The 144,179-nt window shown below is 37.4% G+C and overlaps 4 protein-coding genes across 4 annotated transcripts; 2 read left to right on the plus strand and 2 right to left on the minus strand.

Moving 5' to 3' along the window:
• Positions 1–4,885: 4,885 nt before the first annotated feature.
• LOC128857530 (uncharacterized) lies at positions 4,886–5,268 on the minus strand. Its single transcript, XM_054093281.1, has 2 exons — positions 5,073–5,268; positions 4,886–4,989 (listed from the first exon to the last, which is right to left on the minus strand). The coding sequence occupies exons 1-2, from the start codon at positions 5,266–5,268 to the stop codon at positions 4,886–4,888; spliced, it is 300 nt and encodes a 99-aa protein (XP_053949256.1).
• Positions 5,269–24,039: 18,771 nt separating this feature from the next.
• On the plus strand, positions 24,040–108,823 carry LOC128858065 (chaoptin). The gene is made up of 5 exons (XM_054093999.1): positions 24,040–25,401; positions 31,218–31,480; positions 94,716–97,635; positions 102,700–103,010; positions 107,564–108,823. The coding sequence occupies exons 1-5, from the start codon at positions 24,174–24,176 to the stop codon at positions 108,821–108,823; spliced, it is 5,982 nt and encodes a 1,993-aa protein (XP_053949974.1). The 5' UTR covers positions 24,040–24,173.
• On the minus strand, positions 54,136–54,876 carry LOC128858066 (uncharacterized). Its single transcript, XM_054094000.1, has 3 exons — positions 54,811–54,876; positions 54,317–54,754; positions 54,136–54,244 (listed from the first exon to the last, which is right to left on the minus strand). The coding sequence occupies exons 1-3, from the start codon at positions 54,836–54,838 to the stop codon at positions 54,168–54,170; spliced, it is 543 nt and encodes a 180-aa protein (XP_053949975.1). The 5' UTR covers positions 54,839–54,876; the 3' UTR covers positions 54,136–54,167.
• On the plus strand, positions 65,131–65,879 carry LOC128858068 (salivary glue protein Sgs-3-like). The gene is made up of 3 exons (XM_054094001.1): positions 65,131–65,200; positions 65,254–65,682; positions 65,771–65,879. Exons 1-3 carry the CDS (start codon positions 65,173–65,175, stop codon positions 65,842–65,844), a joined length of 531 nt encoding a protein of 176 aa, XP_053949976.1. The 5' UTR covers positions 65,131–65,172; the 3' UTR covers positions 65,845–65,879.
• Positions 108,824–144,179: the final 35,356 nt, after the last annotated feature.

Raw genomic sequence — 144,179 nt, forward strand, 5'->3', positions numbered from 1 at the left:
CTTAAGCCATCGACTACTGCTTTCTAGCGTAATTTGCACTCTTTGAACAACACAATATGCCAGCTGTAAATAGTTTGAAACGTCACTTTTCTCGCATATTCAGCACGTATGGATAAAATATTTTTTATTTATAACATTTTTAGGTTGTTTTATTATAAAACAGCTTCACAGAAAAGTAATTGGGATGTCACAAGCACAGGTGTACCTAAACTGATACTGGTCACTGTGGGTATATAACAGAAATTCATTTAACTCGAACAACTTCCCAAAGCATCATTAGCCAAACCATTGCAGGCAGTGAGGGCAGTTTGAGTGAAAGCTGAAAGAAAGAAAGCAGATATTTTATGTTATTCATGATCTAATTGGCCTGAAGCTATGTCAATGATGAAAATATGCCGGCTTGCTGCTGCAAAAGCTCTGCTGAATACTTACGTACGAAACGATGACAGTTCTCCATTTGCATCGTGCAGAGGTTTTTGAATGTGCGACACTGCTGACCCCATGGGCCACGCGCACAAATCTGCGAGTCCACTGTACAATCGTAGTCCGTTATAACACACCTGCGGAAACAGGTGGCCAGCGCCAAGCAAAGGATGAGCGCGAGATAGAAAGTGAGGAAGGTCTTCATTGTCGCTAAAATTCTCGTAGATAACTAAGTGGCAAAATCGAATGTTGAGTTTTATAGTGTAGATGTATACAGTTGTGATCAAAATAATAGCAGTGACTAGTAGGGTGGATGATAGAAAAAGCTTTGCAATCACCGCCACTAGTTTGACAGCTAAGGCCTGTAGGTAGGTAGAAGTGACAGTCGGTCTTTCAACCAATTCCTTTGGCCGTTGCGATACTACAGTAGTTTGAAGCCTTGGTTTGAGAAGATTTTAGGGACATGAAAATGTTCGTTCTTGGCGTGTCCTAAAAATAACCAAAATCTCATTCATTCCTCGATTCCCAAGTAATGGGTTAGAGTTGAATGGCAGAAGAAGAGGAAAAGTGATGAAGTGATTGCTAGGTTAAAAGGTGATTAACCGCACAGCCTTTGTAAGCTAGATAAAGAAGCAAAGCGAGTGGATCTGGTGGGGAACGAGAATAAGACGAGGTGCCTCCATTCACAAAACAAATAGACGGGGCACTCGTTTTTCGTTCACTGTTCACAGCTATGATTTTGAAACAGTGAGAGACATTTAATTAGGAACCAGCATTAATACCGACAACAATATCAGCCATCAAATCCAACGTAGAATTTCTCTTTTCAACAAGTCCTGCTTTAGACTAAGTAACGCGGTTGAGCAGTAAAGAGGACTTTGGTTAAATGAAAATAACTCTTTGAAAGTCTCTCATTGTCTCTCTTGTGGAAGATTTTTGGGCATTTGCACGCTGGCGATGGCGAGTATCGTTGGCGATGCAACAATGAGCTGTATGAGCTTTACGACAACATAGACATAATGCAGCGAGTAAAGGTCCAGCGGAATCGTTGGATGGGTCATGTCGTTCGAGTGGATACAAACGCTCCGGCTCTAAAAGTATTTGATGCGGTACCAGCTGGCGTTGGCAGAGTGAAAGGAAGATCTCCTTTGTGTTGGAAATATGAGGCAGAGAAGCACTCGGCTTCACTTGGTGTGGTCAAATCGCCCCGGTTAGCATAAGAAATAAACGATGGGCGCACTTTGTTAATTTTACCGAAAATCGCTTAAGCGGTTATCGCGCCCATTAAGGAGAAGAAGAAGATTAACCGCACTACATTGGTATCAATCTTAAAATTTTAAGTCAATCAAACTTACCCAGTCCTGGACCTAGCAATGCGACAAGCGTGTGCGCTCAGCAGAGGCCTTTCCTGGGGTTTATTCGGCTTGAAGACCTAGACTATGCGGACGACATTTGTTTACTATAGCACAAATACTCAGATGCAACAGCTAAACTACAAGCGGTATGCAGTAGCACAAACAGGCGAAAAATTAACATAGCTAAGACCAAAGTAATGTGGATTCACACCACCGAAACGCAAGCCCTTCAAATTGCCGACACGCCGCTTGAAGATGTTGCTGAATTTTGCTACCTGGGGAGCATAATTTCAAAAAAATTACGGATCAGCAACTAACATACGCAACCGAATATCTAAGGGACGCATTGCATTTGGCATGCTAGATAAGGTATGGAGATCAAACGACATCTCCAGGCACACAAAACTGAAAATATTTGATGTCAACGTGAAGTCGGTAGTTCTGTATGGATGTGCAACATAGAACTTAACAACAAGCATATCGCAATCATTGCAATCCTTTCTAAACCGTTGCCTACGAAAAAAAAAAATGCGGATATTCTGGCCTGATATGATAAGCAACGATGATCTTTGGGCGGCTACTGGGTAAACACCAGTTCACATAGAAAGTGGAAATGTATTCGACACACATGGCGCAAACCACGGGATGGCATAGCAAGGACAGCGCTAGACTGGAATCCTCAAGGAAGCCGCAGGTGCGCTAGACCAGGCAACACAAGGAGGCTACAAGTAGCAGCAGAGGCGAACAGAGCAGTCCGTCCCTGGAGTCAAATTAAAAATCTAGCTCTAAACAAACGAAATTATAACTTGTTTATTGAGGCAATATGTTTCATCTAGGAATTATGGGAATATATATATATTAGGCCGCATCGATTTGTGGGGAGGAAAAAAAATCGCTCATTTCTCTGTGAAAATCATATTCTAGGGATCAAAATAAGAAACTTTGCAGAAGGAACCATACCTCTAAAATGAATTCTGATGTCCCCCAATTTGGGTCGAACTTTTTAGTTTCTTTTCTCATGTAAAGGCCAAAAATGGTGATATTTTGAAATGATTGTATGGGGAACCCCCCAGAGAAGTTCCAGGGGGTGTAAAACTGGCATGGCTGGATCGGCCGTCCAAAGGTAGTGGGGGTCGGTCATAAATTTGGACTCGATTGGAGCACTCTAAATGGGTCAAAGTGGGATTTTTCGTTCGACCCAAATTGAGGGACATCAGAATTCGTTTTAGAGGTATGGTTCCTTCGGCAAAGTTCCTTATTTTGATCCCTAGAATACGATTTTCACAAAGCAATGAGCGATTTTTAAATCGACCCGCCCTAATATATATATAAACCCACCCAAAAGCCTAGATCGTATTCCTTCAATCCTCGGTGCCCTCTCCCTCAAAGTAAAAAAAACCGTTAGTTTAGGTGTTTGGCAATAGTAATATAGAAATTTCCAAACAAAATTTTGTTTTTTGGTTTTTGTTTACAAGACTCTTGTTTTGAAAATAAATTACTGAAAACATTAAGGCCAGTAAAATGCCTGAATACTTCGACTTCGGAACTTGTGGCATAGGCACTACTATTATTATGAACACAGCTGTGAATAGGTGGCTGCGTATGCTAATTTTTTGTGTGCGGTAGAATTAAGTGGGTGATAAAGCCAAATAAATAGAACCAATTAAACCACTTAATTGTTTTGTCTTTTCGGCTTCTAAAAAAAAACATTTGCGCAAATATTGAATAATTTAGTCAAATTTACTCAGGCGAAAAATTCGAGTTTAACATTTTTAATAGCAAATAAAAACTACTTAGCAGAAAATAATTGGAAAAAGTTTTTTCTAATAGCGATCGCCCGGCAATGGCAAACCTCCGAGTGTATTTCTGCCATGAAAAAGCTCCTCATAAAAATATCTGCCATTCGGAGTCGGCTTGAAACTGTAGGTCCCTCCATTTGTGGAACAACATCAAGTCGCACACCACAAATAGGAGAAGGAGCTCGGCCAAACACCCAAAAAGGGTGTACGCGCCTGAATACTTCTACTTCGAAACTTCTGGCATAGGCACTACTATTATTATGAACACAGCTGTGCATAGGTGGCTGCGTATGCAAATTTTTTGTGTGCGGTAGAATGCGCGTAATTAAGTGGGTGATAAATGCAAATAAATAGAACCAAATATGAAGCACTTAGTTCTTTTTGTCTTATTGGCTTCATAAAAAACCATTTGCGCAAATATTGAATAATTTAGTAAAATTTACTCAGTCGAAAAATTCGAGGTTAACATTTTTAGGAGAAAATAAAAACTGCATAGCAGAAAATGATTGGAAAAAGTTGTTTCTAATAGCGGTCGCCCCTCGTGTATTTCTGCTATGAAAAAGCTCCTCCTTTCTAAACTATTTGCCGTTCGAAGTCAGCTCAAAACTGAAGATCCCTCCATTGGTGGAACTATAGGAGAAGTATACGTGCCAATTATTTATTTTTTAATTGTTTGGGGTAAACTCTTTTCATTTTTCCACATTGTCTCCTTTTAGGCTTCGTCCAACGCTGTTCTAGTTCGTTGTTACCTTCCGAATAATAGAATTTGTCCAAGTCTGAAAAATACATTCGTTTCTGCATTCTCCTCCTCGTTTGAATGAAAATCTTTTTCACGCCAGCCATTCCTTGAAATTGAGGAACAAATGCAGTCCGAGGAATCCAATGCAGATAAATCTGGAGATAAGGGAGGGTTGTAAAACGAGTTGGAAGCCTATTTCCATTTGTTTGTGACCACAACTGCTGAGGTGTAAGCTGATGCGTTGTCGTGCTAATGGCAAAGAAAAATTACTCGACTTTCTCAATTCAAACGAATGCCAAACACAAAGAAACAGACCGATCTGTCTGAAACTTGGTGTGTGTTCTTCCAAAAGCTGCTGCTAACTTAATACGCACCAGTAGTGCTAACTCCCTGACTTGACACTCACTTTTCAAACGATCCTCGTACTTTCATTAGGTGCAAAAAAGTAAAAAAAAAAAACAAGTTCGGCTTAGCATCTGTAAATTTATTCTTGTACATTAGAATATTAAAATATGTTAAACAATTTAAAATTAAATTAAAAATTATACTTTAAGTATACCATAATCTGACTACTTCCAACTTGTATAGTTGCCACTAGTGGAACTACTACTGCACAAGCCTCTCGAACCGCTTGCTATGCTGCCACATAATGAAGCTGCTACCTGCTTATATTCTGTATATGAAATTGAAATATGAAAGATTTTTAAATTCAGTTAGCTAATTTTTAATAATCGCTAAATGCCAAATAATGCTTACGTGCTGTCTGCTGACAATTGGCCGATTGTAAGTCACACAATGTGCTGAATCGGTTGCATAAATTCGATTGTCCAAAGCGTCCGCAAACGTTGCGCGTACGCCTGCAATTGCGCGTATCAATCACACAAACGCGCGCGGACGAAGCAAACGCAAAAAGTGCCACGAAAATGCCGAGCGCTAAAAGTATGAAACGCATAATTTCTTTTTACTTTCTGTTATATGTATGGATGCATGGATTAGTAAATGTTTTGAATGATATTCTAAAATTTGCCGAACAAACTTTGGCCTTACTTTTCAGTAATTTTTTTTGTACTGCAGTAAATTTTCGCAAAATTCGCGGCTTATATAGCGAAATTCTATCAATGACTTTTTCAATTTTTATTTTATTTAAAATTCTATGCGAAAACTCTTATTTGCATGGTTGATTTTTTATTTCACAATATTTTGGCAAATATTATTACTGAGCAAATTTAATTTGCAAAATCAAGGTAACGTCGATTTCATTGTGCGAAATCGACATGATGATTTCAGTTCAGGCATAAAAACACTTGTTCCAATACCAAAAAATAGACACACATACCTGGGTGTTTGAATAGAACGACGCTGCAAAGAAATTGTACTTAGACAGTAGACTGCAACCAGGCAATACCGCTGGGGCAATGCACGCTTTTAAACCACTTGCGCGTATTTTCAGCATCAACCATGTCGGGAAGGCCGTAAATGAGCTAACAAATACGAATGCATAGTGGCTCAAACGCTTCTTCGTAGACAATCACTGTTCAATTTTGAAACTGAATTTCGCAACTATATTTTGACATTTGAATTTTGTTTGAAAAAAACCGTGATTTTGGTTTATTTATAGCTTTTATGCCATGTAAATAAAGTTGTAGGCAATGCGTATGCTGTTTTACCTAGATTAAGGGGTTAGGGGTAGTCAGAGGCTTGAAAAAATAATGATTTTCAGTAATTTCTTTATTTTTGATTGTCAATTGCTTTACTTTACAAAAATAAAAACATAGCATTAATACATCGTGTTTCGACTTGACTTTAGCAAAATTTCATCAACAACAAATTAATAATAGCCAAAGTTATCGCTGCTTGTGTGGAGCCTGTTACTCCTCAAGTCACTTGCGGGGATCATCACAAGTCCTTAGAGATTCATCTAAAGTCAATCGGACAAGAGAAATTAGTTTTATTAAGGGGGGAGCCTGCTTTAGAGGCTTCGAAAAATCGATTTTTTCTTTTACATAAATGCCCTTCCAAACTATGCAAGAATGTGCCCTCAAAATTTCAGAAGCAAATTCAAAATATTTTCGAAGTTACAGAAGAAATTGTGAGCAAGCGTCGAGCAGGTATGCGATTTTTCGGTTTTTTATTTTTACGATTTTTCCTAATTGGCGGGAAAGATAAGGAAACAGTTAAACGTCCTATCGAAACGAGATAACATTGATTGTATTCGGAACTAAATTCTCTTCTAATTGAACCTAAAAAGAAAGTTATAATTAACCACTTTTTAAACAATCTATAGTGAATTTGTTTTTCCAAAAAAAATGAGTTTTGTTTTTAATTAGCGAAAAATTGTTGATTTTCTCGCTTTTTGTTTAATTTCCTTGGTTTAACTAGAAGCTATACTATACTAAAATAAACATTTTTTTGGGTTTTTGGTTTCAGATGAAAATTGTGACCTGCATCCTTCCCGCCGCACGACACATGCACACCAGAGACCTGCATGGCTCACTGTTTTCTTGAGCTGTTCATACGCTAAATTTCTTGCTCACATTCAGTCAATTGAACCAAAATATTTGGTCAAAAGTGCAGTCAGCTCATGCAGGCGAACGCGTAGTTCAGCGCAGTCAACACGTATGATCTAATGACTTCGGCTCAAATCTAATCATTGAACAAAAAGCAGCATTGAATGAAATTAGCATCGGCCTTTGCGTTTAAACTATCAAACTTGTTCGAAGAAGTAATTGTTCATATTGTAAATAGCACATGTTCGAGCAAACGAGCGTTGGCGAACAATGTACGCTGTAAATTGCGTTTCGTATTTGAAAGGATTAGTTGGTTTCAGCCGTTGTAAAATAATGTCAAACGATTATTATAAGTTTTAAGAAAAAAAAAACAAATATGAAAATATAATGGTTTTGCTTTAAAATTTTGCTTTTACTTTGCTATCGCTACATGCAAAAACTCATGCGGGATCATACGTGTTCAAACCGGCTCACTTGGCTCTATAGCCCTTTTATTCTTGCTCAAAAAAATGAATGTACAGCCGAACGAGCAAATACCCGAAACAGCTGCTATGAAGAGGATTGGTGAAAATATCGGAGACCTAAAACGCAGCACATGATTTGATTCAGCTGAAATAAACAATGACAATAACTTATTTGAACAAGTTCGATTGTTTGAACGCGAAGGCCTGTTTTTTTGTTCAAGCGAAGCGTATGAATGTTTTATACTCAGCCGGTGCAGTTCTCTGATGCACACTCGAGGCGCCTCGGCAAAATGCTTGCACCAGGCATAATATGACATATATTTTAATGAAAAAATTTGAGAAAACTGTTGAAATATATAACAATAAAACCTGAAAGTTTAATTTCAATCGAATATTTTTTTCCTTCCCAAAAAAATCCACGAAAAAATCGATTTTTTGAAGCCAAAGCAGGCTCCCCCCAATAGATAATCCTGTGCCTGATTCCAGCTTTTTTTTCAAAATTAACAATACGGCGGCCTCAAGAAATATTTTTCAGATTTTCGAGAAAAAAAACCGTCAATTAATTGTTAAAAAAAAAAATAGAAATTTTTGAAAAAAATCCTACGATCAGGCACGAGTTGTTTATGCTTTTCAAAGCAGTATACATTTTATTGAAATTTACCAAACCGTTTCTGAGTTTCAGTGATCAGCAGTTCAAAAAACATAGTTTTGAGAAAAACGCATTTAAAGTTTTGCTATCGATTACCGGAGCGCCCGAGCGCCCTGTGTTAATTGTTGAATAACTCGAAAAGTATTTGTCGGATTCATTTAAATTTTTACACAATAGTTCTAAGATGTTATACTTTAAGAAAATGCAAAACCAAATCCAATTTTTTTAAAATTCTGACTACCCGTGCGTTTCAGCGTGGTTTACGCCGTTAGACTCTAGAAGAAAGGCTGGCTATTATACTCATTGTGCCACACACCACCTACTCTGAGTTCGTACATGTATAGGCGTAAAATAGAATAGCTCCTTATTTATATTTAGTATAGCGTATGTTAGAATTGGTCTACTATCGCTATGTAAGACCAAAATACGATAAATGGGAACCCCAATTTAGTCCTATTAGCTGTTTACAAGAGTAGAGTTATTGTCGCTCTTTTTACTCTATCTTCGATACTTGACTCCATCTGAGTTTTCTGTCTAATATTAGACCTAAGTAGCGGGCCTCATCACTAAATGACAGTGCCGTACCACCTAGAGTCGGAGAAGTTATTTATGGAATTCTGTGTTTCCTAGTAAATAAGATGAGTTCAGTTTTTTTGCAGTTGACGCTTAGCCCATTTTCTTTTGACCAGTTTTCCACAATGTTTAGTAAATCCTGCATCATTTCACAAAGTTTATTGGGAAATTTCCCTCTTACTACTGACTACCAGTGTGTATTCCTTATTGTAAATGGACTTTTCAATTTCTGTAACAAGTGAGTTAAGTGCTGTTTCTGTGGACTTTCCTTAACAGTACGTATGTTTGGAATTTAATGATAAGTAAAATATTTTTGCAGAAATCAGCACTTTGACTATTTTTAGGACTTCGCAAGGGCGAATGACCCCAAAATCCATTCAAAGTAAGCGCTCAAAATAGTGGCGGTGATTGCAAAGTCAACTGGTCACTCCTATTATTTTGATCATAACCGTATATTTACATCTACATGCACTATAAAACTCAGCATTCGATTTGGTCACTTAGTTATCTACGAGAAGTTCAGCGACAATGAAGACCTTGCTCACATTCTATTTTGCGCTCACCCTTTGAATGGTACTACCCAGCTGCTTCCGCTAAAAACACGTCCAAGATTTGCTTACGAGAAGAACCCTACGGCTTCTGTTTATGTTGTAGTAAGAATATGAGAAAAAAGTTAACGCGCCCTCAAAACGGGCCGATGAAATGAAAAAATCGCGAAAATTGTTAGATGCTCTTCAGCCTAAACAGTCGCTGAAATAGTCCTTGTCTCTCACAGTTGGCGTCGAATTGACAACTACAGGGTTGCCCACCTTCGACGGACCCATCTGGCAACCCTGTATCTTTTGACAGAGACGTCAGATCGCTTAATCGCTTAATGACATACCGCGTTGGGACCGTCAGTTCAAGCAGATTTTTACCATGAAACAGTACACGCCACGCGAGCGCTCCCAAATTGTTGAAATTAACATTCAACAAAAGAAGTCAATTGTGAAAACTCAACGTGCGTATAAAAAATTAAATAATGTGAAAAGTGCGTCTTCTAAGAACACCAATAAACGTTTGTACGAAAGGTGTTCGACTTGTGATGCTCTTTCTAATTCAAAGAGGTCAAATCAAAACCGACCAAGGCGATCTGATGGGAATATTGCTCTTGTACGGCTAAGTGTTGAGACGTCGCCAAGGACATCCTTAAATCGCCGTTCTCAGCAGTTGGGCATTGCTCGGACCACTTTACAACGAATTATCCCCATTGATTTGCAGTTATTCCCGTATAAGATTCAATTGACGCAAAGATTGTTGCCTGCGGGCAAGCCTCGTCGATTGGAATGGGCCCAAAGAGTCATCGAAATGGCTGAAGATGACGAGCAATTTTGGAACAAAATCATCATGTCCGATGAGGCTCATTTCTTATTGAATGGGACGGTAAACAAGCAAAATTGACGTATTTACGCCACTGAATATCCTCACGAAATTCAAGAGTACGGCGAAAAAGTCACTGTCTGATGCGGCGTTAGTGCGAAAACGATTAGTGGGCCGTTTTTCTTCGAAAATGAAGATGGTCAAGCTGTTACCGTCAACCAGGAGCGTTATCGCAATATGATAACCACTTTTGTGATGCCAATTATTCGTCGAAAGCGTATGAGGCAGTTCTGGTTTCAACAATACGGCTCTCCACCACACTCAGCTCGCACCACAATTGATTTTTTGAAGAAATTGTTTCCTCGTCGTTTGATGTAGAAAAATGGCGATTTTGACTGGCCACCGCGTTCGCCCGATTTAATGCCACCTGACTTCTTTAAAATCAAAGGTTTATACGAGTATTAATAAGCCAAAGACCATAGAAGATCTCAAGAACAACATCCGTGAGGAAATAGCCGCTATTCTAGCCGAAATGTTAGCTAAAAAAAAATGCTCCAATACGGGCACAATACGCCGTACAGGCTCAAGGCGGCCATTTGAAAGATATCATATTCAAAAAGTGATGTCAATAAATCTACTTGAACCAAATAAAATGATTATTATCGTCAACATCAAAAAAATTGTGTTTTTCTTTGATTTAAAAAAAAAAAAACACATCGGTCCGTCGAATATGGGCAACCCAGTACGTAATATGAAACAATAAGTAAGCGGAGCGAAAGTATTGGCTGTAGTGAAAATAAATATCATCAAGGTTACCCAGAGTTGATTTCGAATATCGTCGAACCCAATAATATCCAGGTTTAGTTGAACTCAGCTACGAAAAACTAACTCGCTCCCCACCGAAACTAAATCACTATTAAAAGCAATAGAAACTTTATTTATAAGTGAATTTAATGATTACGAGGATAACGAAGAAGAAAGCAATGATAATGCGATGCAACGGGATTTTTGAGCCTCTTGAAACTTACACTTCACAGCGTAGTAAAAACCCATGAAATTAAGCGACACACATCAGCACACACTTAAAAAAATTTTAATGATAACCAAAGCTACAGAATACGAATTATAATAAGAAGGACAGAACTTTATGCTTTTACTCACATATCGAATAAATAGAGAAACAAATGAAAGCAGCTCAACTGATTCATATTTTGCGTGCATTTCTAAAGATAAATTGAAAGGATATTTGGCACGGCTACAGCCGTGATTTTCTCCGGTTTCAACTGAGCGCACTAAAAGCATTTCATTTGTTTCTTGAAAGCGCTCGCTTGACAAGCATTTCCGAACCCTCTACTTCCACCGTCAATTACACCAACACAACGCTTGACTCATCCATTATACCCATACCCACTCGTTTGCATGGAATGTCCTTTGCATTCTTTGTTGTTCTGTTGTTTATGCTTTTGCTGCTTTTTGTGCTTGAAAATTTGTCACCAAATGGCCGTGGCTTGCAAAAAAAAAAAATTGTACGCCAACAGATTTTTGCTGAGCGAGCGCAAGTAAGCCCAAGCTGGTCGGTCGGTATTAGATGATCAGCCTGTTAAAATAACAACAAAACCTTACAAAAATTTCTGCTGAATTTGAGTCTAATTTTTTACATCCTGCTAGTTTTGCTTACTTCGTTATGGGTGCCAATGTAAATTGCACAGGCGGCAGCAAACTGCTGCCATTTTGCACACCGAAAGGCGTTCAGCGGCGGTCGCATACAAAGTGGCGATGGTGGCAAAGCGAAAATGAGCGAAATGTGTCAAAAAGTGGCAATTTCGGCTGTGGCATGGCACTGATTTTCGACGACATACACATTTCGCTGCCTGCTGCTGGTGCTGCTATGGTAGTCAGTCAGTTTAGGCGCCTGAGCTTTAGTCTTAGCTGCCAACAGCTGTGCCATGTACTTGTAATAGTTGAAAATTTCGCTAAAGCGAAAATAAGTGAAATTTTTTTCTGTCTCTGGCATTCAATTGGCTGACGTTCTTTTAGCTGGCTGGCGGGCTGGCTGGCTATCTGCGTGGCATTTCGGCATGTCTTCAGTGTAATTTTTCATGCTGATTTGCTTTGGAAATCTTAGCATTGCAAGTGAAATGCGACCGTGGCAAGGGGGTAGGGAAATATGAGGCTGAGCGCTTGATGAGCAAACGAAGCAAGTGAAACAGAAGCACTTTGGCGAAATATGATGTGCGGAAATTGAAGAAATTTCAAATATACACAGATGATAGGTGTTTCCGCTTGAAGTTTGTAGATATTTATGCCACGTGATCCTAGAAATTTTTCATCGCAGACATATTGCGTTTCAGTTACAAAGTAAATGGTAATAATAAATTTTTCACGCTCCCGCCAACCAGATGGGTGGAAATTCATAAGCGAAAGCAACAAAAAACCAACTCAACTTATATTGAGTTGGACAAGTGATTTGAGTGTGAAAAATTACTTCAAGTTTAAGGAAATCAAATACGCGGACGCTACTTTAAGCAATGAAAAAAATTGAGAAAACAATTTAAAAACTTCCACTTGTCTCACATGAGCCCACCCACCTACGCTTGTTTCATCTTGTTCAATGAATTTCTTTTCAAAGTACTTTTTTAATTTATCGCATTTGCGTGAAGTATGAACAAAGCTGACTGTATGCACCCTGAAAAAGTCAATTTAAGTGGCAACTAGGAATGTGAAACCCGGTATTCCGAGATTAGTGTGTCCTTTCTAAGTACCGAATGTTCCGGAATTAGTTGATGAGCGATTATTTGTTGACTTGCGGAATTAATCGTTATTTTTTTTTCAATTTCGCTGGCAGATCTTTAAAAAGACTAAGTAAGTCTTCGAGAGTCCATTAATGTACGTCTTCGTGAGTTTTAACAACCACTTCAGCCTTTTTTCCTAGAACTCGTTTCATTGCATTTGTTACACACATCCCTCTAGACTAATCTCTTTTGGCTGCATGATGTGGGGTAAGACAGTGTCCTGTCAGTACTCCAACCAATATTTTGCAGTCTTTTCTAGAGTCTTTTATGGAACAGCATCCAGACTCGTGCTACAAATAGGAGGAGTAGCTGGGACAAACACCCCAAAATGGTATAAATTTGAAATATACTACCGAGAGCTAAGAAAGGAAGAGAAACGAATTATCCGAAAGAAAAAACGCGAGGCCCAAATACGCTCGATAATTCCACCAGAAAGTCTGGCAGCTCACAGAAGGTTTCAAGATCGGGGCGTTTTTCTGTAAGAGCAGAGACGGTGCACTGGTGACTGACGAGGTGAGAATAGCGATAACGCGGGTAAAGAACGACAAAGCCCAGGCGCCGACGGACTGCCGGCTGAGCTTTTGAAACATGGCGGCGAGGAGCTGGTAAGGTGCATGCATCAGCTCCTATGCAAAATATGGTCGGATGAAAGCATGCCTGCCGATTGGAATTTAAGTGTGCTCTGCCCAATCCATAAGAAGGGCGATTCTGCAATCTGTGCCAATTACCGCGGGATTAGTCTTCTAGATATCGCCTATAAGGTTCTAGCGAGCGTATTGTGTGAAAGGCTGAAGCCCACCGTCAACCAACTGATTGGACCTTATCAGTGTGGCTTTAGACCTGGAAAGTCTACCATCGACCAAATATTTACAATACGCCAAATCTTGGAAAAGACCCACGAAAAGAGAATCGACACACACCATCTTTTCGCCGACTTCAAAGCTGTATTCGACAGTACGGAAAGGAGTTACTTGTATGCCGCGATGTCTGAATTCGGCATCCCCGCAAAACTAATAAGGCTTTGCAAGATGACGTTGCTGAACACCAGCAGCGCCGTCAGAATTGGGAAGGACCTCTCCGAGCCGTTTGATACCAAACAAGGTTTCAGAAAGGGTGACTCGCTGTCGTTTGACTTCTTCTGTTCTAGAGGATTGTAAGAGACTTCGTTTGTTTAGCAACCAGCATGAACACCGAAAACAATGTCAGTCTGGAAATCCAACGTAGAATCTTTCATGTTAATAGGTGCTACTTTCGACTAACTAGGCAACAGAGTAGTAAAGTCCTGTATCGACGATCAAAACTAACACGCTACAAGGATCTCATCATCCCCATCCTAACGTATGAGGCAAAACCGTGGACGATGATAATACGGAGTATTTGAGGGAAAGACTCTGCGCAAGACTTTTGGACCTTTACACGTGGGCAACGGCGAATATCGCAGGAGATGGAACAATGAGCTGTATGAGCTTTACGACGACATAGATATAGCGCAGCGAATAAAGATCCAGACTCTGAAAGTATTCGATACGGTACCAGTTGGTGGTAGCAGAGGAAGAGAAAGGCCTCCTTTGCGTTGGGAAGATCAGGTGCAGAAGTTTTTCCAGTTAAGTTGTAGGACAAATTTCTCATAACATTTTATTGAAATAAAATTCACATTAATTCAAAGCACAACATTGTTTTTTTGTCATGCAAAAAATCCAGTAGAATGTGCAATATTGTCAATTCGGAAACATATGCCGTATATAAAGAGACAATCAATGGAGCGCGTAAAGGTCAAAATAAAGAGTTCCCTCACTGCAAATATATATATTTTTTTCATTTCGCAAAAATATGATTCAAACACAAAATTCGATGATTAATTTTGCGCCTTCTTACATATGGATGAAAATCAATGTAAATTATTTCTTAAATTTAATGCTAGAATAAAAATTTTCTTTTGAGCCGAGACCATTTCTCGCTTCTCCTTAATGCCACACAAATGAAATACGCACCACATCCTGCTTGATGCCACCAAAAAATTATAAATCTCGCCATTTCCGTGGCTTAAGCATTTAAAAATATTTATATTGTAGACAGTTAGTCCTCCTTCTATGCGCTATTTGTTGTCGCTGCAATGCCAGCCATTGGGTTTGTCCTTTGTCCTGTGGCCAAGTTGTCAGTTGTGTGGCAATTTGCATTCATTTGTCGGATGTGCACATTATGTTGGCAGTCAGAGCGAGTCTGCTGATTTTACTTTCTTAGTTTTTGGCCCAACTGCACAGTGTCCCCAAAGATTTTATACGTTTGGTCAAGACATTAATGAGAATTTAATGAAACTTGGCAGAAAATATGAAAATGGCTGAAACTTAAATGTTGGAATGCTTTTGTTCAACTTTTGGGTGGTTTGAAAAGGGAAATGATGTAAAGATTAGATTTTAAGTTAGGTACAACTTCATGTACTTGTGGAGGTGCATTTGCATGTCTTTCTGTGCCAAAAGTTAACTCAGTTTTAGGTGATTATTATGTAAATTACATTATGAAGAAACCAAAAAATATAATATAATAAAAATATGTCGCCACAAGCACGTGATTTTTCATCTATTTATTTTCATGAGTGTTGGTTTTGTTTATTCGCATCTTGAAGACGTTTTTTCTGTTGCTTCCAGTTGTTGTGGTATTAAATAATTTCATAATTGAAGTTCTTAGTAAATTAGCTTCCATTTTTTTTTTTTTTTTTTTTTTTGTCGTTTATTTGCAATCTATTTTTAAAATAATAAGCAAATTATCTAACTATTAACAATTTGACTTATATTATTGAGCTCCATTGAGGTCAATAATGATATATATGTATACTACGATTAATATACACTTATATTCAGACTTATGTGTTAGATTTTAATACATTTTAATATTAGATTTATCTATTAGGTTCTGAATGGAATGTCTAATACATGATGTCTTTTAAGTCTATTAATTTCATTAGTTTCATCAAGTAATGCAATTGCTAGCGGGTTATCGTGATAACTTAATCTCTGTAAATATTTTGTGGTATTTTTTTTTAATTTCATATTTTATAAAGGGAATTTTTAGATCAGTATGTATGGCTTTATTTGTGACGAACCAGGGTGCACTTGTGATAAGCCTTAAAGTTTTTGACTGATATCTTTGCAGAATTTCTATGTTAGAATTGCAAGCAGTTCCCCACAGTTGTACTGCGTAGGTCCATACTGGCTTTAGTATAGCCTTATATATTAATATTTTGTTATTTAGATTAAGTGTTGATTTTGGTCCTAGTAGCCAGTAAAGTTTGTTTGTTTTTATCTTTAACTGGGTTTTTTTTGCTTGAATATGGCATTTCCAGGTTAGCCGTTTGTCCAAATGTATGCCAAGGTATTTGACTGTATCATGTTTGGGAATTATATTACCATTTAGATAGAGTGAAGGGCATTCTTTCCGTCTCAATGAAAACAAAACATGCACAGATTTGTTTGTGTTAACTTTTAATTTCCATCGGTCCAGCCACGTCTGTATCTCGTTTAGTTCTATCTGCATCAATTGGGGACGGACTTGAAGCTAGTATAGCGGTGTCATCAGCGTATGTAGCCATTAGGACATTTTCGGTCTCGGGTATGTCAGATGTAAAAATCGTATAAAGTATAGGACCGAGTACGCTACCCTGTGGTACTCCAGCTTTTATGTATCTAATATCAGTTATTTCTTCATTTACCTTAACGTAAAATGATCTTTCGGTGAGGTAAGACTTTAGTGTTAGATAAAATGGTGCAGGAAGTATTTTTTTTTAATTTATATAACAGGCCTTGATGCCATACTTTGTCGAATGCCTTTTGTACATCCAAAAATACGGCTGAACAATATTCCCTTCGTTCAAAGGAGTCGGTTATGAAATTAACAACACGGTGACATTGTTCAGGTGTACCATGGTATCGGCGAAAACCAAATTGATGTTCGGGTATGACCTTATTTTCTTTCAGTATTGGGAATACTCTGCGCAAAAATAGTCTTTCGAATATTTTGGAGAATATTGTCAATAAGCTGATTGGTCTGTAAGAGGATATTTGATTTTCAGGTTTTGCCGGTTTAAGGACCATAACTATTTCGGCGCACTTCCACTGTGTAGGAAAATAGTTTAATCTTAATATTGAGTTATATAACAGAGTTAAGAACATAACTCCTTTTTTCGGCAAACACTTGGCTACTTTGGCGTCAATTTTATCATATCCAGGAGATTTGTTGTTACACAGGTTTTTAATTTCAGAGCGAATTTCATTCGGTGTAATATGTTTGATCGGTAGAGATAGTTGACATGGGGTATCGAGAAATGCTAACACATCATCATCGTTGTTGCTTTGGTTTATAAACGGAGAAAACATTGCCTCTAAATATCTAGCATATGCATAAGCCTTACTCTTGTCTGTCCTACACCAAACGTTGCCACAATCTTTTATAGGCGCATTTCTCTTTTTGGGATGTTTGAGATATTTTGTAGCATTCCAAATCTTATGATCATCAACATTTCTATCGTTTAGGCTGTGTATATAGTCTGATACTGATTTATTTCTAAATTCGTTTAGTTTTTCTTTGACTTCAGTTGTTGCTTTATTTAGAGCAGTTTTGTCTCTTGGATTCCTAGTAGTTTGCCATTTTTTTCGAAGGCATCTCTTATGCTTAATTAATGCTCTTATCTCTCCACATACATGTATACGGCTACGATATTTGATCTCATTACCTTTTTGGGGAGTAGAAAAAAAGGCCGCTTCATGGATTTTATTTGTGAAATATTCGACTGCATTATCTAGCTCAATTGTTGTTTTAATTGAAATATTAAGTTCCAAATTTTGGGTTAGCCAATCTTGAAAAATTTTTATTTGACTCTTACTAGTTAATGTTTTGTATTTCTGTTGCCGTAGGCTAGTTAGAGTGTCGTAACTGATAATGACTGGAGAGTGATCTGAGCTGAGTTCTTCAGAACTGACAACTTCCAGTAATTGGGCTGGGATACCATTGTATACAGCAAAATCTAATAAATCCGGAATTTTCGATGGATCCATTTTATTAAATACAAATAAATGCATAGAAATTAAAGTTTGATTATACTCAGTCAGTTGTATTATTTGGTATAGTCAGCATTTCTAAATGGATTGTGAAGTTTGACAAGTTGCGCCACCTTGTTGGCTCCAGATGTTGTTGTTGTTGTTGAAGTAGTTGAGTACTTCCACTGAAATAATCCTAATTAGCGACCAGCACCGTTTTACTACTACTGTCCTCGTGTGATGATGTATTTTTTGTTTTGTTTTTTGTTTCTAAGTCAGATCCATTTAGTGAGGTCGAAGTATAGCAGCAAATTCTTTATCTCGATGTCTGAGATCTCATTAATTTGCTGTAAGAAAGGCTTACCGAAGTAACGAAGTCATGCCCTAGCTAGCCCTGGACTTTCATGCACCAAATGTAGTCGATGTTTAGCTGATTAATTTCTGCAAACGAAAATTCAGTTTGTATGGCTCGATAGCGCTCGCCATGCATCGCGTGGGTAGCCCTTTTCTCATTTCGAAAGAAATAACGATCGATGATGTCACCAGTGCTCTATGAACTTCGCGAATTTATTTTTTTTTTAAGTAAATTTCCACAACTTTGAGACATTGTTCTGGAGATAAACGATTCACGATGACTTGCCAAACCTTACAGAACACAGAAATGTCAACACAGTTTGTCAAAGCATAGTTTTCGATATCGACTAAAAAAACTCTCATGCAACTAAAAACACATCGGACCTTATACTTAAGCACTTTTTAGGTATAAAAAAATGCTCCAACTTTCCTTAGGTGTTTTGTCGAACTTCTATATCAATCCGCGGTCCGAATTTTTATGTTGTTCTACAAATGTTAAGTCTTAAAAATTTATGCTAAAATGGCAAAAGCTGTTTTTTCGATAAACTTCTTTGACAAAAATATGCCCGGAGTCTTCTTCTTAGCTGTGATCGTTTTTAGAATAACTTTTGCAGTAATTTGATGAGTTCATGTTGAGAGTACGCATCGAATCCAAGGCAACCAACAGTATGGCTGTAATACTCACACCCTCCTAGTTATGTTGACCGATTTATTTTATATTCAGAAGCAATTTTAATATTTTGGTGATTGGATTCGACCAACCACAGACAGTTGATCTTTGTTCACTACTATGGTTCACTGCCCAGTAAGTAAGTAGTCAAAATTGCAACCTTTCCTTTTAAGGCTCTCAAAGATTGTGGAGCTCAACCAGGTGGAATTTTCCTTTTGTTTAACGAATAAAGCACAATTGGTTGATCTTTATGAGGATCGCATTGCGGAGGCACATGTACCTTACACGATCAAAGACTGGATCGTCATGTGAGTAGTGAAACGCAGTCCAATAATTTTCTTGGCATATTTCACATTGGAGTAACTTTCTGGCGTTACTCGTTCAAGAGAATAAATCCCGGGATTAGGCACACAGCAGTCAACAGAAGTTCAGTTGAGTCGCTAATAGTCATAGTTGGCTGATTACAGCTCTGCAGCTTATTGTGGTACAATGGGTTTCTCCATCAAACCAGCTCTAGCAAATAAATGCATCAGCTCTTTTCGTAACATACTTGCCGGCAGCCGTGACCGAATGGGTTGGGGTGTAACTATTATTATGGGATATACTTAGGGCAAAAATTAAGTGGAAACGCTATTAAGGGGTAACACCCACTGTACACGCGTAAAATAAACACCATTTTTAAAGAATTTTTTTGTACAGAAGGAAAGGGAAAGGAATCACTCTGATTTGAGAAGTTATTACTTATATACTAAAATACAAAACTACAAAGTTTGATCGAAAAATTTTACAAAATGGCGGCATTGGAGACATTTTTGTAATGTGGTTTCTCTTGAAGGAGCTCCGCGGCACGCAGCACAGAGGGTGCAAATTTTAATCTGGAACAAAGAACATTTTTTTTCTTAATCTAGATAAAAATAGCTAGAGAACACGTAGGGGTTTTAAAAAATATTTATTTTTGTGGAATTAGCAAGCATTTGAAGGAAAAAACTCTATTTTGACTAAAAAAACGGCATTTAAATAATTATAACAGTCGTTTAAATTAATCTATCGAAAAACCCCTACGCTCTTCTCTTAAGAAGGTTATTATACAGACTTAGTGAAAAACCTGATTAAAAATATTAAAAATTGTTTGAGTTATGCTGCGTGCCAATTTCAGAAAACGTGTTTTGAGAAAAACGCATTTGAAGTATGGAAATTTGGAGAAGTCGTTAGGTAGCAGTCACTAACGCTTGGTTAAAAGCTTAAAATATATAAACTTCGGTAACGTATAAAACTTTTTGTTCTGTATTTTAAAAGGTTCAAAGAATTTTTTAAGCTTATAAAAAAAAAATCAATTTTTTGAAATTTCTACAGTGGTGTTACCCCACTGGAAGAGATTTTTCTTAAAAATATTTGTTTCCTTTGCTTTTGGTATAGTTTATATCTATTTTTTAATGCAAACAGGTGGCAACCCCCTGCTAAAATGACTATTTGTTATTCATAAGCGTTGGGAAATATCTTCAGTTTTTTATTTAAAAATTTTGTTGCTAAAAAATGTGCTTTCTCAATTATAAAACTCAATATTATTTTAGAGTATAACTCTAAATGTTTAAATCCAGAATATGGCCACCCATGTTGATGAAGTTAAATGTGACGATGAAGTTAGATGAAGCAGGAGATGTACAGGAAAGCATGTGCCCATCGGGCTTGTTTGCAGACGGAGGCAACAGACTGTATTTCAGCGTTCCACCTCGTTCATAACTATCCACCTCAGTGAGTAACTATTAAGAACTAGGCTACTAGGGGTTATGGCACAGTGGATCTTTTTTCTTTCAAACCCCTGGGCCAAAAAAATATGGAAAGAATAGTAACAAAGTTCCTGGTAAATCTGGACCGGAACTGATTGACACTACGACCCGTATAGTGGCAGGCACATGGAAGGAAATTGCAACGCAACTGGGCTCAAAATATGTTTTTTCCTCTGAGGAAGCTATTCCAAGGACAAGACTAAGTAATGGATAGGCTTCTGTGCAAGCTCCCAGATTTGGGGGAACCAGAAAAATGAATTGCTTGAATGGCGCAGGTGCCAAATAGTATCTAGCAGCACCGATCTGAAAACTTGGAAATAAATGTTGGAATGGAAAAGAGAATACAATTGCGAATAGACATCTAGGACCAGTTGATCAAGCAATCAGGGAGAGCAACTGTGGGATATCCTGTAGACTCAGCATGATTCCTGTCCACCTAGCCAAAGGACGCGGTAATAGAGAAGCTTTAGCTGAGGTAAAGTCGGGAGTAAAAACACCCGCAGAAGTTGCAGAAGACTCAGCTTCATAAGCAGGAAGCAATAAAGCCGACTTCAGCACAGAAATTAAAATACCAGATGACGTAGAGGCAAAAAGTTGCCCAAAGTGAAGTCACTGATATCTCATAAATGTGATCGAATCGGCGACGTTGACAGCGGGTTCGAAGCGTTGAGGTAGCTCGGAAGATGAAACCGTCAATGATGTGCTGGTATCGTGCCTTTTACCAGCAGAGGAAATAAAACTCAATACAATAGAAATAAAATAGGCCCAGAGATTCATCACAGAATTTAAAAACTGCCGATTTATAAAACTTGGAATAGAGCAAGCAAATTTTTAAATCTTTGAATAAACCGCGAAATATAATAAGTATTCATTAAAAAAAGATATGAGATATCCAAAACATACAATAGCAAATTTTTTTAATTCTATATAAAGAAAAAAAAAAAAAACACTAAACGCAAAAGTGCCAACACGACTTGAAGCCCGAAACTGCCGTCTCGAAAATTGAGCCATTTGAAATTTAAAAAATATTACACCAAAATGCAATTGTTTAAAAATTGGCGTTTTTTGGGTGTTTGGCCGAGCTCCTCATCCTACAGTTTTAGGCCTCCTACAGTTTTAGGCCGACTCAGTCGACTCCGAATGGCAGATATTTTTTATGGGGAGTTTTTCATGGCAGAAATACACACGGAGGTTTGCCATTGCCTGCCGACGGACGACCGCTATTAGAAAAAAACGTTTCCTATCATTTTTATGTTTCATACACACCCCCCCATTCGGCTACGGCAGCCGTGATTAAAAGTGTGAAATTTTCGATTTACATGGTTTTTGTAGACGAAGGAACTATATTCTAATAAAAAAATATATTCAAATTAAATTGGAAACCAGCAAATGGTAAAAACTTGCGAATAAGTCTCTGTACTATAGTACCCGTAACGCAATCTTGACTTTTCTAGGAAAATATTTTTTTCTTGTTTTTCTTTTATTGCTAAACTTTCTTTTGTATTTTGTCAATAATTCATAGAAGACATTTTACAAATATGTATTTGATTACATTTAAGAGTGACTTTGATTTTAGTATTAGAGGTATTTTTCCTGCGAAACATCCTTTCTAGTAAATAAATAAAATATTTTAAAGGGAACTCTTAGATTAGCTGGATCGTCAACCTTGAAAGGACACCTGATGGCGACATAAGGGTAGAGGCCAGTTCATTTGGTATTTCCGGTATTTGCTGGTTAAATTTTGTATTTTCTGTTTTTTTGAAGGGATCTTTAAGGGGGTACATACGTCCAGCAGAGCCAAAATCCGCTAAAAGAAAAACTGATTTTAGAAGGGATAACAATAGAAATAAATATAAAAAATAAATTTTATGCATTGTTTATTGGTACTTAAGCTTTATAAAAAAAGTTTGTTTAATTTTTTATTAAAAAAATTAGTATGATATATAAAAAATCACGTGGCCCAAAGTACAATGAAAAAAAAGTTTAGGCTGCATAATTTCACCTTGAAATGCTGATGGATCTGTAAAAAGTAAAAAAATTCTTGTAAAATACAGTTGGAGTTATAGTCTGTCGAACCGGATTTTGGAATTTCACAAAATTTTGCAATTAATGGAATTTTAAGGAAAAGTATGCGTTTTACGTCATAAGTGTCACACTTTAATTACGTTTATAAAATTGTTTAATAAAAATATCAAAAATCCGAAAAGACTATAGAGAAAACACGTTCGAATATTAAAAAAAAAACCGCATCAAAAAATAGTAAAAACTTTATGAGTTATCATGGAGACCGTGCCGGAAAATGTGGTTTCGAGAAGAACGAGTAGTAAGTAGTAAGTGGCCAGCTGCCTCAAACGAAGGACACTGTGCGCATAAACTCTCGTCGCGCAGTTACATTGTCTAACATAACTTGGTATCTATGGGGCATTTTTCAATCGAATTCCACAGAAATACGCCTAAAAATAAAAAGAATAGTAGTCTGTAAAAAAATCGATTTTTTGACAATTCTGGACGTGTGCAACCCCTTAAGTCCCTATGAGTTGGGACAATTGTCACGTACCACGGAGCGTTGACAAAGGTGCGTACGGTCTTGGACTGAAAACGCTGCAGGATTTCAAAGTTTGAATTTGTAGAGGAAAAAAATAAGATTTTAGACGAGTTAGCGATGAAAGAATAGAGGAAGTTGGAAGCCAAAATTGCTTTGTAATATTAATTAGAATTACCAAAATAAAATTTTAAGCCTTTATCATATAAAAGCTAGAAATAATCCCGTGCTTAATATTTATATTTAATATATTTAATATATTATTGTATTTATGCGCATTAAAATATAAAAAATACAAAAAAAAAATTCTCTTTCGATGTAAATTAATTCATGTGAACTGTTTTCCTTTCAGATCCACACCTCAGTGCAAATTTAAATGCTCAGCAATGCATCGCAGCAACCTTGGCAACCTGTACATTCAGCAACGTTAAACCAAATGACAGAAACCAAAGGACATGACAGCCAGTATTAAGTGCAAATACCAAATCACTCAAGGCAATTGTTTCAGAAGATATACTAAGGAACAGTCACAAAGTGATAACCGGCAGCGGGACAAAGCAGGTGACCGACGACATTGCTTTACTGGCAGGATAGCTGTAAGCGGCGGCAAGCGCCAGTATAGTCATTGTGAATAACAAACAGCGGCTGGAATTGTGAGTAGCAAACTGTGTAACGGTTATTGTAAATCAACGTGGGATTTTCGCTGTTAAACGGTGCCTGAAGCAATCACAGATAAAACAACAACACTAACAATTGAATCAACAATCAAAGCGTCGAGAGCGACCATTGCAGCAATGAGTGCAACAACAGCAACAATACCAAGTAAATATGCTGAAATAAGAACAACAACAACTACTGACTCAGTGGAATTGGCAGCAAAGCAGTCAACGCCATGGACATCGAAATGGACAACGTTGTGGCCGCCGATCCTTTCGACGAAAATCGGTACAGCTACGACACTAACAGCAACAGCAACAGCAGCAATGTCTACAACGATGAATTTACAATCAAAGCAAAGCCTTGACAGCAGCGGCAGCATTTGCCGACAGCAACGTCATGAGGACCATAACAAAAATAAAAGCAACCCTTTTGCGCAACGAACTTCAAGTCGAAATCAAAGGCAAACACAAATGTCATGGCAACGACATCTCCAACTACATCAACTACAGCAACAACAACAACAGTTCAACCAACCACGTGCCATCTACATGCCTCCACAACATCAGTGCCAGCACTATCTATGGCAACAACTACAACACTGTACATCAAAAGACGCTGCATCCTGGTCCGCTCGCTTTCGTGCTATGCTAAAGCAACAACAACAACAGCAACGGCGATGGATGCGCTTTTGCCTTGTGCTCGTCATTTGCCTGTCACTGCCCTCTGCAACGAATACAAAACCTCAGACCTCAGCAACATCAGCAGCAGCAGCAACAACTGCAACTGCAAACATCATCACAGAAACAACAACAACATTAACAGATGCATTAGCAACACCAACAACGTCAAAGTCAACACCCTCAACCGACTTAACGATGAAGCCGCTAGCAATGCGATGTGATGACAACATCGCAACCAGCAATGGCAGCAATTTCACCCACACCACCAACATCGCGATCGAAAACGTCATCATTCCTTCAACCACGGCTAGCATAAATTCAACAACGCCATCAAATGCCGCACTAGAGACGACTGTGGGGGCGGCAGAGAACGCGTCGGGTGCGTTGACAGTGTCAACAACATTGCCGACGGCATTACGAACACTCACATCCGCATTGCTGTCATCGTCAGAAACAACACAGTCATTCACAGCTACAACAACAACGTTGGCGAATGCAACGGAAACTAAGCGCAGCAGTTGGGGCACGAGAAGTGTAGAATCGGTGAGTTATGCGCACTTAGTAAATGAATTGCTGCACGAAGTAGCAACAACGACAACAACATCGACATCAACAGCACAGAATCACTACAGCAACAACGAGATTCTCAATAGTGCGCTCAGTGGGACCAACAACACTTTGTATAACAAACGTCAACGCAATAGGAAGAGCAAAGCCACCAACAACAACAACGACAACTACAATGGAAGCCAAAACTTTATTAGTGCGCGACGTTACCGCGTCATCCGCTCGCTCAGTAATGGCAGTGTCGGTAGCGGTGGTGCAGGCGACAGTGGCAGCGTCGGAAGTAGTTTTGGTGGCTTCAGCAAAGGCGGTGCCAGTAGCCTAAGTGCGAACGGCAATGGTGGTGCTGCTGGTCTACTGAATTCGAATGATGGCGAAAACAATAGTCATAATAGCATTGAATGTCCCAGTTTCGATGAGAATTCGGCGTGCCCCTGCTACAAATTCGAAGATGGTAAGTAAATTTATTGCTTATATTTTTCCCCCTCTTTTTTATATTAAATTGCTTGCTTTTAAGCTCTGAAAAACGAAGAGGAGAAACACTCCAAAACGTTCGTAAATAAATGATTTCCTCATGGGACACAAAGCTACTCTCTACGGAAAGCGAATAGGAACCTTAAGCCGCACGTAGACAATGAAATCTCATTAAAAAGAGGTGGCGGTGTTTGGGCTCGAAGTTCCGGGGAAAAGATATTGCTTTGCAATACACCTCGAGACGATTTTCAAACCCAATGAGGCTTTAAAAAATGTTCACTCCTCTATCATATCTGTGATAAGTCATATCGAAAAACAGGGTCCGAAAAAATTTTAGAAACAAAAGAAATTAACTTTAATGTAACCGCATTACTGCAAAGAGGTTAATTGATAAACCCAAATAACTATTTCTCTAATCAAAAATATTTTTTCAATGATGTACAAAAAGTACTCAGTCGCTGGGCTGCCAGTTGCGGCTTCAGAAAAAGGAGCTGGTGCTATTTACTAGAAAATATAAACCTCCACACTTTAGACTTTCCAAATTAAACCGCTTTCATCGGAAGTTAGGTATCTTGGAGTGATACTTGACTCCAAACTCTATTGGAAGCTACACATTGAAAAACTGGTAAAGGAGGCCAATATAGCTTAGTACTCCAGCAAATCTATGTTTGGTAAAAAATGGGGACTCAAGCCACAGGTCGTGCTTTGGATGTACAACGTAATGGTTTTGCCAATTTTGACGCATTGATACCTGGTTTGGAGGGAAGCTCTTAGGAGGGGTAATAATATCACTAAACTGGAGAGGGTGTAAAGGACGGTAGGTATTATGATAGTATCACCGGAGCATCTAAAACTTGTTCCAGTGCTGCCCTGAATGACTTCCCATCGACTTTTATGGTATTCTCATTGCTGCTCAAATACAAGATTTCGACGAGGCAAAAATCTGCACCGAGGTTGGCATCTCTGTCTTCATTGACGATTCCAAGATTTCTCTAAATCAGCCAATTTCTTTATCGTCGAGCAGGCGGAAGTCGATCTTGCAGGTATGCAAAATGCTTAGGCAGCGCAGGATCGTGGTAGATATTAAAATTTGTTTCGATAATCAAGCTGCGATCACTGACGACACCATGGTGCAGATCCAAACTGATCCACTCCTGTAAGAAGGAGATTAAATATCTTGGGCGTGCAGCCAAAATTTCTCTGATCTGGATTCCAAAACATAGGAATATAGAGGGAAAAGAAATTGCTGATGAGCTTGTCAGGAACGGGTCCACTGCATTGGTCTCAGAGGTATCCTACTAGGTCATCCGCATCTCCTTGACTATTGTTAAAGCGGAACTCTACAAATTATTCGTCAATAAAACTCAGAAAAGATGGAGCTCCTTTTCTTCATGTGCTATTTCAAAAACCCTTGGGCCCCAGTACAATAGACGGAGGACTCACAAAGTCCTGGTGACTTCACGCCATTCAATTTCCAAACTTGTACATGTATTTACCGGTCATTGGACGATTGACCCACATGCAGAAAAGACCAGACAAGTTAACCATTTAATACCTTTTGCAGCAGTTGTGGGCACCTTTCAGAGAAGGAGACAGCTCGGCACTTTCTCCGTAAATGTCCGAGTTTGGCAGGCACCTACACGATTAACGTCACTTTCTTCGACAGCCTGGGCAGTGTGCCAATCTAAATATGTACTATCAATCTTCTTCATTACATCAACAGCTCTGGCTGGCCTTATATTTTTGTCCGTTGGACGTCTCACAATGGTAACAAAACGGCGCTTAAGTGCTATTTAGGGAGTGCCATTTCATCTACCAACCTACCATTTTTTTGTTTTTATTTTTTAGTGGGTGAGGTAGGTTTCAAATTGGCTTCACACTTACAGCGACCGTCGTCTACTGCTTCGAGTAGTGTGGCCATTAAAACATACCCTCTTCTTTTTCCGGGGAGGCCCTCTTCCCGGAAATACTTTCTGTATTACTTTGTAAGGGGCCCAGAACGGCATCCATAAATTCCATCGATCTTCTCGACTAGCTCTGGCTGGCTCTAGATATCTGCCTACTGAAAGTTCCAGAATGGTATCAAAGCGGCGCTTTACTGCTACTTGGGGATTGCCAGAGTGGTACTTTAACCACTCACCTAGCTGCCAAAGTATGGAAAAGTTCGGCGATCACCATGATAGTCAAACCACGAAAAAAAGATGTAATGCTGCCGTCATCGCATAAGCTAAACAGCTACTGTCTTACCTCTCGAAAGTTTTTGAAAAGGTACTGATATCTAAAGCAATCCTTTCCTTAATAGTTATGATATAATACCAACACAACAGTGAAAAGAAACAGGGAACTATTGTTCAGACTTATTTATTTCAAAAAAGTCAAAAGTTAATAAACCATCATACAAAGAACTTGACTAAAACAATAACTTAGAACTACGTACAGAAATCACTAAAATAAAATTTAATTTAATAATTTAGAAAACACATTTGGGCAAAGAAAAATCTAGCAAAATATAATTCGAAATCTCGTTGAGAAATGAACGCACTATTAAGGCATTTTTTTTTAAACGAAGGGTTCTCGCAGGAGTAAGAAATTGAATAGCTCGCAGTAATGTGAGGCAATCGATTACACCACTTGCCAAGCCATGCACAGAAAACAAGAAAATAATAGTCGTTCTGCTTTCAAGGGACTTAAGTTTAATCAAAAGGAGGCGAGAATTGCACGGAGGGAGGGGAGAGGAGATTTTGGGAAGAAAGGGAATAAACTCAATTATGTCAATAGCAACTGTGGAACGAGGTTGGCTGGTCTCTAACACCATCACACAGAGGCTGCAATCCTTTATCAAGAAATGCCTCCACATCATCAGTAACGACGCACTGTGGAGACTAACGAACGAGGAACCCATTCTTAGGCAAATCAAACGCAGAAAGTGACGATGGATTGGTCATACACTGAGAAAACCACCAGATAGCATCACGAGGATGGCACTTGACTGGAATCTGTTTGGGAGTAGAGATCGTGGTCGACCACGATCAAGGCATGGGATCAATAAAATTCAGCGACCGAGGGGCATATTTGAGAACATTTTTTTGCACACGCTCTATTTTATTGATAGCTTGCTAATTACCTGGTCACCAAATAAAAAAAAAACGTTTTCTAAATGAGACTTAACAAATGATGTATAGAGTAGAGTAGGGATCAAAGAACTTAGTGGCATTCCATCTGACGAGGTCACTGAGAAGATCTTAAGGTCATCAGCATGAAGGGAAAATTTAATAAATGACAAACCGCTTTTGGCATCATTAATAAATTACACAAACAAAAGCGGTTTTAAGATACATCCTTGTAGAACATCAGAGGGGGCAGCATAAGGAGTAGATGATGTATCATCAATTGTTACAATACAACTTTTATTACACAAATAAGAAATCATCCATTGCAGAAAAGCAGAATGAAAGCCAAAACAAGCTAATTTTTTAATTAAGATTCTAGAGAAACTTTGGCGAAGACTTTCGGAAAGTAGGTGTAAATAAAGACAACCGGCAAAGCAGCCGAGAAGGAATCAATACAGTATTCACTAAAGACTGTCAGATTAGATATTTTATATCGGCTGGCAACAAGTCCCCATGCAAATTAAAGATTTAACCACCAAGTTCAGTTTTGCATTGACGGCGTGCTCAAAAATTTTGGAAATAGTCGATAGATTTGATATAGGCCCAGAATTTCGAACTCATTTTATTCCACTCTTAAAGAAGGGCGTAATGAAACGAAGCATCCATGCGTCAATGAAATTCCCTGACGATAAAGTTTTGTTGAATGTAATATTCAGGGGATAGACCAAGGCCGGACAATTTTTATCAAAACTGTTGAAAGACCATTAGCATCAGTTTGATAGGAAGGTTTCAGTTGAAGTAAAATATTACTAAAACCTTCAAAAGAAAGGCAAAGAGCTACAAAGCTCAAGTCATAATCTATGTCAGAAGAAAAATCGAACGGAAGATCAAATTTTTCATCAACAAAATTAGATTTAAGAGACTCAGCAAATAAATTTGGCGCTTGACTGCGGCTTCGTGCTTGACTATTACCTGAATATATGCCGGTGGGAATACTGGTGCTACTCCTTTAAGATTTTATGTAATTCCAGAAAGTTATGGGACTTGATTCAATGTTCAACTCCATGTTATGAATAAAGGTATTACAGAGAGGTTTATTTGAATAGTTGAAGTCTTTTAACGTTCGATCAGGAAATGATGCTGAAAACCATGTTCTTCTTGCCTAAATGATGAGACTGAATTCACACGAAATGGCAATATTAAATTTCACAATACCCATGTTTGGATGGATATTGTAGTCGACAGGTTTTTAGGCCCTGCTGGTTTACCAAATCAAGTAAGCGGTGTCACCTAAACTTTCTGTAGAACACAATGATTGATATTTGAAAACCTGATTCCTCATTGGCGCAGTAACCGCTCACGCGACTTTGGCCGAGTTCAACAAATCGCGCCAGTCGTTTATTTCTCGTGCTAACCGGCGAAAGTTGGACACTCCAAGTGAAACCAAGTCCATTCCCACCTGATCTTTGAATGAATGCAGAAGAGGCCTTCCTCTTTCTTTGCTACCACCAGCTGGTATCGCATCGAATACCTCCAGAGCCGGATCATTTGTATACATTCGGACGTCATGACCCAGCTATCGAAGCTGCTGGATTTTTACTCGCTGCACTATGTCTATGGCATCGTAAAGCTTATACAGCTTAGTGTTCCATCCCTACGCTACTCGCCGTTTCCAACCTGCAAAGCTCCACAAATCTTCTGCGGCATTTGAAAACATTAGTCGATGTTCATTCCGTAAATAGCCTCAAAGAGCTTCAGCTGCGAATTTGCCAAAAATGCTAATAAAGTCGGTCCACTGAGGTGCTTTGAAAAGAGTTCGAAAGCCTTCAGACAAAGATGTCGTGGGAAATGGAAGAAAGGCACTTTGAACTTTATAACTTATGTAACTTTGTTTGCTTCAGAAAAAAATATCTTGGCAAATGTACGAAATTGAGCCGTAATTATTAAGTTTATTGTCCTTCTTTTGATCCATAATTATATATAATTGACGCTTACACCCTTTGTTGTATTTAGCTGAGTCCCACCTCCTATTTGTGGCGTATGCCTTGGTATTTTTGCACAATTGGAGGGATCTAAAGTTGTATGCCGCCTCTGAATGGCAGATGCTGCTTTTTCATGGCAGAAATGCACTCGGAGGGTTACCAATGCCTGCCTAGGATCAACGTTTTTTTACTTCTCTTAGAAACAACTTTTTTCCATCATTTTGTTATTCGCGCCATTCGTGCTTCCGAACCTGTGTACCTCCGAATGTTGGCCACGCACCAAGCCATTCGGCTACGACGGTCTTAAATATTTTATATTATTTTTTCACACTCTGCACATACGTGCCATTTGAAGTCACATCTTAACACACACTGGCTAACTGCACACATTTTTCTGTGAAAGTTTTATGCACTCACAATAGAGTGGAAACAAAACTGAAGTGTAATTTCCCACAGCACATTGGTAAATACTTTACTTATTTTCGTAAGTGAATCTCGCATTTCCGTGTAAAAATTTTCTGACTGTCTGTATGGGCGTGCTCTCGCATGTGTACGTACGTGGACGTGCTTTTCGGCGACTTTTTGCACATCTACATACACACATACATATACATATACATGTGCGTGCATTTGGTTTACACTAATCCATACATTTTCCTCCTCTTGCATGCCAACGTTCAACTGGTTTCTTTGCTTGTTTGCAGGCTTATTCCTCGAGTGTCCCGGCACGACAGCCATGTCGTTGCGCAGCACATTGGAACGCATCTCATCACCAATACATTCATTATCCATTTATGACTTCGATCGTTCGGTCACGTCTCTCTCGCAGGACGTCTTTCAACCAGGTGTCAATATAAGGCATTTGCAATTTTCACACTCACACCTAGAGACGCTAAAGGATAACAGTTTGCGGCATGTACGTGCATCGTTGGAGTCGTTGAGCATTGTTAATGGAAAATTAACACAGGTATGTACAACTAGTAACCATAACAAATATCATACAAGGAAATCAGCAGCGGTCAGGGTAGCTGCAGGGGTAAATCTGCCAAGCAGATAGAGCTACTATATGTAGAGTTAACCAACCAACCAAGCAACCAACCGTGTATGCCGTGTTTATATTATCCATTGTCTGCAAGTCGTTGATTGTTACGGTAGGTAGGTGGATAGCAGGTAGCAAAACTTAGTTATGCAGCACATTTCAGCCAAACCAACACGTCGATGATATGTTGATGATATGTAAACATTGGCAAATGTATAATTGTGCCAGGATAAATCGGTGAAAGTGTGTGTGTGCTTGTATATCTTACTTGCTCATGCTGACAGTTTTTCTCACTTTTGTCTTGCCACACAAACAGTGTTGCCTGATTTTCATTTAAAAAGTCGCCGACAGAATTCTCGCTAATCGACGAAAGAAAGTATGCGTAGTAACAGGGGCCTTAGGTATGCCGACAGGAACGGCAATCTATATTTTACATATTTTACGGAATGGCGATCAAAAAAATTGTTGGCCCGCTGTGTGCCGCCATTGCTCAAAAGCCACAACAAGCGGATGCGGCTGTTAACTTCCAAGAATGGTTTCGAGAAAATTAAGCGAGAACTAATTTTTGCATCGAGTAGTCACCGTTGATGATACCTCATCAGTATACACCAGAAACTAAGTAACTATCAAAAAAGAAGAACAGCGCCATCGGCCGGAAAGGTCATAGCGACGATTTTTTGGGATGCGAACGGCGTCTTCCTCATGGAAGAGCCATCACTGGACAATACTACCGTGGGTTATTGAAGGAGACACGACCGCATTTGGAGAAAAACAAGGTACTCTTGCACCACACACCACTGTACTGTTTCATACGCACCAGCACATTCATCCCGAGTTATCGCGGCCAAACTGCTGGACTTGCGTTATGAACTGCGGCCGCACCCCCGTATTCATGCGATCTGGCTACCTGTGACTTTTTCATGTTCGCTAACATGAAGAAATGGCTCGCGGGAAAAAATTTTGTTCAAACGAGGTAGTTCTCGCCGAGACAGGGGCGTAGTGTGGAGAGTTCGACAAAATCCTATTTTGAAGGGGTTGAAAAAATGACCCGAGAGTTGGGAAAAGTGTATCTTTCTAAAGGGTGAGGTTAGGTTAGGTGAAATGGCTGCCCTTGAGAGGCGCCCACTTGGACAAAAAATTAAAGTTTGTCCGTTGCGATAACATACAAAAGGAGAGGGAGAGGGAGGAGCCAGACAGAATGCAGGACTTAGAGTAGAGGATTTGAGGATGACGACCAACGAGTGGCGATTTACGTTTGTGTTAACCGCTTCAATCTGCTGGCTAATTTCACCAGATGCGTGATATATAAGCCCCCAATATTCGCTGGTGTAGCGAAAAAGTGAGATTCCAGATGTCTAAACCTTGGCCCGAAGAGAGCAGGGCAGCTGAGAAAAAGGTGCTGAGATGATTCCCCCTCGTCCTCTAGACAGCTTCTGCAGATGCAAGCCAAGCCTCACCGCATGGACACCTAACGGACAGTGTCCGGTGAGGATACAACCAAATTTGATAGCTGTGGCTTGGTTAGTATTAGAAGTTCCCCTCAGTGCCCCCGATCTACCCGCGGCCAGAAAGACTTAGCGACTTTGCACGTTTGTGGATAGGGAACTATGTTGAAAAATAGAAAATTAAAAAAAAAAATGGTATCTTCGTTTCAAACACGGATACCAATACAGGGAGCTTATTCTTAATGAATTCTTCGTAATCTACTTGTTACTTGTTGGATTAGTTTTTTAATATATAATGATGAAAAACACTAAAATAAAAAAAAAATAAAAAAATAGCTGTGTGCCAAAGTAATCTTTTTATTTAATATACCCCCGACTAACGACTTCTATTATTTATTATTATGCCATTTTATTATAAAAATTTGAATTTAATATGAAATAAATAACAACAACAATGAAAACATTTTAATTTATATTTAACTAATATACAATAAAATTTTTTTTTTTAACTTGAATATTTAAATTACATTTTACTTTATTGAAATTTGGTTTAATTATTTTTTCAAATTATTCCGTTAATATTTTTATAAATTGCATTCGATACCTCAAATTTAGTGCATTATAAGCATTTTTTTTGCAAAACATAGTTAACGCTTATATCTTTTTTGAGTGTTTGTCCGAGCTCCTTCTCTTATTAGAGGAAAATTTGTGGATACTCTGTACAACTTGATGCAAAGATATCTGAACGCAATTGTTAGATGGGCAACGGATTGCGGCCTGTCGGTTAATGCTCTTAAGACGGAGCTCGTCCTATTTACGAGGAAACATAAAATACCCAGAGCTCAACATCCCTCACAAGGGGGCGCTCCTCTGATGCTTTCTGACAAGGTGAAGTAACTAGGTATTATCCTTGACAGCAAGCTTACATGGAAGCCCAATATTGAGGAAAGAGTGAGGAAGACAACAATCGCCTTGTATCGGTGCAAGGGCGCAATTGACAAAAGATAGGGCCTTTCTCCTAGAGTTGTTTTCTGTCTGTATAATACTATTGTAAAGCCTATCTTGTTATATGGAGTCATAGTCTGGTGGAACTCACTAGAGAAGACGACATTGGTGAAGAAGTTGGAGAGAGTTCAGAGGTCGGTACTCATTGGAATCAGTGGGGCGCTTCGAACGACTCCTACTCTGGCTCTCAACGCAATGTTAATAGTGGTACCCGTAGACATCGCAGGCAGAACTGCCGCTACACGTCCCGCAATCAGACTGAGGAGCTGGAGCTATAAGCTCAACCTCACTTATGGGCACTCAAGCATCCTTAGACACTTCGAGTTCATCCCTCTGTCAACAGATCAGTGTATCCAGGGTATACTAGTATATTAGTCCAACCGGAACATTCTCCACTCCAGTCAAGTGAAGAGTGGACGGAGGGCTACACTTGGGGGCAGGCCCAGGTGAACTTGCTCACGGATGGATCGAAGTTTGAAGGAAAGGTTGGCGGAGGAGTCTTTTGTGAGGAGCTCCCCATCAGATTCAAATTCAGGTTACCGGATCCCTGCAGTGTGGTCCAGGCAGAGGTAGCCGCAATCAAGGAGGCAGCTGATTGGCTGCGCAAATGCGTACTAACAGTCAAGAAAGTAAATATTTACTCCGACAGCCAAGCGGCAATAAGGGCCCACGAGTCAGTGACAGTGCATTCGGGATTGGTCAAGGAATGCTTGACCTCACTTTCGACTGCGTCCGAATTCTTTGACATAGGCCTCATCTGGGTTCCTGATCATAGCGACATTGCGGGAAACTGTGAGGCGGATGAGTTGGCCAGACAAGGGACATGTGAGGTGATTTCCCCGCGGAGGGAGAGAATTGGGATCCCCCTGACTATCTGCGGTCTGCTCCTGGAAAGATGGGCATCGCGCCAACTCAGCGAGCGCTGGGAAAGTACACAAACGTGTAAGGTCGCGAAATCCTTCTGGCCAAAATATCAGCTCTCTAATCTAGTGGGTTCTCTCACACGACACAATGCGCGAGGAATGCATGCTGTGAGACTTGGAATCACCTCGAGTCCTTTTTGGGCTGGATGTATGGAGGATGAGGTGGAATCATCTCAGCACCTTCTCCTTAGCTGCCCTGCTCTGGCGGGGGTAAGATCTGGGCATCTTGACTCCTACTTCTTTGCCACGCCTGCTGATATAGCTGGCGCTAACATTAAAAATCTGATGAATTTCATCAGCAGTACAAAGCGGTTGACGCGAACATAATCATCGTTCGTAATCCGCACGCTCCTAACCATCCCATCACCACCTCTCCTCGCCCTCTCCCTGCATCCCATCGATCTTTCCTTTTCACCTCACCTCCTTCATAATGGTATCACAAAGGACGAATCTTTCTTCGTCCAAGTGTGCTCACTCCCTGGACAACCATACCAACCTAACCTAACCTCCTCCTCTTATTTTTTGGCTTACATCTTGATTTTATTCTACGAATGGAGGAACCTGCAATTTTACTACCCCTCAGAAATACTCGTCCACTCGGAGGCTTCTATTATTTGCCGTGGAGCGATCGCCATTAGAAAAAACGTTTCAATTATGAAACAATGAATTGGTGTTTTGAACCTGTGCATTCGAATGCTGGTCACGGACCAACCCATTCCTCCACGGTGGCCGCATCTTTTGTTCTTGCAGGTCAATAGAATGCTGAAATTTCGAAATTATTTCTTGCTTGACTTTATTGAAATCGATTTGACAAAATATTCTTCGCACATTTGCTGTGGCGTGTGATTACAAAGGGCAGCTGAAACCATTTGTTCGAAAACAGAAAATGCTGAACCTCCATTTCTCCTTTTTGTTCTAAAATTATTTCTCCCAAAATATCTCAGTATGGGTGTCAAAGTTTAGTTTATCATCAACTGTCTGTTATTCTTCATTGCTTATTACATTTGTTAATTTATTCCTTCAAATCTGAAATTTTGAAAGAAATTTGTGCTATGAGGTAATGAAAAAAATGCAAGCTTGCCAGAAAACGGTTGATCTGGCAACATTACTTACACATGCGAATTGGCAACAAAGTACTCGCACAATCTAACAGCTCGGCTCACATGTGAACTAAATCACCCACCCATTTGCTGCTTCCGATGCGCACTCATCTTTGCTTAGCTCTCCAAATCCTGCACTTCCTTTAACCCCTTACCCCTTAATTTCCTGAGCTTGTCAGTTCCGTGCAATTTGTCTACGAATGCCTGTCTGGCTTTCAATCTGACAGCCGCTTACCTGTACGTTGTTTTCGCCGACTGCTCGACTGTTAAATACGTGTCAGCAAATATTCGCCCAAAATTACGCTTTCGTGCATTTGTATTGGTTTCTTGCGAAATGAACGTGCCAAACAATCTTGGCACAACTCTGTGCAACCTCTGCTACCTCTTCTTCCATCGGTATTATTCGTATTTGCGGCATGTGTTTTGATTGCATTTGTACATTTGTGGCAGGCACGTGTGCGCACATTTGCCAAATTGAAATTTCTTAAATAATAAACTTAAGGTGAATATTTAATCTCTTGTCTAATTTAAATAAGATTGCCGCTGCTGATATTCCTTGCGTGAGTTTATAGAAAATTAAATTCCGAATTACTGATTTTAAGTTGTTACATATTATTATATTTATTTATAAATGAGATGCTAACGACTTCAGTTTAAATAATAACTATTTATGAGCTTAGGTTACACTACCTTGGTTGTAGTTTTTTTTTGTTTTTTGTCGAGACAACTAGCAAGTGCGGCACTCAGACACAATTAAATCCATTTTACTGCACTCGGGTTCCCTTTTTAATTTTCTTTAAATCTACTCGACCTCCAAAGAAATCTGAGTAGATCTTGTGGTGCCAAGGAGCCAAGATGGTCGCTTCTTAACACATCAGTGCCAAAGACCTCAAGCCTAATTCGACCGGAGGCGGGCAGACGCACAGAAAGTGGTCCACCATTTCATCCTCCTCTCCACACGCTGGGCAGAGTGCACTGTCTGAGATGCCCACCTTTTCCATCTGCTTCGCTCATAGAAAGTGGGCCGCCATCAGTCCAAGTAGCCTCCTACAGTCCCCTCTGCTTAGTGACAGGAGGAACTGCAACAATCGGTCGGAAATGAAAGGTAACATCAGTTTTGTTTGAGGGTTGAAGTAACCCGTTTGCTACCCGTTGGTTTGATGGTTGTAGAAGGGAGTGACAGAACGGGATGCGAGCAAAGGAAATTGCTTATAGCCCATCTTAGCTAAAGAGTTAGGGATCTCGTTACCCGCGATACCTACGCGTACCGGGACTCATGTTGACATCAGAATATTATGTCTGCCAACATAGTTCAACCTGGATTTACAGTACTCGATTATCCTTGAAGTGGTTGAAGGGCTATAGAAAGCCATGAGCGCAGGTTTGCTTTTGTTAATATTACATACAATTTTATTACAAAAATGCGTGTTCTGTTAACAAAGTTTGAAGTCGAAAAATTGTGTTCAGCGACGAAGCTCATTTGTGGATCAATCGGTACGTAAATAAGCAGAATATTGGAGAGAAGATCAGCCAGAAGAACTGCAAGAACTACCTATGTATCCAAAAAAGGTCACAGTTCGGTGCGGTTTATGGGCTGGAGGTATCATTGGACCGTACTTCTTCAAAGATGCTGCAAATCGTAACGTAACTGTGAATGGTGAGCGCTACCGTGAAATGATATCCAACTTTTTTTTTGCCCAAAATGCAGGAGCTTGACTTGCATGACATGTGGTGTGTGTGTTCAGCAAGACGGTGTCACATGCCACACAGCACGCGTAACAATCGACTTGCTGAGAGGCGAGTTCGGTGAACATTTTATTTCACGTTCGGGACCTGTAATTTGGCTACCCAGATCGTGCGATATAACGCCTTTAGATTATGTTTTGTGGGGCCATGTTAAAGTTCATGTCTATTCAGGCAAGTCTGCTTCAATTAACGCATTGGAAGACAACATTAAAGCATTTATATGTGAGATGCCGGCCGAAACATTGGAAAGAGTATGCCAAAATTTGAGTAAGCGGATGGACCATTTGAAGCGCAGTCGCGGTCAACATTTGCATGAAATAATCTTCAAACATTAAATTATATGGACTATACTATCGATTTAAATAAAAATTTCATGCATTTTTCTGAATTTTACGTGTGTTTTTTGAAAACTTTCCTATAGCTCTTAAAAAATCACCCTTTAGTATTGTATCATCTGCGAACGTAGCAATTGAAGAATTAGTTTCGTCAGGAGGTGGTTTGTCTGAGGTGAATAAAACATATAGTAGTGGTCCAAGAACACTTCCTTGCGGAGCTCCAGCTGTTATTTAATGAATATCTGAACATTGATTGTCTTATTTAATATACAAGCTTTGGTCGGTTAGGTAGCTTTTTATGATGAATAATAGTCAAAAGGTAATTTTCTTTTTATTTTGTGAAGGAAGCCTTTGTGCCACACTTTGTCAAACGCTTTAGCTACGTCCAAAAATACTGCGGCACAGTATCGATTGTTTTTAAGCTCTGTATTTGTATATGAATCTGTTGAATAGTCAAATGTCTTTTTCTAAATCCAAATTGATGTTCCGGGATTATACGTTTTTGGTCTAGAAATTGACTAAAGCGAGTATGCAGTAATACTTCAGCAATTTTAGATATTGTCTATAGTAAGCTTATTAATCTATATGATTGCACGGCAATTGGATCTTTACCCAGTTTTGGCAATGCAATAATCTCTGTCAATTTCTAGGGTTTCGGAAAATATTGTAAGCGAAACATTGCCTTGGTTGGTAGCTCTAATTAATTGGTGAAACTAATTAAAATTAAAAAATAAATAAATAAACAGTCAAAACTTGGCAATATGTGGTGTACACTTTATTTGATGTTGACTGTACGTACATACGTTGTGTTTTTTTGCAGCACTCAGGCACAATTAAATTCATTTTACTGCCCTTGGATTCCCATTTTAATATTCTTTAAATCTATTCGACCTCCGAAGAAATCTGAGTAGATCTTGGAGTAGGAGCCAAGGTGGTCGCTTTTTAACATATCAGTACTAAAGACCTCAAGCGAGATTCGAGCGAAGGCGGGGCAGACGCACGACGAACAACGTCTCAACCTCCTCTCCACATGCTGGGCAGAGTGCACTGTGTGAGATGCCCACTTTTCCCTTGTACATACTTTGCCCATAGAAAATGGCTCGTCATCAGTCTAACCAGCCTCCTACAGTCCCCTCTGCTTAGTGTCAGGAGGAACTGCGATATACGACGCAGTAAGCAGAGAATGAGAATTTAATTTCCAATCAAATACAATTTTCAAATAGTCTCTGTTACAGTAACACTTAAAAGTATTGACACCCTTTTGCTGACACCAATGAAGTCATTCATTCGGTTGAAAAACCTAGGAGAATATGGCTTCTAAAAGAGTAGATTTTGTGCTCATTGCGCATATGAGGGTGCTTAATGAGCTGCTATAAATTGAATTTTGCCCTTCCAAGGTACTAATTTTTCATTCAAATTGCATCCTATTCTGTGTGAGTTTCTTTAAGTTTTTATCGTGAAATCTCTCTTCCAACAATATAACTCTTCTAGCTCAAAACTTTAAGTTTTATAGCCAAAGATAAATAAACGAAATACCAAGAAATTTCACTTTACCCCTTTCATGGCAGCAAGCGAGCTGAATCCAAATCTCTGTACACCGTTAAAGTCATAAACAAGGAAGAAAAGCGCCAAAAATACAATCTAATTAGCTATTAAAATAAGGCGACTGAGCCAAAACAGAACGTGCGAGAGGAAAGTGAGAATAAAATAAAGTACTCGTAGACAGCGAAAATATGCCACTAAACAGCCTCAGAAGAATTGGTTTCTAAGTCATTAACTTTCAAATGTACCCAAACAAGGCGAGAGTATTTTAGTGGCTACGTTGTTGCTGGCGTTGCGTAGGAAAAACCAATGAAAGTGGATGTAAGTGGGAGGAGAGTAGCAATCAACATTTTTGTTTTTTTTTTTTTTGCTTTAACGTTTCTCTCTACAGCCAGTCACTGTGTAATAGGGCAAAATTAATGAACGCATTGGAGCCTTTTTGAAATCTCAAATTTATATTGTTCTATATGCCATGCCGCTAACCTACGAAATGCTAAAATATGGAGGGTTGGCTGTTGTAGCGCTCAATAACATAATTTACACTTCCCCCAGGACAAAGCAAGAAGAACAACAACAACAAAAAATAAATAAATAAAAATACAAATAAAAATAAAATAAAAACAAAAAAGGTATCGCGGGCTGAAGTGTTAGAAATCTGCATAGTATATGATACTCAAATAATAAAAAAATAGAAAATAAAATTACCAAATATTGAATGCGAACACCGCAAGTTCGCCGCTAACTTCATGCAGGAACACATGTCGACACAATACTAAAATTCCCAAAGCAGCGGAGTGGCACGAATAAGCATTAAATCATTGCCAATTACGCGAAAACATACATTTCTTCAATCTCTTGTGAAGCGTTCGATTGTGAGCTATGAATGGCAGATATACAGAAATTTCTTCTTTTGGTAATACAGTTTCGGACATTGCAAGAGGGATAACTAAAAAATTACAGCTATTATATTACTTTTTTTTGCTCAAAGTGATGGATTTTGTTTTTTAAAAAAATTATGAAAAATTAAATAAACAAAAAAAAAATAAGATTCTAAACACAGTTCGTGATAAAAATTCAGTTTTGGATATTTTTTTTTTTCTGAAATGTTTTCTTTGAAGCAGTTAATAATCAATATTTAAACAGCTTGTTACAAAGCAAAGCTTTTTTATATATCTCTTATTTATTCAACTACTAGATTTGGTTAAATGGATGTCCCAAAGTAGGAAGTGGACCTAGGCAGTTAAGTATTTAAAAAAACTAAAGAAAGGAAATGAAGAAGAGGGAGAGCGACCAGAATACAGACAAACAGTGGCTTGTAAAGATTTGCAGAATTCTACAAAATTTGGAAAATAAACCCAGCGAATACTCAAACCTGGTATAGGGAAAAAATGCGTACCAAGATGTCTTAATCTAAACCTTCTGAGAGCAGAATATCTTAGAAGTACAGGGTTTGCTTGAAAAGTAATGAGTCTTCCCGCGCGGAGCGTCTGCCAAGCGATCAATCGAATCGGCTGGTGGGGGAAAATGATCGTTGGACCTTCCCCTTCTACTCGGCTCGACCTCGTCAACAATTGGGCCCTTCATTACGACAATGCGCCGGCGCACACCGCCTTCCTCTGCACCTCTGCATTGGCCAAGATGGGGGTTCCGGTGCTTCCCCACCCTCCCTCCAGCCCAGACCTGTCCCCTCCGGACTTCTTCTTGTTCCCGCGCCTGAAAAGAAAGCTGAAGGGGAGGCGTTTCGAGGCGATCCAAAAAACTGTGACAGCCGAATAGAACGCGATTCCGGCGGATGAGTTTAAAAAATGTTTCCTGTAGTGAAAAGACCGCTACCAGTGGTATATTGACGCTCAAGGGTCCTATTTTGAAGAATATTAGTTGTATAAATCAAAAGGTTTAATAAAACTGCTTAAAAAAATAAGGCTCATTAGTTTTCAATCAAACCCTGTAATACTGATATGATTGAAGTGCACTCCTCTTCATTACTGCCACAGCACTTTTTCCCCCACTAAAACAAGACTCTCCTCGTCGACTGACTTCCTCCATGGGCGGCACTAAATCTGCACGACATCAAGAGTGGAGCCGACTGCAAAAGAAACTCGCGCCCAGTATCGCTACCTATGACGTATTGAGGTTATACGTCGCTGTTAGTCTCCATTACTTGCACCATGAAGCAGATGGAGCTTCGAAAGTGTATGATAATGTTATGTGCATGTGATGATATAGTTGTAAGTCGTTAACTCAAGCATCTGTAATTGTCGTCGGCACGCCTGAGTTGACCTCCTTTGATACACTGTTTCTTGTTGAATTCAGCACTTGTTGGGGAGCTCGGTTGTGATCAGACGCAGTCCAGGGCATCGATATTATCTGGCTCTACAGCTAGAAAAAGCTCTATTCTTCGCCTTTCTTCATCCTGCTTGCGTCGCGTAAGCGAAACTTGTTTGGTAAACTTGCATGAAGCATCCCCGCAATGTTTTGAATTGCACAAACTGTTAGTTAAATTTTTCTCACTTGACTGTCTTCCAAAGATTGTGGCTAACTTCTCAAAGTGCTCTAGCGAACCTTGGACAGTAGAAAGGTAAGTGTCGCGCGTCTTCAAACTCTTCTGAGCAGGCAGGATAATTTGGTGAAGCGGAGAGACCAAACCTATGCAGATAATACTGGAAGCAGCCATGCCCACTCAGTATCTGAGATAGCACGTAATCCACTTCTCCGTATCTTCATCGTAAGCATTTGATATAAGAAATTAATACCCATCCTTGTTTTTCACAGAAAACAAGCTTACAGATCTGTTCACACGGCACGCAACTCGCTGTCCCATTCGTATTACCCTTCGAATTATGTAGTTTATCATACAAAAGTTGGGGAACGAATGAAGCCATTTGTCAGCAATTCAGTCTGAATTAGCTTGCGAATTACGAAATAATCGTCCTTTTCACAAGTTGTTGACAAAAATTTCTCGAAATTGGCTACCGAAACAACACGAAAGGTGAACCAAGACAAAGAAACAAACCTAAAACCCCTTAAGAGGGGAAACCGGTTTAGGAGGCCAAAATGTTAGTGTTTTTCGAGAATTTTTTGAACAAAGAAGGAATAATGAGAAATTGTTTAAGTTTAGAGGATGTCTTATTTTTATTTTTAGGTACGCTTTTAAATTCTTGGAAACTATTTCCGCGGGAGATAGTGGCTCTAGAGCGTGCTGTCCATGGACGATCGCCATCCGAGTGTCTTGCTAGTGGAAATTCCTGAAGTTGCAATTTTTCTCTGAAATCAACAGCAATTTTTTCTTATTAACAACCTATTTCCTAAGAATATGAACTTAGTTGTGGTAAAACAATATTAAAAATTCCTTACTTTTGAGGCGGTTGAAGTCATAGTAGTTTTTTATACCGTATTTTTTCATCTATTTTGCTTAAAAACCCATATTTTAAATAATAATATAATCCCAGAATTAGGCTCATATAGATTAGAATTGAATAAAGAAAAAATCTTTAAAAAAATTTTAGAACGATTGGTCGATAACTTTTTAAGCTAGAATTCCTACCAGTTGAAAAAAAGTATATTAGTTTCGAGAAAAACGTCGTTCTAACTAACGCGCTACGATGTGGAACCAACTGGCAGTCACTTAAGTATTCATAGAATCGGGAATAATGTGAATTTCGCTTTAAAACTTTTACCACATATTCTTGAGTAGTTATGCTAACGATTTATGCAATAAAAAAAAACCAATTTTTTGATCGATCTAAACCGGTTTCCCCCCTTAAGCAATAACGAGGAAATATTAAGTTTTCATAAAAAGGAAAAACAGATATTGTTAAAAAATTATTATATCGTGCAGGTTGCTGAGCACCTCAAGGGTTGGAGGCCAAGTTGCCTTCTGAGGAACTGTTCCACCTCCATGAGGAGTAGTTGTAGCTATTGAAGCAACTGCATCTCATTAGAACTATGAAGTTCTTATTCAACTCTGCAAGTTTAATCTGCAAGGAAGTAGGTTAGGATAGATTAACCAGGTTGCTTGTCTTGTGATATCTGCATTACATTTCCATGATCCCACTAAGTTGCTTAAACCACTTAGACCTTTTTAAAAAGGTAATATTGTAGTTTCGCCAGTGAGGCATTTTACAAATTTCCTAGGCCTTCAAAGAAATAATCTTTAAGATATTTGGCACGGCTACTTCGAAGTGCAGGGCATTCACCGAGGAGGTGTTGTTCCGACTCAATTCAATCTTCGTCTCCTCCAACTCCTGCAGAAGTCATTGTGAGGTACAGCCATTCTAGGTTGCCGACAGTGCAGTGACCCATTACAAAACCTGTGAGGACGCGGGTTGTTAATCTGTTGAATCCAAGCCGACATTTTGTTTGTTTAAAGTTCAGGTTTGGCCAGAGCGCTTTGGAGACCCTACATAGTAATTAGATACCTCATTCTATTGATTTCCGCCATTACTTTCATGCAAATTGCAGTGTACAGTGCGTTTCGAGGAATGCTTATGTCTTCTACCGCTCGATGAAGATTAAGCTCAAAGCCTTTCCTTGCACACTCATTCGCTCTTTCATTTTCCTATAATCCAGAGTGGTCGGGGACCTACCAAATTGTTGTGCTGTTGGATGAGCGAGAGCAACCTCCTGCATTTTTTATCACATCTTGAATTGATACGCGGTGAGGCCAGTGTCTTGATCGCTGCTTGACTACCAACAAAAATGTTGAGGTTCACTGGAAATAAGTATATTAGTAGTGTCGCAAGAAAGTAAGTCCGTAGAAAAGTTTATATGAATCGAACTCCATCCGTTTGAGAGACTGACTGCCAGCGCACTGATGAAATTTTTCTAAAAAATTATTTTAGGATCAGCCGTAGGCTTTCTATAAATTGTGTGATTTTTAAAATTAGGTAAAATCTTAGTCCTAACTTTTATTTTTTCTCCGTCCCCAAGATTCATTGCAAATAATAATAATAGAAAGCAAATAACAAGAACAAGAAGGAGCGTACCCAAAGTGAATTACAAAGGCGTCCTAGGAAAAAGGTTTTTGTCGTGTTATTTAGCGAACTACTTAGAGAACGAATTAGGCGCCGAGGGAACATAGCGTAAAGATACTCAGCCCAGTCAACGCATGAGCTACATAGTTTCGATATACAGAGACGCTCACAATAATAGCAGCCCGATAGCTTGAGAAGTTTTGACTACATATTTCAATATACTTCCATTTTCAATTTCTTTATTCTTAATAAAACTAAGGTCATACTGCAACAAAAACAATTTAATTCGAAGTTCCAAAATTACAAGATTAAAAAAAAAAAATTTGCATAAAAATCTTAAACTTTTCAGGTAACTTAAAAAAAATGTATACGCAGTTGTAGGGTTGAAATGCTTGCCCTGAGAGAGCACACTTGAACAAAAATTTAATTCGTCAATTGGGATTACACAGTTCTATAGTCCATTCAGGTTTGGTGAAATATATTTCAAACCTAAAGTGGCTCCAAATTCGCTTTGATTTTTAGTAATTTTTGTTTACTGATGGTGTTTTCATATATAACAAATATTTGAATTTTTTTTATATCGAAGGATATGCGCCACGCTGCCAGTAAAATTTAAGGGGGTAGTATGGTATTTTTTTTTTTTTCATTTTTTTTTTTTTTTTTTAAATTATTCTATAACATCTTAAGATTATTGTGTGAAAGTTTGAAGTGCATTAGAGTAAAATTGACAAAGACACAAAGGATTAAGTATCTACCTCTCCAACCGGATTTCACGCTGTAAAAATCTTCACAAACCTTTAAACGCGTTTTTCTCACACTTACCTTTTTTACGGTCGGTGTCCACTGTAGATTCATATCTACTGCACCGATTCTTTTCAAATTTGGTTTTTTTGTTTCTTTACTTTATTCACGAGGTAATGACGTCGAGTTTTTTTTTTTTTTAATTTTGTCATATTTTAAAACAACAAAGTTTTCAAGTTTTTTTTATGAAAAATCGGTGTTTTGACTTCAAAGCGCTTTAAAAAATTAAAAAAAAAAAAAAAAAAATTCGACGTTGTTACCTGCGAAACTTTATTAGCTGATGAAATCAATTTGGTTTTTTGATTTTAGTTGATCCAGTAATGAGTTCTGAGGGACACCGCAATACAACTTTTTTATGAGACGTCCGCGAAGATTCGCTGCCACCAACTCATTTCTTCATAAAAATCAATGAAAATTTCACACAATATTCTTTAAATATGACTTTATAATGAAGTAATTTTAAAATTTTGAATAAATCAACTGTGTCGACAAAAAATATTTCGAAAAATATGCTTGTTTTACACCGAATTAACCATACTACCCCCTTAATGGGCTACAAAGCTGCATATCCAGAGTTTTTCAAGAAATAAAAAAAAAATTGCATTTTCGAAATTTTTGAAAGTTTGTACAAAGTTTAAAAGATCGTACTAAATATATGGATTTTGTTGTAGCGTGACCTGTATTTATATAAAAAGAATTGAATAAGAAGTAAAGAAACAGTCAAAACTTTGCAGCATATCACATTTTTATTAATGTGAGCGCCTTTGAGAGCCTTGTACCCTACTAAACATTGCAGCGATTTTTTTCTGCTGTGGCCGAAAGAGAACTTTAGATGTGATTAACGTAGGTGCTACCAGCCTTATGCTCAGCCGGTGCTCAAAAGCAAAGCGGACTCAATTAGTATGTTGAGCACCGTCCAAAAAATGATAAAAGCATTTATTGGACCAAATGGTAGTGTGGCATCGAGGCATTTGCCACCCCTTGGTAAGGTATGAGGTCCATCAAAACCTCTGCCGTGCTTTGGGTTTCAGCCCCGGTTGTAAAGCAACTCTAAATTGAACTAAAATGGTCCTCTCCGTATTTAGTTATCACACCAAAGCCATCATAAGGAAGAAGGCAAACTCTGATGAGTTCTGTTCTTCATGACACCGGGGTGAAGTGCCCGGTTGGACTTTTTAGCTTAAGTTACTATCAATTGAGCTCCTATACAGCTTGGAACTGTTTGCCCCAGTGACCGAAAGGGAGGTCAGACATTTCCTAGTAATTATAAAGTCTTCTTCTGAGAAGACTCCTCCATCAATCTTTCACTTGAACTTCGAGCCATCCATGAAAACTGAACCTTGGTTCTATTTACCTAGACGCTACCACTTACCCATTCTTAGCTTGAAGAAATCCGCTAGTAGTAGATGTAAAACACAAAATTTCTGCCAAATAATAACTCAAATAATAATTTTGGTCAAAGAAAAGGAAAACTTTACATTGTTGATGAAATAATTAGTCCGTACTTCGAGCTCACGAAAAAATGATCATACGAGTTCATCGCTTTGGTATGCTTGACATCTTGAAAATGGGGCTGGCTACTTACAAAGCGTGTTCTTGAATTGAAGGCAAAGACTTTTCTTATCCTATCTGTTGGTATTTAAATTCATTTAGCGTTCCCTCCGTTTTCTGTTAGTAATGTCTCGATGGGTTCAGCTTGTGAGAGGCATGTCATTTTAGTGCTTTCTACCGAATTTGTTGCTATTATGCAGTTTCATTACGCTTGGACCTGATTTTACATACTGACTTGGTGCTTACTTCTTTTATCGGATGTTTGGCCAAGCTTCCTCTCCAATATGTAGTACGAGGTTTAAGATTTTCCATAATTGAATGAGCAGCTTTTTTATGACAGAAATACACTCGGAGATTTGCCATTGCCTACCGAGTGGCATCCGCTATTAGAAACAATCTCTTTTGTATCAATTGAAGATTCACGCTCACTTTAGGTTTTATACGCGCATTCTCCTGAGCCGAAGCCCATCTAACCCATTTGGCTATGGCAGCCCTTTTTTGAAACTCTATTCTAGCGCCAGCTGCCGAGGATCATAGTAATGAAACTCACTTCTTTGCCGCTTCTTGGCCAGGTCACACCTCACAACTGTTATTCTTTTTATGCACAACACCACTTTAGAATCAAAAAGTCTAAATTTGGACAAGTCAAAAGGAAATCTTTCCTCTTTTCCTCTTTGTGTTGTGCAAAGTTGCTTCTTTGGGCGGATCGTCAAGCATTTGAGCCAAGCTGTAGCTTTTAGCTCACGTCCCTGCCAATAACACATTTTCTATGTATTTTCTTCGAATAGCTTACGTAGTTTTGTACTAAGCTTTCAAATTACAGTTAAATTTACCAGCTTCCCCTTAACTGGGTCGTCGTCGTTCTACCTACTGTGTCCACTATTCACCTAAGATCATCGGACCAGCCATAACTTTTCCAAACATTTTTAATTAAAGTGGGCAATGCATTTTTAATGCAGACCATACAATTTTTCTCTTTGAAGGGTGAAATGGTCCCCATTTCCATTTTCGTCATCCTCTCTCTATTTGGCTTACATTGACTTTCGTCACATTTCTAAAATTACTTGGCATGAAAACAAAATTTCACACTGCCCACAAAATGCAATCCATTTCTACCTGCCGCACCTAATTGCGCTTTAAGTGCATATCTCCTCCCTGCTCATATTTCAATGCCCTCAGCTGTATGCATTTTATAAATTAAACAAGCAATTCCGATAATACGATACAATTTTAGTACTTCCTATATAAAACACAATAAAACTGCGGTTTACATTTTAGTAGTGTGTTAACCTCAGATGCTTATAAAGAATATTTTAATATCAAAGCACTTCAATTAGTTATGCTGTCCAAGCATATTTTCGTATTGGGTAAGTAAAATTCCTGTACATGAAAATTGAATAAGTTTCTAGCAAATTTTCTTTCAGTCTTCCTCTTAGTGCTGCTTGTCAATTTGGAGATGGCTCAAGCTGGTGCATTACCTATTGCAATTTTGGCAAGGAGGCGTAGACAAGGAATACTTCCACCTCATAGGCCAGCAAGAATTTTCATTCCAAGACCAAAACCAACAACTCGGACTCCTCCAAAAAAAGAGCAAATAACAACGAAGTCAACTATTTTAATAACTCATCCCCCAGGTTGTGGTCGATAAATGGATATATATTGCAATTTACTTCAAGTCTATAAAAATCATTTCGAAAGTTATAAGAAATATTAAGTGCGGCAGTGTATAAGAGAAATCCTAATAATCAAGTACTTTATGCTGAACTTAACTATTGCCCTTTAATAAAATCAATATTTATATTCGTATTTGCATCACTTTTATATTCTTTTATGGTAGTTGTTCTAGCACCAGTAGTAGGCTCGGCCTAAATTACTAAGACCGCTAAGTGCCACTTGCGCTATGTTAGATGATTGGCTTAAGAGGGCATGCGTGTCACCTCTTCACTTGAGAGGATCATATTTTTATTAATCCCGAGCGTCATAAAATCAAGGCGGGGAGTGGCAGCCAAGCTGCTCTAAAGGTCCTAGAAACCGCTTACATATCTTCGAATATACATAGTTCAGTTATGTAAATGGAGGCTGCGCTCAGTTGCCTATGTGGGTGCCAGAACACTGTAGTGTTCAAAGCAACGAACTGACGGATGAATTGGCAAACTTCAGTTCTTTAGAGCGCTCAATGGGACCGTAGTCAATTTACGGTCAAGTATAGCAGGTTCAGTCGGGTATATCAAATTCTTCTTTAACAAAGCTCCTAAAAGCTGTTGGTGCTGGATACTTTTAGCTGCAAAACAGTCATACTGAGAAGCCCTGACAGGGTGGTAGCATTTACTTCGGCGACAGAGAACGATAAGACTGATTACGGATCACTATCCACATATACATATATAAACCACCCTCACAGGGCTTTCAATTATATACTACATTTCCATTTTCAGTTTTGAACTCCCAATATTGTTTCACTCTTATTTCACGCATAATTTGACACCAGCCCGAAAAGGACTCGTGTCGATTGGAGGAAAGAAATGTTGAAGAAATTCGGCCGCAGTGGTTCAAGCACCATGACAGGTGATAAATCTTGGATTTATGCGTATGAATCGGAAACAAAACATCAATCGATCGTGTTCAGTGTTCTTTGTTGATGACGCAACCGTGCCACTACAGAGAGTTAACGCAATCAGTTTTTATTGTTTGTTTGGCAGAAGTTTTCAGGTAATTGAAGATAACCACGCGCCGAAGACGAGTCATCCTTCACCAAGAAAAAGCGAGCTCTCATATTTCGGCTCACACAAGAGAGTTTTTGAGCGCTCATAAGATTGAATCAATGGCTCATCGTACTTATGGCCCTAATTTGACAGAAATATACCCGGAGGTTTGCCAATGCCTAGCGAAGGGTGGCCGCAACTTGAAACAATCTTTTTTTCTATAACTTGGGGCCTCATGCTAACATTTGATTTTGAACAGGAGCCATTCTGAATGATAGTCATGCATAAACTCCCTTGGCAATGGTGTCCCTTTTAGAGAACTCTGTTGCAGTGCCAGCTGTCGGGGATCATGGTAATGAAACCACTCAACTTTCTCCTTTGCCGGTTCTCAGACAGGGCACACCTCACCTTTGTTACTATTTTTATGTACGACATACCTTTAGAATGAAAAAGAAAACCTTTTTCGACTTCTTTAAGAAAAATGTTTCATTCTAACACAGTTGGCTAGAATTTTAATATTCTTTAACCTGCGGTTGGCAGTTTTGACGCGTTTGTGTTGTGAAAAGTTGGCTTTTCGGTGGGAAATTTTCATCTCACCACTCTCGCGGTAAAACGTATTCCATGTATTCCCTTCCAATAGCTAACGCAGTTTTGTGCTAATCTTTGAGTTACAGTTCTATTCACCGGCTTTCCTCTATTGGGTTCTGTTGCAAGTTTATGTGCCAACTATTAAAAGATTTTTAATGAAAGTGTGCAAGGATTGCACTACGCTCTCAGACGATGAAATTTTGATCTCTGAAGTATGAAATGCTATTCATTTCCATTGTGGTTATTCTTTCTCAATTTGGCATGAAAACAAATTCACCACTGATAACAAAATGCAGTAATTCTCGCTGCTAGCTATACCTGCCGCACCTAATTGCGCTTTAAGTGCATACCTCCTCCGTGCTCATATTTCAATGCCCACAGCTGTATGCATTTTATAAATTAAACAAGTAATATAATTCCGATAATACAATACAATTTTAGTACTTCCTATATAAAACACAATAAAACTGCGGTTTACATTTCAGTAGTGTGTTAACCTCAGATGCTTATAAAGAATATTTTAATATCAAAGCACTTCAATTAGTTATGCTGTCCAAGCATATTTTCGTATTGGGTAAGTAAAATTGCTGTACATGAAAATTGAATAAGTTTCTAGCAAATTTTCTTTCAGTCTTCCTCTTAGTGCTGCTTGTCAATTTGGAGATGGCTCAGGCTGGTGCATTACCTATTGCAATTTTGGCAAGGAGGCGTAGACAAGGAATACTTCCACCTCATAGGCCAGCAAGAATTTTCTTTCCAAGACCAAAATCCACAACTCGGACTCCTCCAAAAAAAGAGCAAATAACAACGAAGTCAACTATTTTAATAACTCATGCCCCAGGTTGTGGCCGATAAATGGATATATTTTGCAAATTACTTCAAGTTAATAAAAATCATTTCGAAAGTTATATGAAATATTAAGTGCGGCAGTGTATAAGAGAAATCCTAATAATCAAGTACTTTATGCTGAACTTAACTATTGCCCTTTAATAAAATCAATATTTATATTCGTATTTGCATCACTTTTATATTCTTTTATGGTAGTTGTTCTAGCACCAGTAGTAGGCTCGGCCTAAATTACTAATCCCATCAATTGCCACTTGCTCGGTGTTGTAACAAAAAGGAAGTTGTGTTAGATGAATTGGCTTAAGAGGGCGTGCGTCGCACCTCTTCCCTTGAGTGGATAATCTCGAGAGTCATACTAATTGTGCAAGCTGGAACACTGTTGGGTTCAAGGCAACGAATTGGCTGATGAATTTAAATCATAAAATAGAATTTACGGGCTAGTATAGTAGGTTCAGTCAGGTAAATCAAATACTTCATTGATAAAGCTCCTAAGAGCCGTTGGTGCGGGATAATGACAGCTGCAAAAGAGTTAAACTGAAAAACTCTGACAGGGTAGTAGCAAAATTTCCTTCGGCGACAGGGAAGGAGTGAGCTATGAGCAGTGATGAGACTGGTTACGGATCACCACCCATATAACCTTCACAACCTTCAATTATATAATATATTTCCATACATGGATTTGAACTCCCAATTTGACAACAGCCCGAAAAGTACTCGTGTCGATTGGTGTAAAGAAATGTTGAAGAAATTCGGCCGCAGTGTTTCAAGCACCATGCCAGGTGATAAATCTGGGGTCTGTGCGTATGAATCGGAAACAAAACATCAATCGACCATGTTCGGTGTTCTTTGATGATGTCGCAACCATAGAAATGTAACGCAATCAGTTTTTAGTGCTTGTTTGGCAGAAGTTATCAGACAGGCAGAAGATGAGTCATCCTGAATCCTTGAATCAATGGCGCATCGGACTTACGATCCTAATTGGCAGAAATATACCTTGAGGTTTGCCAAAACCTGCCGAGAAGCGATGGCTTCTAAAAAAAACCTTTTCTATCAATGTGCCTCGTGCCCAGGGTTCCGAACCTGGGCACTTCCGAGTGGTAGTCATGCACCATTTTTACTTCGGTGGGTCAAAATTCATAACGTCGGCATATGGTCGGCAGAGGTATCATTGATGATTCGTTGTATACATCCTTGTCGGATATAGATGGTAAATTTTTGGGCTAGATGTTTTCTCCCGACAAATTGCTGAGATTTTTAAACATATCAGGCAAATTCGCAGTGTGGCAATGAAATCTCTGCCAAGCTATCCTGCCCTATTCTTTGAACATCCTCTCTGAACTTTAAATACAATGGGCAATATTTTCTGAATGCTTTGGAAATTCCAATCATCCCCTAGCTCGTTTCAAGCTGTGGCGTTTTCCTCTCATATTTGCTAGCAAATTTTTCCCAATTTACAGTCCTTGATCGGATATAAATTTACTCGTTCTGGTATTGATTTTCGGCAGAACGCCAATTTATAGATGTAAACATATTTACATACAGTAAAATCTCTATAATCGAAAACTCAAGGGGCCGGAATACTGCTTCTCAAATAGATTTTTTATTGCATAAAGTTTCTCTACTGATACATAAAAACAGCTTGGCAAATTTACGTTATCGATCTCGTGCCACATCGCCCTGCTTAATTAGTTTTCATCGATAAGTGTTAACTTTTCAATAATAATTTTAATAGATAGCTTTGCATCGCGCCACATTTGAACATTCAAAACCACTGCCGGACATAAAGAGGGCAATGAGAAGAAAAGAAGAAAGAAAAAATTTGCTTAGCCTGGTTTGACGGGAAGAGTTCTTCGGAAGGGCTATAATATCACTAAATTCTAAAAATTATCCGAGAGTGGCATTTTCCGTAATTATCGAAAATCGACATATTTTCCCAAATATTTTTAACAAAAGTTTTGGTATTTTTCCAATTTGATTTGAAAAATTTTTTTCAATTATTAAAATGTTAAAAAAACCATAAAATATATATATAATATATAAAAATAAATAATATAATAAGCCATAAAAATTATGTAGCAAATTTTCTATTTTAAATAAACCTGGAAATTATAATTTTTTTTTAATTTTTCCAGTCTATTTCTTATTATGCTCAAGCAATAGTCCTACCCGATAACTTTTAAAAGATTGGTAAAAAACTTGGGTGACTTGATATGGAATCGCTCACTTTTATTTTTATTTTTTTGTCTGATATTTCGTGCCGCCTACGTCTTGAAAATCGCCATCGAGCTTCCATGGGAAAAATGCGTTTTTCCGTAAATTTACTCTTGTTTTAATTTCCCTTTATAAATTCCCATACAATTAAAAGCTTTAATTATTTTTTATTAAACAAAATTTAATTATTTTTATTGGAACACAGAAATTTGGGTTTTAGGAGAAACTTTTCGCCGATGTGAGACTGTTATTTGTTGTTAAAAGTTGTTCCCATTATTTGGTGCTATATTAAATTAAAATCAAAAATTGCATCTTTTAGGTTCATGAGCAGAGAATTTAACGAATTTCTAATCATTTCTGATTTGGACTGAGTACTGACTTTGGACTTTAAACCACTGGTAATCCTGCTGTGAAATCGTAATTTATTGAATCGAAGGATGGTTTGAGTTAAAGTTAACTGAGGTGAACTCGAAGCTATGAAAATGACCCTAAGCAGAAGCGGATTACATGGCAATTTGTGTGTATTGCAACATATCCCTTTCTATGGGTTGGCCAGCACACTTTTCATCAGCAGTTTTCAGCTCTTCCGTTTAGCGCTTTCACGTTTTACAGAATATTACAATTTTGAATATCTGTACTCAAAGAAAAATATTTCCCTCAAATATTGATTTTCTCTGCCAACGCGTGTTTTAACTATGAAATTATTCATATTAAAGAAAAATTAAGTTTATTTCGAAAGAAATTTATTGACTTTTATTTAATATAATTGAATTTAGAAATTACTTATGGAAAAGTTAAGTGGGTTCAGCTATTCAGGCATCGATATTGATCATCCATCATTTCCTTATTAGTCGTCTTCACATTTCTCAGGACGTGCACCGATTTTAAGATCACCGCAACGTCTCTGCCTTACAATTGACCAGTCTGTGTGAAAAAAGTAATGAAAATCAAGTTAATAATTAAATAATGAAAATCTCCTTATCAATTTGTACTCACTATTACGCGGCCTAGTTTGACAGTTCAGATTGCGTAATGCACACCTATTAGCCACTCGTCGGCAGAGTCTGCCATTTCGACTACGCACGCACAATGACGGACCGGCAGTGGTGCATTTTAACGGTTCCTTAGTACATGGACGAGGTCTCGGCGGTGTTACTGCTCGTGGTCTCCTTGTTGGTCTTCTAGTAGGTCTCTCAGTTGGGGGTGGCCTCCTTGTAGGAGGGGGTCTCCTAGTTGGTGGAGTTCTTGTAGGTGGGGGTCTTCTAGTAGGAGGTGGCCTCCTTGTGGGTGGGGTTCTTGTAGGTGGGGGTCTTCTAGTTGGGGGTGGTCTCCTCGTTGGTGGGGGCCTCCTAGTTGGACGAATACCTGATGTGTCCACATCAGGTGGCTGTGCTTGAACCATAACTATGGCTACCACAAGCACAACTCCAAAAACTGGAATTTATAGGGAAGTTAGTGAGTATATCGGATAATTCAAGTGAGGAACTTACGAAACGTCAAGAAGTGCCTTGGCAACATGTTTTCGTTGCTTTGTTTTAAGATCTAGTGATGTTGACTGTGAGTGCGAAACTCAACTGATGACTCTACAACAGTTTGAACCGAGTTTTATAGTCGCCTGAACATCAGGTATTGAATGGTGTCTGGCATGTATTTTGTATTGTAACAATAGGATTGTGAGAAAGAGTTGTCTGGAACAGTGTATTGATGGTTTAATTGTAACCGAAAAGAAAGCTTTCTTTTCAAGCCAGACAATGATTTTGGGTGAAAATTATTGTTCAAATTTAAATGATTTTAATATTTTAAATTCTTTTTTCTTATCGTTTTCTTAGTTTGTGACAACAAATATTATACACAAATTTTATTTATTTCATTGGTAGGAATTACTGATTATTTATCAATAATGATTGATTTTTTAAACACCAATTCAAATAATTTGGTTATTTTAATATTTTGCTAAATTTTTTGTATTAAATAAATTTAAATGAAAGCTAATTTTTCAAATATTTACATATAATAACTATGGCCCTATAATAAATTGTAACCTAACGCCCGAACCCTAATTGGGCTGTACCAGTGTGGTTTCAGACCTGCTCGTTCCACCGTCGGCCAAATATTCCCACTGCGGCAGATCCTGGAAAAGACCCATAAGAACCAAGTCAACATGCACCACCTACTTTTCGACTACAACGCAGCCTTTGATAGCCCAATTCGCGGCCAACTACATCGCATAATGTCTGACTTCGGTATCTCTGCTAAGCTGATACGGCTGAGCAGAATGACGTTGAGCAACTTCAGAGATGGTGACCCATTTTCATGCAATCGCTTATACTTTGTTGTGGAGAGTGAGGTTCCTAGGATGAGGGTAGAGCGTAACGGAACTTTTTTATATAAAAGTTTCCAGCTCCTTGCGTATATACCAGTTTTTTCTAGAGTAAAGCACTTCGCAATAGGTTTGGCCTTGCTCGCGTAGATGACGGTCACCACATTCGAATGAACCGTGTGAGATATTGGCATAGTCAAACGAGTCATCCTGCAGCGACTAAAGTGGCTGGGTCATATCGTCCTTATGGAAGGAACAGCTCCAGCGAGGAAGGTGTTTGAGATGGTAATTAGCAGTCGCCTGCAAAGAGGACGCCTTCATGGCCTGTGGAAAACCAAATTAAAGGTGACCTGGCTCCTCTGAATGGCTGAAGAAACAGGGAAAGGTGTGAACCAAACAGACCTGACTTTATACGAGAGGAAGTAACTTGGTAACGAGTTATTACGGCCAATTAAGTAAATAATTTTTTACGAACCCCTTTTGAACCTTTGTGCAAAAAAACAAAAAAGTTAGCAAATTTTCATAGAAGTTTCATACTTTCCCACCTCAATTTATAAAAATATTCCGAGTATGCAGTTTTATAGCCTATGAAATCTCGTAAGCTTTTATATCCTTTATAGCCCTTGAAAATACAAACTTCAAATAGCTCACGAATCACATTAGTTTTTGAGAATTTTTTTCTTTCCTGACGGAGTTTGATAGTTTCTTACATATAAAAAAAAAATATCCAGCGTTCGACGCAAAAATTTACCATCTGGCCGTTCAAAAATGTTTAAAGTATATCTATATTTTTAACGGAAATCAAATTTCAAGCCACTATGTGCAGCAATAATATCGCACGAATATCAAAACGTTTGAGTGCGTTCAAGGTAGAATAATCATTTCAATGGGAAAGCCAGATGGCGCCCAGCAGCATTAGAAGACAAGAATATCAATAACAACCCTCGTATTAGAGAAATTAATAATATTATATTAATAAATTCTTTGCTATAAAGGCAGCATATTTCAGAAGGACCTAAGCTAGGCATGTAGGTGCAAAAATGAAATGGTTGAAGTACCCCTCCTCAAGTAGCACCAAAGCTCAGATATCTACAGCTAACTAGAGCTGTAAGGTGAAGATGTATAGGACTTAGATTGGAGCGCTGCCACAGTCCGTCGATGAAAGGAGCACCCAGGAGTGACCTTAATGGTTTAACTGCCAATCCCGGATATTGACAGAGGAAATGCTCAATAGTCTCCATTTCTGAAAGGTAGCCACAGCTTCTGCAATGGAGATTACATGGTAAACCTATCTTTTCTGCATGTGTGCCGATCATCTACCAGGTGTGTTCAAAAAGTAAAAGAAGAGTTCGGCCATTTTGAATATTCAGTTAATTGTTGATAACTGCCTTGCTTGCACGTGTTTCGGCTCGTCCTCGATTTTTACATATTCGAAACGAAAAGCGTGCCGGACGCCCGAGCACTTCAACAACGGACGAAAAAATTGATCAATTTCGACCAAAAGCGGCATCGCATGAATATTACTAATGGGATGTTGGGCTCTGTCCGTGATGACCCAAATTTGCTCCAGAGGGTCACAAATGGTGACAAATCATGAGCTTATGGTTATGATGTGGAAAGCAGAGCTCAATCATCTCAATGGAAGCTGCAGTACAAGCCAATACCGAAAAAAGCGCGCCAAGTTCGGTCGACTGTAAAAGTTTTGCTTACCGTTATTATCTACAAGTTATGCGCAATTTACGAGGTGCAGTCCGCCATAAAAGCCCGGATTTTTGCAAAGAACAAAAATTGGCTCTAGCATCGCGATAACGTCCCTGCTCACACATCGGACATGCTTGTGGGTGACTTTTTTCTTGTTCTCGAAGCTAAAGAAGCCCATGAAAGCACGGTGCTACGCGACGAGATAAAGACGATACGAAAGAGGAGCTGAACAAGGTAAAAAAAATGATTCTTTGAAGAGCTTCGAAGATTGGAAAAAACATTGACAAAAGTGCATAATATCTCATGGGGATTACTTTGAAAGGGACGAAATAGATATTAATGAATAAATAAATAATTTTTGAAAAATCACAAAATTCGCGATACTTTTTGAACACACCTCGCATGCTTAACTAAGTTGTATGTAAGGAGGATGGCGATGACCAAGAAGCAGATCTCTGAGACTAATTTAGTCGGTCTCTTTCTGGCTCATCAGCAACTTTTCCCTATGCTCCTATGACCTAGAACCCAGATCAGAGAAATGTTACATTCATACCCAAGAGATTTGATTTTTCCTTACAGGGCTTGATTAGTTTGAATCTATCCCTATCTATCTAGCGTTACCAGAACCTTGACCGGTTCTTGACTGTCGGAAAAATGTTAATATCTTTCTCGCTCTCATGTTCCCTAAGTAGTTTCCATGCCTGCAAGATCGTGAAAACAAGTTAAATGAAGCCCTTGACCACATCGAATTTATAATTGTTAACTACGATCTGTGGTTCAAGATGCCGCGACTCCCTACAGGAGGCCAGCATTGCTTGTACCCTCGCCTACCGTCAGACACAATCGTGCGGACTCTTTTTCAATAGCCGTAAAAATGGTATCGACATCATCAGCGTGCGAATTGGGCTATCAAAGGCTGCGTTGTAGTCGAAGAGTAGAAAGTGCATGGTGTAGTGCAATTAAAGTTCGGGCGTTAGGTTTCAATTTATCGAATAGCAGGAAGAATGGAATTTTATAGGCGATGGAGAAAAGGCTGATCTGTCGATAGTTGAGGCAGTTTATAGGGCCACCTTTCTTTAGGATAGGATAAGGAAATTATTGAAATTAGATGAATAACAAATAAGTTGCCGAAACTTATGACTCTTTGATTATAATAGTGCCATAGTTATTACATGTAAATATTTGAAAAAACAACTTTCATTTAAATTTATTTAACCCTAAAACTCTTGCAAAATATTAGAACAACCAGTTATTTGAATTAGTGCGTTAAAAGCCAATAATTATTAATAAATAATCAGTAAGGCCTACCAATGAAACAAACAAACTAAGAAAACGATAAAAAAAATTTTAAATATTAAAATCATTTAAATTTCAACAAAAATTTTTACCCAAATCAATGTCTGGCTTGGAAAAAATGTTTTTTTTTTATTACACTTGAACAATCAATGAACTGTTCTAGACAACTCTTTCTCACAATCCTATTGTTACAATATAAAACACGTGGCAGACACCATTCAATCCCTGAAGTTCACGCGACTATAAAACTCGGTTCAAACTGTTGTAGAGTCATCAGTTGAGTTTCGCACTCACAGTCAACATCTCCAGATCTTAAAACAAAGCAACGAAAACATGTTGCCTAGGCACTTCTTGACGTTTCGTAAGTTCCTCACTTGAATTATCCAATATACTCACTAACTTCCCTATAAATTCCAGTTTTTGGAGTTGTGCTTGTGGTAGCCATAGTTATGGTTCAAGCACAGCCACCTGATGTGGACACATCAGGTATTCGTCCAACTAGGAGGCCCCCACCAACGAGAAGACCACCCCCAACTAGAAGACCCCCACCTACAAGAACCCCACCCACAAGGAGGCCACCTCCTACTAGAAGACCCCCACCTACAAGAGCTCCACCAACTAGGAGACCCCCTCCTACAAGGAGGCCACCCCCAACTGAGAGACCTACAAGAAGACCAACAAGGAGACCACGAGCAGTAACACCGCCGAGACCTCGTCCATGTACTAAGGAACCGTTAAAATGCACCACTGCCGGTCCGTCATTGTGCGTGCGTAGTCGAAATGGCAGACTCTGCCGACGAGTGGCTAATAGGTGTGCATTACGCAATCTGAACTGTCAAACTAGGCCGCGTAATAGTGAGTACAAATTGATAAGGGGATTTTCATTATTTAATTATTAACTTGATTTTCATTACTTTTTTCACACAGACTGGTCAATTGTAAGGCAGAGACGTTGCGGTGATCTTAAAATCGGTGCACGTCCTGAGAAATGTGAAGACGACTAATAAGGAAATGATGGATGATCAATATCGATGCCTGAATAGCTGAACCCCCTTAACTTTTCCATAAGTAATTTCTAAATTCAATTATATTAAATAAAAGTCAATAAATTTCTTTCGAAATAAACTAAATTTTTCTTTAATATGAATAGTTTCTTAATTAAAACGCGTGTTGGCACAGAAAATCAATATTTTTAGGGAAATACATATTTTTTTGCAGATACAGAAATTGAAAATCGTAATTGTAAAAAATTCAATAAAAATTTGAATCTTACTTATTTATTTATGAAATAACATTCTGTAAAATGTAAAAGCGCTAAACGGAAGCGTTGAAAAATGGAGTTTAAGAGTGTATTGCCCAATCCACAGATAAGGTGATGCTGCAATACAGACAAATTGCCATGTAATCCGCTTCTGCTTAGGGTCCTTTTCATAGCTTCGAGTTCACCTCAGTTAACTTTAACTCAAACTCATACGACTCAATAAATTGCGATTTCACAGCAGGATTGCCAGCTGTTTAAAGTCCAAAGTCAGTGCTTTCGTCGCGAAAAGTCAGTCCAAATCAGAAATGAGTAGAAATTTGATAAATTCGTTCATAAATCTAAAAGTTGTAGTTTTTAATTTTAACTTAATTTAATGTAGCACCAAATAATGGGAACAACTTTTAACAACAAATAATAGTCGTGCATTGGGAAGACGTCGAGTACATTTTTACCATGAAAAAGTTTCTCCTAAAACCTAAACTAAATATTTATTAAGAACTAATTTTCAGTGTTCCCATAAAAATAGTTCAATTTTGTTTAATAAAAATTAATTAAAGGGTTTAATTTTATAGGAATTTATAAAGGGAAATTAAAACAGGAATAAATTTACGGAAAAACGCATTTTTCCCATGGAAGCTCGATGGCAATTTTCAAAGCGTAGGCGGCACGGGTAAATATCAGAGAAAAAAATTAAAGTAAAGGTGAGCGATTCTTTATCAAGTCGCCCAAGTCTTTTACCAATCTCTTAAAAGTTATTGGGTGGGATTATTATGTAAGTATAATGAAAAATAAACTGGAAAAATTAAAAAAAAATTCTAATTTTAAGATTTATTTAATATAGGAAATTTTGCTACAAAGTTTTTAAAGTGAAATATTTTATGGTTTGTCAAAATTTTTAAGAAAACCAATTGGAAAAATATTAAAATTTTTAGGAAAATATGTCGGTTTTCGATAATTATGAAAAACGCCACTCTCCGATAGTTTTCTTTTTTTATTATGTAACTCAAAAAGTGTAGAGCTGATGCACTAGCGACACTCGGTACCAAATTGACCGATGAGTACATAGCCAATGACATAGGGATACTCTTACAAACATATAAGCTACTCATGCTTGAAGAAATTGTAAGGAAAGCAAACGAAAGATGGCGTAATGAAGCCACCTGCAAAATAGCCCGTCAACTGTGGCCGACACTAAATGCTAAACGCATAGAATCTCTGCTAAGCCAAAATAAACACAGTCTTAGCTCACTGATTCATAGACATGCCCAAAGGATGGGTGTGCAAACACATGACTTCTGTAGAAGTTGTCTAGATGAGGACGAGGAAGAGATAATCTCGCACCTACTGCGCCACTGACCTGCTCTATCCAGACGCAGGTTTACTATTCTAGGTAAAGAATTTTTTAATGAGTTGGAAGATCTCAGTTCTGCAGAAATCAGACATATTTTTAAAATTTTGAAAAGTATACACTCGGCATCACAATGCGCTATGACCCTGAATGCAGGACAACCGCTTCAACCTAACGTAACCTAACTCGAAAAATCATGGGAATGCCATTGTGAAATGTGGAGGAATTACTGAGCATACCTTCAGCTCTCAATAAATAAGTAAGACAAGAACCCCTTGGCCTTTAATGGTTTTCAAAAATGACAAAAAAATTATTATTCTACTCGAGCCTACCAAAATTCGCTTTCCGAAAGTGTAGTACAAAAAAATGTGATTTTTTTCTCGAAATTACTTTTTTCTTAAGGGGGAAGTCTACTGTGAATTTTTCAAAAAATCGATTTTTTTTTTATTAGCTTAAAAAATACTTTGAACCCTCTTAAATAAGGTACAATATGTGTTACAGCTGGCTAAATTTTTCTTCGTTGAAATTTCGACCTTTTCCCGAAGCGCTCCAAAGCTTTAAACGCTGAAAATTGAAACTTTAAACGCATTTTTCTCGAAACTAAGTTTTTGTGTACGGTGTACACGATATCTCGAGTTCTGATAAATGAATCAGCTTAAAAATTTAATTATAGATTCTCTGTAATAGTGTCTCTCGTCTGACATAGGATTTTTTTGATATCGTTATTTGTTAAATTGTTATAAACAATAGTAACATCAATTTTAGGCAAAAAAAAAGAAAAAAATTTCAAGAATTTTTTTTTCAACGCCAAAATTTTTTATCGACATAATCCTACGTCAGACGAGAGTCAATACTATGTATATGATAACAATATTTTGTTTTTTTGTTTTAGATCACCGAAACGTAAGATTTCATGTACACCGTTTAGGCACCTAAGAAAAGCGGACCTGCGCTTGCAGAAGTGCCACAGCGGCCATTTTGAATATTTTGACTTAAAATTTTTTTTTCAAAAACTTAAATATATAATAAAGATAAGAGTTTAAATAGATTTTATGTACGAGCAATATTTTGTTAGAAATAAAATCCGGAAAATAAGACTGTTTTTTCCCTTGTCACAGTAGACTTCCCCCTTAAGTAAATTTTATCTTAAGAATTAATAAAAAAAATTATGAAATATTTTTCACACAAAATTTTCAACATGTAATTAATCCCTTAAATTAGAATTATAATTTTTTTTAATTTCTTCATTTTAATTCTTATTATACTCCAGTCCACAAGTAAACAAAGTTTTAAAAAAATTTACGATAGTCTCCAAATTAAAAGTTAATTAAAAAATAATTATATATATATATAATTGGCGCGTACACCCTTTTTGCGTGTTTGGCTGAGCTCCTTCTCCTATTTGTAGTGTTCGTCTTGATGTTGTTCCACAAATGGAGGGGTCTACAGTTTCAAGCCGACTCCGAATGGCAGATATTTTTTATGACGAGCTTTTTCATTGCAGAAATACACTCGGAGGGTTGCCATTGCCTGCCGAGAGGCGACCGCTATTAGAAGAATGTGTTTCTTAATTTTGGTGTTTTATCGAGATTCTGTGAATTCCGAACGGTAGTCACGCACCAACCCATTCGGGTACGGCGGCCGAAAATAATAAATTCAATAATTACTAATGCTAAAAGTTTAGTTCAATAACTATTACAAAGAAAGCAGCTGCGGATTTTTTTTGTATTATTACAATATTATTATACTCTTTGCTTTAAATGTTGATTATTACGTTGAATACACTCTTCGAATCTGGCCTCTGTCGTCCATGCCACCTGCTGGAGAAGTGATATCGAGATGTCATTAACCACGAGAACGATATTTTCTTTTCGTGCTGAGTTGGCTGCTGGTTCACAGACTTTACTTTTTACTTTTGTTTTAAGTCTAATCCTATATTGGTCTCTCAAAATCTCTTTATGTTCCTATTACTAGAGCCTTAATTGAGTTTTAGCGGCCTCGGTAGTCTAGCGTAAGTGCACTAGCCTGCCATCTCAGAGGTTGTGGGTTCGAATCCTACGTAAAGCATCCCAAACCACGCACTTTTATAAAAAATTATTCCTCAAACCCAAAACCTTATCCATTCCATCCTTACTCCCACACAATAGTCAGCGCATTATTCGGCTGCTAAAACAAGCAAAAACAGTTACACATTGCATCAGTGGCGCCAACAAGAGGAAGCGGGGAACCGATTTAGCGAAATCCTCAACCATCTGCGTGATCCTTCTGCCAGAAAAATCTGAAATACAGATGGCGCTCAAATCAGTAAGAGGGCGTTGTTCCTAAGAAACGACGAGTGGGCAGTCCCACTACTTAGGACTGGTAGCGGCAGGCTAATCACCTACCCTGTCAGAAATCAAAAACAGATTAACGAAACCAATGCAAGACTGGGTCTTGTCAGGGCCCTATGCTGCCGAGAGGAACGAACAAGGAAAAAATAAAGTTTAATAAAATCTCTAAATGTATTGAGATAGATTTTTCATTTTCAAAAGATCACCTAGTGAAATCTTTGAAAATCTGCAATATTAAAATAGTTTAATTGTACTTTCGTTTTTAATGCCTACTATTCTTAGAATATGTCCACTTAGCCTTTGGGAATCTGTTATATCATTGGCTTAATAAATAAAGAACAGGCGGCCTGGGTGGCCCGGATGTGTAACCGACTCATCAGTTTGTTAGGGAAGAAATCACGCAGTATCTGCATGGTCTCTCTGGCCATGTGCAGCGTGGCGCCATCTTGCTGAAGCCATAGGTTGCACACAGAAGAAAGGATGTTCTGTCAATATTGGCAAAAAATAATCGTTCAGCATGCCATGTCGATAAAGGACACTTGTCCTCGACGATGTTCAAAAAAATATGGTCTGGTTATCCACAGTTCCACAAAGCATACCAAACCGTCTTTTTTCCGACTCTGAGGCGGCCGTTTAATAGTCACTGCTTTAATAGTGGGTTCTGCCCCTCTGGTGACCAAGAACGGTAATTTTACTTATTACCAAATCCAACCCTTCAACATTGTTTCGGGGAAATGTCTACGGAAATTATTATGAAGTCTATGATTCTTCATCAATATTTAATCCACAATAGTATTTGGAAGTCCTAGAGCAGCTGCTCCTTTGGGCATGGACTAAAGCGAATTATGGTGCAAACTTGTAGCGACGAATTCGATATTTTCATTCGTTCTCGATATCCGACTAGGCTCTGGCCATGGAATGTGTGCAACCAAACTTTTTGTTCGCAAACTTCGCACCCATGAACGAATCAAATCTTAATTTGTGGCTTCACGCAAACGTCGATGTATTATGAACTAAATCTACAAAGATCAGTTGCACGCGAAACATTGGCCTTGAAATATGATTCGAATGCGAATGCCATTCACCCGTCCACTACGACATCGTGACTAAATAACCCACAAGAATAACGAAGCTAACGTAGTCCCATTTCCGCTCATACGCTCAGCGGTGAGGGAGACATTTTAATTTACAACCTAATTATACCACTGGGCACCCTGTGTTTGGATCACTTGAGTTGCTCAGGTGTCTCAATTTTTTTGCTTTAGAATAAATTTTGGGGGCGGCATAAAGACTTTATAACTCCATATAATGTTTTTCGAGCATTGCATGCCGGTTTCTATAGACAATTGTCTGACCAAATGCAATTGTTTTGTTGTCTCCCTGACAACTTAGACATGAATAAAGTTATGCCAGACAATTCTTTCTTCTTTTTATTTTTTAATTCATTGGTACGTAAATATAAACAATTAAGCTGTTATTAATTGAAAAAATCGTTTCCTGATATCAACGCCTATAAAACTACGTTCGAGCTATTCCAGAGCCATCAGTTGAGTTTCATTACGAAATTGCAGTGGTAAACAAGGAAACGGCAGTAAGATGTTGCCTAGGAATTTATTCATGCTGAGTAAGTTCTGAGGTTGAATCGTGAAATTCTCTGACTAAAATCTCTACTTCCAGTTTTCGGCGCTGTGCTATTGGTAACAATTGTTATGATTCAAGCTCAGCCGACTGAGGTGCCAGCAACTCTAGGTCCATCAGGTATTTTACCACCGACCAAGAGGCCACCTCCAACAAGGAGACCCCCACCAACCAGGGGACCAACTCCAACTAGAAGACCCCCACCAACCAGGGGACCAACTCCAACTAGAAGACCTCCACCAACCAGGCGACCAACTCCAACAAGGAGACCAACACCAACTAGAAGGCCAACGAGGAAGCCACGAGATACAAAACCTACGGGACCCCATTCATGTCCTAAGAAACTTCAAAAATGTACCACTGCCGGTCCATCATTATGTGTGCGTAGTCGAAATGGAAAGCTCTGTCGACGCGTGGCTAATAAGTGTACATTACGCAATCTGAACTGTCAAACTAGGCCACGTAATAGTGAGTACAAATTGATACGGTGATTTTGATTACTTAATTTTTTTATTAATTTTTTGTTTGTTTTCTTTCATTACGTTTTCTCACACAGACTGGTCCGTTACGACAGGAAAGCGTTGCGCTAAACTTAAAGTCGGTGGACGTGCTGCGAAATGTAAAGGCTAATAGTGAATGATTGATAATCGGTATTGAGCGTGTAGTCTTGCAAAATGTAACTTTCTAAAAATAAATAAGTAAATTAAAAATTTTATTTTCAAGACATGTCATAGAAGACATTATTTTTGATTACAAAATATGTTGGTGACTGGTTTAAATTTAAACCTCAATATGGGTTAACGATGCATTGGGAGTGTATTACAGTAACGTTTTTAATATTGCTGATATCACATGAGCTGAGAAGTCGCAAGGCCTAACACGCAGATCGGACTCGTTTTATTGAACTCACTTCTTTTTCAGTTAGTTCTAAACTTAAAAAGTCAACTGTTAAAATTTCGTGATATTCTAATCATTAATTCGTGAGTTACACTGGTAAGAGGTACGTTTTGTTATGCTGAAGCTGGAGCCAGTTTTGAGGCAAAAAAAGAGGTTGTCTGTAAAGTCGGTTTATTCACGATAGTTTAACGTGACAAAGTCATAAGAAAATACTGATGGAATGGTTGAACTTTTCAAAAGAAAATTTTAATTTTATTTGTTTGATAGATATTTTGTATGGATATAGAGGAGGAGGTAAATGGAATTGCAATGGAATAGGTCAAGTTACATTTACACAAACGTGAAAAATGGCGAAACATTTATCAAATTCATGAAAGATATCTTCAATTTCGATTGTGCATCAGACGTTAATAAGTCAACAACACTAAGAGGCACCATCATCGATTTGCCTTTTTCAAGACACTTTACACTCGAAACACTTCCTTCCATTTCCTACTTTTTCTATCATCGTCCTATTCTCAACAGAGAAATGGTTCATTACCATGCACACAGGAAGAAGGCATATGCAAATACTAATATGTGAATTTATATACAAATGCGCATATACATACATATACATACATATATATGCTCACTCAAGTAGGAGAGAGTCAGATGTCGAACGTTGCCGAACGCGGGGGCCGATTGTGCCTCTTTGTCGTTCGTTCCGCGCTCTCGCTTGCAGTTCAAGCAAGGTAATGCCGCATTTTTTGGTGCGTGCAGACGGTTACATCGAATTATAAGACGTTATTACGTCAAAAATAAATTTATAACTCGAATAGTAGCCTCTCTGTTCGGCAGCAACTAACAGAGCCGATAGTATATCTAGAGAACTTATAAAAATTGTATTTGTATGTTGATTTTCCGAAGAGTCGAGTACGTGGCGAAATGAAATATGTAAGCAGCGATTGTGTATGTGAGTTCCCTGTGACTGCGCTTATGAATTGGATTTTGTCGAAAGATGAGTAAGCAGAATGATTGGGAATTCGTGCTTTTCGTGTTTTTTGATTTGGCTGCTGCAAATATTTTATTTTTGCGCATGAATATACGAGTAATATACATCATATGCAGATCATTTGTGCGTGCACTTTGATGATCTTGCATGTAATGGGGTTTTTGAATAAAACACAAACGGTTTGACTTTTTTAACAAATTTTTTTTTTATTATCGAGTTTGAACATATACATTTAAGTATGAAATTCGATTTCTTTTGCATGACCACCGCGTGCACGTTTTACGAAGTCCAATCGTTGAACCCAATTTTCGACCACTCTTTTGCATAAATCGGCCGAAATTCCAGCAATTTCGCGTTCAATATTGGCTCTGAGCTCACAAATCGTCGCCGGCTTGGTACTGTAGACCAATGACTTCACATAACCCCAAAACGGGACGGCTTGTTAAATGGACCGTAAAATGGCCGTAATGCTCTTAAAGTAGTAGCAACAGAACGATTATTTTCATAAAAAATTTGCACGATTTGCAATCGGTGCTCAAGTGTGTAGCGTTCCATGATGAAATGTATACTAATGAAGTTTACAAATGACAAGCGAAAAATAAAAAATATTGCGTCGTTCGCCCTCCCTATCGGAAAAAAGTTGAAGCGCACCTATTGAATAACCCTATATATACTTTGTTGTCTTTATGTATGTATGTATATCTGTATGAGCAGGTTTCAATTTAAGCACAAATCGTTTAAGATTAAACGTTTTCAAACTGTAATTCCAATTTTATTAAACTCATTGTCTGATAATTTAGAAAACATCGCCAATCTTAAAATTAGTTTTTTTTTAATAAATTTGATTTTTTATATACCTATATATATAAAAGTTGAGCGAATTTTCATCAAAAATTAAAATTTTTAGTCATCACTTTTCGGATAACCCTGGGTATGCAGTTTCGTAACCCTAGAAATGTTGTTATAATTTTCAGTAAGTCTAAAGTGGCTCAAAATTCGCGTTATTGTGCAATTTTTTCCATATCAGGAATACTCAAATTTTTTTACATGGAAGAAAATATGCTACAATGTGAACAAAGAAAAAAAAACAATTGCCAATATATTAGTTTGGGGAAAAATAAGTGCATTATTTTCTCGCTAGATGTCTATGGTGATCGATATCTCGTAAAGTATCGGCCAGGAAGGTTTTACTGTGTTTTGGTTTATGACCAAACTTAAATTGCAACCGTATGACCAAACACTAAATTCAGATCTTTACTGTCAACAACTGAACTGTTTGAAGGTAGCGATTGACTAGAAACGGCCACCAGAAGAAGAATTGCACACCAGAAGAGGTGTTGTGTTCCATCAGGACGACGCAAGACACCACACGTCTGCAGTGACTCGCCAAAAGCTCCGGGAGCTTGTTTGGGAAGTTTTAATGCATCCTCCATATAGTCCGGACCTGGCACCAAGCGATTACCACCTTTCTTTTCATTTCCTCAAAATTTCCGGAGTGTTAAGAAATTCGTATCAAGAAAAGAATGTGAACATCCATTACGAGAGCTTTTCACCAATAAGAACCAAGTCTTCTATGAGAGCAGCATTATGAAACTACCTTTGAAATGGCAAGAAAATTATAATTATTATATATATAATAACATATATACGCTTTTTCTACACTGGGCCTCCTGTTTAGTTTCGTTGGAGTTTCAACCCCATTGATTGACTGTAGTCTAAACTGTGCCATCTTGCTTTTATTTGTAAACAGCATTAACCGGGTTTCGCTTGGGTTAACCCTAAGACCACTGCTTATCCTTTCCCAGAACTCCTTCTAGCATTTCACTTATAGTAAATAGTGGAAGTAAATTAGTCCCGCTGTTAAGATCACGAGGTCGTCTGCGTACGCCACAACGAAGGCTGTAAGCGAATCGATTATGGTTTCGGCTGATACATATATTGTTAAAGGCATCTTCTATATCTAGGAAAGCTGCAATGTGCCCAATCACTTCATGAAGAGCTGTTTTCGCGGATTTGCTTTTTATATAAGCATGCTGCTCTTTCGAAAGTAGGTTCCCACTTGCTAAAATGTAATATGTATGATATATCTAAGATTCTTTCTAGTGTTTTAAGGAGGAGGGAGGTGAAACTAATCGGCGAGAAGTCCATCGCTACCTCATGTTTTTCTACCCACCTTGAGTATGAATACTGCCTTAACTCTTCCCCAGCTCTCTGTTAGATATCATAAATTACACGAAGGCATGCTTTGAAGATGCTTCGGTGCCAGATCTCCATGTGATTCTGAAGCTCTTCAAGCTAAATTGGCAGGAATCCATCTGAACCCGCTGATTTATATGGTCCAAAACTGTTTATTAAAAAGGCAATCTTCTCTGTATCTACTATGGAATCTATTTCGCCTTCTGATGTCCTCTTGATAGTCCTGGTTCTTGGCTTGTCGTAGAGCTTGCACCCAGGAAAGTGGCATTTAACTAACATTTCTAGTGATTCTCTGGCAGAGTTTGTCCACGCCCCAGCTAGGGCTGAAGTGCTCTTTAGATAATATCTTATTCAGCCTTACAGATTTTCTAGAGTTTTCTATTGAAGTGCAATAAGATTGCCTAGACTCAGCTTTAGCTTTCTTAACCGCTTTCTTGTATTTTTTCCGTTCCTCATGGTACGGCTGACGCACATCGGTCATAGAACATTCGTTAAAAACTGACCTTTATTTGTATCTAAGCTTTCTCAATTCACTGTTCCACCCCGGGGGAGATTTGTTCTTGACGCTACTGATTGGTGTGGATTTCTTGAAGGCCTTTTTCAGGACCACCTCCAGCACGCTTCCCTTCTTATCCAAATCGGCCGTCGAGTGTTTCCCCTCCCAACCTTCTAATTTGTAGCTTTTATGGGGAAAAAGTCCTGATAGTACTGATTGGTACTCAAAGGAAGGCCGCGCCTATGTTCTTGTTGTTGTTAGCCAAGCAATTTTGTTGTATGACCGCTCTCCCTAATGTATAAGGGGCGATACGCACTCAATTACTGTATGCATGTCTTAAGCCAAAAAACCAGAATGTTAAGAACAACAACCTTCAAATTTTAAATTCACTGTGGTTTCCTATTCAAATGCCTACCTAAGTAAGGGTAAAGCCATATTTTTATTTAATGAAATATTATATGGGAGGTTGAATTAGTTTTAAAGGTGACACACAGATGGCGCTATTTATCACTTTATCGCGTTGGCAATACTGAATATATATTCATGACAAAGCCTCATCCCTAGGCTTTGTTTATCAGTATCTGTCATTTCGCTGAAGTATAAACAACGCAGTGTTTTCGTGCTCCGAGTATGTCAACTTTCATTCCGTCGAAACGCAATTTGCGGGAAGCTTTGCTTTTCTGCTTCAATTTGAAAAAAAATACAGCCCAAGCCCGTGAATTGCTGCAGGAGGCCTACCCAGACCATACTCCGTCGATTTCAACATGTGAGTACTGGTTTCGACGATTCAAAAGTGGTGATTTTCACACCGAAGACAAGGAGCGTCTTGGCCAGCCCAAAAAGTTCGAGGACGCGGAATTGGGGGAATTGGTAAACGAGGACTCGTGCCAAACCCAAGAAGAGCTTGCTGAATCATTGGGCGTTGATAAATCAACCGTTTGTAAGCGTCTAAAAGCGATGGGAATGATCCAAAAGCAAGGACATTGGGTCCCGTACGAGTTGAAGCTGCACGACGTCGAACGGCGACTTTTTACGTGCGAATTGCTGATCGAGCGACAAAATCGGAAGGGTTTTTTGCATCGGGTGGTGACTGGCGACGAAAAATGGATCCCCTACGATAACCCAAAACGCAAAAAATCATGGGGTTTGCCCGGCCACGCATCAACGTCGACGGCCAAGCAGAATATTCACGGCAAGAAAATCATGCTCTGCATTTGGTGGGATCAGGTCGGCGTCGTATATTTTGAGCTGCTCCAACCGGGCGAAACAATCACGGGGGATCGTTACCGACTGCAATTGATGCGTTTAAGCCGGGCATTGAAAGAAAAACGGCCGGAAACGGTAAAAAGGCACGACAAGGTTATTTTGCAACATGACAACGCTCGGCCGCATGTTGCTCAACCTGTCAAAAAATACCTTGGAACGCTTGGCTGGGAAGTGTTACCCCACCCGCCGTCTAGTCCAGACATAGCTCCCTCCGATTATCATTTGTTCCGGCATATGAGTCTCGATTTGGTGGACCAGCGGTTCTCCTCGTACGAGGCTACCAAAATATGGGTTGTGTCATGGATAGCCAAGCAGCGGCCAGAATTTTGGAGAAACGGCATCCGGAAATTGCCCGAAAGATGGGCGAAAGTTGTAGCTAGCGATGGCCAATACTTCGAATAAAATATTTTGTACCGTTTTTTCACAATAAAGCCCCAAATCTTCGAAAAAACCTTTAAAACTAATTCAACCTCCAATATTTAATTTAATGAGATATTACAATATATATTAATAGATATATCTATTGTTCACACACATGTCTGCATATACGATATAAATATATCTGAAATTATTATTTTTTGGATTATGACTCTCTTGCTGTAAGATATACATTACAGTGAGGCATACATTACAATTGTGTGGGTTCACGCAAGTTCAAAATTATTTGCATATCGTACATTAAATTATACCTGTCAACAGTCTATTTATTCATATGTATGTATGTTCATACATATACATACAGAGCATAAATACAACAGACAATATGAGTGGAGCTATTATTTTTACCAAATTAGGTCATTATGCTCTGTTTTCCGAAACAGATGTGAAGATCATTGAACTTTCTGGAATTGTGTTAATGTTTTGGCTTTCTACAAATGAATATAAATATATATACAATACAATGATGGTTAAAATAATTGCAGCGAAACGTAATGCAAAGTTCATTTATTTATATTAAATTTTATTTTATTTTTATAATTTGGTTTTTTTTATTAAAAAAATGCACAAAAAGCAACTTAATGTTTCGAACTGTATAAAAAACAAAAAATTTTTTTTTTAATTTTCCAAAAAGTTTCAACCTTTTCTTTAGAATTAAAATTCATTTTAATAATCAGCATTGCGAATTGAGCCACTATAGACTTGCGTAAAATTATATCAAAATTTAATTTAATGCATACATCCCAGTGTTTTCCCAAAAATTCAGACCATCCATATACAGTCGAGTCCCGATAATTCGAAATGGCAAGGGGATCAGTTTTTTTTTCGATTTACACAGAAATTCAAATTATCGCGATTTCCATTAAACGAGGCTCAAAAAAGAAAAATTCAAATAAACGAGGATTTTGCAAGGATATTTCATCACGTATACTTAATAAATTTAATTTAAAAAAAATATTTAAGTAAATTCAATTGGACGTTTTCATATTACATCATAATTGAAGAGTAAATAAAATTATAATAACAAAATTCATAATTTTTCAATAACATGAAATTAATTTTTAAAAAAGTCTGCTATTTTCGATTGTTTGACACTTTTTTCTTTAAGTTTTTCTATTTCATTTTCCAAACTAATAAGACTATCAAAGACACTGTCTTGAATATCATTTGTTGAAAGAAAATGTTTCAATCGATGAACTAACGCTATGGCTTGTGTGGTTGTTAAAGTTTCATCTCCTTCGGCGTCATCATCATCCTCGTCACTTTCATTACTGACATGCAAAACTTCTTCCAAAACGTCGTTATCTGATACCATACCAGTTACAGAAATGTCATTGTCAACGTTAAGGGGGGAGCCAGGTTTATAAGGTCAAAAAAATCAATTTTTTTTTTTCGTTTCAAGCGATTCCTAATATATTTCAGAATATTCACACAAATTTACAAGCCAAAGGTAGGCGAGCGTTAGGTAGTTACGCTGTGACCGGACAGCTATACGAGTAGTACAAACTTTATCTTCTTTTCTCGACTTTTCATTTTTATGATTTCTTTGAATTGGCGTATATGAATGAAAAAAACTAATGTACCTTTTGAAATGAATCATAGCTTGAAATGCATAGCCTTCAGTATTAAATTCTCTTCTATTTGAACTAACAAAATAGATAAAAAAATGTTTCAAGATTTTTATACAAAGTTGAAATGAATTTTTTTTTTATAGAAAGGCATTTTTTTTCTTTAAAACCTCCAAAAAGTTGAAATTTTGGAATTTCTCTCAGTTTTCTTAGTTCATCTAGAATAAAAAATAATGATAATTAGAAATCCATTTGAATTTTTTGCTTTAGATAATAATTACGAGCTGTATCTTGTACGCCAGTTGGAAACTCCAGCGTTGCAGCGCTCTACTAATTTCTATGTTAAACATTTTTTTCAACTTATTTTAACCAGTACAAAAATTTTTTATACTTTTTAAATGTTCATTAAAAGATAAAAAAACTTTGCAGTGCTAAATTAATTTTTTTCTTAAAAAAAAAATCGCAAAAAGATGCAATTTTTAGACCTAATAAACCAGGCTCCCCCCTTAACATATTCCTCGAAAGATCCGGCATTTTCAGAGTATTCAGATATAGTTTCCCACAGCTAATCTATGTTTAATTGACTATCTTCTAAATAATCATCGTCAATGTTTTATTGAAACCATAAGCACGGAAGCACTTTTGAATGCACGAAATGCTTACATTTTTCCAAGCTTTGTAAGCAATTTGTGTAGCTGTTTTGACCAATGCAGTTAACTAGATTAATAACCATTTCCTTGCGGTATAAATATTTAAAATCTTTTATAATGTCCATGTCAAGGGGCTGCAGCTTGGATGTGGTGTTAGGTGGCAAAAACTAAATCTTTACGTGGCTCAGATGAGAACTTACGCTATGCGCCATACAGTTGTCTATAAATAAAATATCATTGGATTCTTAGCTGCCATGGTGTCATTTAATATTTGAAGCCATTTGTTAAAAATTATTGATGTCATCCAAGCCTTCTTGTTGTGCCGATAATGCACTGGAAAGTAAGAAATGTTTTTAAAGCACCTTAGTTTTGCTGACTTCCTAATAAGCAAGGGCTTAAGTTTTTCCGTGCCATCCATGTTTACGCAAAATAACAAAGCCACTATTTTCTTATTGTGTTTACCCCCATGAGGTTTTTCATTTTTAAAGCAGTAGGTTCGATCTGGTAAACACTTATAAAACAACCCAGTATCATCTGCATTAAATATATCCTAAGCTTCGTAGTTTTTAATCAGGTCACTCAACTTTTCCTTCCAGTCAGAAGAAACGCCTTCATTAACAAACGCACTTTCGCCGCACATTTTTTTAAAGGAGATATTGTCTCGTTGTTTAAAACGATCTAGCCAACCACTGCTTGCCTTAAAATCTATTATGTTCCTAGCTCTGGTAAAATACAAAGCTTTTTCTTGTAATACTTCTCCGCCAATGGGAACATTACTCTTACGGCATTGCGTAAATCACAAGAGTACAGATTTTTCTACATTTGGATGTTGAGCATGTTTCTGACGTTTCAGTTTACTATGAGGTGATGTTTGCCGAATAAACTCTCTTTTATGTAAAATTGTCGTGATTGTTGATGGAGCGATATTAAATTGTTTTGCCACGTAAATTTTTTTTTGTTCCATTATCAATGGCTGAAATAATGTCCTGCTTTTGCGCGAGTGATAAGGTCTTATGCGTACGTCGATTTGCCATTTCTAAGAAATGATGTTGCGTTTAGAATTAAACTCGACAAACTAAACAAAACAGTGTGAGAAGCGCAAAATTCAACATGCACAGCGACATTAAGGCCTCATAGCTGTTTGCAAAATGCAACGGTAATTTAACGACAAAAAGTTTCAAATTGCAATACGAATTATAAGAGGTTACGAAAACAAAATATCAATTTATAAGAGGTTTAATATTCTATGAGTTGTGAAAAAGATTACGAATTAACGAGGGGACCTAAATGTATGGAATTCTTACAAATTAACGAATTTTTTTAAAGGGGATAGATTTTTTTTCGATTTATCGCGATTTTCGACTTAGCGAGTTACAAATTATCGAGACTCGACTGTATAAGAAAAAAACTTATGAAAAAAAAACAAATTTTTAGAAGTTGGCGATGTTTTCTAAATTATGAAACAATTAGTTCAATAAGATTGGAATGACAGTTTTCTCAAAAATTCTGATTAAAAATTATGAATTTTGGATGAAAATTTGCTGAAATTTTTTAAATTTTGTATATTTTCACTAAAAATTTTGGAATTCTGATCAAAATTTGTGGGGACCTTTTGAATTTTGTACGTAGTTGAAAAGTTTGATTTAAATAGATTTTGATGCAATATGAATCATATTTTTATAAAAAAACAAAAATTATAAAATAAAGTTATAACAAAAGTTTTTTAATTGGCAATGTGCCTCGCCGCTATTATTTTGCGCACCATTGTATTAGCTACATATGTTATTGACTTTTATTGAGAGCTTGTTGTTTTGTATATATGTAGTTATTTACTGTTTTTTTATGACTAAAAATTCTGATGAAGATTTGCGGAAAGTTTTTAAATTTTATAATTTTTTTTAATAAATTTTACAATATTATATTGAAAGGTTCGATTCAAATAGCTTTTGTTGCAATATGAACCATATATTTATAGAAAACAAAAATTGTAAAAAGAACTGGTACTATGTCGCACTGCTATTAATGCACATAAATTTTTATTTAGTTTTTTTTCTGGCTAAATATTTTGGAATTATGATGAGAATTTGTGGGAACTTTTAAATTTTTTATGTAATTACGAGTTTGATTTAAGTAGCATTTATTCCGATTTGCACTATATTTTTGTAAAAAAAAATGAATAAAAAAAAATTTGTTTGAAACTGGCTATATTTCACGCTGCTACTATTTTGGTCGCCACTGTATTATTAACATTTATTTTATTGTTCTTATTTTATTTTAATTATTTATTTATTCTTATTTTTTTCTGACTAAATATTTTGGAATTATGATGAAAACTTGTGGACATTTTATAAATTTTGTACCAAGTTAAAAAGTTTAATTTAAATAGCCTTTGTTGCAATATGAACCACTATATTTTGAAAAACCAAATATAAAAAAAAGTTGTAAAAAACAAATTTTTAATTTGGCCATATGTCACGCTGCTATTATTTTGACCGCCACTGTATTAGCTATGTTATTGACATTTGTTGAAACCTTTTGTTTTGCAAATAAATATTTATTCTTATTGCTTAATATGAATTTTCTGTTTCACGAGTTACGTCAATAGATCTATGAAAGCCCATAACAATGGCAATAAAAGCCTTTATACTCGTATGTCTGCAAAGAAAAAAAAGAAAATTATTGAATTTTGTATTACAATGAAATTATCAGCAGCTTCTCCATTTGTATGCTGTTTAAATAAGTCCATGAATATTATGCCGTTTAAAGAATTCTGCATATTATTGAATTTGATTCAAGCAATTCCATATGCGCCTGCATATCCTGCTCGAGTACAATCGAATAATAAGGAAGTGAAAATATGTCGCTTTTAAATAAATACAAGCCACGAGGGCTATTTACCATGGCAGTAGGTACCATTTCTTCAATCAAAGTACTGCGTACGCACTTAGGGCAATGATGAAGCGTTTAATTTTAGTTTTAGGTGAGTGAATTTGTTTTGCTGAAATCTTCATCTACTCACTCGTCTTTATCATTAAAACAAAAGGCACTTTCCTCATTGCACTTACTTTGATCGAAGCGACCTGCCCTGGTCTTTGCCGTGCTAATGTACCGAGCCAATCAATTTGCATTGTACAAAAAGATCCAGCGCAATGTCTCAAGGTCAAAGAATGCTCGCTTAACGAATTGAACTGTGCACGCAGGCGGCAAAACGTACCACGTACGTATTTGGTGGAGTTGTGAAATTCTGCTTTACTCAGCTTTATTTATAACAAATATTTTAATTGTTTTTTAATCCAGTGCTTGGAAAAGCGGATATGAGACGCTGCACTCTCATAAGAGGCCCCACTGGCAGCGGACGCTGCACTACTGCCCAGGACCGTTGTCGGCGCATCGATTGCCGTCGTGATAAGGTGGTTCGATGCCAACGCGCAGGAAAAAATTGTCGGCTGCTCACGAATTGTGAGGCCAAACGTGAAAATTGTCGCCGTCCGCGGAAGGCTCGTATGTTGTTGAAGTTTTGGAAAAGCGATTAGAAAATTTCACTATTTTTTAACTCCTTACAGAATTGAAACCCGTTAGTAAGCTAATGTGCAAAGGTCTTAAACGCTCCAGTGGTTTTAGGCCCTGCAAAAAGGGAAAAAGGAAAAAGTTTATATTGTTCTAAGCTCAACCGACAAAAGGAAGCTTGATTGAAGTAAATAAATTATTTTATTTTTATTTATTGAACAGAAGGTAATTGACTGTAAAATAATATATACAAGATGGCGCAAAATTAACCATGCAATTTTGTTTTTCAAATACATTTTTTACTAAATAAATAAAAAAATGATTTTGAGTGATGGTGATCTTTATTTTGATCTTTACGCGCTCCATTGATGTTCCCCATATACAAGGTGGCGCAAAATTAATCACCCAATTTTGGTTTGGGATAACTTTTTTACTAAATAAACAAAAGAATTTGAGAGCTGGAAATCCTTATTTTGATCTTTAGGCGCTCTATTGCTTATCTGTTTGTATACTGCAGCTGTCCAGTTCATAAGTGTCAAATATGAACGATGTGCGACGACATTTGCAAAAAATTATAAACCTTCCGATAGGGTGACTAATTTTGCGCCACCTTGTATAATATACTTCCACGAAAGAAATCGAAATGACTGACTATTCAAATTTTGTATCGAAGTATTTTATTTAGTTGCAAAAAATGCAAATACACGCACGAATTCCAGAAGAATAAACAAAATAATTAATAAAAATAATAACAAAAAACTCTTTTCTTGAATCATCCACAAACCTAAATATGAATAGACGGTTCTTAAGCCCCATTTTATTTTGTTTAATTTACTGAGATTCAATAATTCAACTGTGTGAAACAAATTTTCTTCTCTAAAGTACAAATTCCCTAAAGCAAAATGCTGCCTTAGCCCAATGAATTGGTGCGTGACTACTCTTCCAAATTCGGAGAGAACGTAGGTTCGAATCTCAGTGAAACACCAAAATTAAGAAAAACATTTTTCTAATAGCGGTCGCCGGTCGGTCTTAACAACCGCGCTGTTAGTTCTGCCTTCTCCAAACTGGATAAAGAGGCAAAGCAAATGGGTCTGGTGGTGAACGAGGACAAAACCTGTCTTCAAACAAACAGTCGGCGCACTCGCGTATCGGCACCCACGTCACTGTCAGCCTTGAAATCCAACGTAGAATCTCTTTTGCCGCTGTATGAGCTTTACGACGACATACACATAGCGCAGCGAATAAAGATCCAGCAGCTACGCTGGCTGGGTCATGTCGTCCGAATGGATGCAAACGCTCCGACTCTGAAAGTATTTGATGCGGTATCAGCTGGTGGTAGCAGAGGAAGAGGAAGGCGTCCTCTGCGTTGGAAAGATTAGGTGGAGAAAGACTTGGCTTTACTTGGTGTGTCCAACTGGCGCCGGTTAACACGAGAAAGAAACGACTGGCGCACTTTGTGAAACTCAGCCAAAATCGCGTAAGCGGTTATCGCGCCAATTAAGAAGAAGAAGAGAATAGCGGTCGCTCCTCGGCAGGTTCTGCCATGAAAAAGTTCCTAAAATAAAAATGTCTGCCATTCGGAGTCGTCTCTACTATAGGTCATTGCATTTATGCAACAACATCATCCACAAAAATGAGGAGGAGCTCGGCCAAACAATTTAGAGGCATTGGTTTTTAAGTTGAAATAAAACTAAGAAAATTCTAATTGATTGGGGAATATTTATTACTTTTGTGTAGAACCATTCATAACATTTAGTTCTTAAAGGTAATCCCTTTCAAATGTTGTCCGCAACTTCACCGTAATTCGGCTATTCGTAAACACGAATTTTGAATGACTCCCTGGAGGCCTTCGGTCGGTATCTCGTGAATAACTTTAGTAGTATTGGCTTCCTAGGCCTTAATCGTAGCTAGATTATGCACAACGCATTTACACTTTACATACCACTTTAAATAAAAATCCAAAAGTGTGATATCACGTGATTTTGGTGGCCAATCTGCTGCTCTCAGACGAGAGGTCAATTGCTCACCGAAACGACAACCAATAAATTCATAGTTTCACGCGCTGTATGACAACTAGCGCCGTATTGTTGAAACCAAAAATTGTAGAGATCACGAGCTTCAATTGTCAGCATCAAGAAATCGTTGGTCGTTTATCATGGCGCGATAGCGTTCGCCATTCACTGTTACATTGGCGCCGGCCTCGTCTTTGAAGGAATATGGGCCGATGATTCCTACAGCTCATAGGCGACACCAAACGGTTGTTTTCAATTGATATAGTGGCTGCCCTTGAATGCCTTTGAGTTGTTCTTTAGCACAAATATGGTAATTTAGCTTATTGCCGTAGCCATTAAGCTGAAAAAGGACCTAATCGCTGAAAACCATAACTTGGCCTGAGCGCGCGGTGAACATTTTTCATAGATCGTCGATTTTCGTAATACAATTCTACGATTTGTAAACATTGTTGAGCGTAAGTCTTTCAATGATGAAATATCAATGAATACTGAAAAAAATTATGTACTTAGTTTGACAGTAGTCACGCGTGATCTGTCAAAAAACACAATTGGAAAAAGTACCTCAAATCACATCACCTTTTATATTAAGATTTCAGCATTAAACTAAATGACGACACATTCCTATCAAAGTGAGGATTGTACGTGCAATTGCGTGTTTGACAAAATTTTGGTAAAATATTTAAGTTGAAGGGACCTTTTATAGGTAATTAACAAAACAGAAAATGCGCGATTTGTTTTAAAATCGGCGAGGGAGGAAAGGGACCATTTTTCTGAGGTCTAATCGAGGAATCAAGGCGGCTGATGTGATTTAGTTATTTTGCACAAGCGCCTAATGATCCAGATAAATTCGAACCGTATGATTAGTAGCTGCATATTTGGTTATTTAAAAATTTATTGTGGACAATTCCAAATAATTTGAACACAAAAAATAAATGGATTATTTGTTCATATTTTGCCTTTACAAATAGATGACTTCCTTGTTTTCTACATTTCCGTGACACTCTACTGTACAAACTGTAGTTGTTAGCCAACAATTTTTTGCATCCAAGTACACACATAAATGCAGTTCAAGATTGCTTCTCTTATTTACCTCCAAAATTGTGCATATGAAATTTTATGAATGGCAATCGAACTTAACTTACAACTTTTGAAACAAACTTAAATTGGTTCTATATACATTCGTTCATGCATTTGTTTTTTTTGTGAAAACGAATCTTCTTCTTATTTTTACAATCTTCAAAGCGCATACGACTCAGCTCGTTTTTATGTTGGCTCTCTTCGCTCGCCTTTTTTTATTGTTTCCTGCATTTTCTTGACTTGTTTTCTGCTTTCACATCCATGCACTGACAAAATGTTCAACCTTCCGCCACTCTTCGCGTTTGGTTGTCGGTCGGTTTGTGTTGGCCGTAGCAACTCTGCGCGCTTGTTTCTGGAAGTGGTCCATTACTTTTTCAATTGACACCATTTCACTGACAAAACAATAAATTTTGAATCGGTGGCAATAAATTTAAATGTCATTGCATTAAATCGCAGCAAATTGCCACCACCCACCATCACTTCTCAACCTGGCACCACACCTTTACATGCATACCTGTGCTCAGTGCGATGTGCAGCACTTCCGGTGTGCTGTTGCAGTCTGCAACATCCATTTCACTACATCAGCAGGAATCCGTGACGTGTTGATCGGGAAGTAGTAAAGTAGCGGCAGAGTGTCTATGCACTTCATGTTGCATGCTTGAATAGGCGTGCATATTATACAAACAGTGGCACCAACTAGTAATCGGGCATGTGATACTGGGGCAAATATTTTAAGAAAACAATTATAAAGCAGATGAAGTTATTATTAGAAATATTCGTCATATTATTTCTTAAATCCAAAGAAATTATACCAAAAGAAATTTATTGTAATTAAATAAATAACTTTTTTATAAAATAACTTAAAAATCAAGTCGTATACTTAGCTAATTATCCTCTGGCTTGCAACACACTCGCCGTCCGGGTTATCACCAGACCAAAGCCTTACAATATTGGATCCGAGCAATACACTCCGACAGCATTTTTTAGATATAAAAGGAGCGTTCAACAAGGTTAAAACTAACTCCATACCGGCCGCCCTTATCAAGTTAGGCTCGGAAGCAGTCAGAATAGATGAATTATTTCAATGTAGGAACCAGACAAATTCTCGCTGTATTTAGTAGAGGCAGCAACAGAGATACCCCGCATGGAGGCGTACTATCTCCCCTGCTATGACTACTAAATGTCAACCAGATTCCCTCAACCTCCAAAAAAAATCGAATTAGAACAGTAGCGTACGCGAACGGTGTTGGGACTTTGGTTTCTGCTATGTTCCCAAATACATTTAGTGAAATTATGGAGGGAGCATTAGCTTCGCACTGTGATTGGACTAGGAGCTGGGGTCCGAGTATAAGTCTCAGAAAAACTGAACCCGTACTTTGCACTACTAAGTCTAAAGTACCAAGTTTAACAGTTTTAGACTGACACCACCAGCACAAGCCAAATATCCTTTCGTTATTTTAGATACCAAATTTAGTAGGAAATTTAATATCGCGTAAAGAGCTAAAAACGTAAGCATAGAGCTATGTACCTGTAAAATAGTGCTAGGTAAGAAGTTGGGTCTATAAGCAAAAACTCCATCTAGTCTGTGCATCTGGGTTCCCGGTCACCGCAGCTATCGAATTTGATAGGTATCCTTACCGGACATTATCCGATAGGTGTCCATGCGGTGAGACTTGGGATTGCTTGAAGTCCTTTCTTCAGAAGCTGTCTGGAGGATGAGGTAAAATCATCTTCCCACCTTCTTCTCAGTTTCCCTGCTCTCGTTGGATAAGGATTTAGACATCTGGGCTATCACTTTTTTGCAACACCTGCGGGTTTTTGCGGGCTTAAATGTCCCAAAATATAGATCAACTTGTATTCTTGTAGCGGGTGTATTTTTCTCGCGTTCAGGCGATGAACTCAACTTACTTTCTTAGTTGGCAACTACAACCGATGGTCGGTTTTGGCCACTACTAAAGTGTTGCGCTAGACATGGAGCGCGTTGAAATATCTGGGACTTTTTTGCTACACCTGGGAATATTGCAGGTTTAAATATCCCACATCTGGTGAACTTCATCAGTAGCTCGAAACGGTTAGTACAAATGTAATTAGCCGCTGTTGGCCGTCATGCTCTAATACAGAGGAACTCCTTCCACCAGGTGCCAGCAAACCTCCCTTAGTTTTAGCTCTTCACTCTTGAACTTCTTCTTGGAGTGTTGCCCCATAGCAAAGAAGGGCTGGGGTCCTATTAGAGCCGAGGCCGCGTCATACTCTAATACAAAGGAACTTCTTCCTTATTTGCACCTGTTTGGTTGCTTTCCCTTTGTGTTTCATCTGTATGGTATCACAATGAACGAATTTTGATTCTTCCTCCACATGGGCGTGGGCAGCCATTTATCGTATCCTATCTTATGACTCTTTGCTCATTATCTCACTATCGTAAAAAAAAACAAAAAATATTGCTTCTGCAAACATATAAATGCAATCAGAGTTCTACAATAACACTTAAAAAATTTAAATATTTTTTAAATGTTCCCAGTTGTGAAGGGTGAAATGGTAGCTTAATGTGTGACCACCAGTGTGTCTGTCGCATATGCATATATAATATACCTACTTCCAATAAATCATGCTTTTTTAAATCCCTCACCTCATGTGGCGTACGCACGTATGCAGCTTAAGTGACTTTATAGTGAATAACGGTTGTTAGTTTATTGCTCTTTAAACATGTGCCCACCAAAATGATAAATAGTACATTGAGTAAACACGAGCAGGTAAATACTCGTATAAGTTCAAAGTACACTTGCAAATATTACAGCATTACTGAGGGCGAAATGTCAGGTGCGATGTATGCAAAGTAGTCAAGCACTAAAGTGATGAAATTTAACGGTCAATACGTCAAGCCGTAAAGGCCAGAAAAATGCAACAGAATACCTTAGCCTTCCATATTTCCATATTTAAGAGTTTTGAAGACTCTTGATAAGTTTTTTCATCTTCGGAAAACGAGAATGGAAACCTGACGAAACGAGCACAGTTTATGGCCTCACCTGGCTCCACATGGCAGCAATTGGCTGGTATCGCGGGAATACAGTACACATATATAATATATTATACAAGGTGGTGCCAAAATAATCGACCAATTTTGTTTTTGAATAACTTGTTTTACTAAAAAAAAAAATTATTTTGAGCGAAATCTTTACTTTGACCTTGAGCAATAGAGCGCTTATTTGCTTGTATACTACGACTGTCCTGTTCACAAGTGTCAAATATGTTTGAGGTACGACGCTATTTACATGAATTCTAAGCCTTCCGTTTAAGTGATTCACTTTGCTTCACTTTTTTGTATCTTCGCGTTGTGTTGAGTTTAAGGTTTTGTGTACATAAAAAACTGCAGTCCACAGTGCAGCTAAGCTTTTCAACAGTGAGGCTAAATTTATTGAATAAATAATGGTTGAATGCACATAAACACCAAATGAAAGTATCGAATTAAAACAAAATTATAATTAATAAAGGGTGTTTTTTTTAGAGGTTAGGTTTTCAAGATGAAATAAAACGTATATAATTAAATGTTATGGCCAAGAATTTAGCTTTATTATAAGGATAAGGGTTTCCCATTATGTTTAAAAATGATTTCGAGCAAGTGGCCGCCGCGGCTGGCTCGAATAAATTCCAGCCGAGAGGCCCAATTTTCGACCACTTTTTGCAGCAATTGGGGCCGTATGTCAGCAATAACGCGCCGAATATTCTCTTCCAAGACGTCAATCGTCTCGGGCTTATCTGCGTAGACAAGCGACTTCACATAGCCCCACAAGAAATAGTCCAGTGGTGTTATATCGCGCGATCTTGGAGGTACGCCACAGGTCCACGGCGCGAGATAATGCGCTCACCAAAAGTTTCCTTCAATAAATCGATTGTTGCGTTGGCTGTATGGTATGTAGCGCCGTCTTGTTGGAACCAAAGGTCGTCCACATCAACATCGTCCAATTCAGGCACGAAAAAGTCATTAATCATGGCTCTATAGCGCTCTCCATTGACTGTAACATTATGGCCCGCTTCATTTTTAAAGAAATATGGACCAATGATTCCCTCTGCCCATAGAGCACACCAAACAGTGACTTTTTGAGGATGTAACGGCGTCTCGGCAATGGCTTGTGGATTATGTTCACTCCAAATGCGACAATTTTGCTTATTGACATACCCATTCAACCAAAAGTGAGCTTCATCGCTGAACAAAATTTTCTTGTGAAAATCGGGATCGGTGGCCATCTCGTTTTGGGCCCAAATTTGCACGATTTGCAAACGTTGTTCAGGTGTAAGTCTATTCATTATGAAATGGCAAACCAAACTGAGCATAAATCAAGTGACAGCTGTCAAAAAGTAATGCCAACTTGAAAACCTAACCTCTAAAAAAAACACCCTTTATATTAATAATTATTTGTATGATAAACACCTTGCTTATAAGCAGTGTTTAGTGCTAAGTATCATAACAGCTGGTGAACAGGTGAACTCTGGAACTAATAAGTTTAGCCGCCATAGCCGAATGAGTTGTTGCGTGATAGCCATTCGGAAGTGTCCGAGGTCGAAATCCTAGCGTGAAACACCAAGAAATAGATGGATAGATTCTATAAGAGGTTTGCACCTCGGCCGTGGGGTCTTTTGTGCCCTCTACTCATCACCGTACCTCACCCAAGCCCAGTTCCCTTATTGAACTCATCATAGAGATGGGTTAGATTGAACGCATGTGTCCTTCCTCTGGCAGCAATTGGCCAAGATGTCTCAACCTTCTCCTCGCGCTATAGCACGACATTCCAGGAGAACTTTTATTGGAGTCTCCCGCGATAGGTCGCAGAAACGACAAGAGAAACCAAATCTCGATCATATGCAGCTGACTTCTCAGTCTGCAGTGGCTTGTGAGAATGCCCCTTGGCATTGTTAGTTTATCCTTGGAGCGGGTTATGCATTTTTTAAACCCCTTTTGGTTGTATTCTCCCAGTAACGATTTCGCCTGGCGTAGTCCTATAGTTTGGTGCCAACAAACCTCCCTTAGTCCTAGTTCTTCACTCTTGAACTTCTTCTTGATGGGGTGTTGTCCCATAGCAAAGAAGAGCTGGCCGCAGCCTCTCTCGTCAATGCGTCCGCTATTTCGTTCCCAGTTATACCCCTGTGTTCAGGAAGCCAAATTAGCAGGAAGTGATTGTGCCTTCCTAGTAGATCCTGATACATTCAAGGATCAAGGGATAAAAAAGGTTTTTTTTATTTCGGCAGGCAGTAGGATATCTCCGAAATGTATTTCTGCCATGAAAAAGCTCTTCATAAAAAATTGTCTATCACTTGGGTGTGGCATAAAACTGTAGGTCGCTTTATTAATGGAAAAAATATCAAGACATACCCCACAAATTGGTGAAGGAGCTCAGTTTGAAAAAATAATTCGTAATTAAGTCGAAGGTAGGAAAATGTTTCACCAAAATTTGCATCTAAGCAAACTTATCAACTTACGATTTTACAAATATTGATCTTGCTAGCCTTACATACATCCCAGAGAGCTTAAAGCACATCTAGAAACATATTTCTTCAAATTAAATTTGATCGAGCAAATCGAAATCTATTTTTTGCCTGGCCGCCACTCTTAACTTTATGTGCGGCTGCATATTGCTGGTGAAATAAAACTTTTGTTTCCAGTTCGATTCATTTTTTGTTCTCGATTAATTTAGCAGCAGTAGTTGCTGCATTTTGCAATTAATCAATCCCCAATTAAGGCATCCCAAAAAGTACGCGCAAAAATCTTTTCCACAGACTGGGAAAACTTAAACTTTTAAGGGGTCGGATTGAATAATGTCTCCTCCAACCCATGAAGTGTGGTTGTGTCTCAGGATCGAAGTGATGCACCTATTCTGGTTTAATTCGTGGCTTTAAATCGGATTACAAAAAGCCTCCGGATCAGCTTGAGTTTTGCAAGGCTCACTCTGGCACCCAATACGCAGAAACCTTTTTTAAGTTCATACTAAATGCAGCTGTCACTTTTCATTCAGTTATTACAAACTATAAATTTATTTTTTTAGTAGCTTTCGGGAAGCGATGTGGATGGACGCCCGGAACGGTGTTCACCTTTAGTCAATCTTCTATCCAGTTTAAACTCCTGGGATCACCCTCGTATCAGACCTTGAGGATCAGCGTCCCTCAATGTTTTTACTAGGTAGGTAGGTGGGGGGGCTGTCGCAATAATACACTTAATGTTTTTACTAAGTCTGTATATATTTCTTTCGTGAACACTTTCTTTAAAGCAGAGGTACTTAAACTCCGCTCTTACTGACGTCAATTTACTCCAGTGAATGTGTCTTTCAAAAGATATGGCCTATTTATATCGTTTTTTATGTGCTACTAATCAGGCAGTAATTTTCTTTAGGTCATTAGAAACTAAATACAAATACCCATTTCAGCGTACTTTTTGATTGTCTTTAAATTGTTCTACAATATTGAAGATTGAACTCTATCACAAATAGTTCTCTGTATTAAGTGCACAAAGGATCGTCCACATCGACAATATTGATCAATGATAAACCGTCAAAAAGAAACTCGAACTTCATAAAAATTCCATTAAAAAGGAAACTCGAACTTCACCAAAATTCCTGAGGTCGTATTCGTTTCCATTTTTTAATTTTTCTGCAAATAAAAATGTTTCCAACCAATTTGGTTTTTTGATTACGTTTTTATAGCCAAGGACGGTGAGCAACAGTTACGCCATCGTATTTATATATTCATATGTATATATGTACGTGTGTATGTACAAAAGAAACCCTAAAAGTTCACCGCTATGAATGTATGTTTCATTTGGTCAATTGCAGCCAGGCAATCCGATAACAAAGATCTCGCCCTGGGAAAAGCGCAGCAGTGGGTCATTTGTTGATTCCCGAAAATATTTGCCTTCAATTCATTTGCGTTCGGTAATCCACATATCGTCCCAAGTCCCCCTAAAACAAAAAAAAAACAAACAACAAAAAAAAAAAATGCAGGTGACTTTAGTGCACATTTATACATTTGGGGTTATTCATAACTTTACTAGCGCATACCCGACAGGAAATGAATACATGCATGGCTTATAAGGCCTTAGTTACACATAAGTTTTGCAACACTTCAGTAGCTCAAAAATATTAAATATATATATATAATTGGCGCGTACACCCTTTTTGGGTGTTTGGCCGAGCTCCTCCTCCGATTTGTGGTGTGCGTCTTGATGTTGTTCCACAAATGGAGGGACCTACAGTTTCAAGCCGATTACGAACGGCAGATATTTTTATGAGGAACTTTTTCATGGCGGAAATACCCTCGGAGGTTTGCCATTGCCTGCCGAGAGGCGACCGCTATTAGAAAAATATTTTTCTTAATTTTGGTGTTTCACCGAGATTCGAATCTACGTTCTCTCTGTGAACTCCGGATGGTAATCACGCACCAACCCATTCGGCTACGGCGGCTCGCCAAAGAATGATTACCTTAGGGAATAATGGCCTTATAGCCTCCTTATTTTTCTTGGCAGGCTTTGGAATTAGCTTTTGGTTTGAGCCTAACCACCAACACTTCACCTGCTGACATTGCAGGAAAAACTGCTGCTGCAAATGCCTCAATCAAGTGGAGGAGTTCGGGCCATATCCTAGCCTTAAGCTACGTACACTCTAGCATTCTTAAAAACTTTGAGTTCATCCCCATGGTGCTGGATTATTGCACATCCTCGCTAGGTACGAGCGGAACTTTTTCCATACATATTCCTTCAAGGTAAGAGTGGCCGGGGTGCAAAATTTGGAAACAGGGCATGGCAAATATGTTTACGGATGGCTCGAAGCTGGACGGAAGAGTTGGTGGGGAAGTATTCTGCGCGGAACTCCCCACCAAGCTCAAATTTAAGCTTCCGCACTACAGGTTTTTCAAGCAGAAGTGGCCGCAATTAAGGAAGCTGTGAATTGGCTGCTCGCTTCTGTAATTACAGTAAAGGAGGTAAATATCTACTTCGACAGCCAAGCGGCAATTAGAGCATTGGGCTCGCTGTTTGTGCATTCAACAGTAGATGGAGAATGCCTGATTTCTCTCTCGATTACTGAGCATATTCTCAGCTATTAATGAAAAATAACACAAAAATAATAAAAAATTTTCAAAAATAAAGTATCCTATGGAGGTTGAATTAGTTTTAAAGGTGACACACAGATGGCGCTATTTATCACTTTATCGCGTTGGCAATACTGAATATATATTCATGACAAAGCCTCATCCCTAGGCTTTGTTTATCAGTATCTGTCATTTCGCTGAAGTATAAACAACGCAGTATTTTCGTGCTCCGAGTATGTCAACTTTCGTGCCGTCGAAACGCAATTTGCGGGAAGCTTTGCTTTTCTGTTTCAATTTGAAAAAAAATACAGCCCAAGCCCGTGAATTGCTGCAGGAGGCCTACCCAGACCATACTCCGTCGATTTCAACATGTGAGTACTGGTTTCGACGATTCAAAAGTGGTGATTTTCACACCGAAGACAAGGAGCGTCTTGGCCAGCCCAAAAAGTTCGAGGACGCGGAATTGGGGGAATTGGTAAACGAGGGCTCGTTCCAAACCCAAGAAGAGCTTGCTGAATCATTGGGCGTTGATAAATCAACCGTTTGCAAGCGTCTAAAAGCGATGGGAATGATCCAAAAGCAAGGACATTGGGTCCCGTACGAGTTGAAGCTGCGCGACGTCGAACGGCGACTTTTTACGTGCGAATTGCTGATCGAGCGACAAAATCGGAAGGGTTTTTTGCATCGGGTGGTGACTGGCGACGAAAAATGGATCCACTACGATAACCCAAAACGCAAAAAATCATGGGGTTTGCCCGGCCACGCATCAACGTCGACGGCCAAGCAGAATATTCACGGCAAGAAAATCATGCTCTGCATTTGGTGGGATCAGGTCGGCGTCGTATATTTTGAGCTGCTCCAACCGGGCGAAACAATCACGGGGGATCGTTACCGACTGCAATTGATGCGTTTAAGCCGGGCATTGAAAGAAAAACGGCCGGAAACGGTACAAAGGCACCACAAGGTTATTTTGCAACATGATAACGCTCGGCCGCATGTTGCTCAACCTGTCAAAAAATACCTTGCAACGCTTGGCTGGGAAGTGTTACCCCACCCGCCGTATAGTCCAGACATAGCTCCCTCCGATTATCATTTGTTCCGGCATATGAGTCTCGATTTGGCGGACCAGCGGTTCTCCTCGTACGAGGCTACCAAAATATGGGTTGAGTCATGGATAGCCAAGCAGCGGCCAGAATTTTGGAGAAACGCCATCCGGAAATTGCCCGAAAGATGGGCGAAAGTTGTAGCTAGCGATGGTCAATACTTCAAATAAAATATTTTGTACCGTTTTTTCACAATAAAGCCCCAAATCTTCGAAAAAAACCTTTAAAACTAATTCAACCTCCCATATATTTTTTCCACAAAAACAAAAAATCAATTATGTTTCCAAACAAGTGTTTCTTTAAAAAGTATATTTTATCATAAAAACAGGTACAAAACTTTTGAAAATATTAAAAGGAGTCGAAAATATTTTGACAAACGAAGTACCTCCTGTCTTCAAACAAACAGTCGGCGCACTTGCGTATCGGCACCCACGTCTCTGTTGACAGTTATAATTTTGAGGTTTGTTTATTTAGGAACCAGCATTAACACCGATAACAATGTCAGCCTTGAAATTGAACGTACAATCTCTCATGCCAACAAGTGCTACTTTGGGCTAAGTAGACGATTGAGTAGTAAAGTCCTCTCTCGACGAACAAAACTAACACTCTACGAGGCTCTCATCATGCCCGTCCTAAGATATGGCGCAGACGCGAGAACGATGACAACATCCGATGAAGCGACGCTTGGAGTGTTCGAGAGAAAGATTCTGCGTAAGATTTTTGGACCTTTGCACGTTGGCAACGGCGAATATCGCAGACGATGGAACGATGAGCTGTATGAGCTTTACGACGACATAGGCATAGCGCAGCGAATAAAGATCCAGCGGCTTCGTTGGCTGGGTCATGTCGTCCGAATGGACACAAACTCTCCGGCTCTGAAATTATTCGATGCAGTACCAGCTGGTGGGAGCAGAGGAAGAAGAAGGCCTCCTCTGCGTTGGAAAGATCAGGTGGAGAAGGACTTAGCTTCACTTGGTGTGTCCAATTAGCGCCGGTTAGCACGAGAAAGAAACGGCTGGCGCGCTTTGTTAAACTCGGCCAAAATCGCGTAAGTCGTTATCGCGCCAATTAAGAAAAAGATAAGTCGAAGATGCTTCATTTTAAAAAACTTGACACCAAAATTTGCAACATTGAATAAATCTTAAAATTATTAATTTTTTCCCCCAAATTTTTTTTATTTTACTTCTTATTATACTCAAGCCTACAATTAAAAATATTTTTAGAAAAATTTATGAAAATGTTCAAAAGGCTTGCATTAGGTGACTTGGAGTCGCTCAGCTACAGAAATATGTTTATGTCGGTTGATGTTTCTAGATATGCACCATAGTGTAGTTGTAAAAATTTTTAGTTATCTAGTATTTATTTTTGAAAATATTTTATGTATTAAATGAGGCTGAATGAAGCCAGAATGACAAAAAATTACTATTTAAATGTCAAGTCTGTGTACTAAAAACGAATGCCACTGCTACCTGAGAGGAACTTTGGAACACCTACTCGGCCACTGCCGTGCACTTAGCAAACCACGAATAAACTGCTTAGGTACTGCATCATTTTAACCCTTAGAAAATGTGGCTGATCAAAAACCTAAAAAAAATTTAAAAAAATTAGCCTACTTAAATTATATAAACGGCTTAAACTGACAAAATGAAATGTGCTTAAACTCTCCATACAAAGACTTGGTATCCCTATGAACCAATTTCTGGTCTATGTGCGATGTACAGGATCAGATAGATCCAACCTAACTTAACTTACCTCACACACTTTGCATCATTGCACTATAATTTCTACCTTCACTAGTAAATTTTGTCACAGAAGCATTCGATTCCGCTTTCCACACCACCATACTATATCAGCAATTTTTCTACTGGGTACTTACAAACTTTGCAGTGGATATGTACTCGTATGTGTGTATGTGGGACTGCAGCTTCATGGCATTTTAATTAAACCCGAAAAAGTCACACACAGCACAGCTCAGCACAGCTCAGCTCATGCGCGAGTACATACGAATAAAAGTCAACACGTGAACAAACAGTGGCGGAGAGTCAATAAAACTTAATGCCTATAAAAGGTGTTCAATTGTAGAATAACAATAAGCAAACCAGGCAACGGACACTCGAATTCTTATTTAAATACGAGTATTTACCACATTTGTGTGTATGTGTGTTGGCCTGTTTTTTGCTGTTATGTAACTTTTATTATGCGAATATGACGAAAAACAAAAAAGTCGATGGTGGATATTTTTTTCTTTATTCAAGCGTGTTTTACGGATTTTTAAAATTAATTTACTGAGGTCTACGAGGTGAGGCTATTAAAAACGAGATTGGTGTTGGGTGAAAAATCTGGTTTTGGTTTCATATATATTTACTCATAATAATCTTCTATATATACCAATCTTCTATCCGTACGAGCCTGCATGCGAGCCTTCTATTGTTCGAAAAAATTATGAAAGCCTTCTTCTATCAGCTCCGTTAGGACGTGTGCCGCTTTTTCTTTCACAACTTCACTGGACCCACTTTTTTGTTTCTCTTTGCTTTTATGCTATTGCAATGTTACTAGAAAAATATATATTTATTGTGCTAGCTTGGAAGCTAAAGCGCCAACTATAGCACCCAAATTTTGCTCCTTTGTGTTCAGATGTCACTTTAAAAGCAGGAGGAAAGGCCATGTTGCAAGCTGATAAATAAAATGTCACACGAATATATGAACTGAGGTATCTAGAAGAATATTACTAAATACAACTACTACACTAAGCGAAATAGCTATATGGGACACTGAACAGAAACCTTTTTTTACTATTCTAAAATACTCAAAGGTTAACTCTTTTTGCCTTTCAGCATAAGGGAAGAATACAAACGTAAGAATAAAACATATTAAAGGATTTATTTCAGCGTTTTATTGGAAAAATTGAATAAGCGCAAAGGGGAATAGACATATCAGACAATACTACAGCCACATTATCATGAATTTTCTTGAGCAAGTACGGACAACCAATTGAGCGCGCACATATATCAAAGACAAAAACATTAAAGACAGAGCATGCCTAGACTCTAAGGACACGAAATTTATTATTAAGTAACGAGAGCTATAGGACGCAATGGAGCCTACGCATTTCTTTAAGCGCAAAGCAATGCGCTCAAAAGCTCTCTGAACAGACTTTAATCTCCAAACGAATACCGCGTATTTTAACCTGTACGAGTACAACAGTTTGAGAGTATAGGGATAAAAAAACGAGTAACTATTCCGACAAATAAAGAACAATTTAGAAATAATACAATTTATGTGAGTGGCGAAGTTGAGTTTGAAGTCATAATAGACACTCAGGACTTTAAATTCAAAAGACTTTCGCATAAGAAGTATAGTGACATTTACTAATGTTGAGGAACAAAAGATTACGCACACAGCAACTATTCAACTGATTCTAGGGAATGGATGAATCCTCTGAACATTTAATTTCACAATAAATCTTCAGGTCATCTGTTATAGAAAAAATTACACTTAGAAAAACAGAAGGAAATATCAATAATGAAGAGGACCAAAAGAAACTGGCCTAGGACATCACTCTGGGGGATACAAGAGGAAGCAATAAAAGTCAGGTAATACAAGGTTTGCAAAAAAAGTGTTGGGTTCTATAAGAGCCCTCGTTGCTGCTAGTCTAAATTTGTTTTGTTATGTCGATACTCTCTTTTTATTAACGTATGTGAAGTTTCATTTCAATCTGTCCTTTCATACATAGTTTCATTGTTCATTGTTTACAAGCCATTTAGTATCCCCGTGTCACAGTATTTTCTACAATGAGAAAAATCAAGTATCGCGCAGTAATTTATGAACGAATGTTCAAAGTGTATAAGGACTTTTCTACGTCAAGAACGTTCGAAAACAGCAACAGCAACATTACCAGAAATCGTAGAAAAAATATAGGATATCGTATTGGAAAATCGTGCAAGTGACTGAAAGAGATTTAGAGGTAGCGCCAGGCATCTCATTTGCACAGAAATATTGGATTTCAGAAAGTTGTGTGCACAATGGGTACCGCATTCTACGTTCGTTAACAATGAAAACAAAAGAACTCATTCGAATGGGTCTTTCTGAGCAACATTTAGGTCGTTTTCGAAATAATAAAGTGGATTTTGTGCCTCAATTCTTCACTGTGGTTCAAAGTTGGGTCTATTACCATGATCTTAAATCAAAACAGTAGGCTAAAGAGGGGTTCTTCGGGTCAGAAACAAGTTTGTGTCCAGAATTCGGCCAAGAAGGTGCTCACATCAGTTTTTTTTCGATGTGAAAGGAATTTTGTTTACTTGCAAACTGGTAAAACAATGAGTTCTAAATATTATTGTTATAACCTCCCAAATCAGCTGAAGAGAAAAATTTGTGAAAAAATACCCAATTTGCAAATGAAACACATTACTTTTCATCGGAACCGTGCACCGTGTCTCAAGAGCATTTTGACATGGCTAAAATCTATGACTTAAAGTTTGAATTGTTGGAACATCCCCCGTATTCACCAGATTTAGCCCCTAGCGACTTCCATCTGTTTCAAGACCTGACAAAATGCATGCGTGGAAAGTGTTTTTCATCAAATGATGAGGTCATAAAAGCTGTGAAATAGTATTTTCCAGCCCTTCCAGATTCTTGCTTCAGTGATGGAATACAAAAATTGGAATCTCGTTGGAACAAGTGTATTAATGGGAGACTATACTGAATTAAAAACCATAAAATTGTGTTTTTCTTATCGAGCCGCAAAACTTATTGAACAACCTAGTACATGATTGAGTCGAACGACAAAGTGTCTACTATCAAAATAGAAAATTATCCACTTTAGAAATTGAGAGTGAAAGTCGAAAGTATGACTGCTTTTGAAATGATTAGAAATTTGAAGCTCTCTTGAAAGGCAACTAAAAAGCTGGTTGCTTAGAGAAATACACTATTTCTTCCAAGGGGTTGCATTTTGGGGAATTGTATTTCGAGAGCTTCAATTGTATTTCATTTCCACTTATTTATTTATGTATTTTTTTAAGTTTTGATAAAATTTAAGTTACTCCAGCAACTGAGGAACTTTCTCTAATACTCCGATTGGGTAATTGAATTCTAAGCAACACTACGCCTGTGTTCAAACTAGGCACGTGTATATATTTAGCAGACACGTAATATACATTTACTCTAATTTCTAGATTTATTTTTATATTTCTACAACTTCTAAAAGATGCTTTTGCTTTTTTGCTTGCAGATTCCATCGCGTGCGCTCAACACCATGCAAAAATTGAGTGCACTCGATTTCGACTACAATGAAATTGTACGCATCGAAGATTACAGCTTTTATGGCTTGCGTTTATCGAAACTGAACATGAAAGGCAATCAGTTGCAAACGATACCCGAGCATGCGTTTGCTGGCCTCGAGGAATCCATACAAGAGATCGATTTGTCAGAGAATGCATTGCGTACTTTTCCGCTGCTGGCGTTGCGAAAGCTCGATTACTTGCGCACACTGCGCCTATCCAATAACAAAATATCCACATTTTATGGTGACATAACGCTAGCGACAAACAACGCTTCAGCAGCGGCAACAGTGCTGCGTCTGCCTTCGTTGGTCTTCTTGGACTTGAGCTCGAATCAATTCACGGAAATCGTAAACGATTGCTTTAGCGCTTTTCCCCAATTGAAGACACTCTCTTTGTATGCCAATCAAATTGCGCTCGTGCAGTCGGATGCGTTCAAAAGCTTAAAGGAATTGATGTCGCTCGATATGTCGCACAATCGCATCATTTCGTTGGATGCTAAGATTTTCGATAAGAACAAGCGCTTGCAAACGGTGGATTTGAGCCACAATCACGTGCACTCAATCAGTGGCGTGTTCTCCAATTTGCCACAGTTACGCGAAGTATTCCTTTCGGAAAACAATATACTCGAGTTGCCCGCGGATGCGTTCACAAATTCATCCAATGTGGACGTCATCTACTTGGAATCGAATGCGATAGCGCACATCGATCCGAATGTGTTTAGTACGCTGGTGAATCTGGATCATTTGTATTTGCGTTCCAATTTCATACCATTAGTGCCTGTAACGCTTTTTGACAAGTGTCAGAAACTCACCTCTCTGTCGCTGGACAACAACGAAATACAAGATCTCGAAATCGGCATGTTTCGTAAACTGGAATTCTTGCGTGAAGTGCGGCTGCATAACAACCGCATACGGCGCATACGTAAAGGAGTTTTCGAGCCGCTACCGGCGTTACAGGAACTGCACGTGCAGAAGAACAACATTGAGGACATCGAACCGGGTGCCTTTCAGAGTCTTGCCAATTTGCAGCACATTAACTTGCAGGACAACCAATTGACTGTGCTGGAGGATATTTTCCCGAATGACAAGGCAAATTCGTCGCTACTCTCCATACAGCTCGAGGCAAATTATTTGCACAAAATCCACGCGAAAACATTTCGTAAACAAGAACGTATACAAATAATGTGGCTGCGGGACAACCAGCTCACCAGAGTGGACAAATCCATGTTTGTGGATCTGCAGCTGCTGGGACGTCTGTACCTCAGCAACAATCAGATACGCGACATTGATAAGGACACATTCAGCACGCTGAAGCACTTGAAATTTTTGGATCTAAGCGGTAATCGGCTGAAACATGTGCGACGTGAATATTTTGCGCCACTGGTGAGTTTGGAAGAGCTCAGTCTCTCGCAGAACTGTATTGAAGCACTTGAAAGCTATTCCTTCAATAAATTGAAGAATTTGCGGGTGCTCGATCTTTCGCACAATCCATTGGTGCAGCTAACGAAGGACATTTTTATGGATGAGCTGCCGTTGACGTATCTGAATTTGCGCAACACATCGCTGCGAAAAATTGAGCTGCACACCTTCAAGTCGCTGCAGAATCTGAATGAACTTAATTTTGAGGATAATCAAGTAAACCCGGCAGACATACAAAAACTGGAAGTACCCAGTCTGCGTAGTCTCTTTCTGTCACACAACGACTTCAGTCAAGCCCGCGTGGGCGGCATAATGGCTGACATGTTTGATAAAATGCGTTCATTGCAGTTGCTTACGTTGGCCAACTGTAGTCTCGAAAATATACCTGATCAAATATTCACTAAGAATACGAACCTGGTTAAGCTAGATCTTTCCGATAATAGGCTGACGGTGATGAACCGTAACATCTTTAGTGGCCTCAATGTATTCAAAGAATTGAAGTTGTGCAACAATCAGCTGTCCGAGTTCCCTCACATTGCGCTCTACAATTTGAGTACGCTAGAGACATTAGACTTGTCGCGCAACCAGCTAAGCTCCATTGACTTCTTCAAGCTCAGCGGCACTTTGAATTTGCGCCAACTCAATTTACACGAAAACAAAATCACCTCATTGAGCGGCTTCAATGCGGTGAATCTAACGCAACTGGACAATATTGATCTTAGCGGGAATCTGTTGCTATCCTTGCCTGCGAATTTCCTTAGACATTCGATCAACTTGCAACGCGTCGACCTGTCCAGCAATCGCTTTTTGCAGCTTCCCAGCTCTGCGCTATCAGACATCTCCATTCCACGTCTTTCTTGGCTCAACCTCACAGGCAATCCGATAAATAAAATTTACACAGTAAAAGAGGAACGTTATCCGTATCTGAAGGAGTTGTACATCTGTCAAACGAATTTATCGATACTCACCTCAAAGGACTTTGAAGCTTTTCAGGCGCTCCAGCACCTGCATTTGGTCAATAATCGCATCACGCGCATCTCACCTGGCGCCTTTAAGTCACTTAAGAATCTGCTGACGTTGGATCTCAGCGTAAACGAGTTGGAATTGCTGCCGAAGGAACGCCTGCAGGGTTTGAAATTGCTACGCTTTTTGAATATTTCACATAATACGCTGAAGGATTTGGAGGAGTTCAGTAGTGATTTGGCGCAATTGCAGACATTCGATTTGTCCTTCAATCAATTGGATCGTATTTCAAAGAAAACTTTCCGCAACTTGCATGGGCTTGTGGAGCTCTACTTGATGGGTAATCGCATGACCGTTTTGTCGAATGATGCCTTTCGCTACTTGAGGAAGTTGCATGTGCTCGATCTGCGGAAGAACTACTTTGAGCTGGTGCCAATTGAAGCGCTCAAGCCGTTGGAGACTAACATAAAAACGCTGAAGTTGGAAGGTGAGTCTGAAATTGTGGAAAGTCTAATGGAAGGTATTTAGTCTTGCAAAGAGGGTGGCCCAATGAAAAGTTTTCCTTTGAAAATAATATAAAAAATAGCAATGGTATAATTTAAAATGAGAAACACTCTCACTTTCTATGAGTTTCTTTCATATGAATGCCAGGGCTTGTTTTCCATTGCCTCATTTTTCCAAATTCTCCATACATCTTGTTTACGGCATGACGAAAGAGTTGCTTGGCATTCACCGTAATACATAACTAATACTACCAGAATGCCCAAATACCATCAATAGCAGTTTTGAGTATTTCAATCACATTCAAGTTTTTGAATAATAACTCCGCAAGCCGTATTAGTTTTGCATAGAAACTGATGCATGTACCTTACCAGCTCCTCGCCGCCATGTTTGAATAGCTCAGCCGGCAGTCCGTCGGCGCGCGCGACTTTATTGTTCTTTAGTCGCATTATCGCTATTCTCAGTTTGTCATGGGTTGGGTAGCGGAACGACAGTCCCGTCATTAACTATTGGGATATACGGATCTTCACATTCTCTGTAACATGCGCAGCTCTGAGAAAAACCATTGATTGGTGTAGATATGTCGGCAAAGCCAATGAAATTTAAAAATTAGACTATCGCCAAAGCCGATTGAGCTGCAGCAGAACTAGCTTTAGGAAGTATACAGCTTCGAAACCTGGGACAGGAAACACCAATTGATAAACTTATTTATTTTTTGTTAATAGCGGTCGCCCAATGAACAACCTCCGAGTGTATTTCTGCGAGAAAAAAGCTTCTCATAAAAACATTCTTCCGTTCGAAGTCGCCTTAAAATTGTAGGTACCTCCATTTGTGGAAAACTATCAAGACTTACAAGACAAATAGATCCTCATCTAATAGATCCTCATCTTGACCAAACACCCAACAGGGGTGTACCATAAGGGCTAATAGGCAGGTGAAATGGTTGAAGTAGCACTCTGGCACCCACCAAGTAAGTGTGGGAGAACCGCTGATCCACAGTTTGCCAATTCATCGGCAATTTCATTTCCTTGAATACCGGAGTGTGCTGGAACCCATATAAGTACAAGCCTGTTCTGTCTTGCAACAGAATTAAGCGTCTTCTTATATTCTTGAACAATCTTTGAGGTTTGCTTCACGTTCCCAGGGCCTTCAGTGCAGCCTGACTGACACTCAAGACTCCAATCTGTTTCCCGCTCCATTTCCTCTCGATTATCGTTTCGGCTACTTTCAGGAGGGCAAAAATTTCCGTTTGGAAAACAGTTGCCATTTCCCCAATAGCATAGTGATACTTATTACTATCGTTTAAATACCATCCGGCTCGATACCCTATTTCATTCTTGGACCAATCGGTAAAGAAAATATCTGTCAAACCTCCCTGAATGCATTCTGGATTACTGACATCAAATTTCCTTCCAAATGAAACTATGGGTATCAGGTCGTCTTTAGGTGCCAAAAACAGTGGATATTGTTCAGATAGTAACTTAAAGATTTCTCTGTATCCCGAAGTGTGTCCCGTCTTCATGCCAGAAATCATATTTATGGAGTCTACACATGGCTTTTATTGCTTCTGTTGTATCTTAAGAACCAAGGGGAGCAAATCAAGCATAGCATTTAGGGCATCACCAGAGGTTGTACTCATGGCACCCGTGATGCATAAACATACACTTCTTTGCAGCCTGTATAGTTCCCGAAGTATGGACTTAACCATGCCCCGTCACCACCAGACCACAGAGGCGTAAGTGCTGATTGATCTGATAAGTGCTGTGTATATCCATAGGACCACAGCAGGTTTCAGAGCACAGGCTTTACCAAAGGCTCTACGGCATTGCTGAAAAATACGTAATGCACGGTTCACCTTCAGTAAAACGTGTGTTTCCCAAGTCAGCTTCTTATGCAAGATTACGCCTAGATATTTAACTTCATCGGAAATACCAATAGTCCCATCATTCAGTGTTGGAGGACTAAGTCCATCCAATTTCCGTTTTCTCGTAAACAAGACTATGGTTGTTTTATTCGGATTAACGGAAAGACCTTGTCTTATGCACCAGTCAACGATTTTGTCCAGAATCCTCTGCACTTTCGTGCAAAGCCTACTAAGGGATTTATCCGATGTTAGCGCACAGAAATCATCCGTGTATGCTTGGACATGAGTTTCTTCGCTAGTAGAGAGTCTACGACTAAGCACCACAACAGCGGAGAAAGAACACCCCCTTGGGGACATCCTTGCTAGGCCCTGACGGTGCTCAAGAGTATTTTTCTTTGAAGGGTTCCCACAGCTTCTGCAATGGGCATTTAATGCTAAACCAAGCTTTTCCACGATGTTGCAGATCGTCGAATAACCGGTAGCCACAGCTACGTGTTTAGAAATTAAATGGCTTTCAGAGTCCTGCGTCTATTGTACTATACTGGGCTCAAAAAGTTTTCCAAATAGCACACGAAGATGTGGAACTCCATCTCTTCTGCGCTTTCCTGAGAAATTAGTTGTACAATTCCCTTTAGCAACAGTCAGGAGTCAATGCTAACTATGTATAGTCGTAAAATTAATCATACAAAGTTGGTTTTGAATAACTTTTTTAATTTCTTTTTTTTTGTTTTAGTGATGGAAATATTTATTTTGGCCTTTGACCTGTTTGTATACTGCAGCTGTCTGGTTCACAATTGCCAAGTAAAATTGACGTATCCCCCCCGATAAGGGGATTACTATTGAGCCACCTTGTATAAGTTATCATATCATGCCTGCCCTAATATTTGACCCAGCAGTTAGCATTGCTTTGATCTTGTTTTTCATAAACAAGTGCAACAATGAAAAGCAGCAAATCCATTTACGGTACCCAGGTACCCAGACTAAGAGCATTGCTTAACAATAGCATAGCGGTGTGATCTTGTTTTTCACAAAGAAGTGCAACAATGAAAAACAGCAAATTTCTTTACGGTACCCAGGTACCCAGACTAAGAGCAATGCTTAACAGCAACTTAACAGTGGTGTTCGCTAACAACAACATAGACAGACAAAGGGTATTTAAGGTGGCAGCGTAGAGTAGGAAGGCAGTTATTTGATTCGTGGGTTTACAACGACAAGTCGTGGACGGGAATAAATAAAGTCCTAGAAAAGTTGTTTTAAAAACTTAATTAGACTAGAAATAAAGTAATGTAAAAAATGGTGTTTAAAACTTATATTAATTAGACTAAAAATAAAGTAATGTAAAAAAATGTATTATAAAAATGGTGTTTAAAACTTAATTAGACTAAAAATAAAGTAATGTAAAAATATATCATATTCATATGGACTATGAATAAGTTCGTGCGGTTTTTTTTCGAAATTTGAAACTTTATTGACGTAAAATGGTTACAAATTTAATATTCAAAATATTGTCCATCGCTTACTACTACTTTTTCCCATCTTTCTGGCAATTCACGGATTCCCTTTGTGAAAAATTCGGTCGGTTTTGCCGCAATCCACGAATCGATCCATTTTTTGACTTCATCGTAATTACGGAAGTGCTGGTCAGCCAGGCCATGTTGCATCGATCGGAAGAGATAGTAATCGGATGGCGCAAGGTCTGGACTATACGGCGGGTGGGGTAGGACATCCCATTTGAGCGTTTCTAAGTATGTTTTGACCACTTGTGCAACATGTGGCCGAGCATTGTCATGTTGCAAAATAACTTTGTCGTGTCTATCGGCGTATTGCGGCCGTTTTTCTCGCAGTGCTCGGCTCAAACGCATCAATTGTCGTCGGTAGACATCCCCCGTAATCGTTTCATTCGGTTTCAGTAGCTCATAATACACAACACCCAGCTGGTCCCACCAGATACACAGCATAACCTTCAGGCCATGAATATTCTGCGCCGACGTCGATGTTGAAGCATGGCCAGGGTATCCATACGTTGCCCGACGTTTTGGATTGTCGTAACGGACCCACTTTTCATCGCCAGTCACAATTCGATGCAAAAAACCCTTTCTTTTGTGCCGTTGAAGCAGTTGTTCGCATGCCATAAAACGGCGTTCAACGTCTCTTGGCTTCAATTCATACGGCACCCAATGGCCTACCTTTCGGATCATTCCCATGGCTTTTAAACGTTTGGAAATGGTTGATTGATCAACTCCCAAAGTTTTTGCAACCTCTTCTTGCGTTTGAGCCGAATCTTGATCGAGCAATTCCTCCAATTCGGTATCCATGAACTTTGGCGGCGCACCCTCGCGTTCTTCGTCTTCCAAGCCAAAATCACCACTTTTAAAGCGTGCAAACCACTTCTGGCACGTTCGCTCAGATAGAGCATGCTCACCATAAACTTCCACCAAGATACGATGACTTTCGGCTGCTTTTTTCTTAATATTAAAATAATGAAGAAGAATTCCCCGCAAAAACACATTATTTGGCACGAAATTCGACATTTTCAAGTGTGGTAAAAATATTGTTGTTTACGCTTCAAATAAAAAACTTATACTGACGTTTGTGCCTTACGACAGTAGCTCTCCAATGAATGTTTGGAAATGTGGATCGATGGAATAATAATCAAGTTACGCCATCTGTTGTAAAACCGTAACGAACTTATTCATAGTCCTATTATTATATAAAAGGTGTTTTAAAACTTAACTTATAATCTAAAAAAGTAAAGATTAAAATGTTCAATTGCGAAATACATTTAAGACTTTGTTTGTATTCTTAGTTCAAACTTTCAATTAAAAAATAAATAATATATATTATTAACTTCTCTAAATTTTTCTTCTCTCTTTCCATCCGTCTGCCTTTTCTCTCACCTCATGGCTGCCCACTTGCAATTGGATTAACAACATGATACAAAAAACATGAACAAAAAAATGCCATGACATTTTGCAATTTGTTTCTTTACTCCTCACCATAACAACCATTATATATCACCACTGACTGCGCGTCAAATGTCAACTCTACCAAATGACGCTACCTCAACTACATTGGGCCATCGGTGCTTGTTCCAACTTATCAACGTCAACGCCGAAACGAACGCCGTGAATACACTGAATGTACTCGCCAACTTAATTGATGTTTTTGTATTGGCTTACTATGTAGAAAATCCACTGCATTGCAGTTGTGATGCGCAAAAACTTTGGGAATGGCTGCGTGATCATCGAAAATGGACGCAAGCAGGCGGTGAAAATATTAATTACTTGAGGTGCGAACATCCAGCTGAATTGCGCGGCAAAGTGTTTGCGAAAATGGAGCCACAACAATTCTGCGATGCGCCGTTGATACCGAAAATTGCGATCCAGGACATTCAACCATATTCGGTGGTCGTTTCGTGGTTGAGTCGTGAACATTTGGGTTTAAGTGGTTATGAAATTGTGTACTATGCGACCACCGATGGCGTTGATTATGATGAAGTGAGTATACCTATTTATACAGAATAAAAAAAAAAAAGAAAAAAAAAACTAAAAAAAAAACATGTCTTAAATAAGTCTAAGCTGAGTACTTATGAGTTTAAAGTTTATCTCTGGTGGAAAGATTAAGCAATAGTGGGAAATATGAAAATATTTGACTTACTTAATTCTTACTTATTTAAATTATTTATGAAAAAAAACTGTTTAAAATTTTGTACAAGATTTATAAAACTGTGACTTATTTTCATATTATTAAATATAAAAAAAAAATTAGAAAAAAATGCAGTACGCAGGTGTATAGTAATGCACACTTTCTCCATTTAAAAAAAATGTCGTGCGTTCTTTATATAGAGAAAAGGTGAAATTTGTAAACACTTAGAACTTACACTTTGTTGCACTAGAATTGAATAGGCCACAGAGCTGCATTCCAAACAATTTTTTAAAAATTCCAATTGAAACTTCGTGAATACAACGATTAAGACTTTTTTTGTGTTTCGGGTTTAACAACATTATTCATAAAAATCATTTATTTCTTTTATAATCATATAGATATAATAGGCTATAATAAGGCAAGCTTCTATTGGGTAGTCGAAAAAGTCTTTTCGTATTTCTAATCAAACTTCAACTAATTTTTTTTATATTTATAATGAACTTTATTAAACCAAATATGTACCATTTTGGTCGACCACCTTTTGCCATTTTTCTTCTAGAGACATAATGACATCAGTGTAAAACTTTTGTGGTTTCTCGGCGAAAAACTGCGACAAGTAATTTTCACAGGCTTCTCTTGAAGCCAACTTTACTCCATTAAGGGAGTTCTGCATTGACCGAAACAAATGGTAGTCCGATCGTGCAAGGTCAGGGCTATATGGTGGATGCAACAAAACTTCCCAGCCAAGCTCTCCCAGTTTTTGCCGAGTCATCAAAGATGTGTGTGGCCTAGCGTTGTCCTGATGGAAGACGACGCCCTTTCTGCTGATCAGTTCTGGCCGTTTTTTTTTCGATTGCCTTCTTCAATCGCATCAGTTGTTGACAGTAAAGTGTAGAATCAATCGTTCGAGCAGGCTGGAGCAGCTCATAGTGGATGATTCCTTTCCAATCCCACCAAACACACAGCATAACCATTCAAGGCGTCAATCCTGGCTTTGCGGCCATTTGTTGAGCTTCACCACCCTTGCACCATGATCATTTTCGCACACTATTGTCGTATTTGATCCACTTTTCGACTCCTGTTACCATTCGCTTCAGAAATGGTTCCATTTCATTTCGTTTCAGCAAATAATCGCAGATGTTAATTCGGTCCATTAAATTTTTCACAGACAATTCATGTGTTACCCAAACATCGAGCTTCTTTTTGTAACCAGCCTTTTTTAAATGGTTCAAAACCGTTTGATGATGAATATTTAGTGCCTTGGCGATGTCATGGCATCTTATGTGACGGTCCTGGTCAATCTTTTCTATAATTTCATCGACTTTTTCAACGATAGGTTGACCGGAGCGAGGTGCATCTTTCACATCGAAATTTCCAGAACGGAAACGAGCGAACCATTGTTCTTCTACACGAACTGATACAGCATCGTCTCCGTAAACTTCACAAAAATTTCAAAATATAGCGAATTTCTTCATTATTTTCACTCATTTTTGAACAGCTACAACTTTTTTTCAACTTCTCCGTATTTAATTTTTTTTGGTTAAATGAAGCTTAAAATATCACCTTTCTAACACCATATGATATGACATAATGTGATTGGTAGCACTGGAGATAGATGACTCCAACAACATCTATTGACAAAATACGAAAAGACTTTTTCGACTACCCAATATTTAAGCAAAGCGACTGCCCATGTTATTCGCGTATTCTTTCTGATATACTTTAAATTCGAAGAACAAGGAAAAATCCTTTCATGATTTACAGTCATTCATTCGATTCTCGGAAATATCTTAGCACAAGCGTCATCTATTGAGAAATATTTTAATAAAAAGTGGTATCAGGTCTCAAGTAGGTAACTTTACCCACAACTTGCCTTGGCGGTATGTACCGCGTCCCGCACTCGAAGTGTAACCAATTAAAAAGTTCATAAATTTAGTTTGGAAAATTACTTTTATTCAACTCAAAGTAAAACATGTGTGAAAATAATACCAAATTAAGAATAAATTTACCTTTGCGCGGTATGACCACCTTTTGCCTTGACTATGCCCTTGAGATGGTCCAGAAAACAATCGCAACCTGCCCAAATGTGACTTGCAGATATTTTGGCCAGCTCGCGGACAATAGCGCTTTTCAGCGCCTCGAGACTATTGAATCTTTTCGGTCCTTGGCCCAAAGAGAATAAACCATAGGATTCGCGTCTGGTGAATTTGAGAGCCATTATGTGGACGTTATAAATTTCGGAACATTGCTCAATTTGAAACATTTTCTCGTCAGAAAACACAATGTTCGGAAATTTACCGTTTTCGGCCAAGCGAAGCAACTCCTTCGCTCTCTCAAGTCTGACTTGATGCTGCTTTGGTGTGAGATCATTCGTCTTTTGGATCTTGTAAAGCTTGACTCTGAGATCATTGTTAAGTGTGCGGCGAATGCTACCGTCAGATATTTTCAGTTCGTTCGCCATTTGATTCACACTTTCTGGTAATTTTTTTACAGTCCGGATACAAGTTCCTATGTTCCTAAACACATCGCAGCAACAACTGTGTTTGTTCTTCTTCAGTCGTTCGTGATAAGTCCGTTAAATCTTGCATGAATTTTTACAACTCTTTCAACAGTTCCATTCAAAACTCTCAACTTCTTTTTGCTTCCAGGAAAGCAGCATTATTAGATACATCTTTAGAAGATACAAATTCCTTTAGAAAACTGACATCGATCTGCAGTCGTGACATTGAAATTGAATTGTTTGCACTTCCCCGATATAAAATCATCCAGTGTTTTATCTGAAAAATAAAAGAAATTAAATAGCAAAAAAAATCAACAAAAGATTAAAAAATATAGGTTCAGTTCTTCCTTCGACACGTCAAAGCGTTTGCTAAAAGCTGAGCTTTTGTCACTGTTGAAGTTGGTAATCATTTTATTTTTAGTTTGGTTATCAAATTTATCAGTAATGGAATGACTGTCTCTTCAGATAAATACCACAAGAGATGGCTAAGCGTGCCTATAGAAGCTTTAGAAATTCTTGCTGCTTTAACTTTTTCGTACTCTTTTAACATCTTTAAGAAGCGTATTTCTTTGTTGGGTGCTTTGGTCGCCACTGTGAATTCAAGCCAAGCTTTAACATATAACATCACGACAAATAAGCAAACGTCTTGTAGAGCCTCTTTGTCCTTCGCAGACATTCTGCATTGTGACTGAAGTAAACATATTTGTAAAGAATAGATCGTTCTCGCCATCCAGCGGGCCTGATGTATATCACCGGGGGACCTTAGTTTTCCTTTTTCCTTTGTGTCTACTCCCAAGCACGCACAGTTCGTGCAATACGCTGTTGCCATCTCGTACAAAACCTTCGTCTAATACTGCCTTATAAAAAAATTAACAAATCTTGAATGTCTGCCTCGGCGAGACGTTCTTTTATGAAATTAAGAGTTGGTTCAGTGTTACTAGAATCAATGTTTTTCCAAATTTCCCTGAACTTTTTAAACATCGGAATATCTGGGCTACTAGTCATTTGCTTAATATTGGTTTCAATGGCAGCTTTCCAGCAAAACTCCAGTCAAAGAAGCTGCAGAGACGGTCTTAGCATGAATTTTTCCAGTAGAACTCTCTAGTTTTGCCACTGCGAGAAGCTGTTCTCCATCGCTAAACGAAGCAATAACAGGCAAGCGTTCTGCTTTTGAGCTTCGTACATCCAGCCCGGGTAATAGTTTTCTATGCAAAAACAACAAATAAAACATGTAGTTACACGTCACAGCGCAGTACTCATGCAACATGCAACATATGGACAAGTTAGATCGCAAGTCGGCACGGGTTATCCTTTATAAATCGAGCTATTATTTTTTTCTAGTTAATATAGGGTTATTGCGAAACTTTTTTTATGTGTATATTGAATATTGAACTGAAATATTGAACTTAAATTTTTTTCGTCGGAATTATAATTTATTGTATTTTAAGACTTTCGCCAATATATGGTATCTCCGAAAATTATGACGACTTAAGTGAGCAAATTACATTACTTACATGAGAAAATTTGAAAATTCCTCTAAAAATCGTTATTTTTTATTGAAACAGTTGTAAAAAATATTTTTGCAAAAATTCCTTGGCAGAGTTTAAGCTAGAAAATACCTCTAAAAATGTATTTATTTTTATTTAAATAAGTTTCTTAAAACATTTTTCCAAAAAATCACTTTAGATGCAGGCATAGTTTCAGATAAAAAGGTCTGCATAACATTTTTTTAAAACTTTAAAAATATCTACTTTTTTGGTGATGCACCCTAATGTACATATGTATTTACTTATACAACTGCATATCGTTACTTTATCAATTTGAATAGTATTGCTGGCCCCATAGCCTTTTCACTTTGAAATAATATTTCATTCCATTTTTCCTCTTTGTGTTCATTTCCCATAGATGCGTGGCAAACGACTCAATGGCTCCGCCAACTCGGCCAAATTAACGAAGCTGAACGCCAATACACGTTACCACATTTGCGTTATCGGCACCGGTAATTGGTTGTCCGAGCCTGTGGCAAATGCCCTGCAGCGAATACACTTTAACGACTCATTTCTAATGTTAGGCGATGAGGCAGCCTCAAGTGGAGGCAGCAATGGCAACAATTTCATTGCCGGCAATCAGCAGCAGCACTACTACAACGAGCAAAGGCAACAGCAGCAACAACAACAAAAGGAATATTACGAGCAATATTTTCAAACGTATCAACAACACCAAGACCACCAGCAATTATTCACGCAAGCCGAACCGCAACAACAACAAGCGCTAATCGAGAACACAGTTGCTACGGACAATGCACTGCGGGATGTGCTGAAAAATTCTCACATTACCACTTGTACAGATGTGCAAACACTTGACTCCACACCAAGTCTAGCCACCGACGAGAACGGCCTGTCGAGCAATGGCTTCATCCACTCCATACTGACACGGCGCCTGGGTCTAATTGTGGGCTGCTGCCTGGGTATCATCGTGTTCATTGTCATGATTTCGGTGTTGAGTTATGTGAAATTGAAGAAGCAGCGCATCGAGAATGCCAAAAGACAGGCCTCCATGCCGCCTGAATACATCTCATATCGACATTTTTCCATACCCAATGAAGAGCTGGTGCGTGCATCGGTGGCCGGAGGCGCCACCACAACGATTTCGAGTGTCCCAAGCGGCATAAGCGCGCACATCAGTGGCACCAGCCTCAGCACCACGGCGACAGCCACAACAGCTACTACGCCACTTGGTGGCAATGGAAACGATAGTAAGGGTGGAGGCACAGCCGCGGTGACATCCGCCACCAATACGCTGAGGAAGAATGAAGTCAACGCCAATTTAAACGCCAGTGGAGTGAGTGCGGGTATTGGTGTGGGGATTGTCGCTGCCGAAGGCAATGGCTTGGTGAATTTGACCTCACCAACCACAAAAGCAACGTGCAATGATGTCGTCGGCGGCACAACAACAGCGATGACCGTAGCGACAGCAATGGAATCAACATCAACAGCGAACAACCACAATCACCATGCGCAACATCATCAACGTCAGCAACTGCGGCTACAGCAAACACGCCAGCAGCATCAGGGCAATCACCATCATCATATTGGTGGCAACGGTGGTGTGGGCTACATGTCGTCTGGTGTTGTTTTGGGCGCGAACCACTTGAATGCCTGTTAGTTGCGACATCACGGCTCACTGCAATCGTTTTTGCGCAACTTTCTGTAGGCCATAAAATTATTTTTAAGATCTACTCGTATACAATCGTACATACATACATACACACGTAGCTGTAGGAGCAGAAACCTTAGGCTAATATAATAAGCATAATTGTAAATACGGTAGCGTAGAGGGAATTTGTTAATGAAGAGAAAGCCATGCAAGTGGCGAGGCATCAAAAACGATAAAAAAGTTAAAAACTTAAGAAGCAGTCAGCCGATGCGGTGCGTTGGGGTGCAGAGTGTATAGGTGTAAGTATTTGATTGACTTTGTCTGTTGTATTTAGCTTAGTTAAAGATGTGTTAGGAAACTCGATTTAAGTTTAGATTTATGATAGATAGGCTGAGATTGAAACTCTTAATTTTTGCTGTTTTTCTTCTTCGGAAGAGTCTTAGACATACACTCACACAAACGCACACATAAACGAAGCTAAAGTAAGTAATTTCAACAAAAATTAAAGTGAAAAAATTCAAATATGATATTAAGGGTACAACTCAGCTTTCGCCGGTTTCCGTTTCACAAATTTACAGGCCCATTCTGTATCACCGACAAATTGACCTTTGCCCGTTTTATGATATTTACCCATTATTAGAATAGAATTCCAGCGACATGATGAAAGTACATATGTTTTGCCGACAAGCTTTTTCGCCCTTCATTGCATGGGGAGGTAAAAGAGCTTTCACCATCTCAGTCACCAAACTAGAGCTGTGTGGGAGCTTTCAACTGAGAAGGTTCCTAACAAGGCAGCACTGACAAGCAACACCGCCAATGTTTACAGATTCATCATTCACTGTGAATAAAGTCAGTTTTGGTGCTTAATGCTTGTAATTTATGCAAAGTTTTGATTTTTGCTTTCACTCGAAAAAACTGCAACTGAGGTTCATCAAAGCCTTTTTAAGTTCTTATGATGAGACTTTAGTAACGAAGGAACGTTTCAAGAGTTGCATGAATGCTTCAAAAGTAATGATTCTGTTGTCAAAAGACGGCAAAACAATGAGAAATAGAAAATTACAAAGGGCAACAAAAAATGTTACTGCAAAAAAGTATACTTTTCTAAAGGTTTCCGATGTACTGACGCCAAATTCGTGGCGGTGACTCAGATTTTCATTTTTTTTTTAGATATTTTAATATTAAAGTGCAAAAGGTGCGACTTTGGCCTATATTAGAGGCTGTGTATAATTACATAGAAAAGGTGTTTTCTAATAGCGGTCACCCCTTGGCAGGCAATCGCAAACCTCCGAGTGTATTTCAGCCATGAAAAAAGCTCCTCATAAAAAAATATCTGTCGGAGTCGGCTTAAAACTGTAGATCCCTTCATTTGTGGAACAACATCGAGACGCACGCCACAAATAGGAGAAGGAGCTCGACCAAACACTGAGTATAATAAGAAGTATAATAAATTGAAAAAATTTATAAAAATTTTTTTAAGAATTTATAATTCTGAGATTTATTAAAATTTGCAAATTTTGGTACACATTTTTTTTAAGTTTTCAGTTTTTCCACTTTTTTTAACATCTATATAAATTGCTGTTTAATTTTTTAGGATGAACTATACGTTTAAAAAAAATTTATTTTCAAAAAAATTCATTTTTTTTTCAAAATTCTTCCAAAAAATTTAATTTCTTCCTAAAAAGTTGTCTTCAAAAATTCTTTGTAATTTCAAATGTTTTTATTTTCAAAAAATTTCCCTTTTTTCCAAAAAAAAATATTCAACATTGAATAAATCTGAAAATTATTAAATTTTTTTCAAACATTTTTAAGTTTACTGGAATTTAGGAAAGATTTTCTTAAAGTTTTCACTTCTTTTTACCATTTATATAAATCCCAATTTTATTTGTTTTTTACTTTTTAAAAAGTTTTTTTTGGAAAAATAGGATTTAGTTTCTTTTGAAAATATTTAATTTTCTCAAAAAATTTTACTTTTTCCTAATAAAATTTTTTAATTTTTTTTTCATAAATTAAAACAAAATTATAATATAGAAATGTAAAAAAGAACTGACTTGACTTGCAAAATTCCATGCCATATTTTCAATATTGTATAAATCTCAAAAATCTTAATTTTTTTCAACCTTTTTAGTTCATTTTTAATTATACTCAAATCTACATATAAGAAATAGAATAAGTTGACTTTTCTGAAGTTTTCAGTTTTTTCAATTCCTGTTACCATTTGTATAAATTCCAATTTTATTTTTTATGATAAATTATACTTTTAACAATTTTTCTTTTTCCCAAAATTAAATTTTTTGTAGGAGTTTTGAAATTTGAATTTTGAAGAAACTTAATTTTAATAATATTCACGAAAGCACTGCAATTGCAAAGCTCCACATAAAGGATATGAGAGCAAACGCTGGACTGCGAAAGATTTTGAGCCACGAGCATAAAACCTGGACACTTGATGAATGGAAGGATGTGGTATTTTGCGACGAACTACCATTTGAATTGTTTCTTGGAAATGGCCGAGTTTATGTAAATAAAACTCTAAAAAGAGCTTACAACCCAGAATATCTGCTTCCAATAGTAAAGGGAAGAAAGGAGGTGTTGTGATTATTTGGCAGTCTATATCGTGGTAATTCGCTGGTCCTCTCTTTCGTATCACTGACCTGTTGGTTGCGAATGAATATCTCGTCATCCGAATTGATTCAGCGCTTACCATGACTAGTACTTAGCTGTCAAGCACTGCTATGTCCAAAATGCTAATACGCCCATTCTCATAGTCAAAAAGGTTCGCGATTAGTTCGAGTAGCTTCAGAATATCACCAAATAACTTCCTCCCGCATAATCGCGAGAACTAAAAATGATTATGATTTTTTAATTGTATTCGCTGTGGGATGTTTAAGAGCAAATTAATTACTTCTAATTCGATAGACAAAGTAAAATAACACAATACGAGAGGCATTTGGTACTCTCGCGTCCCTATCAATATTTTCTACTTTACTTTTTCGCTTACTTCTTCTTAAAGTTGTAAAAAGATCGATTTATTTAAAAAATTGACTCCCTTTATGAGATAATTTTCATAATGAAAAGAGGGTTAGAATCAGAATAGAAAACTTGAACATATTGACCTCCAATGATAAAATGAGACCTTAAATATTCTCCTTTATCACTGTGTATAAAAAAAAACAATTTGTTATCTTCAGTTTTGTTCAAAATTTTTGTCTGTATAGAGAAGCATTCATGTATGTGTTAAAACAGCACTAGAAGTGTTTTAAATGTCCCCAAAAATCTACCTGATATAGTGGCACTTTCGATCATCGTAAAATTTTCTGCCCAAGGCAGATATTAACAATATATTGGTCAATATCCACATGCAAGGCTGACGCAACAAACCATATCAAGTTCCTTTTTAGGAGTTTGCAAAGCTATGGACTGATTCTGCTGCTTGCTATTAGTACTTTTTTATATAAAGGAGTATTAATAAATGCAATTTGTAATTTATATTTTTCATATTACTTACATTTTCATTTATTGCGTTTTCTTTACAATATTAGCAAGAAAAATGCTAATGTTGCAGCCGTTTGACAGCTTTTTCTTCTTGTTCTTCTTGATTGGCACGATAACCGCTTAAGCGATTTTGATCGAGTTTAACAAGGCTCGTTTTTTTTCTGGAGCAAATCGGCTTCAGTTGGACACACCAAGTGAAGCCAAGTCCTTCTGCACCAAATTTTTCCTACATAGAGGAGGCCTACCTCTTCCTCTGCTACCACCAGCTGGTACAGCATCGAATACTTTCAGAGCCGGAGCGTTTGTATCCATTCGGACGGCATGACCCAGCCAGCGTAGCCACTGGGCTATGTCTATGTCGTCGTAAAGCTCATACAGTTCATTGTTCCATCGCCTCTATACTCACCGTCGCCAGCCTGCAAAGCTGCACAAGGTCCAAGCAGCTCACAACTTATCCTCCAAGTATCCTCTGGGTAGCTTTCGAGCATCTGTTCGAGAGCGAGCTAATGTGAGAAAGCGAGTCAACCCAAGATATCTGGTTGTGTGCATTGTTTGGGACCCGAACGTAAAAGGAAGGATCGACTTAAAAGGCACGGAATTCCTATGCAACCCAAAAGATATGATAACAATATGAAAAAAAATATGAATAGTAATACGATAAATATCTAATAATTTTTAATTTTTAAAACGCCTTAAATGAAGATGAGAAACGGCGGAAGCAAAGTTGTTCACTTAAGGGTAAAAACAAAAAAAAAGGTGTAAGTTTAATAATTATTTGCTAACTGTTGATGTAATCATGTGGCTTATAAATAAATAAAATTAGATTAAACAAACTTTTTTTGTAAATCTTAAATTGTAAATATTTGCCAAAATTTACTATTACATATCTCCTTTCTTGTAATGCAGTGCAATAACATTTTTTTTCGTACTTTTTTTCAAAACTTTAATGGAAACGCCGTAATTACTTTGTCACAGTATCTCCATCACAATAGGAAGAAATTAAGCAAACCCTCGAATGTGTAGGAGCAAACCTATGACATGTCCGTGGCGAAGAAATTTAAAGTTAACTGGCTAAAACTTCGATGACTGCTTTTAGCAAATTCTATACTACAGCTCCGCCGGGTTTTTTTCCTGTGCATAAAGTAAGGCCTAGTATTTCCCAATTAATTTTCCATACAGAGTACGAATCTGGTAAAAACTTTCCTTAACGTAGTGTTTTTGGAATTAAATGCATCCAAGTCCCTGCATAGCGCTTTAGAGAATTTTTGAAAAATGTTCGAACTCAACCGGTGAATAAGTAAAAAGATAGAGTCACAGTCACTAAATCTTTGGTAAACGCTCATAAAGATGTTGTCGATTGGATGAAAAGAAGAGGAAAGGGCAAATCATTGCGAGAAGCAACGATGCGTGTGCTTCTATGTACAAAACGAAATCGACGCTAAGTAAAAAAAAAACATTTAAAATTGATCAAAAATTGGATCCCGTAGCTATTTTTGAACGAATTCTGTCGAAAAATCCGCAACCATGTGACGGCTTGTTCAGGAAGTTTGAAGCGAGTTTCTATGAAAAAATGTTCCTCCATATAATGCCTTCTTCTTCTTCTCTGCAAGCGGAGTTTTCAGAGCTTAGTAGAAATTTACTAGGTACTTCAGCTACAACAGTACCGGCCGCAGAAACGGCATCTGTAGCAGCGGGTTTACGAGTAGTTGCTCTTCAGTTTGTAGATACAATTTTCATAGGCGCTTTTGTAACTAGGAATCCAGTCTAGAGAATATCCTTGCCCATCGTAATAGAAGTTTACTTCCAAAAGCTTTAAAAACCTGGGATTAATCAAAATAAATTACAAAAATATTTCAAGGCAACAAAAAATTTCACCTCTCTACTGGAACGATAAAATACGTTTTTAACATTTAAAGTTGATTTTATGTACGGATGTGCCTAGATTTTCGCTCAAGGATTAATACAAAATATCTGCTGACTAATCTTGAAGCACTAAAATGATAGAAATTCTTTCTCCTAATAGTGACCGCACCCTCGGCAGACAATGGAAACCTGCGAGTATATATTTCAAATTATAATTAATATAATAATTATTATTTATGGAGTAATCTCCTGGCTTACGAGAAGTGTTTTATGCTAAATATCAGTACAGCTTTTAGACTGGTATTTCTGAGGCAACATGAATGAACTACAATATGTGTCAGAAAAAAGGAGCCGCGGTTATTCATGAGATATAAAAGATATATATTTAAAAATTTGTTACATGCAAGTATGTACAAAACTACGAGTCGCAATTACTCAATAAGCCATGTAGTCTCCATAATTGGAGTATATCCTGGCATCTTCTCGATATCTTTTGAACCATTTTTCCGCGTAGCTCGTCGACAAAGAGGACTAGATTTTGCGAACTTGATGCACGAATTGCTTCAAATCGTGAACTGGCTTTCCGGCAAGATGCGTTTTCATAATTTCCCACACATTTTCAATGGGGATGGCGTCTGGGGACTGGGAAGGCCAGTCCAATACTGTGACACCATTTTCTTGGTTTCTTGTGTTTCTCTGAGAGCAGTGGTTTTGATGATGTGGAACGGTGGGATATGTTCGCCTCCTTTAGTCTACGATCGATGGTGTTGATACTCACATCTATTCTTTTTTAGCAAGAACTGATCATGCTTGGCATAGTCACAAAGAAGGGTCCCGCTTAAATAGTTAGACGATCACTTTATCCTGCTTTTTTGTTGTATCTCGCTTCAAGCCGCGCTCAGAAAAGTCATCAGCATTTTTGTACACTTTATACCGCTGATTCCACATCACACTAAACTTTTTTGATTTTTTAATCACTTTTGTAGCCGGGGCGTATAATAAATTTGGCCCGTTCGAATGCGTGCATAAAAATACCGCCTCGAAACGCTTCGCGTACTTCTCCCTCGTTCTTGTTTAGTTGCGCTTTCGGGAAACTTTCGAACGGCACTAACCTGAGTTAGCACTGGCGTCGTAGCCCTTGAATAGCATTATTATGCAGCAAAAAGCAGAACGAAATATATCTTGAAGTTACAAGAAAAAAACCGGTTCTTGTCTTCTGACACAGACTGTATTAGTGCATTTCCTTGAGCTAATACATTCAACTGCCACAGCCGAATGAGTTGCTGGATTACTGCCATTCGGCAGTGTCGACATCGAAACATCGGCATAAACACCAAACGATAAACGAAGTGTTTTTCTATTTGCGAAATTCCCTCAGAAGGCAATAGCAAATCTTCCGAATGTATGAAAAAAATACCCAGTCTTTTGTCTGCCAGTATTTTTTTATCTTCAGCAGAACCAGTTCTTGAATTTTTTACGGTAAGCTTAGAATTGTCGACTCATTTGGAAATTTTTTTCCACCAGAAAAATCACACAATTTGCTACAAGTTAATCTTAAAAGTTGGCCATTTTCATACGAAGTTTCAGTAATTTTAACGCGTTGTGCTTTTTCTTAAGAAACCCTAGGCAGTATTTAAGAAGTTAAAGTTTTATAGTCCGCTTATGGGGTTACATGGGTTTCCTCGAGGAAAAAATGGCCTTTTATCAACAATTTTTTTGTCAGATAAATAATAAAATTTTTTATTACAATTTAGTATTCTTATAAAGATACATATTTCAACAACAATCCCTGAAATTTTTGTGAAAAAATATTCAAAACTCCGCCATTGAGATGTGACTTTCGGTGACTCATCAAAATCGGTTGAGTTAAGTTCTCGAGAAATCTTGCCAACAGACTTTGAAAACACAGTTTTGAGAAAAACGCGTTGGAAGTTTTCAGTAACAATAAAAGTGGCTTGGAGCGCAAAGGCTGTATCTCCGAAACTATTGCTCGGATCGTTTTGAAATTTTAACACAATATTCTAGAGATATTGTAAAATTTAATAGGACAAAGAAACCGTGAAACCCATGTAACCCCTTATATTTTATAAGCAGCTATGGTACTAATCTCAACTAAATTTTGAATAATCTACTAAACCATGATTTTACAATACGCATTTTCTTCGACACTTAAAATACTGACATTCTTCTTCATCTTCCTTAACTCTGGCTTATAACTCAGACAATTACACAGAAAATAAATCCGGAACAAAGTAAAATTTATTTTAATAAAATTAAATTAGTAAAATTAATTTAATTTTATGGCATATTTAAAAAAAAAATGTTATGAAATACTTTTAATAAAATCAACCCAAATGAATGAAAGCTAGGTTAGTGAAATTTTTTGGTTATAGTATGCAATGAGAATTTATTAAAGCCAAAAATAAATAAAAAAAAAGAAAATTTAATTGTAAATACCAACCTAAGCAAATCCTTTCTACCTAAAAAATAAAAAAAAGGTTTAAGCTATGAAATCAACCAAAATATTAAATAATTAAAATAAAAAATATGAAAGGTATAAAAAATTAAAATTAATTTAAGTTTTATAGCGTGAAAGAAGATCATTAATTATTATTTCCTTTGACGCCAATTATTGGTTGCGAACTAAAAGGAATTAAGGAATTTAAGAATGCAAAGAGAAAAAGGTGTAATGCATAAATTAAAATTAAGCATTAAAAAAAAAAAAAAGAAAATTACGTATAAGCATTTAAAAACAAACACTGACTCACGAGCCAAAAACTTGTAGCTGCAAAGGAATTTTTTTTATTAGGTGAGCAAATGAAAATAGTGAGCGCCCATCTTTAGCGAGTTAATTTATTCAAAACTACTATTCAGTTTGTCGTCATCTCGTTGCTCACAATGGATATAAAGCCCCAAATGATAGAAGAATTTTTTTCAAGCGCATTTTCTGCCCACAAAGGGTTGCTAACAAAGGTCTATTCTTAATTTTTGGGCCAACATTAATATGTATATCACAATTTCTTTTTTTTTTTTGTTGTACAATACTTTTGCTTGAACTGGATATCTTATTTTCACTTACAATCGTATTATACTTAGTCTTGCCATAAGTTCTGTTACAAGTGAAGTCCGTTATAGATATGAAATACGAATATATTTTTTAATGAAGCTAATTTTATTTAATCATGTAAATATTAATATAAAAAATTAAAATTTTCAGTCGAAATGGTCACCATTTGCTTTTACACAAACCTTCAAACGATTAGGCCGTTTGGCTTTTGCAGCACGCAGGGTTTCCAGAGATATTGACGTCCTGCTCGAACCAAAAATTGTTTCTGACTCTCTAAATTTCTATGAACCCTTCCACAGGCAACGTTCTCCAATTCTGACCGCAAACTTTAGTCCAATGGATTCAGATCTGTACTTCCAGACGGCCAATCTTCTGCGGCTATGAAGCCAGGAATATTGTTTTCTTAGCCACTGCTGGCTGGATTTCGCCTTATGGGCTGGAGCAGAATTTTGCTGGAAGATCTAACGCTCCCCATTGAAGAGAGTACTGGTGAACTGTTTCAATACGCCTTCTAAGACATTCTCCTGGAACACTTTTGCCACGATCTTAACCCCTTTTTCGCAGAAATCAGGAGATATAACGCCTTTACAAGACACTTCTCCCCAAACCATTACGGAAGCTGGATGGTAGCCTCGCTGGAACCACACTGTTTGCGTCTTTAGAAGTTTTAGCTTAGATTTTGCAATTTCGCTTATCAATAATTTCTTCAACAGTGACAACTGTCTCATCTGTGAAAAGAATATTTTCATGTCCTTTGACCCCGTACCACCGAAGAAGCCGCTTGCATCTGTCGAGTCTAATTTTCTGCAAGCGCGCTGTCATTTGACAAAATGATGACCATTGCACGACGGAAGGTTTTCATGTGGAGATGACCTCTAATTAGACTTGAAAGGGATCTGGTCGATACATTAATTTCGCTGAATATGATTTTCTGCGAATTATTTCTCGAACGGCTTTTATGGCTCCACTGGTTCAGACCAGGCGAGAACGACCACTTCTTTTTCTGTCTGTTACATCAGGCCTTTGGCAAAACCGACTGATCGTACGGTAAAGAAACATTGTCGTAGCAATTTATAAATCTCACTTGCATTTTTACCATACTTTTATAATGCAATCACTGCAATGTCATTTTGTTTATCTCCCCACTCCATTGTAAACAAGCGAAATTTGCCACGAAACTTAGTATAATTTATTAGTAGACAAAGCATACAACAACAAAAGAAAAAATAATGGAACTTTTTTCTGCGAATTTGTTCTCGCCGTATGCAATGTAAAATTTGTTAAAGAATTTATGGCAAAACTAAGTAAAAAAAAATGGTTCGTTTTTAAAAAATTTTTAAATAAAATTTTTCTTAAATAAAAATTTTTTTTATTTTTTTATGGTTATTTTTTAATAAACTGGTTTTTAATTTACAATACATTAAAAAAAATTAAACTAACTAAATAAAATGGTTTTCAGGGTCGCTGTAGAACGTAGTTCAGATATAATTTTTTTTTAATTAAGCATAGGTTATTATTTGCTGCAATTTTTTTTTTTCTTTTTTAGTTAATTTTTTTTTTTTCTATATTATTTTTAAATAAACAAAAATAAATTTTTTTTTAAATAAATTTTTTTCTAATTTTTTTAAATAAAATTTTTTTCTTAAATTTTTTCAGTGCCACTATAAAAAATAGTTCAAAGAAAATTTTTTTTTTATAAGTCATAACTTATTATTTGTTTGAAAACATTCAAAAAGGCATTTAAGTGGTTAGGGGCAGTCAGAGGTCCGAAAAAATGATGATTTTCAATATTTTTGTTTTGTTAGTCAGTTGCTTTATTTTACAAAAATAAAAACATTGCATTAATACATCATGTTACGACTTGACTTTAGCAAAAATTAAAAAAATAATAATAATAATAATAATTGTTAAAGTTATCGCTGTTTGTGTGGAGCCCGTTTCTCCAGAAGTCCATTGCGGTAATCATCACAAGTCCTTGGAGATTCATCTAAGACCAATCGGACAAGATAAATTAATTTTATTAATAGATAATCTTGTGTCTGATCGAAGCTTTTTTGTTTTTCAAAATTAATACTATGGCGGCCTCAAGAAATATTTTTCAGATTTTCAAGAAAAAAACCGCCAATCTATTGTTTAAAAATATCGAAATTAAAAAAAAAAAAATCCTTCGATCGGGCATGAGTTGCTTATGTTTTTCAAAAGCAGTATAAATTTTGTTGAAATCTGACAAACGGCTTTTATGTAACAGTGATCACCAGTTCAAAAAACATAGTTTTGAGAAAAACGCATTTTAAGTTTTGCTATCGATTATAATTACCGGAGCGCCCGAGCGCCCTTTGTTAATTATTGAATAACTTGAAAAGTATTTGTCGGATTCACTTCAAAATTTCACTCAATATTTTTAAGACACACGTTAAAAAAATGCAAAAAAGAAAAACTCAATATTTTTAAAATTCTGACTACTCCTAACCCCTTAAATAATCTGCAAACATTTACGGCAAAATGCATTTTCCCAAATCTTCAAACCGCTGATGGTAAGGGTAAATATTACATTAAAAATAATTTGAAATAAGAGTTTAAATTCCTAACTTTTTTTTTTAATTTTTTATTTTGGCCATAGAAAAAATTCAGGGCATCGAGAAAACCCAATTTTTATTGCGCTATCCTAATGCAGCCATTCACAATTCATACACATTAATATTTCACACACCTACGACCCATAGACCTACACACAGACACATAAATATATGTATGCATCTAGAAAATCAAAAGCGATATTTTAGTGCTGAAGGGGCCGAAATAGGCCAAAAAATTATTAACTCATAAATGCGACTAGAATAGGAGGAATATAAGTAAATAATTAAGTAGACGAAAAAATAAAAGCAAAAAAAAAAATTTAATTGAATTTAAATGGAAACGAAAGCAAACACTCAAAGAGTTTCATTTGTAAAACGAAAAGTTTAATTAAAATTCACGTCATGTTAATTTACAAGCAGTTATGATTTATCAAACACTAGCTTTAGTAAATAAACAAATTGCGAAGTAGATAAACTCTCAATCACAAACCAAATAAAAACTGGATAAAAGTAATTTGCATTAAGTCAAAATCGAACTACATTTAAAAAAACAAAGTAAAAAAATTAATAACCTATGACATAAAAAAATCATATGTAAGCGAACAAACATACATACATATGTACATACATGAAAATGTACGAATAGCGATTTGAGGCGATCCAATGCGTTTATGTGCCAAAAAATCCAAAAAGCCAAGGGCGAAAGCAACAAATAAATCAAGAAAACCATTTATGTAGTGAGAATATGTAGAAATAACAACAAAACAGAACAAAATAAAAAATGCTACACCAATAAATAATAAATCTCAGAAATGTGCACAACAACAAGGAACAAATTGAAAGACATGCAAAAAATCGAATAATTTTAAATTTTCTAACATCTTTTTGTTCTTAATTTGCATGCGAACACATTTAGATTTGGTTATATGTATGTATGTATTTAACACACTAACACTAAAACGATAACTTTTTTACACACAGAAAAATGTAATAATAAAAACCGCAAACTGAATTTATAGCAGCAGACAAAAATCGCATGAAAAATATTGGTCTGCATAAAATAAATAAATAAAAACAAAAATAAACTAACTGAATAAATCGCAAGTACGACATTAAGTTTATATAGTAAATGCAAAGCCAAATGCAGTGTGCCCTAAGCTACATACTTACGAGTGCATACGGAAGTTGCTGGGCACCGAACAGCAAAAATGCAAGTAAACCGAAATACAAAGAGAAAATCAAAAATCAAAAATCAAAACCAAAAACCAAAATCCTAATAATAAAAGTAGATAAATAAGTAAATGAGAAATGCTGCATGAAAAGAGGAAAATTATAATAAAGAAATTATTATACAAAAATAAAAAGTGCATTTCATTTGTGTTGATTTATTTTTGCATTCACCAAAGTGCAAATGAGTACTGCTGCAATCGGTAAGTATTTCATGAAACTTTTTACTATGAAACTTGTATAGGGTGGGCCATGTAAAATTTTTTTTTGAATCGGCTATAAAAAAAAACTAATCAATATTTTTTCAAATTTTTTTATTTTTTATTTTGAAGATTTAACATTGTCATTTATGAATGAAAAATAATATCGTAGGCCATTCGATCAACCCAATTTTTAAGCACATTTTCGATTGTTTGGGCTCCAATTTCATGAATGGCAACTTCGATTTCGTGTTTTAAAGTATCAATCGTCTCTGGATGGTTCGCATAGCATTTGTCCTTAACGGCTCCACACAAAAAATAGTCCAACGGGCTTAAGTCACAGCTCCGAGGCGGCCAATCGGAATTTCGGCTGATTATTCGGTTTTCAAAAACGGTAGCCAAAAGTTCGAGTGTAACTTTGGCAGTGTGACAAGTTGCACCGTCCTGTTGAAACCAAATGTCGTCCATGTCATCCTCTTCAATTTTTGGAAACAACTCGTTTAGCATGTCACGGTAACGCTCGCCATTTACTGTAACCGCAACTCCCCGCTCATTTTCGGAAAAAAATGGCCCGATGATGTCGCCAGACCAAAAACCGCACCAAACAGTGACTCGTTGTGGATGCATTTGCTTCTCTACAGTAAGACTCACCACTTTGGAAATAGGTTTTCAATATTTCCCAATTTTTTTCAAGCGTATAGTGTCCCATTTCGTAAATGTCAAACCTTTAAGTAAATTATGAACACATTTGACATGTCATTTGTGTTACCATTCTCAAAAAAATAGGTAGTTCAAAAAGCAAACGCTATATGGCCCACCCTGTATTAGGCTGGGGAATAAGTTCGTAGCGTTTTTATATTTTCTTTCATTTTACAACGATTTGTTTGCTGCTTGGCAAAGGGTAGGTATTCATTAGCGGCAAAAATCAATATTTTCCATACCTGCTCGCCTTTGCTTTTCATCGATGTCAAAAAGCTGCCGAAGCCTGTAACATTTGCGGCGTGTATGGAAAAGGTGTCATTAGCAAATCTACAGCTCAGAAATGGTTGGCAAAGTTGAAAAATGGCGATGTTGACGTCGATGACACGTCCCGCAACGTCACGTTGTCCGTACGGAGGGAACTGCTCCGGCAAAGAAGGTATTTGAAACGGTAGTTGGCGATCGACGGCGAAGAAGACGTCTGGTGGAAGGACCAAGTTGAAGATGACCTGGCTTTTCTTGGCTTAAGAAACTGGAAAAGATGTGCGGAAAACAGAGACACCTGGCGAGACGGCCAATTAAGTAAGTAAGTAAATGTTGCAAATTTTATGAGGCCGTTGGAGTTTTTGCACAATACCTACATTTAACGTGAGTGCAAGGTCACATTTATTGATTTATTTAATTCCTATGCGGTATTCCATTAGCAACTTTCTGCTTAACATATATTGGGCTTTCAAGAATTCCATAGCTGTTTTCTAACGGACTGACATCTTTGAAGACGGTTAAACGAGCAAAATGATCGGCTTTGCTGTCATTTAGTCTTTTGATTTATTTATTTATTTATTCTATGAACTCAAGCTTCTTACAAACTGATTATAACGATAAATAGAATGGCTATCGAACATGATTTAAGAATCTAAAAAATAGAATATAAAGTAATTAAAATTGCGCATTTAGCAGAAAATAAATAAAGTTGGCTAGAACCTGAGATCATTTTACTACCAAAGTCATTAGAGTAATCAAAAACAAGCAAGATTGATAGGTAGAAATTACTTCAACAAAGCTTAATAATCGTAACGTGTTTTTGAGAAACATTTTTCGGACCCGTTCAATTCTGTTTATGTAAGGGTGATTTTTTAAGAGCTATAGGAAAGTTTTTCATAAAACACACGTAAAATTTAGAAAAATGCATGAAGTTTTTATTTAAGTCGATAGTACAGTCCATATAATTTAATGTTTGAAGATTATTTCATGCAAATGTTGACCGCGACTGCTCTTCAAATGGCCCATTCGCTTAGTCCAATTTTGGCATACTCTTTCCAATGTTTCAGCCGGTATCTCACATATAAATGCTTTAATGTTGTCTTCCAATGCGTTAATTGAAGCAGGCTTGTCTGAATAGACATGAGCTTTAACATGGCCCCACAAAACATAATCTAAAGGCGTTATATCGCACGATCTGGGTGGTCAATTGACAGGCCCCGAACGTGAAATAAAATGTTCACCGAACTCGCCTCTCAACAAGTCCATTGTTAAGCGTGCTGTGTGGCATGTGGCCCCGTCTTGCTGAAACCTCATGTCATGCAAGTCAAGTTCTTGCATTTTGGGCAAAAAAAAGTTGGGCATTGATCCAGAAATGAGCTTCTTCGCTGAGCACAATTTTTCGATAAAAAAGTGGATCTTCGGCCAACTTTCCATGGGCCCATTCACCAAAAATTCTGCGTAGCGGTAGGTCGTTCGGCTTCAATTCTTGCACCAGCTGTATTTTGAAAGGCTTCACACCTAAATCCTCTCGCAAAATTTTCCACGTTGTTGAGTAACAGAGGCCCAATTGCTGCGAACGGCGACGAATCGATAATTGATGGTCATCATTAACACTGGCCGATACAGCTGCGATATTTTCTTCAGTTCACACTCTACGTAAACGTGTTGGTGGTTTGATGTCCAATAATGTAAATTTGGTTCTAAATTTAGTCACAATAGCTCGCTTAGCCGCTTCAGTGGGTCGATTAAACTGACCATAAAATGGAAGAAGCGGGCGATAAACTTTCTTAACAAAACACGCATTTTTATAATAAAATTCAATGATTTGCAAGCGTTGTTCGTTTGTAAGACGATTCATGGTTAAATTATAAACCAAACTGAAGATGTTTGACAGTGAAACAAAACACGAAACGTGCGTCAGCTGTTTAAACCAACTGTTTAAAAAGATAATAGCTTAAAAATCACCCTTTAGTTGCCAGGTGCTGAACAATCTAAAATAGTCGCGGAGGCGCTGAACAGTTTCAACAAAAACTCATCATCGAAAAATTCATTGATAAATTCGAGCTTATAGTTCTAAAAGCAAGTACAGTATAATCTCGATAATTCGGACAATTAAATACCAGAGGTTGTCCGAAATATCGAATTTTCCGGATTATTGAGTGGGTAAAAAATTTAATAGAAATCAGTAGATCAGTAATTAAATGAAATAAACTTTTATTTAATCTTAAATTGATTAATATTCAATGAGTTATATGTACATATATTAGTTTTTATTCGGCCGTAAAATAAATCAATATATTCGATTGCCGCAATTTTGTTTCATTTCTCTTTCTGAAGGCAATATCTCTGAGACTCACAAGTTTTAAAATGTCTCCGGATGAAAATTCCTGTTCCTCTGCATATTTAATACAACTATCAAATGCGAAAATAGCTTGAGAGTGCGAAATTTTAGGATCTTGACTTTCATTTTCGTCAAGACTGATGTTCTAGTTATCTTCTTCCTCAATCACGTTGATATCGAAATCAGTGTCGTCATTCAACCACTCAGTAATCTCGTTATCATTATATACATCAGGGGATATTTCAACAAGAAGATCAATTATTTTAGTTGAGCTGCTGGGCCGTAGCATCGCAAGAGGCAAATCATCATCTGAGTCCCATTCTTCGTCATAAAAAATTTTGTTAAAACATTTTCTGAGCACGCGTTCATCCACATTTTTCCAAGCATTAGACGATAAAAAAGCCACATCTTTTAATGTAAAGTTTTTTAAAGATTCCGGGAGATTGCTCGTTGGGCTGGACAAAAGTAGAGACAAAAAACTCTTCCGATAGTTTGTCTTTAAAATTCGGATAGCATTTTGGTCCATTGGCAAAAACATAACATATATGTCCTTATCGACATCCGACAATGATTGGGGATGGCAAGTTGCATTGTCTAGCAGCAAAATGGCTTTGGCTGGTAAATTCCTTTCCTTTAAGTAACGCTTTACTTCTTTAACGAATGAGTTTTCAAACCAATTTTTAAAGATTTGCTCTGTCATCCAAGCATTTTTGGTATGGGAGTATCCAAGTGGAAGGTTTACATTTTTAAACGCTCTGGGGTTTTTGGCTTTCCCTATCATGAACAATGGAAGTTTATGTTCTCCGGTTGCATTACAACAAACTAGAAGTGTTACTCTTTCTTTTCCAATTTCGCGCCCGATGCGGATTTTTCATTATGCAATGCAAGGGTTTTTTCTGGAAGTTTTCTCCAAAACAAAGCAGTCTCATCTGCATTATAAACCTGATCATACGTAATGCCCATTTCTGCAATTTTCTTTCGCAATTTTTCAATAAAGGGTTGCACAGTCATTGGAAAGTTTTTCGCCAGATATTTTTAAGAATTTAATTCCATATCGGGAACGAAAATTACTAAACAAACCATTACTAGCCACAAATTCCACACTTTGTCCGTAAATTTGGGAACAGAATTGTTTGGCCTTTTCTCTGATGATTTCCGAGGAAATCGGTGCATTGTTTCGTCTTGCGTTTACAAACCATTTATACAAGTGGTCTTCCATCTTTTCAAACTCCGCAGGTCGCATAGTTTTACGCTTTCCAAGGCCACATTCTGTTCTAGCAATGTAACTGCAAAATATAATCAAAGGAGGGTAAACTCTTCTTACAAAATGTTTTCGTTTTTTACCTATCAATCTTTAATCCACTTGATTTTATGTCCGAAATTGTAGATTTACCTACATTGTATTGCGCAGCTAGCTGTCGAATTGACTGTCCTTCACTTAGTTTCTTAAGAACTTCTTTTTTCTGGTCTATCGTTAAAAACGTATGTTTTTTCTTAGCTGCTGGTGCCATAGTTAAATTTATACAGTCCACAGTTAAAGAAATTATGGAGTTAATGTTTGAAATTAGCTACTGAACTACACGTTACGCAAATATGCTTATGAATATGAACTAGGAGGCTGACGAGCACTTAAACGCACTATTCACGCAAAGTAGTTAGCAGGGGAGGATTATAAAATAAAATAAAAAATAACGGAATTCCTTTTTATTTTAGCATATTCACTGGATAATAAAGAAGTGTCCGAATTTTAGAGGTACATGAATACGTGGTGTCCGGATTACAGAGACTTCTATAGAAAACGTTTTGGTGTCCGGATTACCGCGCTGTCCGAATTATCAAGTGTCCGAATTACCAAGATTAGACTGTACTTTCATTCATAAAACGAGCCGCCCTTATGCCAATTTTCTTGACCATTCGAAAATAGTCAATAAAAGAATATTTCGCGTAGAATTATTTGCCAATATTTGATAAATTTTGAATTTTTGTCATGTCGAATGGTCGCGGCCCGTATATATCGCACCCTAAATACAAAAGGGTTACAACTCAAAATACTAAGATTTTCAGGAGATACGAAAACCGTTTTATGTAAAAACTATTGTAATATTTAAAGAAAATATTGTTCCATCATGAAAATATACAACATTGAAGAAGGTTCTACTATATTTTTTTCAATTTTATATTATGTTTGCGAAAATAAAACAAAATTGTGATTTATGACTCTTTAACTGAAATTTTTTCGATTAACTAGTGATATTATCTTAAGTTGTGCCTTTTTAGGTGATAAAAGGTTTTAATTTTATAAGTTTCCTAACCTAATTGAACTCACTTTTCGCAACTAAAGAGGCACAATGCAAAACAATATACCACGAAATTTATCACTTTTTACAGTTATAGAGGCAGAACTCAAAATAAAACTCTTTATGTGTAATAAAAGTAATCAGCTGTTCTTGAGCCCATTAACGCAACTAAAAATAATTCTCTTTAGTTGATCGTGCAAAAGCAACACACTTGACATACATATACACATAACTGTATTTTTCCAGTTAAAGAAGATAGTTATGTGAACGAAATATTCGCAGCAGTTAGAAATGTGTACTCTGAATTAATTTATGCAAAAAACTCAGTTTTGGAAAATTTTGAGTTGTGACCCTTTTGTATTTAGGGTGCGATATGTTTGCATGTGTGCCGTTAGCGTCAAAATAAAGTGTACACCAGATATTATTAAGTTTTGAATATTTGTTTATTTATTTTATAATTTGAATTGTTCGTTTATAAAAATATGGTTCGTACTAAAATAAAACCCATATAAAAACTAAGATTTCGAACGTAACACTAAATTTATAAAAATTCTGCAAATGCTTTCACAATTTTTACTAGGAATTTATAGAAAATTTTCAGGTACGCAGTTTTGTCGATTAGTTAATTTTGGTATATTAAAATACAAAATTCAAGTAGTTCAATAATTGCGTTGATTTTTAACAATTTTTCTGCTGACGGTATAGGATGTTTTTTCCATATAAGAAAATTGTGTCGAATAGAGAAAAAGCGCGAGACCGCTTTCTAAAAAAATTTACAAAAATCAATGTAATTTAGAATTTACTTCAATTTTGCACTTTATTATACCAAAATTGAAATTGATCTATAAAACCAGCTAACCGAAATTTTTCTAAAAATTCTAAGTAAAAAGTCTGAAATTCTGATGAAAATTTGCCGAATTTTTACAAGTTTTATACAAAATTCCCAGCTTTAGTTTATATGGCTTTTGTTATAGTTGAGCTATACTTAAAAAAAATAATAGAAATTTGAAAATAAATAAATAAATAGTCAAATCTTAACAGTCAGAGTATTTTAAGGTTACTGTACATACAATGATGTGCCTATGAATGTGCGCCGGACCTATGAATGCGCGCTGGAAATTCAAATATAATAGGTCATATTAAAAAGCTACCTAACATTCTTTGCTTCTAATCACCAACAAATTCTTATCGCCTGCTGCTAAATTTACATAACTCAGTCCCTTACTGTTAACTTTTGGTGAAAAATGTGTCTGTGGTGATTAGACTTCGCGAAACGAGTACCCCTCGAAATTCCATACGTTCCTGTCATTGAGACTTCTCTATAAATTAACGTTCTCTGCAGTGTGTTAAATATCCAGCGACTTTCTGCAGTTCCACTGGATAAATACCATATGGACTTGGTGATTTAAAAGGTTTGACATTTTCATTCATGTTGTAGGTAATGTTGTCAACCAAATTTTCTAGTCCTGTATGCTTTGTGGTACAATAGACGGACATGTTCCTGATACAATCTACATACTTTTCCCAGTCTGTTTTCCTGATTAGGTTTCTGTAGATTTTTACTGAGACTTTGGTTTCAATAGATTCTTACTAACCTCAAACGAGATATATCTATGATCAGAGAAGGAATGTTCTTCCAAAACTTTCCAGCTCCTAATTCTGTTAATAACGGAATCAAAGCGAAAGTAGCGTTTAACACTTCGTGTTTATTACTTATGAAAAAAGTAGGTTTATTACCTTTATTACACATGTGTAGTTCAGTTTCCAACAGATAATCAAAGAGACACTCACTTCTGGCGTTAATATCAGTGCTGCCCATATTACGTGATGCGCATTTACATCCGCACCAATAATTAGCTTTGCGCCAAGCATCTGCACCTGCGCTACCAGATCTTTGAATATTAATCTCGGTAGCTGATAGAAATTTATTTATTTTTTACAATACTTCATAGGTGGGCACTTTGCAGTAACAGTAAGAATGCAGTAAATATAATATTTTACTGATATTGCAATTTAATTTTCATTACCAGTAAACTTTTACTGATTACTGAAAAAAATTGCAGTAAAAATATTTTTTTACTGATTACTGAAAAAAAATTGCAGTAAAAATATTTTTTTACTGATTACTGAAAAAAATTGCAGTAAAAATATTTTTTTATTGATTACTGAAAAAAATGCAGTAAAAATACTGTTGATTTGCTATTAGCTATTAGCCTTTCTTAACACAAGCATTTCAAAATTTGCATCGCTGAGTTTTTGCCTTCTAGACTGATTTACAATTCCAGCGAATGAAAACAACCGTTCTACAGGTGCAGATGACGGTAACGGGGTATTATATTTTAAAAATACGTTTTTAATAGCCTGATATTTATTTAGGCAACTTGTTGTTTCTTCTCGTTCGGCCAGGTATAAGAGCGTTTCTTGAAGATAATTTCCCGAGTCAGTGGAACCACATTGTATGCTTATATCTATTTAAGTAAATATATGCATAAAACAAATATTTAATTGAAAACCAAGTGTAAAAAGTTTACCATTACTTTCATCCCCGAAGTCAAAAAATGTTTTTTGAGGGGGTTGAGGTAGAATACGAGTTTTGGCACAGGCTACTTTTCCATACTTGACCACATACATGTTGAACATTTTTTTAACTTCCCCTTCTGTTTGCGTTTCAGCTGTTTCTAAAAGAGCTTTCACAAATCGCAACTTAATATCAGGGACAGAAATAGCGGCAATAACAGCATCCCAAGCGTCAGGCTGAATCAGGAAGTACTTTTCAAATCTTTTAAGCAAAGCTTCATGCATTTTTTTGCTACTTTCGGTTAAATACTTAAAACTTTTAGGCTCCAAACGACGCATTTTTATTCTTAAGGACACTATAGTGGGTATGAAATAACCAAAATACATGGTCTTTTCACCCTGAAGGAAGTCGATTGCTTCTGCAATAGGTCTCATAAGCTTTACGTATTCCTCTAAGTACTCAAGCTCACCACTGAGAATGGTAGGAATTTTTAAACGGAAACACAATTCCGCTAAATTGGTTTTGTGCTCCAATAACTTATTTACGGAATCATAAAGCGAGTTCCACCTTGTTATGCATGGAGTTATTAAATTCGCATTCATCACTCCATTAACTATTTCTGCAGATTTCGGTCTATTGCATTTATTCCAAAGTTGTGTGCATCTGTGCAGTAAGAAAATATGTAAATATAAAAAATTTCAATTAAATTGAAGGATTTTTTGCCTTTGGAAAGATCTTTTGTGAATATCTTTGTAAATCATTAACTCAATATATTGACTGGGAATAAATACGTGTATCTGATATATATATTTTACATAAATGATTGAATTTCGTGATGAGAGTGTATTACATTTTGACTTCCCATAAACAGTAAATATTATACTGGTAATGCAAATCAAATTATATTATCAGTAATTTTACTGCAATTTTTTCAGTAATCAGTAAAAAAATATTTTTACTGCAATTTTTTTCAGTAATCAGTAAAAAAATATTTTTACTGTAATTTTTTTCAGTAATCAGTAAAAAAATATTTTTACTGCAATTTTTTTCAGTAATGAGTAAAAAAATATTTTTACTGTAATTTTTTTCAGTAATCAGTAAAAAAATATTTTTACTGCAATTTTTTTTCAGTAATCAGTAAAAAAATATTTTTACTGCAATTTTTTTCAGTAATCAGTAAAAGTGTACTGGTAATGCAAATTTTTTTCAGTAATCAGTAAAATTTTACTGCTTACTGCTATTTGTAATGCAGTAAATTTATAATGCAGTGTGCCCACCTATGCAATACTTGATGTTGCCATTACATTTTCTAAAAATGTCTATTAATTATTTAACGTTTCACACTCATACCTGTTTGCATTAGCTGAAAAATCCATGGGAGAGCTATTTTTCATTTATCTCGTTGCTCGAACATTCCTTTTTTTTTTTGTTTGTTTTGTTGTTGTTATTTTGCTATTTGCTTGTTATTATGCTATTTCATACTACGCTTACAAACTGGCAGCTAAACTAGCTCACGTTGCGGCAAACAATTTTCCAACTTCATTAAAGGCTCTGCAAAATTTTAATAAGCTTCAACTTCACTACCATACCTGCACACACACCATCACAATACGTACTACATATGCATACCAGGTAGTTTTTCTAAGGCATATGAGCACGTAAAAAGTAAACTTTCGGTCGCATATGCATACTAGCGTATTTTTCTAGTCTCGATATTTCCGGGATTATTTGTCAATGTCCTTGAGATTTTCGGGATTTGCAGTTTCTGACGATGCTTTTGAATTTTTTTTATATATTTTTTTAATACAAACATAGATACACTCTAAAATACATAACAATATTTGTTGCCACTGCAACAGTTACACATAAACTAACGATCAGTAAAATTTTGGTAACATAAAAAGAATTTCGTGAAGAGATTTTCACAGGCGCTTCCTTAAGTTCAGAAGCAACATGCCAGATCATGTTGTGGTTCGATTCGATGAAGTCATCGGGTTAGGCCGGAGATGTTGAGGAGTTTGCTAGCTTCCTTGTTCACGTACCTTGGAAGCCTGAGGGAGTGGGCTTCTGCTTGTTTTTCAATTTCTTCAGCAACTGTAGGGTCTTGAGTTCACGATGAATCTCCTTATTGCGAACGAACCAAGGGGAGTTAAGAATATCTTGAAGGATTTTATTCTGGAGTAGCTGAAGTATATTTATATCACTTTGACTGGCGCAACCCCATAGTCACGCGCCATAGGACCACATAGGCTTTATAATTTGTTTGTACATACAATGGTCACACAATTTATTCGCACACTCGCAGTTTATAAACAGATAGACCTGATAATTTGGACAATTTATACAAAAGAAAAAAAATTGGATATATTCGAAAAAAATTACATATTTATTCAATATATAAGGAACAAAGACTTTCAAGCTCATTTCTGGAATTAGAGAACTTAAGGTAATATCGAAATAAGCCACAATTATATGCAAAATATTTATTAATAATACATAGCCATATAAAGAATATTTTAATAATAAAGCGTTTTTCAGTAAGAGCGCTTCAACTTTTTTTTTGAATAAAACACAAACGGTTTGACTTTTTTAACTAATTTTTTTTTATTATCGAGTTTGAACATATACATTTAAGTATGAAATTCGATTTCTTTTGCATGACCACCGCGAGCACGTTTTACGAAGTCCAATCGTTGAACCCAATTTTCGACCACTCTTTTGCATAAATCGGCCGAAATTCCAGCAATTTCGCGTTCAATATAGGCTCTGAGCTCACAAATCGTCGCCGGCTTGTTACTGTAGACCAATGACTTCACATAACCCCAAAGAAAATACTCTAGAGGCGTCAAATCACACGGGCGCGGCGGCCATTCGACCGGTCCATTTCTGTAAATAATGCGCTCATCGAACTTACTCTTCAACAAATCAATTGTAGCGTATGCTGTGTGGCTTGTGGCCCCGTCCTGTTCAAACCACATGACGTCTAAGTCCATACCATTCAATTGCGGCCAAAAATAATCGTTTATCATGTCGCGGTATCGATTTCCATTCACAGTAACGTGGCGATCGTTCTCGTCAACGAAAAAATATGGGCCAATTACGCCGCCGGCATGTAAACCGCACCAAACAGTGATTTTTTCGGGATGCAACGGAGCCTCATGAATCACGTGTCGATTGCTTTCTGCCCAGTAACGCATATTTTGCTTGTTGACAAAGCCATTGAGCCAAAAGTGAGCTTCATCACTGAAGATGATTTTTTGGAAAATTTATAAATTTTCATAAAAAATTTGCACGATTATTTTCATAAAAAATTTGCACGATTTGCAATCGTTGCTCAAGTGTGTAGCGTTCCATGATGAAATGTATACTAATGAAGTTTACAAATGACAAGCGAAAAATAAAAAATATTGCGTCGTTCGCCCTCCCTATCGGAAAAAAGTTGAAGCGCACCTATTGAAAAACGCCTTAGAAAAAAACGAGTTTCAGTACTTATTTGGGCCACCTTTAGCTTTAATAATTGCTTCCAAACGTCGATGCATACTTCTCACCAATACCTTGGTTTCATTAGCTGCAATTTTCTCCCACTCAACACTTAAAGCTGTCTTTAATGACGCCTTTCGTGTTATGTTGTGCTTTCTGATTCTCCTTTCTAAGAGCTCCCAGACATGCTCATTTGGGTTCAGATCCGGTGATTGAGGTGAAGTCTTAAGCTGCTTACAGTGGTAAATAAGCCGTTCTTGCACGAGATAAGAGGAGTGTTTTGGGCCATTGTCTTGTTGAAACAAGAACCCTTTAGCATCCAGTCCAAGTTTCACAGTACGATCCTGCAAATTATTTTTCAAAAGTTTTTATCATCAATAAAAACCATTTTTACTACTCCAGATGCAGCTATGCACCCCCTAACCATTGCACTTCCTCCGCCATGCTTAACGGTAGGAGTAAGATTTTTTTCATTCAGTTCTGTATTTTCTTTTCGCCAAACTTTTGGAGGGTTTTCTGCCTCGAAAACATTAAATTTCAACTCATCACTGTATATGACGAATCTACCTCATTTATGTACAATATATAGCGTTCGGCGAGCTCCAATCTCTTCTTTCTGTTAATATCTAAAATTTAGCGTGTGTGGCGTCCACTCTGTTTTGATCACCAGTGTTTTGCTGACAATAACGGACAGTTTATGGGCCTACTTTTTTATGCAAAGAATCTTGAATATTTCGGTATAGTATCGTGGATGCTATTTTTGGATTATGCGCGACTGATGCTACAATCTTGCGTTCCTCACGTGGAGTCAATATTTTTCTACTTACGTCTTGTTGGTGATTAGCTTCCAGTTGATCAGTATAAACGTCAGTAGCAATAACATTTCGCACCGTAGAATGCGATTTGCCATTTGTTTTGCCGATTTTGCGCCGGGACTTGTTTGCCATGTTCAATTTAATAACAATTTTACGCATTTCTAATGGTAAATCCGCACTTCGTCCCATTTTGTCACTTTCAATCGAGATAATATGCGCAACTGAAACTGAATCGGCGATAGAAGCTAAGAAAACCCATTCTTATTTCGTTTTCACCAATATTAGTAAAAACACAAACGATTTTTACCGTTACTTTTGCGGCAACAATATCATGAGCTGAAAGTGTTTGAATAAATATTTTGCAGCATTTTGCTACATCTGCCTGCTTTCCTTGGAACCCTTCAGTGTGAGTTGAAATAACGAGAGTTTTGCTTGCGGCAACTCATCAGGAATGTAACATTCTTACAGTGACCCAAAATAAATATATTGTCACAGCAAATATTTTGCGCAAAGCTAAAGTTTTTTACGCACTACGCAGGGTGTACGAATAAATTGGTCTTTGATCTTCATCCAATTCGCCATTTCAGGACGCAAAAATCAGGAAGACACGTTTTTAGTTTGTTATTTAAACCGTCATGCCAAACCTTGTCGAAAGCTTGTGTGACGTCCAAGAATACTGCTGGACCCATGTTATTCTGTTCAAAAGAGTTTTTTTATTTTGGCAGTGATTCTGAGCACTTGATCGATGGTTGAGTGCTTACTACGAAAGCCAAGGTGAGTTGATAATTGGTGTCACTCGATTGAGGTCATCAATCTGAGGTAGCAATGAGATTGGTCGATATGAGGAAACAAGATGTAGATATCTTCACGGTTTTGGAATCACTATCATTTCCGTAACTTTCCACAGGATTTGAACATAGTGCAGTTAAATTGAATGATTAAATAATCATTTAATTTAACCAAACTTATATAGGGGAACTTTTTTTACATCTCAGCTGTAATTAAATCGAGTCCGGGAGCTTGTTTTATCTTTTAGTGGTTTTATTTCCCTTTTAAGGGGTTACGTGGGTTTCGTGGGCTCAAAAAACCGATTTTTTTAACTTATTAATTTCTACAACATCTCAAGAATATTATACTAAATTTTGAAGTCGATCCGAATAATAGTTTCGGAGATACAGTTTTCGGAATGTGTGCGCTCCAAGCCACTTGTATTGTTACTCAAAACTTTAATCGCGTTTTTCTGGGAACCATGTTTTCAAAGTCGGTTGTCAAATGTTCTCGAAAACTACTCAGCCGATCTTGATGAGATTTTACACAGATGTTCGAGATACAACTTACTCGAGCTTGAACGAACGATTTTGTTTTTTTTCAATTACAATTATTTAAAAAAAAAAAACAAAATGTCAAGGAAATTTTACCGAAATTTTCACTTTTTTTTTGGAAAAATGTCTGCCAAAATTCCAATTTCTCTTTTTTTTCTTTCCTTCGTTCAAGTCTTATGGTCTTAACTGAAACACTTATATTGTTTTTTAATTTTGATCCTGTCAGGAGTTATGCTGACAACGCGGACGCACCTTTTTTTCGAGGGGTCACCGGAAATGACGTCACAATGGAGGAGTTTAAAGTTTTTTTTTTTTTTTTAAATTTTAGAAACTATTCTTTAGATATATAAGACAGAAGAAAGTCTGAATTAAATAAATAATTTTTTACATAGAAAAAACAATATTGAAAATAGGCGTTTTTTTACCCGACGAAACCCATGTAACCCCTTAAGTTTTTTTTAATAATGTAATGAATGAAATAGGGGTGCTTTCGTTCACAATAGATAATAGTAACAAATTGTCACATTGATTTTCGTTGGGTTGGAAAGTTTTTGTTAAGTATTATGCAAAAGCGATTGCTTTGTCTTTGTCACTTTTTGCCCATGTTTTATTGCCTTTTTTGATTGGAGGAACATGACAGTTTAGTCTTTTCAAATATTTACTACACTTCCAAAGTGAGTAGTCTCCTTTTTTATCAGTTCTTAAGATTGAAATGTATTGATTTATTGATTCATTTTTAATATGATAAAATTTATTTACTATTCAATTCTTGTAATGCTTTGCTTACAAGTATCATAGTTTGGTTTTGTCACTGGGAAAACGAGTTTGTTGCCATTTTTGGCGTAATTTCCTTTTTTGGTGTTGAGTTGCTTAGCTTCTTTGGGGTAGTTAGCTCCAGTTGTTTTCCTTTTGAAATTGCGTATACTAATCCAAGCGGCTTTCTGAATTTCTTGGGCAAACCTTCTTGAACTACTTCTTCTAATTGATCTTTGGTGGTTACTAAGAAATTATTTTGATAAATGTTTTCAAGAATTTTCGCAAAGAATTTCCAGTCAGTATTTTGAAATCCGGACAAAAAATTCGCTTTTATAACAAAGAAAGAAACATTTATATACATTTTTAGCAAATATGGATACATTCGTTTTATAATTAATGAGATATTTTGCACTTAAAAAGAAGTATTTTTTAAGCCTGTTTATTTATTATTTAATATATTATATCGTCGTGTTAAGTTGTTGCAAACTAATGAATACCTGAATCCCCGAAATATTCCCGAAATTTCGGGATTGAGGAGCACAATCCCAAAAATCTGAGCGTGTAAAAATTGATGCATCCCCAAAGCTTAAACATGTATTTGCATATTTATGAACTTGTGATTTGACAAAAATTTACTCGAGTAACAATTTATAATAGTAATTAAAATCGAAAATTAAAGCGAATATTAGCGCATACTGGTTATGCACTTGACACTAAATTATTTTCAGTTATTTATGGACAACTTCATTTTAAGCCACAAAGTAATAAATATTTTAAGCTTTTAAAAGAATATCATCTTATCCATAACTTCATTTTGTGATTTAAATTGGCAAAGTTTTTTCAATGTTACTCGCTATAAAGCTTTGTTGCAATTTTCAAAAAAATGATTTTTTTGTTTTTTAAAGATTATTATCCTTTATAGCTTTAGGCTGTGCTAGTCGATTGTAAAAATTCCCCATAGATACAAAGCTATGATAAAAAAGTGACTGCTCGACGAGAGTTTGATGCGCACAAGTAGCTGTCCTTCGTTTGAGGCATTTGAAACTTAAAACTCGTTTTTCTCGAAACCACGTTTTCCGGCACGGTCTCCTCATAACTCAAATAGTTTTTGATATGTTTCGAAGCGTTTTTTTAAATATATTCGAAAGCGTTTTCTTTATAGTCTGTCGGGCCGGATTTTTGATATTTTTATTACAGAATTTTATAAACATAATTAAAGTCTGGCATTTATGACGCATAACGCCTACGTTTTTTTAAATGCTGTAAATTGCAAAATTTTTCAAAATTCAAAACTCCGGCTCGACAGACTATAACTACAACTTTATTTTACAAGAATTTTTTAACCTTTTCAAGGAGAAATGATGCAGACCGTAGAGCAACAGTTTTTCATTGTATTAGGTGCGCATCTAAGTTATCGCTATTTTTTTGATGAAAATACAACTTTATTCTGAAAAAAATTGTTACAAGTGAATCATTGAAAGTATTGCCCATCGCTGGCTACTCCTTTTCTCATCTTTCTGATAGATCTCGTATACCGTCGCGGTAAAACTGTTCATCTTTTGAGGCTATCCACGGATCAAGCCATTTTTTGATGTATTCATATGAATGAAACTGCTGGTCAGCTAGACCATGTGCCTTCGATCGGAGCAGGTGATAATCGGACGGCGGAATATCTGGAGAATATGGTGGATGGGGTAGGATTTCCAATTTCAGTGTTCCCAGGTAGGTTTTAACCGGTTTGGCAACGTGAGGCCGAGCGTTGTTATGCTGTAGAATCACTTTTTCATGCCTCTCCACGTATTGCGGCCGCTTCTCGCGCAGTGCTCGGCTCAATCGCATCAAATGAAGTCGATACCGATCCCCAGTGAAGGTTTCGCTTGGTTTTAACTGTTCATAATAAATAACACCAACTTGGTCCCACCAAATACAGAGCATAACCTTCGCAGCGTGAATATTCGGCCGAGGCGACAACGTAGAAGCATGACCGGCCACCCCCGGCCAACCTACTAGAAAACACTAAAATGGGAAATCTTATCCCACCCACCATATTCTCCAGATATTGCGCTGTCCGATTATCACTTGTTCTGACAGGTGGCACATGGTCCAGCTGACCAGCAGTTCCATTTATATGAAGACATCAAAAAATGGCTTGATCCGTGGATAGTCTCAAAAGATGAACAGTTTTACCGCGACGGTAAACGAAATCTACCAGAGAGATGGAAAAAAATAACAGCCAGCGATGGGCAATACTTTCAATGATTCATTTGTAACTATTTTTTCAGAATAAAGTTGAATTTTCATCCAAAAAAACAGCGAAAACTTAGTTGCGCACCTAATAATAAAAATACTCAAATTTGCGTTGACCAAAAAATCGGCAGAAGCAACCTTTGGCGAATTAATAAATTTCTTAGTGTAATAAATTTGAGCTATAGAACTACATATTAATAACATGGATGATCTTAATCTTGGGTAAACAAATTAATGATTATCAAGACATCAGCGATGACCTGTGGAGACACGGGCTTAGGCAGTGAAAGTGAAATTTAAAAAGAAAAACAACACATTCCCGCAACACAACTTTGTTTAATATTACATTCGTTTGCTAAGGTGGCAGTTTTCGTATGAGTTAGTCCTTATACACTCCAGCTCCATTTACGCGGCACTCCTTAGGCATTTTTCATTAGGTTACTCATACGCCCTGCTCACTTCGTAAATACCTGTACATTGGTTGATACTCTCTCACTGCAGCACCATCGCTAATTATACTTACCCGCTGACACCGTGCTACAGCAGAATCAACGTAGATATGGTTTTTGTTTTGATTGTTGTTGTTGTTGTTTTAGTGATGCCTACAGCTACTATGCCTGAAAGCATAGAGTTTGCGAATGTCTGTAATTTTGTCACAGCTTCAACTGCTAGTAATTAAAACGAAGTTTAATTGGAAAAATTTTCGTTTTGCATTCGCCATGTCATTTGTATGCAAGAAGTAGCGATGAAACTCATATACTTGAGAAGGATCGGTAAATCTCATACGTGAGTGCCAGTTTTTATGTTTCACCATTGCCGCATATTAATGTAGGCATATCGAGCTGTAACTTCACTTAACGAGCAGTTTGGTAATATCTGGCAGTTTTGCTACGTTTATGTAAGACTCCGCATGTGCATATGTAGAACTTAGTAGTGCAATTGATGCTCATTTGTTTGCTTGCGAAAGAAAGCCGCATTCATTGGATTTTGAGTGAGACAGTTTCACAGCCTTCGTGATTATGAAGACTGTGTTGATTTAAAAGAAGCTTGATTTTATAGTAAATTTTTTTCAAAGGAACTTCTACGGATAACAAAGCAAAAGCAGAGTTCCGCGAAAATGCTAACTGTAATGACAACTAAAAGATAAATATTTTTTGCAAAGAACGTGACTGAGCAAGGAAACCACTTTCAGTCATATACGATTATCTCGATTTTATTGTTGGCGGGACCTAGTGACGTAGCAAAGAACTGCATAGCTGATGAGTTGGCAAGGGAGAACAACCTCGAGGTGTTTTCTTCGGTCACAAAGATGATAATGAGGGCTACATTTGGTCTGCTCCTGATCAGGTGGGCTTCAAGTCAGCTTTAGGAGAATTTTGGACATTTTGACGTTGATAATTGGTCCATTTAGGGATGGTAGACTTTCGAGGAATGTTCCTGTAAAAACGTCTTAACTGATCGCTGTATAGTAGAAGAGTTGATGAGGTTGAATCATATGAATGCATGCACTTAAGCTACCTTGTTTTTGAGGGGTTAAGTACTGGGCATTTTTTCTCTCGCTTCTTAATTAAACTTGAGAATTTATACGGTTCAAATATGAGTCTTTCCAAAATTCCTCAGAAGTCAACGTTTGCCTTTATCGTTTCACTTTGGTTAAATAACTGATGGTATTTGAAATTAATTGAAGAAAAACGCGATAAGGATTCAAAAAATAGGATTTTTAAAAAACTATTTATAGATAATAGATTTTTTCCATTTTTTGAAGACAATTTAGGCGTCGTACATATTTACATATTTTTTATAGTAAATGTAAACTTTTTTTGTACATTTTTTTATATATACCAAAACAACATTAAGATAACATTTTCCGAAATTCTCATATGCAAAAGTAACAAATAAGGGATTGGCACCTAATTTTGGCAGGTACCTTCAAAAATGTTTGCTTTACGCTGCTTGTTAACTTAAACAATAAAATTGAGGTTATTTTATATATATATATAATTGGCGCGTACACCCTTTTTTGGGTGTTTGGTCGAGGTGTGTTAGGAGGAGGAGCCTATTTGTGGTGTGTGTCTTGATGTTGTTCTACATATGAAGGGACCTACAGTTTCAAGCCGACTCCGAACGGCAGATATTTTTATGAGGAGCTTTTTTCATGGCAGAAATACACTCGGAGGTTTGCCATTGCCTGCCGAGGGGCGACCGCTATTAGAAAATTGTTTTTTTTTTTATTAATTTTGCTTTCACCGAGACTCGAACCAACGACCTCTCTGTGAATTCCGCATGGTAATCACGCACCAACCCATTCGGCTACGGCGGCGCGCTAGCTGAATGTAAAAGTCACAGCTAATCCAGCTATTTGCCGATAACTAAGAGTGTTTCCCAAGGTTCTATTCTTCGTCCGCTTTTGTTTTTACTATACGTCAATGATCTTCCAAACGCACTAAAATATTGTATTGTAATATTCAAGTTTATGCCGATGATGTTCAATTGTACATCAGTTGTCTTTTATATCCATCAATAAATGCATTAATAACATCAACACTGGCTTAGAAAACGTTACCAGTGAGCCTACGATAATGGGTTGCTCTTGAATCCAAACAAATCGCAATGCAACGTTATTTATAAAAAGGCATTTAAACTTGAATACTGCAATGAAGTGAAACTTCAATTATAAAATTTATGAACACTGCAAGAACCCTGGAATAACATTTAATAGAAATCTGACTTGGAATGTCCACGTCTGCAGTACAATAGGCAACGTTTATGATATGCTACGCTCAGTACGGACTACTCAGCTCTTGACCCCAGTGAAATTTCAACTGCTTTTAGCAAAAACGTTCTTAAGGGGTCCCGATGGTCTAGAGCTCGAAAACTTAGGATATTTTCAAGAATTTTTTTTTACAATAAAAAAAATCAAATACGATATTTTAGCATTCATTTTTTAAGTTTGTTATTTAACTTCTTTTACATATTTATTAATTTTAATAATTTTGAAAATTGCGCTGAAGTTGACCCTATCAATTGTTGAGCTGCCCCAATGCACTTTCATCGCTTAGAAACTTGCGCCAGTCATTTTGACTGGTAGTGGTATAAGTGTCAATATATACAGGGTTGCCCATATTTGACGGACCTGACAGATTTCGATGACTCTTTGGGCCCATTCCAATCGACGAGGCTTGTCCGCACTCAACAATCTTTGCGTCAATTGAATCTTATACGGGAATAAAGGCAAATCAATGCGGATAATTCGTTGTAAAGTGGTCCGAGCAATGCCCAATTGCTGAAAACGGCGATTTTGGGATGTTCTTGGCGACGTCTCATCACTGACCCGTACAAGAGCAATATTCTCATCAGATCGCCTTGGTCGCATCACCAGTCGAAAACCTTTCGTACAAACTTTTAATGGTGTTCTTAGAAGGCGCACTTTTCACATTATTTAATTTTTTATACGCACGTTGAGTTTTCACAATTGACTTCTTTTGTTGAATGTAAATTTCAACAATTTGGGAGCGCTCGCGTGGCGTGTACTGTTCCATGATAAAAGTCTGCTTGAACTGACGCTTCCAACGCGGTATGTCATTAAGCGATCTGACGTCTCTGTCAAAAGATACAGGGTTGCCAGATGGGTCCGTCGAATATTGGCAACCCTGTATATATAGGACCAAGGACCTCAATTCCTCCAATTTCCTTAAAATCTGAAAACAATTCTATTTAGCCATAGGTGACTAAAAATTAGGTAGCAAATAATTTAGAAATTTCTTGTTCACATTACTAAATGGACTCGCAAAATATCGACTGCGCAAATATTAAAAAACTTTTTAAAAATACGAGGTGCAATGAATGCCAATTCGAAAATTGCTCCAACACACAAGCTTATGTGCACATATATTTGTGTAAGTGTATGTGCGATTGTGTAAATATTCCGAAGTTTGCTGAAGTATTTATATTGGTTGGGTTTTCTTTAATTTTTTTTTCCTACCACCAACGTTCGCTTGTATGTATGCAATATTTATTTTCAACTAAATATAATAGTATAGATATACATATATACATTATTCACATACCTACACATTTTACCATACATACATATGCAGTGGGTTGATGCTTTAATTCCATCGTTCACAGTTATTCAAACTATCAGCGCAATTTGAAACTTGTTTCCATAAACTTTCCCAGAACTCGCGAAAAAGTTGTGTGCGCTCATTTTTCCACACATGTCAAAAACAATTCGAGCATATGAATTTATTCTTTTATAAGTTTTTTATGCGTCACAAAGCGAATTAGAATAAAGTTTGTACTGAAAGGGTCAGTCGGCTATTGTGGAATAGCGCAATGGCAAATAGTGGAAAATGGAAAGCTGCATTAGTGGTGAATATGAGCATACAGGGTTACCGGAAAAGTCTAAAAGGCCCCAAAAGATCTTCTAGGTCGAAGAGTCGGGCATTAGCTGCACTACAGATATAAAAAATTACCAGAAAAGTTGAACATTAGTTCCAATACAAAAAATTGTTCTTAATAATATAAAGTAAACGAAAGCTTTATCACCATCCAATTTTGAACTCCCAGCGCTTAATGAAGAGTGGTCCTCTGAGTGTTCCGCGCCTTTCTGCTGGACCAGAATAATTATCAGCGATGTTCTCTGTTAACAGTCTGTAAAACAGCGTTTCAGTTAACTCGCTTCATCGTCCTTATTTTCGTGTTTTCATTTAAGGTTTTCCTAACAAAACTTTCTATATATTTTGCAATTGGCATCCATTTTGCTGTATCGATTTTATAGTATATAAATATTTAAGGGCAGGCTCCCCTTTATAAGGTCAAAAAAACAATTTTTTTTTTCATTTTAAGCGATTCCTAATATATTTCAGAATATTCACACAAAGTTACAGAGCCTAATTCTCAATATTTCCGTAGATACAAAGCCAAAGGTAGGCGAGCGTTAGGTAGTTACGCTGTGACCAGACAAACTTTATCTTCTTTTCTCGACTTTTCATTTTTATGATTTCTTTGAATTGACGTACATGAATGAAAAAAAAACTAATGCACCTTTTGAAATGAATCATAGCTTGTTCCCTTCAGTAATAACTTTTCTTCTATTTCAACTAACAAAATAGATAATAAAAAAATTTTCAAGATTTTTATACCAAGTTGAAGTGAATTTTTTTTTTTAAAGAAATTCATTTTTTTCTTTAAAACCTCCAAAAAGTTGAAATTTTGGAATTTCTCTCAGTTTTCTTAGTTCATCTAGAATAAAAAAACCTGATAATTAGAAACCCATTTGAATTTTTTGCTTTAGATAATAATTACGAGCTGTATCTTGTACGCCAGTTGGAAACTCCAGCGTTGCAGCGATCTACTAATTTCTATGTTAAACATTTTTTTCAATTTATTTTAACCAGTAGAAAAATTTTGTATACGTTTTAAATGTTCATTAAAAGATAGAAAAAGCTTTGCAGTGCTAAATTAATTTTTTCCTTTAAAAAAAAAAATCGCAAAGATGTGCAATTTATAGACCTCATAAACCAGGCTCCCTCCTTAATGCAGAACAGTTTGGTTCTTTGACAATGATTTTCATAATTTGTTCATATTTGGATAGGCTGACGCTTCTACAATTACGTGCCGAAATTTCACGCCAATCAGAGCAAAGATGAGCCAGTTAGAGCACTTTTACTGGAAGGTAATGTGTCAACGTTTCAGGTCAATCAGAGCAAAATTAAAAGAGTTACAGTCATTTTTCCGAGGAGATTTCACAGTTTTGTTTTTTTGCAATAGATTTTTATGCGTATTTAGAAAAATTTACACTTTTTTCAATTATGTGTCAAAGTTTCAAAAAAAAAAAAAACAATATTTACCTTTAAGGGTGGCGGATTCAGTATTCGCATAACAAATTCACTACTGTTAATATCTTACTTTTGCTTAGAGCCGGGCAACAATAATTTTCTCATCATTTGGTTCCCATGTAATGAGTGCATTTTGAGGTGGCGGCTCAGAAGGTTACCCACACCGTGAATGTGAGGTGCGTTATTTCATTGATTGCCGGAAATTAATAGATCTTTTTCCGAGGGAGGTCTGCTGCTTTCCCTTATTGGTCAATTTTACCTGCTTGAAAAAGGATTCTTACTTTCTGTGTTCCGGTTCGTGTCCGTTTTTGCATTTCAAAAGTCGCTACCAAAGATGTGTTCCATTTTCTTGATTTGGTATCTA

This window comes from Anastrepha ludens, chromosome 3, assembly GCF_028408465.1.
Source record: "Anastrepha ludens isolate Willacy chromosome 3, idAnaLude1.1, whole genome shotgun sequence".
In the NCBI taxonomy this organism is placed as follows: domain Eukaryota; kingdom Metazoa; phylum Arthropoda; class Insecta; order Diptera; family Tephritidae; genus Anastrepha; species Anastrepha ludens.

Excerpts from the sequence above, each read along its gene's own strand:
- LOC128858066 (XM_054094000.1), bottom strand. The coding sequence starts at position 54,838 with ATGTTGCCAAGGCACTTCTTGACGTTTC. Across the intron at positions 54,755-54,810 it reads AAGGCACTTCTTGACGTTTC|TTTTTGGAGTTGTGCTTGTG; the intron begins GTAAGTTCCTCA and ends TATAAATTCCAG. Across the intron at positions 54,245-54,316 it reads TCAAACTAGGCCGCGTAATA|ACTGGTCAATTGTAAGGCAG; the intron begins GTGAGTACAAAT and ends TTTTTCACACAG.
- LOC128858065 (XM_054093999.1), top strand. The coding sequence starts at position 24,174 with ATGTCATGGCAACGACATCTCCAACTACATCAACTACAGCAACAACAA. Across the intron at positions 25,402-31,217 it reads CTGCTACAAATTCGAAGATG|GCTTATTCCTCGAGTGTCCC; the intron begins GTAAGTAAATTT and ends GCTTGTTTGCAG. Across the intron at positions 97,636-102,699 it reads AAAAACGCTGAAGTTGGAAG|AAAATCCACTGCATTGCAGT; the intron begins GTGAGTCTGAAA and ends CTTACTATGTAG.
- LOC128857530 (XM_054093281.1), bottom strand. The coding sequence starts at position 5,268 with ATGCGTTTCATACTTTTAGCGCTCGGCATTTTCGTGGCACTTTTTGCG. Across the intron at positions 4,990-5,072 it reads CAATTGTCAGCAGACAGCAC|AATATAAGCAGGTAGCAGCT; the intron begins GTAAGCATTATT and ends TTTCATATACAG.
- LOC128858068 (XM_054094001.1), top strand. The coding sequence starts at position 65,173 with ATGTTGCCTAGGAATTTATTCATGCTGA. Across the intron at positions 65,201-65,253 it reads TAGGAATTTATTCATGCTGA|TTTTCGGCGCTGTGCTATTG; the intron begins GTAAGTTCTGAG and ends CTCTACTTCCAG. Across the intron at positions 65,683-65,770 it reads TCAAACTAGGCCACGTAATA|ACTGGTCCGTTACGACAGGA; the intron begins GTGAGTACAAAT and ends TTTCTCACACAG.